The following is a 144,179-nucleotide window of genomic DNA, read 5'->3' as shown; positions in this document are numbered from 1 at the left end:
CCTGTAAAAAATTAAGCAAATTCGAGAGCAATAGAACCCACCAAAAGAGAGAGCAAAACAAATTTTCAGCCTGAGACAATCTAAATGGCTGATAGAAAAGGTCTGGGAGAGGAGCACAGTTCATCACGGGCCACACAGGCAAAGACAGAGTCAGAGAAAACCCAGAACAGGCCTCAAGGGACTAAAACATGGGAAGTAGTGGCAGTTTCCAGACTCCTCAACCCACAAATGCCAAAAACAACTTAGAGAGTTAATGGAAAAGGTTTATTAGACCTGCATGAGGGAGAAGCACAATCCAGCCCTGGCCCTAGCATAGCCCCGAGGCAGCAGCACAATGGTTGCTTCCAGAGCTCTCAGCCCACACATGGTAAGGGGATTGAGTAGCTGATAAGAGGAGTACTATAAGGATCTCTTTGCTGCCTCTGAGGCAGGATTCTCTTGCTTTGCCCATGCTTGGATCTGACTGAAGTCCTGGGTGGTGGCCCTGGGTCAAGGAGGAGCGTTAGTGTGGTGGAGCTTGTGGTGGTAGAAAGTGAATCCTCCTCATAGCTCCATGTCAGAAAAGAGTGCTTGTAGTCACTCATAGACCAGAGCACAGCCCAGGAAGGGAGCAAACACCTCTCCTTTGATCATATCACTTTGAAGAACCAAAAATTTATACATCCGTAGAAGTATCTCTGAAAACAGTGGTACAAATACCTGAAGCTTGGGACAGTACACCTTCACACTGGAAGGAGAGCCCTATCTTAACAAAGAGTGAAGAAGTCAAGTAATTGTCTGGGAATATGAGAAAACAGAGTCAAAAAAAATCAGACTATAGAATCTTACTTTGGTAATAAAGAAGATCAAAACATACAACCAGAAGACAACAAAGTCAAAGCTCCTACATCCAAAGTCTCCAAGAAAATTATGACTCAGGCCATAAAAGAGCTCAAAAAGGATCTTGAAAATCAAGTATGGGAAATAGGGGAAACATTGGGAAGAGAAACAAGAGTGATTCAAGACAATCATGAAAAATGAGTTAACAGCTTGCTAAAGGAGACCCCCCCAAAAAATGAAGAAAATAATGCCTTAAAAAATAAACTCACCCAAATGGCAAAAGAGGTCCAAAAAGCCAATGAGGAGAAGAATGCCTTAAAAAGCAGAGTTGGCCAAATGGAAGAGGAGGTCCAAAAGGTCACTGAAGAAAATAATTCCTTAAAAATTAGAACGGAGTTAGTGGAAGCTAATAAATCCATAAGAAATCAAGAAATTATAAAACAGAACCAAAATAATGAAAACATAGAAAACAATGTGAAATATTTCATTGTTTTTTTTTCCAGAATGAGAATACTTTCTTAATGTACTCAGTGATATCTTTATCTTTTATATCTTTATTCTTGATATACCCTCCCTGAAGGACATGGTTATTTGTAGGTATTGTTTTCATCCAATGGGGCAAGGTAACTTCAAGATTCAAGTTCAAACCTTCATTCTCCATACTTCCTTGACATTTTTACACTTATTGAATTCAAATGGGATGTTGATACCATTGGAGAAAATTTTCACATGATGAGTGAATTGTATAATTTGGCTTCTTGATGGACTTAGAAAATTTAATTCCATGTATGTAATTGTTGTGGTTAATTAGGTATTTAGTTTAAGTCCTTTAATTTGGAGGGTGTACATATTTCTAGGAGGCATCACAAAGGTTTAAACTGTCCTCTTAAAAACACCACATTTATATGAATTATTCTTGACATTATTGTGTGGCAATATTTTAAATAAAGAAGTTTTCTGTGTGATCTTTGAATATTCCAGGGTTCTTAACTATGTTTGGGATTGTTTAAATGCTTGTGGTATATAAATAAGCCACAAATGTGGAACTGAGTCAAAGTCTTTGCATTAATCAACAGACAGTATACATATTATGGAACTTTGGGAAAGCTTGTTGAATAAATATCAAATCAATAATAAGTTTTTCTTTACAATCCTGAAACTTTTTGGCATACACTTTTGGCTTCTCAGTCAATGAAATATTGTTTTCCTTTAAATGCTTATAAATTTTCTTTTTATAAAAGCTGTGAATTCTTTATTTGAAATACATAAGCATGTAATTATATGCTATTTGGAAGAGTTACTGATGTTCTCATTCTTTCGTAATAGCTATGTAATGTCTTCTATTAAGAAAGATGAGATCAGGTTTACATCTGAGATGAAGCTGGGAAAATGTCTTGCTTGTAATCCTTGCACTACCATGCAAGCCTTTGACAAAATAATTATGAATCTTATCCAGCCAGGCTACAATCCATTTGTGTAAAGAGGCTACACTTTTAGCCACCTTCCTTTGTTGCAATTGTTCTTTTATCTTTCATTGCATTAATAACGCACAAACTTTCTGCCTTTCATTTGATGTAACTCAAATTTTGTTTTGTTACACTTCTTGCAGACTTATAGATAATTTTCTGGATTTTTGTAAAGCCTACAAAGTTACCATATCCTAATGACTCCATTTCCATAAGCTTTAAAGTCTGGGGACATGAAAAAGCATCACTCTGCATCACTCTGGCTTGCATTTCCCATTTTTTAAAAAATTTATGTGTGTGTGTGTGTGTGTGTGTGTGTAATACAGTGATGAGTAGGAAAATGATCTCTGCATTTAGGTTACCACTTATTAGAAGAGAGGAAGCACAAATGGCAATTCACTAAAGTACAATGATATGTATGGTAGGTGGTATTAGAAAGGTACGAATAAAATGGCATGGGAGGTCATAGGAAGGAGAAATCACTTTTGATTTGGAGTATTGCTGAGGATGGATGATAGAACTTTTATTTAGGCCAAATCTTGAATAATGGTAGGAATTCAGCAACTAATGTCTTTGTAACAGAATAGTGAAAGATAGGTGAAGGCCAGGTTGTGGAAAGGGATCTTTTATTTTTTTTTTATCTTTGTGATGGAATCCTAATAAAACTGCCCCTAATGTCTGGGAGCCTGTGATTTGGTTAAAGCCAGATTGTTTGGTTCAATAAGGACGTGCCTACTGTTCAGTGGGGCCCATAAGGAAGTTAGAATATTGGGGCTTTATTAGGATTCCATCACAAAAGAAAAAAAATAGATCCTTTTCCAGAAGGATCTTATCATATTGATAATTGTTGATTTTATTATCAAATTGATTGAACTGAATTGTGGTAGGTTACATTTGCAGTATGAGCAAAAAGAAAGATTTCAAAGGTAGCTAAGGCTTTGAACTTTGTTTACTTGGAGAAAGCTGGTTTGTTTTGGACTCATTGAATTCAAGATGCCAGTAGGCTGCTGAGATAGACCTGATCAAGAAGCAATCAGAAGTTTAAGATAAGTGTTTTTGATCAGGTCTGAAGATCAGAGTCATTCACATAGAGGTTATAGTTGAAGTTTTTATGAGTAATAATGAAATGCCTATTTAGAAAAGAAGAGAGTGAAAGTCAGAACCTTAAGAAGTATCTTATATTTTGGGAACCAATAGAATAAGGGGCAGCTAAGTGGTGCTGTGGATAGCGTGCCAGGCCTAGAGTCAGGAAGAACTGAGTTCAAACCCAACTTCAGACACTTACTAGCTGTGCGACCCTGGACAATTCACTTAACACTTTTTTGCCTCAGTTTCCTCATATGTAAAAGAAATTGGAGAAAGAAATGGCAAAACACTCCATTATCTACACCAAGAAACCCCCAAACAGGGCTGTGAAGAGAAGAACATCACTGAAAAATAACTAAACAGAACAAGGAGTCAGAGAAGAAAAGATTAGAGGGGAAAATAAAGATGGTGCAGTGTCATTGAAGGTAAGAAAATAATAACAGCTAGCTAGAATTTATATATCAGTTTACACTTTGCAAAACACTTTACATTTTATCCTCACCTGGGTGGTAAATGCTATTATTATCTCCATTTTACAGAAAAGGAAATTGAATATGAGAGAGGTTAAGTGACTTGCGAAAGGTCACACAGATAATAAGTATATGAGTCAGGATTTGGGATCATTTAACCCACATAATCCTTTAATCCCTATTTTACAGATGAGGAAACTGAGGCAGAAAGAGATTAAGTAATTTGTCTATGGTCACAAAGCTAGTGAGTATATAAATTTAGATTTTAATTTGGGTCTTTCCCTTTCCAGATCCAGTTCCACCTAGGTGCCTCGAAAAGAAAGGCTTTTTCAAGAAGGATAATCAGTAGTGTCAATGCCATATAATAATAATATTTTTTTAAAAAATGAGCATTTTGTTTTCTTGCCCTCGTATTGTAGGCTGGGCTCTAAAGCCAGCACCCTCAAAATCATGTTAGTATGAAATAGGGCACTCCCAAATCACTGAATATTTAAAAAGGAGGAGGTCTACTTTACCCAAACATAGCAAGAATATTTAACAGAGATTTCAATTAGCTATTCTGGAGGGAACCCCCTACCGCGTCCCTGCCCATCATCCCACCTCATCTCCATCTTGAAATGAGACTGGTCAATCAGTCATCAGAATATAGCAACTTGAGTGCTCTCAGTTACCCACCGAAGTCTGAGAGACACTAGCTACATGGATCTGGGACCTTTGAAACCTACAGATCAGAAAGTTGCTTTAGGGAAGCTGGCATCAATCAGGTTGCATGAGGGGGATGAAGTTGCTTAAGGGTCAGGGAAACCATATCAGGAAATTACTGGTCCTTTCACACAATGAAAGGACTTAAATCATCTGGATCAATGCACATCTACGAAGGTAAAGTTGAATGCTCCCAATTTATTCCTAAACAATGTTTGCTAACTAATATATAATCCCTCTGAATACACTTTACATCAACAGCCAGCTAGGTTTATGGAGCTTATCGAAATGAACAGGAATGAAGGCTTTTTTCACCACCTTAAGTTTAAATACCCTTTTCAAGAGTAATGTGTTGAGTTTCTTCATGTTCTGAAGTAGATTATTATTATTTTAAATAGAGAGAAATAAAACAAAACTTGGCAAAAGTGACAGTTGTTAAAAATGGAAAATAAAACCAAAGGGGGGAAAACATAAACTTGATCTTTCAGTCAAATGCTCTATTACTCTGACAAAGGTGTCGGGGTGAAAACTTAGAAATTTCAGATGCATTAAGGAAACAAATGGAAGTGCCAACTTCCTGCATGCACCATTACCTGCTCACCTGGGAAGGACAGTACACACGCTGATCCTAATAACCCTTCTTTGTCTTGTAAGGTATACTGCAAAGGTCCAAGTGTGTTGATGTCTATGCTGTAACTGTTTAGTAAAAGCAGTGTTTCCCTCCTTCCACCTGCTATACTGACAATTACACTGTAACAGAATAAAGCAACAGAAAAAAAAATCACTGACATTGGAAAGCTTAACAGATGTTTCAGGGTACAGAGAGAAACATTACTGTCAGGGAATTCAGAAATGAAGTGTAGCACCAGTATATAATTTTGCTCATTGAATTTTTTTTTCTCACCTTGATCTGTTTTGAGTAATTAAAGGAGAAACACGGAATATTGCATCAGTATGGAGAAATATTCCTAACAGAAACATTTTGTTGATCTCTTCCAAACACTGTTGGACTGCCAGTAATCTCGATCATACCTCAGCACTGCAAATTACTTGGAATCCTTTGAAATATCCAGAAGAGATCCACCTGGCTTACTATAACTTAATGAGCATCATAAAAATACCTTTAAGGCCCTTTGGGCAGGACCTACTGATGTTCAGGAAGGCTAATGTTGGGTTCTTATTCAGGGCAGTGAAAACCCTAGTAAAGAAGTGTGGCAATAACCAACAAGTTGTTGACCTCAGAATCTTTAGAAGACTTGTTTGGTGACATCCTACTTTCTATCACTGTTAATAGACTCTCCCACTATCCCCAGTGGTGAGAAAGCTAGATTGTAGTTTCACAGGGTTAAAGGGTAACTGAGCAGATGTCAGATAGGCTGAAATGCCCATGACAACAAACTTAGGTACCAGAAAGTCTCCATCTTGGGGGAAAAAAAAACAAAGCAAAACAAAAATCAAAACTAAACAAACAAACAAACAAAATTTGGATTTTACACTTCAGTCAGCAATGATGTTGTGAAAAAAAAGAGGTGTATGTTCTGTGTTGTTGGAATGCTTTTAGTTTTGCCTCAATAAGATTTGCCTGGAAAGCATAAGGCTCAATATAAAAACATTTACATACATTTAATGAATATTTATTGCTAGCAGTAAGGAAAATGCCAGACACAGTTGAGGCCTTTAGCATGCCCTAATTATGCCACTAAAATACTTAACTAGGTGAAGCACTAAACTAGTTCTGAAAACCAGTCTCAAAGACACTAAAGATTGAGTGCAGAGGATGTGGAGGCCAGGAAGTTTCCAAAGTGATAAGATAGAATTTATCTTGGAAAGAGAAAGGGAGTGGTATCATGCATTTCTTAGCAACAGGATATTTTGAGAATTGGATTATGAAATCAAAGACTAGAACACTTGCAATAGTGTGAGAGAAAATGGAGGCCTCTGGGGATCCTTAGCAACATTGTTAAGAGAGGGAACTGCTCTTCCTGAAATCGACCATTATATAAAGGCTTCATAAATGTGTGGTTTATGTAGTTAAAACCTAGATGCTTTTGGTGGCCCTTCAACTTGAACACAGGCTGACATTTCCATTAATAAATTTCATGAAACATAGTCTAATTTATTTAAGGTTTTAAAGTTTATATATCTCATTTGATCCTCACAAAATTCTATTATTATCCCCATTTTACAAATGAGGTACCAATACATATTCTTTTCAGATAGAAAATTCTGTGGTTTTATGATTCTTTGGCACTGACAACACATTATTTACATAACAAGTATTTAAATGTGGAAATAAAGGTGCTAATCTGTTGCATTTAATATATAACTTCTTTGATGATTAGTGTCTAAATCTGAGTCTTTGGAAGACAATGAAAGGCAAGAAGGACTTTTGGGGAACAGCATTTATGTATCTTGAGAATTTTTTTTTCCATTTATAACCTGCAATTTCATCCCAACTTCATATTGGGCTAAGTGCCATATACACTTAATTTGGGAGAGAGTGAAGGGGTCTGGAGATGTGATTTTATCAGTGACAGGGGTAGGAAATCTGTGACTTTGAGGCCATATGTGGCCTTCTGGGTCCTCAAGTGCCGTCCTTTGACTGAATCCAAACTTCACTGAACAAATCCCTTTGGTAAAAGCATTTGTTCTGTAAAAGTTGGACTCAGTTGTAAGGCCACACCCAGAGACCTCAAAGGCTCCATGTGGCCTTGAGGTCAGGAGTCCCTCCACCCCCCCCAAAGGAATCCTCAGTGAGTTAACAAATTAGTAATTTACCTTAAAGACCCAGTGTAAGTTATTGTCTGTCTTAGAGATTCACTTGGGACTCTGAGAAATTAAATGATTTGCCTCAATCACACAATAGTAATGTGTCAGAAGTAGGGTTAGCACCCAAGTCTTTCTAATGTAGTATCTGGGCTTTTCTTCACTATGGCCCATTTCTTTTCATACTACTTAAGTAAATAGAGCGCATATTCCCCAGGTCCTATGGCAGGCACATTTGGGCTCAGCTAATTAACTAGCACTTATTTGCAATTTATACTATAGTTACTTTGTGTATATTCTGGCCATTTTTTATGTTTATCTTGGCTCCCAGATAAATGATAAACTTTTCTGAACATAAAGATCCTGTTTTTGATATCCTGTATACCTCCTATATTACAGCCTAACAACTTTGAACATGGGACAAGTACAGCAAACTTCAATATTGGTTTTTAGGCAGCAGTGACAAAGGCTCTAGTACACTGAGAATTTGCTTTTTTTCCTAGATGGCCTCTTATGGGGTATAGTTTGATGGGAGAACAGTTTGGGTTTTATCTACTGTTAACTTTCTACTCAAACTAACTGTGCTTGCTAAGTAGGCATTAGTAAAGTTAACTAGGTGTTAGGCCAGCTGTGTCTCTGCCATTGAAGAAATGCGCATGATCAGAACCCTTTAAATCCAGGAGTCCAAAAGAACATTCGTCTACCAATAATACTTAGTGTAGTATAGAAGCTAGAGATTTTGTAGTAAATACTCGCTTTTTTGTTTGTTTCTGGAGTGAGAATAGCAGCAATTTCCCTTAAATGGTCTTTGCAAATAGCTGATTATTATCCCCAAAGCAAAACAAACCTGCTATAATAAATTGAACATAATTTTAGTTAGATATTTTCCTTAGACATGTTCCATTCAAATTTGGTTCTACTTTCTATTAAATTCTAGGAGAAATAAGCTACATTTTATCATGTCACAAAAATTCTGGCTCTTACCACCATTTCCATAAAAAGTCAATTTGATATAAATATCACCATATGATAAATTGGCAAAAACTCCAAGAAAAATGGGTTTAGGGAAAAAAGAGAACTTAAACTGAGGAGCTAGGTGGCACAATGGATAGAACACTGGGCCTAGAGTCCGGAAGACTTATCTTCCTGAGTTCAAATCTGACCTCAGACACTTATTAGTTCTGTGACCCTGGGCAAGTCATTTAACCCTGTTTGCCTCAGTCTCATCATCTATGAAATGATCTGGAGAAGGAAATGGCAAACCACTCCAGTACCCTTGTTAATAAAATGCTAAATGGTATCATATACAATCAGGCATGACAAATGAATGAACCACAACAAAGAAATTAATACTCTTCTGTTAAATATGTTTGTCTTTCATGGATCTTTCAATATATACAGTTCCTCTTCAAAGAGGCATTATATACATACATACATACATACATACATATATATATATATATATATACACACACACACACAAACACACACATATGTATGTATATATACTTACATACGTATGTATGTGTATATATGTGTACATATACACACACATACGTGTGTATATATATATATATATATATATATATATATATATATATATACACAAATATCTTTTCTTTTATAAAATTAAAAAAAACTTCATACCATTGATACTTTAGATTATGTTTGGACACAGTACCCAATATTCACCCAATATTGACCCAACTTTGATCTTCTACCACAAATATTTTTCTGAAATTTAGCATTATGGACCAGTAGACTGAATTAAAATTCATCATGCAATCAATGTGTTTTAAATAATTCATACATAATCTACAAGATCAATCAATTAAAAATATCGATTTAACACCCATGATAATGTCAAACATTGTGCTATGTTAGGATAGGAACACAAAAATAAAATAGTCTTTGTCCTCAAAAAGCTGGAGAAATAAAGGTAAAGAAAAAACTTGTTTTTTCGCGATTAAATGATCGTTTGGAACCCATTTTGAGATATGTTGTATTTTCTTACTTATAGGATCAGAATCAAAAAGTGTGGCCCTGTTGGGGGAGTAGGGAGCTTTACGGGATTACAATTTTGTGATTTACTAATAACAGAATTAACCTCTAGGAATGCTCCATAGTGGAAGTATTGGTTTTGTACCAGTGAAAACATATCTTATAGTTAGTCAGTCCCCTTTCACACATGGGATGGGGGACAAATTGAATCTTCACAAAAACTTTTTTTTTTTTGTGAAATACTGACTGAGGATCATTTAATCATGTGCTTCTTAGGGCTTAAGTTGGTGCCACAAATTAGGTCTCAAATTCTGTTCCTGGGTCTTAAAACTGATTCATTCTTTGGCCTGGGGCTTCTGCATGTGGGAATTACTCATCTCTGAAAGTTGGTAGGACACCTGCCTACCGAAGCTCTCAGGGGCATTATGAGGCTTAATGAATGTTAATGAAGTAGCAGAACTTGGATGCAAGGTGCCTAATAGTCATCAACTATTATTAATATCAACACATTGCCATATACCCAGTGGGTGCTCCACAAATGTTAATTGATTAAGGGACTATAACCCTACTTGTAATTATTTTTATACTGGAAGCATATTATAATTATAAATTACTTTGGATTTGTTTTTTTTTCCCTAATTAAATTGAGCCTATATAAAGATCTAAAAGTTTTAAGACATTGGAAATAAAATAATTAAATACTGAAGAAAAAAATATATCCTAACACAATTGATTGTAAAAAAAGGAAATATTATAATAAAATTATGAAATAGTAAGGTACATTTTCATTAACTTTGAAAATAGGTATTTGTATAGCTCCTTTTTAAATAGGAAAAAATGTATGGTATAAATGAATCAATCATGGCTTTAATTAGCAAATTACATAGCTGTAATGAAAAATGATGCTATTGTTTATGAAATTGGTATTTTAAGACAAATATGTAAGTGAAATAAAATCAGGTAAGCAATTGGTTTTTCTTCACGAGGCAATTAATTAGATTTTGTCATCTTATTTTAATACTTCAAGGATCTGTCACCTCCTTGGTGTGAGTACTTTCATTTACTTCATAGAGCTTAGCAGGATCTGTTAGGAGTTATGCTTTCCTGGACTACCATTTGATAACTCAGTGTCACTTCCAAATCATTATGACAATAAATCTTCAGTAAAGTATCATCATCATCATCATCATCATCATCATCATCATCATTATCATTATCACTTTGGACTCCTTAAGTGCCAACTTAAAATTCCATCTTCTACAGAAAGTTTTTCCCAACCCTTAAATCTAGTGCTTTCTTTCTTGTAATTATTTTCTATTTACCCAGAATATATCTTCTTCTGGACATATTTGTTTGCTTTTTTCTCCCGCATTAAATTTTGAGTTTCTTGAGAGCAAGTACCTTCTTTTTGCCTCTTTTTGTATCTGATAGCATCTGGCACATAGGAGTGCTTAATAAAAGGTTATCAACTGACTAGTAACTCTCTTAAAATACATAAATGTAAAATAGTGATAGAAATGCAATCATAGTGTTGGTTCCTGACAACAATTTTATCTGGATTAGTTCCTGTGGGTTTTAATTCATTTTAATGGTAGCATGCTATGAAATAAAAAATAAAAATAAAAAACAAAACACTGACCTTGGAGTCAGTGGATGTGTGTTCAAATCATGTATCTCACACATTAACTGTGTGACTTTAGACAAGTTAATTACCTTAGTCCTCATTTTCTTCATCAATAAAATTAGGAGTTTGGTTAGCCTCTGAGGTAACAACTAGGTTTAGATCTATAATCTGTATGATCTGGAACCTCTTTGATATTTTATTTCAATGATCAACTTACTGCATTCAATGAGAGTCAATTTAGCCTCATATTACCAAAGTTACAGGAGAAAACAAAAGAAAATCACTCTTAAGAAAATGATTCCTAAATTATCCTCAACTATGTAGTGAGAGGTAAGACATGAGTAGTTGATAAACATAAAAATATTTGCTATTAAAACCATACTGTCTAATTATATAGATTTTTCCTTTAGTAATGTGAAAGAAATATATTCTTTTTGTTGCTGATGTTTCTCCTTTTCACAAAACATTAATAACAAAAAACTTTGCAAAAGTTACATAGTAAGTTTTAGGGAATCTAACTATTGGCCCAAAACTTCATTCAAAGGACCAGGCTGTCATTACTACCCCAAGTTCCCATTCCCAATAATCAGGAAATAAAATGTTAGGAAAAACTCATTCTTTTAGGTGAAATCACTTTTTCAGACTGTGAAATGACTAATTATTATAAGTGTATGAACACTTTTGCTGAAATAACATAGAATGTGGCTTGAAAGATTTAATTTAGCTGTATTTGAGTTAAAAAGACATTTTCTACTTAACAAAATTTCTTTGTTTTCTTCTTTCTATCTCCCCAAACTACACCATATACAAATGAGCAATGAAAAAACATGTAGGAATTATCTTCCTCTCATGCCCTAGATTAAGGCATTGCAGGAGAATAGAGAATATGAGAATAAGTTAGAAACTTTGGGTGGCATATTAGTCCAACGAAGTCTTTAAATGCATCACTGGGGAATGGAAAATTGGAATTTATCCTTTGACACCTATGCTTTTGGGGCAGTGCGCCACTTTCTCCTAAAAACAAAACAAAGCAAGAGGACAAAAAGAAATATACAAAAAAATCCTGATTCTAATACACCTGTAGTCTATCTCAGTCTTAAAACAAAGTAGGTTGAAGGAAATTCCTTTAGTCCTTTTGTGATTTTTTTTGCCTCCAATTTTTATATTGATGTTCATTTAAATTTTATTTTATCTGTATGATGCATGTTTTATTTGTCTCTCCAATTTTTATTATATCTTGATGACTTCAAAAAACTCACTCATCTCTCTCTTTCAGCTCTTTCATATACAGTCTGAACTTTAACAAAAGATCTTATTCATTCCAATCTGGGTTTTTATAATGGTCTCCTAGTTAGCCATGCCTCCACTCCATTTTGTCTTAACAACAATTGTCAGAATAATCTTTCTCAAGAATAGTTATTGTCTCCATTGTTGTGTTGCTGTGGAAAAAGGACCCGTCAATGTTTAGTCAGTTGGGGAGACACCCTGGAATTTTGTCATTATTTTAATTTATGATTTGAGAGATTTAATGATTTTGTTCTTCTGTCATTAAAGCAAGTTCCCTCTAAAAGTCTTTATTAAGTAGAATATTTAGAGTATCAAGAAAGTTTGAGGGTCAATGATCTTGATTATTAGCTGCATTAACTACCAGTTTTGTGTCTTGGGGATTCAGGGATTTCTTAATTTATGTTGGTCTCATTGTTTCAGGGGGAAAAAAACGTTTCTCTGTTCCTTCTTTATGAGTTTGCCTTGTAATAGAGCTAAGACAGAGGGAAAATATTGGTCTCATGTTTATGAGAAGGAAATGCCTATCCACTTAATTATGTTTATTCATTCATCCATCCATTCATTTATCTATTTATTTGTTTATTTATTAATTTATTATTGACATCTAGATGAAAAAATAGTGTCACTAATTTTGAGAGTAGTTCAGAGTTTCCTTTCTCTTTGTCTCCAAAGAAGCAAAATCTGTCATTAAATACATAATCTTTTTCTGTTTAATAACACTTTGCAATTATATGTTTCGTCCATTTAAATTCTTTAATATCTAACATCTTTATTTATTATTTCTTCCCAAGTTCACCCATCTTGTTGAGAAAAAAAAGTGTTTTATCTTACATTAAACATAATTTATTCCTACTTCTGTAAGTTTTACTCTGTCAGCTGTAGGAACTTAATAGCAGGTTCACCTAAATGTGTTTGTAGTTCATATTTATACTGTATGTATCTTGAATGTACGTGGCTGTTTGCATGTTGTCTCTTTAATTAGAATATGACCTCCTCAAGCACATGGTCTATTTTGCCATTCTTTGTATTCCTAGAGCTTCACACAGGGCCTAGCATATAGTAAGCACTTAATTAATGCTTGTTGACTAACTATGTATTCATATTGTTTGCTTTACCTTGACTGCATTTCCCTCCTTTCTTTAATCCATATGTATCATTTCTTACTGAACAGCTTAAAATTTACTTACTCTTACTTATATAGAGCTAGAAAGTACAACATCTTAAATATAACCAATACAAAATCCTCTCCCTTCTCAATTTTTTCCTGTTCTATACTCATTTGGCATTCAAGGCATCCTCCTCAGATTCCTCATTATGGTGTGGAGGTAACCCTGGGTTCCTGAAGGCTATGCTAGTAGAATGCAAATTCAAACAAGGATTACCACCCTGGGAAAGCTCTCAATATTATCCTGGAAATAAATTGTCCACTTTCTTAGGAGCAGCTACATGTGGACAGGATCATCAAAAGTTTGGCCATTTGACAATAAAGTCTTTGGTCATAGCAACCCATGAAATGAGGTAAATTGCAAAAGGACTCTCATTTGTTTTTTTTTTTTTTTGGCCCACTCCTACTTTTTCAGTGAAGATGTTAGATTGTAATGGTTCAGTCCTTTTAGTCATGCCTAACTCTTTGTGACCCTATTTAGAGTTTCTTTGGCAAATATACTGGAGTGGTTTGCCATTTCCTTTTCCAGGTCATTTTACAGATGAGGAAACTGAAGGAAACAATTACATGACTTGCCCAGGATCACATAGCTAATAAATTCAAATTCAGGAAGATGATTCTACCGATTCCAGGCCCCACATTCTATCCACTGTGCTACCTAGCTACCTTTAAATGTGGTATAGTGTCAATAAAAAGGGCAAAAGTTGCTAGGAATCATAGTGTTTTGAATATTTAAAAACATAAAATTAGTTATTGGTACTTTAAATGTCAGGTATGTGTCATGTCCAACGAGTGGACATGCAATGGAATGAACTGAATTTTATCAATCTTGATGATGTCATCATGGTCATTATTCATCATCAAAAAGGACCAAAAATGAGATCACTATGTTGGGGTCAGTTTACACTGTGTCTGACTGTGGACCAATATAAACTTGGAAGGCTCTATCACAGATTGGACACAAATATTCCAAATGAATATTTGGACTAAAGATGTCCCTAAATTACCCATATTTGCTTTGAGCTACTGCAATTCTGCTTTGCTCATACAACACAGTTCCTTCTTTGATGCAGGCATGCCATGGTAGGTGGTCCTGTGTCAGTGCCTCCCATGTCTCACAATCAATTCCAAAATTTTTTAACAGAGACTTTGGGAGTATCCTTACATTGCTTCTTCTGACCTCTATGTGAGCACTAGCTTTGTGTGAGTTCTTCGTAAGATAATCTTTTAGGAAAACTTTGGTGTTCAAGCAGTGTGGCCAGCCCATCAGAATTGTGCTCTCTTCAATAGAGTTTGAATGCTTGGCAGTTCAAATTGAGAAAGGATCTCAGTGTCTGGCACTTTATCTTGGCAGATGATCTTTAGAATCTTTCCAAGACAATTCAAATGGAATTGATTCAATTCAAGATACTGGTAGAAAGTCCAAGTTTCACAGGCATACAACAATGAGGTCAGCACAATGACTTTGTAGACCTTCAGCAACCTAATACCTCTTCTCTCCATGTTTTCCTTCAAACACTAGGCTAGCTCTAGCAATGTATGCTTCAACTTCATTGTCTATGTGTACATCCCTGAAAAGTTTACTGCCAAAGTAAGCAAACTAATCCACAGTATTCAAATCTTCTCACTTAGTGTAACCATGGTTCCACAGATACATAGTATGATGCTGGCTGATAAAGAACATGCATTTTCTTGGTGTAAATTGCAGACCAAAATTAATACAAACAGCAGAAAATCAAACCATACTTTGTTGCATCTCAGCCTTAGAGGTTGCATTGAGTGCACAATCATCTGTGAACAAAAAATCAGGCACCAACACTCCCTTCATTTTAGTCTTGGCTTGTAGTCTTTTCAAGTTAAATAATTTACTCTCAGTGTAGGAGCTGTCACGGATGCTTTTTTTGTCCTTGTTGAAAGTATCTGATGATACTGTTGAAAACATCATTCTAAAAAGTATGAGAACAAGCTTCACTCCATTGGAGAATGGGAAAGCATGAGAGCATTGTCCATGATCCAGAGCCCACATCATCATGGAACTGGCAAGTAATACTGATGAACTTCTCTCAGCAATCAAATTTTGCCATAATTTTCCACAAGCCCTCACTACTGAGAGTATCAAAGGTCTTGGTCAGATCAACAAATGTTGTATATAGTTCTGCTCTTGGCATCTCTGTTCTGCTGCTGTTCTGCTCCTGGCATTTCTCCTGGAGTTGCTGGGTAGCAAACAACATTATCAACTGTTCTTTGTCCCTTCCTGAAGTCATATTGGCTCACAGGTATATAACTATCTTCCAAGTGAAGGATTAGCCTTCTCTGGAAAGAATCTTGCTGGCAATGACTAAGAGTCAGACTCCACTATGATTGTCACAGGACAACCTATTTCATTTTGCTATATAGATATGGACAATGGAGGCATCCTTAGACTCCTGGGGGTTAACCTCCTCTTGCCATATAACTTTGAGTGGTTTTTCATTTCTTTCTCCAGCTCATTTTACAGATGAGGAAACTGAGGTACACAGTTAAATTACTTTCCAAAGGTCACATGGCTAGTATGTGTCTGAGGCCAGATTTGAACTCAGAAGGAGCAGTCTTCCTGACTCTAGACTCATCACCCATCACACCATTACTACATTGTCTAGAAGCCCCTCAAAGGCAATATGGTGTCATTTATTTAAAAATTATTGTTGTCAACAAATTTGCATGTGGATGAATGAAAGAATATTTAATAGAGATGTTTCACTAGTATAAATAGGTTGCCATAAGGAAGAGACTAAAAAAACCTACATGTCACCTTAACAGATAGGTTTTTGATTCCCTTGCCATGTGGAGAGATAAAGTGGCCAAGGATGAAACTGACTTGAAATAACATATTAATTTTTGTAAAATCTTAATTAGAGTCATGGAATTAAACAGATTAGCACTGGAGGATAAAATTAGTTTAAGGAAAAATTGTTGAGAGACAACAAAGCAAAGTAAATTAAGAATAAAGCTAGAAGAACCAGAAAAAGAAGAAAGACACTACATGAAAAGTTTTATGATAAACATTCTACCAACAAGGAGAGTGGAAGCCACCAGACTTGGACTCTAGATTAAAAGTTTTAGTTGTGCTTATAAAAGAAATAGAGGGGCAGCTAGGTGCCACAATGGTTAGAGCACCGGCCCTGGAGTCAGGAGGACCTGAATTCAAATCTAGTCTCAGACCAGACACTTGACACTCACTAGCTGTGCGACTCTGCGAAAGTTACTTAAACGCAATTACCTTGCCCCCCTCCAAAAAAAAAAAGATATCAAAATAAAATAGATGGAAATGGCTCTAAAGATCAATTGTATTGCATTATGTATTTTTTAAAATGGTCTGTGATTGAGATACATATACATATAATTTATACATTTTACATATAATTGTAAATTTTACACATTGTATTTTACATAGTGTATATATTTACAGTTATAATATTTACATATTGTATTTTACATATTGTATATATTTACATATAATTGTAAAACCATTGAGAAATCAACTATCAAGGTATCTGAAGCAGGGAAAGGTACCAAAGTTCAGTAAAAACCAAAAAACCAAAAAACCAAAAAATATTGATCTTATTAACCAAAAAGGAGTTGGAGAGAGAATCAATGACTATCATTCTACTGTCCAGCTATATATATTTTTATGAGAATAATGTACAGATATATTGAGGGCATAGCTGATATGCATATTAGAAAGCAACAAATAGATTTTCACAAAACATATTAAACTGAATATTTCATCTTTACCATTGAACACTAACTGAAACATGTAAAGAGTGCATGATATTGTGCTTATTTAGATATTAATAAAAATTGATAAAATACAGCAAAATATTGCCTCATGGCCTCTATTTAAAAAAAATAGTTCCATGCATATATTAAACTTATATAAGATTCCTTGAAAGATATAATGTTAAGGAGAAAGCTTGTTCAACAGTCCTTTGAATAGTAATCTCTGGCAAGGCATAAAAGAAGGAAACCTGTTCAGGAAAAGTAACCATCAGTGACACCAAGGAGATCCTGTGGAGTCCAAGGAGGATTTACTAGAGACGATGATTTTCTCAAGATGCTGCTGTTTTTCCTATGGTGTTAAATCTCCAAAATGCTATAGATAAACCTTTATGTGATCCATAATGAAAAGGAAAAGACTAAAGAAATATGAAATGGCTATTTTACAGATGATATACATTCAAGTGGACAACCTTTGAAATTTCTATGTGTGTTGTGTGTATGTGTGTTGATCCTAGACAGGAAAAATGAAAAAAGTGAGTTGTGTCCACAATTGAACTGGACAAAGGCAGTGGACTATATTTCTTTTAGGAGACTGCATAGTTCTCTTAATGATCTCAAGTTTCCCCAAAAGGCCATCTTAACATCAATATCCTTTTGTTACATGGCTGCAAAAACAAGGACATTCTAGTTCCCAAAGAAATGAAAATGAATTTCACTCAGAAAATAATAAAAAAGCATATACAGGGAATGAATTGACTGTAATGGATGACAGTGAATTATAAAGCAGAATTAGAATGAATTATGTCATCAAAAATACATGATCAAAAAAGGAGATGAGCTGGACAACTGGTAAGAATGAGTGATAATCAATGGCAAGTCTATGTGTTTTATTGTCACTATTGAAATGCCAAGAAAAACAGAAGTTGTTGATCGTGTTGTTTCAGATAGGTTTCAGTTAAATCAGTGGAGGGAGTTAGCCACAATGATGCACTCACAGATCCTTTTGGATATTTGAATGTATTTAATTCACATTCATAATATAAGTAGAATGTAAGTTCATTGAGGTTAGAGAGTGTACGTGCCTTTACCTTTCCAGCACTGTGCCTTACAGATGTTTTGTTCTAGAACTCGTGATTTGACCTAGGTGACATATCCCTAATGAGGAAATTCTCTCTGTCAATGAACAAGTTGTCTTGCACATACTAGGTGCTTAATAAACATAAGTTGAACTGCATTTTACAGACAAGGAACATGAATCCTAGTTTAGTATAACTTCCCAACGTCACGTCACATAGGTAATAAACAGAGTGGAAATTTGAATCTAGGCTTTCTGACTCCAGATCCAGTATTCTTTCCATTATACTGTAGCTTCTTCTCTTGTTTTTCTTAATTAATCTCACTGCACTCTGTTCACTCTTATTCTACCCAGCACTTACTGTAAATTAATTTGTCCATGTGTGATCTATATATTTTGTCATTTTTTGCTTATTGACATACAATTGTATAATTGCTCTTAGAATATGTAATGAGTATTTGCTAATTCATTCATTGATCAATTAATTTATTCATTCATTTATACATATTTAAAAATGTGTTAAGTATCCACTATGCAAAAGACACTATTCTAGGGATTTGGTTTGATGCTTCTTAGCAAACCTTGCCTACTTCCTGCATCAATGATAAGTTTCCAGGTGCTTCTTGTTAAGTACTCTCATCTTGTTAATCCAGGTGTTAGTAGTGCCATTATTTGTGCACATGTGTTCTTTGGAAAAATAATGTACATGTGCACTGCATAGTATATACTGTGTATTTATATGCATATATGTTTCTGTGTGTATATATATATATATATATGCATATACATGTATATATGTGTGTATATATATTGTATATATTCTTAATATTTTTCTAAAACTCAGATTTTTCCCTGACAAACCATTTCCTTAAAATAATAAATGTTTTTCATTTAAATTACACTTTCATTAAACACTCAAGTGATTAGATGAGAGATAGTTGCACTGCACTGGATGGAGTAGGCCCTATACTGAGCTTTCATCAAAATGATCATTCCTGCCCAACCCTATGGGAAACACTGTGTCCCCATCAATAAGGGGAAAAAAAGACAGTTCTATTTTTTACTTTATTCTATAACAGATGTAAGGAAATCCTCTCAGTATCTTTAATGGATAAAATACGGCCTCTCATGGCTCCTAAGTATTTCTTATTCCAGGTCTCAAGATAACATTACCTCCATGCTAATGTCTCCTGGTGCTCTTGTAAGGCACAAAGCTGCTATGACCCAAGTGATAGAAAAATGCGATAGGTCTGTCCTATTTTATTCCTAATATCTCCCTTGCCTTTTTTCTGTCCCTACTTTTGAGGATGTAAAAAGAGCCTGAGCTTCACCCAAGTCAATCTGCAACTTTCTAGGGCACAAAATTCTTAGAAAATAGCACAAAAATAAATAATGCAAATATTGATATTTTGAAACCATGGAAAATAGGGGGTTAGGTTCCCCAAACCACCAAATGATGCAATCTTTTGTTAGAGATTGCAAAAAAATACATTTTTCTGCATATGATTCATTATAATGAAACATTAATCCTGATAATATGCACTTTCCCTAATGCAGTAATCATAAAATAACCCATAAAATGCAGTATACAAAATAAAATTGGTAACATGCAAAACATTTTTCTCACTAGTAATTCCCTTGAATTCTCTGACTTTTTCTGCTAATATATTAATTACAAATATTTCATACAATATTTAGTTTTCATATGGGACTTTTCATTGTGCCATAAATACTATAAAGCAAATTAATTCTTCAAACTAAAACATTTTTTAACCTGAATCTTACCTTCCATGTGTCAAATGGCAGTGTTGGAGCTTTGTACTGTATATTGTACTGTTGTGAATCTATACCTTGGCAATCCTCTGAAAACCAAAGGAGAGGTTGCTGGGAATTTAGTCACTATTGTCAGAAGATGCCTGACAAGGTCTCAACATCACCTCTGACATTCTAAATTTCACACTGGTAAATGGCCTTGAAGATCTTGAAGGACACACCAGCTTGAAATTATCCATCAATGATGTCTGCTTCCTGTGCTGTTTTAGATCCTTAAGGATTTCAGATTTTGGGAGCATAGCAGAGGCAAGTTGACGTTTAACTTCAAAGCTGGCATTGATGATGAGATCAGCAGCCATGATGTCTCTAACCAGGTGGTCAATTAGGCTGACAACAGCTGTAAACATTCTGACACAAATGTATCTAACACCTTTATTTTCTAGCTAAGCAGTATCACTCACTTTGTATGCTTGGACTTAGAGCCCAAAGGACTTTTATTATGCTTTGAGGGTTAAAGACAAACAATGAAAATATTTAACAAATGCACAGGGAGCTTTTTACTCTACAACAATAGGGTGAACAAGACCAGTGAAATGGCTAGTAGGAAATCAGCTGCTCTTGCGGACAGCTTCTCATTTTTTCCTCTGCTGGCATAGCCACAAATACATAAAAGTAAAAATTAAGTTACTAATAAAATAACACAAATACTTGAAGTCATAAAAAATAAAAGCATGAGAATTGAGGATAAAGTATATATCAATACTGAAGGCTAAGAACCCTTCCAACATATTTGGGTCTACTTAGGAATACTCTCTTGTACATCTGTCACCAATTACCTGTTCTCAATTAAGCCCATTTTTAGATGTATGATCTTGCCACCTGAACCCCAGCGTTGAATGTGTTCCCTCCCCAACTTGTCTCCTTACTTCAAGTTGGGATGAATTTCTTGCATTCTGGGGACTAACTTCTGCCTGTTTATATCACTATAATGTGTATATGTTCGGTTTGCCTACTTGCTGTGTTGCATAACAATAAAGTTGCCAACAGAAGCTTCACTGAGTACTGATTTTCTAGAAATTCTAAAGCCAAGGTATTTCCTTTAATCTAACCTTGGGACTACCTATTATTTTGTCTAAGCAATTACTTGACAACAGTATTTTGTCTTTATAATAGTTACAACAGAAAATAATTTCACAAACTTAAGAGATTATTAATCCCAATAAAATGAGACTTTTATGAGCCATCCAAAGCCAAAATATACAATATTTTCAGGTACAAATGCTTGCTTCAATGTGTTTCCACAAGATAAGTCTACTAACCATCCTTGATCAGATATGAAGAACAAGTATATGCAATTTCTCCATGGAAGCATGTTCTTTATAAGTCATATTAAGAAATTTCTAGCTCTTGATAATTCCCCTGTAGATTGTTTAAGTGGTTAATTAGTATTTATTTACAATTTTCTATTTCATTTATATGGAATGTATTTTAAATGGGGAAACAAATGTAATATGTATGTGTTTGTGTGTATGTGTATTCATTAATTTAGAAACTTTATTTTCTGGAGTGTAGGAATTTAAGGATTTTGCATGGATTTAGAGTACTCAGTTTTAAAATAATTTCTAAGTATGTACATTTCAGGAGGAAATTTTTGTGATAAAGTAGATTTGTTTCGTTCATGTTATCATTAGTAAGAAGACTGATGGTTTCTTCTTTTAGCTCAAAAACCCTCCAAAGTACTTGGGCATGTGATAGTATGATTTGTGATAATATTAAAATTCCATGCTTTCTCCTCATATCATTAACATAATTTTTCAAAGAGCTTTCCTATCAGTGGTTTATTTTAAATAAAATTGATTACTCCTGTACAACTTGAAAAACTGCCTGTAATTCCTCATTCATATTTCAATGTACAAGTGCCTTTGAAGTAGGCAATGTGACCAAATTACATGAAGGGCCACATTTTTGACCAATATATACAGATCTGAATTTAATCCTGACATACATCAAGTTCTGTTGATCAGTTCAAATTCCAACCCAATTCTCCCACATCATACCAGTATTATTAACAAACACAAGAGATTCAAATTTCTGTTCAATGATATTGCCATTGACTAGTTTGGAAAATAACAAAACTTTCCTAAATTCAATTTTAGCAACATTTTTGCATACACATAATTAAATGTTCATTTAAAGTTACATCTTTTTATTCATCTATTTGCAATTTAAAATACTTTTCAATTATTTGATCACAAAGGTCTTCAAGCAAGACGTATGGACAATTCTACTTCTGACTTTATCATCTGTATGTAAAACAATTCAAAGCTGTTTTTCATATGATTCCAAACATCAAACATCATTTCAAATAGTTTCTCCTTATCAAATGAGGAATTTAATGATAATCCATTCTGATAACAGCCTTAAAATGAGGCAACAGTCCAGTCTTTTTTTGTTTTTGTTTATTGAAAAGATCTTGTTTCTCCATGAACATTATCTTACCTGACATGATATTCTGCATATACACTTTAATATGTTGCTTCAATTTATTAGGTTCCATTTCATCTATAGCAAAACATTTGTACAAAAAAAAATAGTGATCTTTCCTCTCTTCAATATTAGTACTCCCTCCCCCCCTTTTTTTTGACTGCTAATGACAAATATAGTGAATTGTGCTTTCTGCATTTGGACTTCTTATTGTTTCTGTATTTATAATACTGAAACTGTCTCAATTTTCTTTGAACTAGTTTCACCTATATGGATTTTTTGTTGAAGCCAGTTGTGCATTTGTCCAACACAAGGTGATGTTATTTCAGTTAAATAAAAATATAGCCAATACAGACGTAAGACAATTAAATTATGATTTAACTGTTGAAAATTTCAAACTACCATCTGTGACCATTTTCAAATTCGTTCAGTTTTTAAAAACTAAAATGTAGGGGGAAGATTGTGGGGGAAAGGTTTAGTAAAATTTAACATAGTAACAATCTCTTAAAGAACATATAAACAATCTACTGTTTAAAATTTTTTATATGTTAATTCATAGCTACCAGTCATTTCCCATTGTCCTTAGCTCTCCTCAACCATTGTATTATCATTTTTAATCTCAGCCTTGTTCCAGATCCAATTTCATGGATATGAAATTAACTGACAAAAGTTGCACTTTGAAGCATTCTAGAATTTGCTTCCCTAGTGTTCTTCTTCTTCTGTTTCTCTTCAACTTGGCAATTTTGAATGACTTCATTTTCATCTCACTGTCTTAGACTTAGCCAACATGTTACTTCAAAAACAAGACAATTTCAGAAAAGGAAGTAGATATATCATATACTGTCTGTCCATCATCATATGCTAGCCTCTTTTTTCACTTTTGTACTTTGCAAGCACTGCTAATGATGTTATTGCTTGTCATAACCTCCAAAATGTATTTCTGACTCTGAACTTTGCTTCTGTGACTTAGTTACCTTTTTTACCATGAAACATTTTTTCAGTCCCTGGAGACTTGGAAGGTCACTCTGTATTGCCTCATTGTTGTGGTTTTTTGTTGTTTTGTTTTGTTTGTTTTTATTTTTGTTTTTTCCCCTGGGGCCTCCATTTTGTGAACAGACCCAGACCAGCCATCTCCATTTTCCTCTGGCTCTGCTTTTGACTGTACTTGAACCCTTTCATGCTTGAGGGTAACTTCTCTCTTCAACCCCTGTACGTTCCAGTTCTATTTTGTGTTTTTTCTCTCCTCGTTAGAATAAAAGCTCTTTGAGGACAAAAGCTATCTTTAAAGCTCTTTGCTTGTATGTGTGTCTCCTAAAGTCTTAGCATAGTTCCTGGTACCTATTAAATATTTCATAAATACTTATTGCTATGTAGAGAAGTTTTGGACACAGGGAAGCTGGAGTGAGTCAATTTTACTAGTTATTTCCATTTTGATAAGTGACTTGCATGGGAGAAAGAATTGAAATCAACGACCTTATCATAACTGGAAGATTATCTGTAGATTTTAATTAGCTACACTATCCCTTACCCTATACTGCCCATGATAATTGAGGGTTCTTTGCATTTTATCCCAGAATTTAATTCTACTTATCAAGCATCAAGCATTTATGAAACACTTACTATTTTTCAGGCACTAAACCAGGAGCTGGGAAGATAAAGAGAAAAATTAAAATAATTGTTTCCCTTTATCTTTGGCAAAAGATAGGAATGCTATGATTTTGTTCCATAGATCCTTAAGTGTGTGTGTGTGTGTATGTGTGTGAGTGTGTGATCAAACCCTTCTTGGAATAATGTTTTCATAAGCATAAAAATACATAGAATTAAAAGAGAAAGTAATTATATTTAAATCTAGTTCATCAACATATTTAAAAAAAGACATTCATGACACCAAGATTAAGAACCCCTGCTTTAATAGCTTAATAAGGAAAAAATATAAAAGAAATGAACAAAAAACATCAAAACTGAGATTTGATATGGCAGATTTAATTCTCAAACTTTTTTTTTCCAATTGACTTATAGGCCCCTGAATTTTTAATGGAAACACTAACAGGCCCTCAACCATATTGGTGTGAATAGTGTCACTATAATACCTAATGACAGCTTCTCACAGTGTGAACATATGGTTAATGTTGTGTTTGGATGAGAAAATGCAGAAAGCATTCTGTTGTGGTCCACTGCATTTGTCTGAGTAAACACTACAGCATTTCAATGTCAGCCTGTGGTAAGGAATCACGATTTATTCATAGTCAATAGTAAAAGGCATTGCAATAAAATCTTAACTATGGTTACTTAACTACTCCCCTAAGAAGAACCATATCAAGATTTTCTTACTAGTGAAAAATGAAAAACATAGCATTCAGAACAAATAACAATATAAAACAATGGGTGAGAAAAATTTAGCCATATTTTATTTTTGTGTTTTAAATGTAACATTGAATGGTACAATTTTCAACAACCAAATGGATGGCTTTAAAATGCAGATTTTTGCCATTTATGTCATCATGTTTTACTAAGCCTGAGAAATCTATAAGAGACAGCCTGAAAAAAAGAAAAGATTTAATGAGAAATCTTTCATTAAAATGAAAGTGGAAAGTGTTGTAAACATGATGATTCTCTAAATGTTTTTTAGGAAAATTGAAAAAATGTAAATTAAGGAAAGTTAAGCCTTTATTCTTTATGTCATCCTTGACTAGGTTTTGTTACTGTATACCTTCAAATTAGTTTCACATTTGCTATGAGCTACTGTTAGCTCATGGTTTTTGAAGACATTTCACTTATGAGTCTCTAATATACGTATTTACAAATGTATATATCATTATCATCAATAGTGGCAATACATTTCTAGCTGGGTAGTCTTGGGGAATTCCCTTAACCTCTATGAAAATCAGGTAATTATATTAAAATTTAGAAGTGCCATGATTTATTTGGTGGAAGGAATTTTTTACACTAAGGAGAAGACATATATATGTCAGTATAAAAAGAATGCACGTAAATTGTTTTTTAAAAAGCAGGAAATATGCTTATATAAAATACGTAGAGTACACATAATGTCGATAGCTGTAGATGTATACACATATGTACATGTTATACACATACATGCATATGCACTTACATATAGATATATTTCATAAGACTGCCTACATATGTACTTGTGTTTGTGGGTGTGCAAACTTATCTGTGTGTGTAGGGCTGACTGTATGACATATACTACATTAGGTACTGGGAATATAAAGAAAGGAAAATAAAACAGTCTCTGGGACTTCCAGGAGCCAAAATGGAGGAGTCAGCAATAAATTGCTGTTGCTCTCCCATATTCACCTAGGAACAACCGTAAGATAATGTCCCAGAACAAATCCTGCAACACCAGAGCCAGTGGAAACAAAGGGTGGAGCAGTCTTTTAGACCAGGAAACTTGGAGGTTTGGCAAGAAAGGTCATTCTTACTTGAGTAAAAAGGGAGCACATTCCAGGAAAGGAAGTATCCCAGCAAGCCAGCAAAAAGCCCTACCTCACCCATTAAAATAAACCAATACATGGCTTGATGTATAATGTGCTGAAACTCTTCATGTAGATGAAACAAAAACTGTTGATGACTGCATGCAACAATTTAAAGCACAGAAAATGAAAGAGAAGCTAAAACTAAAGGAACAGGAAGAAGCATGGGTTAAAATAGAAAATCTAGCCAAGTCCAAACCCCAGGTACTGAAAAAAAGAGTCACATGAAAACATGGTGGAGTTTTTTTGTGTGTGAATATCAGCATAAGATCAGGTATTTGATATCATCTTAGAGATGGGAAAAGAAACCAGTTCCTTTAATAATGTATATGCACTATCTGCAATAAAAAATACTTTTAAACTTTGTAAAACAAACAAACAAAAAACAAAAAAGTCCTACCTCAGCAAACCAGCAGGAGATTTTGAGACCCAGGGTGGTGGATCAAGCAAATGCCAACACCAGGACCTCCCACAAGCCTTAACATAGCCAAGGGCCCGTGACTCCAGCTCAGAGAACCATCACATGTTTCAGTGCAGTCATGGGCAAGCAGGCGTCCTACAGCAGCCAGACCTCCATGTGCTTCAGCGCAGCCAGGGCAGTTAAACATCTTCTGCTGCCAGACCTCCATGTGATTTAGTGCAGTCCAGGGCAAACAGCCATTCACTAAGGACCAGACCTCCAGAAATTTCAGTGTAGCCCTGGGAAACAAAGAAAAACCACACCTAACATCAGCATATTCCAGACACCACCACTATAACCCCAGCTCAGCACCGGGTAAGCTGTCAGACCCCTACAACCTCCAGTTGCCAGCACCTTAGGCCCCAAAGCACAAAAGCAGTGACCAGGCTCCTGGTCCCCAGCACAATAAGCTAGGGATGATGCCTCCTGTGCTCCAGCTAGAGAGCTCAACTTCAAAAGCAATCAAGATGAGCAAAAAGCAAAAACAAACATTGACCATAGAGAGTTACCATAGCAACAGGGAAATTGAAACACAAACTCAGAAAAGGATAACATTGTCACGTGTAAAACCTCAAAGTGGAGTATAAATTGGTCTCAATCCCAAAAAGCCTTCTTAGAAGAGAACTGGAAGTATTTTAAAAGTCAAATAAGAGAGGTAGAAGAAAAAAAGGAGAAAAGGAATGAGAGGTATGCAGGAGAGAGTGAATAGCTTGGAAAAAGAAGGACAAAACTTGATGAAAAAAAGCAATTCCTTAAAAAATATGATTGGCCACATTGAAAAAAAAAATCCATTGAAGAAAACAACTCCTTAAAAAGTAGAATTAGCCAAATGGAAAAGGGGGTGCAAAAATTCACTGAAGGGAAGAACTCCTTAAAAAGTAGAATTGGCCAAAAGGAAAAAAGAGGTACAAAAGCTAACTGAAGAAAATAATTCTTTAAAAATTAGACTTGGGCATGTGGAAGCTAATGACTCCATGGAACATCAAGAATCAGTCAAACAAAATCAAAAGAAGAAAAAAAAAGAATAAAATGTGAAATACCTCAGTGGAAAAAAGAATGGACCTGGAAAATAGATCCAGGAGAGATAATTTAAGAATTATTGAACCACCTGAAGGGCATGATCAAAAAAAGAGCCTGGTCAGCATTTTTCATGAAATTATCAACAAAACCTGCTCTGATATCCTACAACTAGATTGTAAAATAGTCATTGGAAGAATCCACAGATCACCTCCTAAAAGAGATCCCAAAATAAAAACTGCAATAAATATTGTAGCTAAATTCCAGAATCATCAGGTCAAGGAGAAAATACTGCAAGCAGCCAGAAACAAACAGTTTAAATATCATGGAACTACAGTCAGGATTATCCTGGGCTTTGAGGCTTCTACATTAAAGAATCAGAAAGGACTGGTGGAGCCAAGATGGTGGAGTAAAAGCAGTCACTTGCCTGAGCTCTTCCCCAAATCGATCCAAATACCAGTAAAAAATGGCTCTAAATAAATTCTAAAACAGCAAAACCTACAAAAAGACAGAGTGACACAAATTTCTAGCCCAAGACAACCTGGATGGTTGAAAGGAAAGGTATACCATGCTGGGCTGGGAGAGGAACACAGTTTGGTATCGGTGCACAGGCCTCAGGGAACCTGGAGAAGACCTCAGAGGACTGAGATGTGGGCAGCTGTGGTGGTTTCCAGACTTTTCAACCCATGAACATCAAAGACAACTTAGAAGTAGGGCAATCGAGGTTGGGTGACTTGTCCAGGGTCACACAGTTAGTGGGTGTCAAGTGTCTGAGGCCTGATTTGAATTCTGGGCCTCCTGACTTCAAGGCCAGATTTGTATTCACTGTACCACCTAGCTGCCCCCACAATGGTTTTTCAAGAAAGTAAACTCAGAAAATGAGGTGGCTACTAAGGTTGGTTTTCAGATTTCTAAAGAAATCAATTTCAAACGTGATTCCAGAGTATAATAAACTGATTGCTGACAGGAAGTGTAATATGTCCCATTAACTAAATGTAAACAGTAAGAAAACTTGAAAAATGTATTAAAATTTGTACCACTTAGCAAAGTAATTTTTTAACATTAATGTTATTTCATGATAAATAAAAATCTTAAGTACATAAAAAAAAGAATCAGAGGGCTTGGGATACGATGTTCTTCAAGGCAAAAGAGCTTGGATTACAACCGAATGAACTACTCATGAAAATTGAACATAATCTTTCTGGGAAAAAGACGGATATTCAATGAACTAGAGGACTTTCAATCATTCCTGATTGCAAAAACAAAAACAAAAACAAAAAACAAAAAGAAGAGCTGAATAGAAAATTCTGTCTTCAAATACAAAACCCAAGAGAAGCATAAACAGATGAACAGGAAAGAAAAGAAAAACATGTTGTTCAATAAGGTTAAATTATTTACATCCCTATCTGGGAAGATGATAGTTGTAACTCTTGAGAACAGTATCTTTATTATGGCATTTAAAAAGGAAATACGTAGAGAGTCTGGTTATAAGTTAACTTGGATGTGATGATAAAATAATTAATTAAGGGGTGAAAAAAAGATTATGCTAGGAGAAGAGGAAAGAGAGAGGCAGAATAGAGTAAATTATATCACATGAATCACTGCGAATACCTATTAAAATAAAGGGAAAGAAGGGGGGAGCATTGTTTGAGCCTTACTGTCATTGGATTTGCTTTAAAGAGGGAATAATATTCACATTCAGTTGGTTATAAAGAACTATCTTACTCTATAGGGAAGTAGGAGGAGAAGGAGGAAAAAAAAAGAAAGGTGATGATAGAAGGTAGGGTAGATTGAGGGAGGTGGTCATTAGAAGGAAAACACTGGTGAGGAATGAAAGGGTGAAAGGCAAGACAAAAGTATAAACGGTGGGGGAATTAAGATAGAGAGAAAGACAAAGTTAAAAATCATAATTGTGAATGTGAGTGGGATAAACTCTCCCATAAAATGGAAGCTGATGGCAGAGTGAAATAAAAAAACATAACCTACAATATGTTGTTTAAAGAAACACATTTGAAACAGAGAGATACACACAGAATGAAGGTAAAAGTCTGGAGCAGAATATATTATGCTTCAGATGAAGTAAAAAAAAAAAGCAGTGAGGCAGCTTGGTGGTGCAATGGATAGAGCACAGACCCTGGAGTCAAGAGGACCTGAGTTCAAATCCAGCCTCAAACACTTAACACTTACTAGCTGAGTGACCCTGGAAATGTCACTTAACCCCATTCCCTACCTCCTCCTCTCCAAAAAAAAAAAAAAAGCAGAGATAGCGGTCCTGATCTTAGACAAAGCAAAAGCAGAAATAGATCCAATTAAAAGAGATAAGGAAGGAAACTACATCCTGCTAAAAAAAATACCATACACAATGAAGTAATATCATTACTAAACATATATGCACCAAGTGGTATAGCATCTAAAATCTTGAAGGAGAAGTAAAGGAGGTATAGGAAGAAATAGATAGCAAAGCGATACTAGTGGGGGACCTCAACCTCCCCCTCTCAGAACTAGATAAATCTAACCACAAAATAAACAAGAAAGAAGTTAAGGAGGTGAATAGAATTATAGAAAACTTAGATATGGTAGACCTCTGAAGAAAACTGAATTTGGATAGAAAGGAATATACCTTTTCTGTTAGTGTTACATGACACATTCCCAAAAATTAACCACGTACTTCAGCATAAAAACCTCATATTTCAATACAGAAAGGCAGAAATAATAAATGCATTCTTTTTCAGAACATGATGCAATAAAAATTGCATGTAATAAAGGGACATGGACAAATAGATTAAAAAATAATCGGAAACTAAATAATATAATCCTAAAGAATGAGTGGGTCAAAGAAAAAAATCATAGAAATAATCAATAACTTGATAAAAGGTAAAGACAATAATGAGACAACATACAAAAATTTATGGAATGCAGTCAAAGCAATTATTAGGGGAAATTGTATATCTGTAAATGGTTACACAAATAAAATAGAGAAAGAGGGGATCAATGAATTGGGCATGTAACTAAAAAAGTTAGGAAAAAAACAAATTAAAATCCCTCAATTAAATACCAAATTAGAAATTCTGAAAATCAAAGGAGAGATGAATAAAATTGAAATTAATAAAGCTATTGAAATAACAAATAAATTCAGAGCTGGTTTCATGAAAAAAACCTAATAAAATACATAAAACTTTGGTTAATTTGATTTAAAAAAAAGAAAGAAAACCAAATCACCAGTATCAAAAGTGAAAAGAATAAATTCGCCATCAATGAAGAGGAAAATAAAACAATAATTAGGAGCTATTTTGCTTAAATAGGCTAATAAATCTGACAATCTAAGTGAAGTGGATGGATATTCACAAAAATACAAATTGTCCATATTAAAAGAAGAAATAGAATACTTAACTAACTCTATTTCAGAAAAAGAAAGTGAACAAACCACCAATGAACTCCATAAGAAGACATCTCCAGGGCCAGATGGATTTACAAATGATTTCTACCAAATATTTAAAGAACAATTAATTCCAGTACTGTATAAACTATTTGAGGAAGTAGGTCAACAAGGAGTCCTACCAGATTCTTTTAAAGATAGAAATATGGTGCTGATACCTAAACCACAAAGATACAAAACAAAGAAATTGTAAACCAATTTCTGTAATGAATTTTGATGCAAAAAGTTTTAAATAAAATATTAGCAAAGAAATTACAGCACCTTATCATAAGGATAATACACTATAACCAGGTGGGAATTATACCAGGAATGCAGGGCTGGTTCAATATTAGGAAAACTATCAGCATAATTGACCATCTTAATAAAAATTAACAGAAATAATATGATTATCTCAATAAATGCAGAAAAAGATTTTGACAAAATAGAGCGCCCATTTGTATTAAAAATAAAAAAAACAACTCGAGAGCATAGGAATCAATGGAGTTTTCCTTAACATGGTAAGTAGCATCTATTTAAAATCATCAGCAAGCATTTTGTGTAATGGGGATAAGCTAGAAGCATTCCCAACAAGATCAGGGTTGAAATAAAGACGTCCATAATAACCACTATTACTCAGTATTGTACTAGAAGTGTTAGCTTTATCCATAAGAGGGAGAAAAAAAAAGAAATTGAAGGAATTGGAATAGGCAATGAAGAAACAAAGCTAGCATTCTTTGGAGATGGTATGATGGTAAACTTAGAGAATCCTAGAAAATCAACTAAAAAACTACTGGAAATAATTAACAACTGTAGCAGAGTTGCAGGATACAAAATAAACTTTCATGAATCATCAACACTTCTGTATATTACTAACAAAACCCAGCAGCAAGAGATAGAAAGAGAAATTCCATTTAAAATAACTGTAGACAATATAAAATATTTGGGAGTCTACTTTCCAAGACAAACTCAGGAAGTATATGAACACAATTTACAAAAGACTTTTTCACACAAATAAACTCAGAACTAAATAACTGGAAAAAAATACAAGTTATTCATGGGTAGGCCGAGATAATATAATAAAAATGGCACTTCTAACTAAATTAATTTACTTATTCAGTGCCATACCAATCACAGTACTAAAAAATTATGAGCTAAAACAAGAACAACAACAACAACAACAACAACAAAATTGATCTGGAAGAACAAAAGTTCCAGAATATCAAAGGAATTACTGGAAAGAAATGCAAGGCAAAGTGGCCTAGCTCTTACAGATCTAAAACTGTATCATAAAGCAGCAATAATCAAAACTATCTGGTACTGGCTAAGAAATAGAGTGGTGGATCAGTGTAATAGATTACCTACACAAGACATAGTAGTCAATGACTATAGTAATCTACTGTTTGATAAACCCAAAGATTTCAGCTTCTTGGATAAGAACTCCCTATTTGACAAAAACTGTTTCAAAAACTGGAAAATATTATGGAAGAAAGCAAGCCTAGATGAACATCTTACTCTGTATACCAAAATAATGTTAAAATGGGAACATTTTTTAGACATGAAGGGTAATACTACAAGCAAATTAGGAAAGCAAGGAATATCAGACAGAACTATGAAGAAGGGAAGAATTTATTATCAAACAAGAGATTTAAAAAAACTTTTTGAAATGTAAAATGGATAATTTTGATAACATTAAATTAAAAAGAAAAGTTTTTGTACAAACAGACAACGCAACTAAGATTAGAAGGAAAGTAAGAAGCTGGGGGGAAAAATTATGACCAGTATCTCCAATAAAAGGTCTCATTTCTAAAATATAAAGAGAACTGAGGCAAATTTATAAGAATACAAATCATTCCCAATGGTCAAAGGATATGAGGTCGGTTTTCAGATGAAGAAATTAAAGCTATCTCTAGTCATATGAAAAAATGCCCTAAATCACTATTGATCAGAGAAATGCAAATTAAAACAACTCTGAGGTACCACCTCACACTTGTCATATTGGCTAATATGACAATAGAGAAAAATGGTAAGTATTGGAGAATTTCTGGGAAAATTAAAACACTAAGGCATTGTTGGTGGAGTTGTGAACTGAGCCAACCATTCTGGAGAGTAATTTGCAAGTATACCAAAAGGCATAGGCTATAACACTGTGCATATCCTTTGACTCAGCAATACCATTTCTAGAGCTGTATCCCAAAGAGATCATAAAAATGGGAAAAGGACCCACATGTACCAAAATATTTGTACCAGCTCTTTTTATGTTGCAAAGAATTGGAATTGAGGGGATGCCAATCAATTGGGGAATGGCTGAGCAAGTTGTGGTATATGAATATAATGGAATACTATTGTGCTATAAGAAATTATGAGCAAACATATTTCAGAAAAATCTGGAAAGATATACATGAACTGATGTTGAGTAAAGTAAGCAGAACCAGGAGAAAATTGTACACACTAATAGCAACATTGTGTGATGACCAACTTTGATAGACTTAGTTCTTTTTAGCAATTTAATGATAGAAGACAATTCTAAGGGAATCATGATGGAAAATGCTGTCCACATCCAGTGAAGTAACTATGGATTCTGAATGCTGATTGAAGCATATTATTTTCTTTTTTTCCCCTTTCTTATGGTTTTTCCCTTTTGTTCTGATTCTTCTTTCATAACATGACTAATCTGGAAATATGTTTAATATGATTGTACACATATATCCTATCACATTGCATGGTATCTTGGGGAGGGAGGAGATGAGGGAAGGGAAAAATTCAGAACTCAAAATCTTGCAAAAATATCTTTGCATTTAATTGGAAAAAATAGAATACTAATAAGTAAAAAAGAAATCCTTGCTTTCAGGGAGTTAGCTACATAATGGCAGGTGACAATGTGCCAATGCCTATGGACAAACAAGGTATAATGCACACAGTAATATATGTGATACATATAAATATATGTGTGTATGTGTATATGTGTATATGTGTGTAGATAATTAAATGGGAGATAAGCTGTATATAATATCAGAGGAAAGAAACTATATTCCAATAATTTATCACAGCTGTTGGGACATTTGAGGCCCCTAATAAATACATTTTGATCAGACATTAATAATTTGCTAAATTGTAGGGGAACCCATAAGTATTTTATAACAATAAATATATACCATATATTCACATATGTGTGTGTGTGTGTGTGTGCATGTGCATGCATGTGTGTGCACACGTGTGGCCAAGTTTACCTTGGCCAACCTTAACAAGAGTTCAGTAAAGCTACATACTGGAATAAATATATTTTGGTATATAGGTAATCTCTTTATTCTCTTCATATAATATGTCTTGGTCTTTTAAAGAAAAATATTCCTCAAGGATGAAGCATTTGTTGAAGATTATACATCTGCAATTTCTTAAATTGATGATTCAATATTTTATTTTCTAAAGTTTTCAGTAGTCATTACATTATTGAGGATTCTGCCTCTTCTATTTATATTAAGGGCTTAGCTCTGTGAATAACATTAGATCTGTACACCTATATAGAATCATGGAAAGTTGAGCTCTTGGTTACATCTCATAGTATATAGTCCCAAAATATAAAGTTTTCTTATATTTATGCACATATCCAATCAGGTGTATTCTTGAGAACACCCCTGAAATGCACCCAGTGTTCTTTGTTCAGTAGTAACCAGGTAGCTACATTATGGACAATTTCTTGACAGAAGAATGAGGTGGAAGGAGAAAAAGATGAGAGAGAGAGAGAGAAGAGAGAGAGAGAGAGAGAGAGAGAGAGAGAGAGAGAGAGAGAGAGAGAGAGAGAGAGAGAGATGCTAGAAAATTCAAGTGTTCATTTCAAACGAAGGACCACCACTCCACCCCCAATGCCTCTTCTTGAAATTAGCTCCACAGGGGCTCTGAGCCAAGAATGTGATTGAGATTCAAAATCCATTTATACAAATGTCAGGAAGTCACTGTTTCTCCTATTGACTTACTCTCTTATCTCTGTATGACCTAAACCATTTGCAATATGGTAGTATTCAGGATGTCCCCTATGATTAATAACATCAATCATCAATGTGCTCTTTTGCATGAAGTGGTAATTTTGGAATAAAGGAAGCAATAACTATAAATATTTTAAAATGTGATATAAAAACAAAGCCCTGATATTATCTTAGTACTTTACAGGAACAGATTTGGGAGTTTGTAAGCCTCATCCTTCCTTGGACACTGATGGACCAAAATCCATGAGAAAAGAACAATTATGCTTAATTGAATATATATGTGTACACACACATACATATGTATGTAATATGTATATAGTATACATATTCAAATATATATTATTGTTCTTTTCTCATGGATACATGCATGTATATAAGTATATTTATATATACATGTGTATATATTTATGAATACATTTTGATCATGAAGACTTTTTAATTAACATTAAATATTTATCATGATATAGTCATGAATAATGATGCTTAGAAAAGTGTTGAATTTTTATTATGGTGAAATAGTTGGAAAAAAAATCGGGTAAAACAGATATTTCAGACTCATACTAGGTGCCATGCACTGTGCTAAGCAGAATTAGTTTCACTGTGTCCCTGGCTTTTAATCTCTACCCATAATTGAATTTGGTTTAAAATGCTGATTGGAGGGTACTTTTCAGGCTGTTTGCCCTCATATGTTGTGCAAAACTAGCCCCAGGTGAGTAAAATGCTAGTTCCATTTCCAGAGAAAACAAATAAGTGGGAAAATTCCTGTCCTATACATAGCTGCTGACAGACTTCTTTTCTGTTTTACAATGTGTACAAATGTTACTCTATGGATTTTCCAGTGAGGCACTTTTAAAATCAAAAGCCTAAAGCAAGTAGGATGCAAATAATGGTTGCCTCTGTCTCCAACTTCCAACCCAGCAGGTAGTTTATTCATTTCCCACTTAAAGTCATGCCTCATGGCTTTTGCAGGTGCCACCTTTCCAGCTGTGTTTGTAGGTATGAAAATGTAGGCAGATAGAAGAGATCCTAGGTCAAAATCTAAAGCAGCTGACCATTTATAAGCATTATGAACATGGAGCTCTAATATGATTTAGCAATAGTTTGTATTAGTTCACTGAGCAAAGCCCAGATGAGCTAGGCTTAACCAGTAAGATTTCCACATCATGAAAAAACTACAGTCATATTAGAGACTAAAGGATTAATTCTACTCACAGAAAAAGCAACAACCATTTGAATAGTACATGATAATAGAATTTCCTCTACTATATTAGGAACAGATTATAATTCAATTACAAAAACATTGATTATATGCCTATTGTGTGCAGAGCACCTTGCTAGCCTCCAGAAGACACACAATATTTAGATAATACATAGGTAAGTGCTTTCTCAGCACAAAATATGTGTCAGAAGGTGGAACTATAACCACAGGCAAGCATAAGACATAGTATTACAGCATGGAACCTCAGAGAGGCACAAACCCAGGTGCTGTGATTTGTTTGCATACCTGTAAACTGATTTTTACAAGGTGGTTGGGAAACAAGAAGGTGAGCGTGCTTGCCAAATGAAATCCTCTATTTGTACAAAAATGTGATAGTTTTGGCTTCGTTGATGTCAGGTGTATGTGTGTGTGTGTGTGTGTGTGTGTGTGTGTTTTCAAGTGAAAAAGAATGCCATGTTATGGCTCTTTCTACTTATTCACATAAGTGCAGAGAAGTTGTTATGATTTGGAAATAGGAATGAGTTGTCCAAGCTTCAGAGAAAGGAATGATAGAAAGAATTTCTGCCAGTCCTCATGATGTTGAATGCTAATGACCTTCTCTTTCCCACTGTGTTCATTTGATAAGGAAGTGTCTAGACTGTATGGTGTGAGAGAAATTAGTTGACTTTTTCTCTTTGAAGAAATATAGTGATTTTCTATCAGTACAAGAAAAAAAAGTATTTAGAACATTAACTTTTTTTTTCTACAAATACAATTGTGCTTTTTTGTTTGTTTCCTGAGTGGTAGTGGTGAATTCATAGGATGTAGTCAGTCAGTTAACATTTATTAAGCACCTACTATATGCCAACAATGTGCTAAGTGCCAAACTTTGTGTAGGATAGAAGGCTTCATATCATGTCACAGGCACTAATTAACTATGCCAATATACATAATGTCTTAGAGCCTCAGCTTCCCATTCAGCAAAATAAGGTTAAGTGACCTGTACATTGTCACACAGTGAAACAGTATCTAAGACAATTCTTGAACTTAATTCTTCCTGCATCACATCGTTTATACATAATTACATATGACATAAAAATAATGACACAAATGATACCTAGGTAAACATGAAATTATTCCTTTATGTATTGTTTAAACACGTGAATGTATGTTATCATCTGTATCCATATATCTTTCTCTGTCTATCCACATATAATCTATCTGTCCATCTGTCCATCCATCCATATATGCCTTGGGAAAATTATATTAAAAAATAACTAATACAATTTGCAATGAAATAAATTTAATTTTATATGTACTGAAAGTCAAGTAGTTCAGATTTAGCTTATATACTAGCCAAAATTTAGTAGATCTGACCCTAGGCTCAAATAACTGTTTTGGAATTTTAAGCACTAAATGAATTTTTATTTTTAAAGCCAAGCAACATGCCTAATACAGTTGTCTCCACTGTATCTAAATATGAGCCAGGGTCTTATTCCTGTAAGGAAGAATTTTTGTGCAGGAAACACTCCGCGGCCTTAAGTCACATAAGTGTTGCTTAGCCCTGCTCCTTGGAAGAAAGAATATTGTTCTAAAAACCTTGGGATACTTTGTCAATGGAAACCCTAAGTCATAAAAAAGAATACAATCAATTATGTTCAAGTTTTTAGCCTCCTGGTTGCCAGGGGAACCTCTGAATCAAAACCAAGCCTACTTTACTTTAGGACATATGGATTGAGCCATGAATGCTGATAGGACAGAATATCTCTACCACTTTATTGTATTAGTAGTGGAGTGGACTTACTTAGTTTTAAAGATTTTTTTTTACTTCATTAATTTTGTCCTTAGGTGTATAAAACATTAAATGTTGATTGCACCTTTGTTTTTAAGCATTCTGTCCTGGACTATTATGATAAGGCCTGCCAACCAAATATTTGAAGCAGTTATTCATTTAATAAATACTGTCAGAAAGATAACACTAGTTGTATATATAAAAGTAAAGCTATTAAGATAATTAGTTAATTCAGCATTTCAGATTAATCTCAGTTTTTAAAAAATGGCTAGCTTTTGAAACATTACTATGTACTACATTATTAAATGAGCCCTCAAATCTTCACTTTGTCTACAGAGGCATCATGAAAGACTTTGCCAAATATTTTGATAAAATCTAGTTTTTCTATATTTGGAGCATTCACTTAGAACAGCAGATATGGAAAAAAAGAAAATGAGGTTAATTGGACATGTCTTATTCTTAACGATATAACCATAAAGACCTCTATGAATCTAGATGATGATGATGATGATGATGATGATGATGATGATGATGATGATATGATTATCTTAAAGTTTTCTAGTAAGTTGCAATGCTTCCTGGGAGAAGAAGAATATCAAGCTATTTGCAGATTCAATTATATAGTAGATTTGCTACTGGACATGATGTCTCCTACTTTTGTGGGTTTGTAGATAATTCAATAATTCTTAGAATTCATATCTATTGTACATGTCTGTATCTTTACCTTTCTGAATCCTTTGCTTCCTTTAAGGCTTATGAGAAATTCCATTTTCTCTATGAAGCTGTCTTTCATTCTTCTACTTATAAGCTTTCTTAACTGCAGAATGGTTTTATTACAACATTTAAAAGAAAAGCAAATTTTGAGAGAAATCTTCAGAAGCTCTTTCTCAAGTCTACTATGTATACAAAAATACACATTATACTCAAGTTAAAATTCAGAATAATTCTGTCAATTTCCCCCCAAGAAAATTCACATTCCCTTTGCCCTGATCATTCTCTACTTATCCCTATGAATAACATGACCTTCTCTCCCCAAGTTTTGAATGTAAATCAAGGGCAAGGCCTATGTCATTTAATATAATGCCTTACACACAGTAGGAGCTTAATAAATGACTGTTTATTTGAATTGAATTAACTAGCTAGTAGTCTACCAGGATCCTGAGAATATAGGAAACAGGGTGATTAAGATTTAATTAGGTGGGATAGGCAAATGGACCATAGCTAATATAATCAGGAAAAGTCCAGATGATGGGATAATGCTTGAGAGAACATATCTCTTGGAAAACAAAGGACAGCAGGGTGATAAGTGACAGCAAAAGGGAAACACAAGAGCAGCAAAAATAATAAATACTAATAGTAATGATTCATAACCTTGCTTAAGGTTAGGCCTCAGCTATCTTATTCTCACAGGAATAGACATTCCAAACTTCCTACTAATAACACTATTCTTTGTTTAAAAAAAAACAACCTTTCTTTGAGACATAATGAGGATATAATACTGGGAAAATGTTAACAGTGAATTAAACTTTTATGTTAATAGCAGCAAGAAACATCAGCACTTTTGGATGTGATCCATTCATCACCTAAAAGGAAAATTCCTACTGAAGAAATTGTTCGTTTCAATGGTGTGGAAAAAAATGATATTGGACTATAGTAGTCACAGGAAACTTGCATCACTATGTATGTGGACCCTTATTAAGGTTAGCTAGGAGATTTAAGAAAGAATCAATAGTGTAATGCAGTCTAAATTTAGTAAGTGAATCAATTAAAAGCTTAATAGATAATGATTTTGCTGGTAGTTATTCATTATCTTGTGGCTTTATAAGTTGTTTTTGAAATAATGTAGCCATCATTTCATTAAGGGGAACAAATTTTGCATTATTTATACATAGTTTACTTACATGAGTTAAGAAATTGGAATGCTTAACATAATGGTGCTTCAAAAAATTTCAGGAGGCCGAAGAACTATACATATAGACTCAGGATATCTCCATATACTCCTTGGAGCAGTTATAGAAGCCACAAAAGAAAAAAATGCTGACTTTATTTTTCCTGTCTTAACAGATAGTATAGTTTTCAAATTAACTACTTCAACCCACATAAATCATTGACATTTCCATATATGTTAATAAGGAGATAGAAAGAGAAATTCCATTTAAAGTTACTGTAAACATTATAAAATATTTGGGAGTCTACTCGCCAAAACAAACTCAAGAACTGTATGAACACAATTACAAAACACTTTTTGCGCAAATAAAGTCAAATCTAAATAATTAGAAAAATATCAGTTGTTCATGGGTAGTCCAAGATAATGTAACAAAAATGACAATTCTACCTAAATTAATTTGCTTATTCAGTGTTATGCCAATTAAACTACCAAAAATTATTCTGTAGAACTAGAAAAAATAATAAAATTCTTCTTAAAGAACAAAAGGTCCAGAATATCAAAGGAGCTAATGAAAAGAAATGCAAGGGCAGGTGGCCTAGCTATACCAGATCTTAAATTGTATTATGAAGCAGCAATCCTCCAAACTCCTTGGTACTGGCTAAGAAACAGAGTGGTAGATCAGTGGAAGAGGTTAGCTATGCAAGACACAACAGTCAGTGACTATAGTAATCTACTGTTTGATAAATTCAAGGACTCTGGCTTCTGGGATAAGAACTCACTATTTCACAAAACAAACAAACAAACAAAAAAAAAAACCTGTTGGGAAAACTGGAAAAGAGAATGGCAGAAACTAGGCATAGAAAAACATCTTATGCCCTATACCAACATAAAGTCAAAATGGATACATGATTTAGATATAAAGAATAATGGTATAAACAAACTAGTAGAGCAAGGAATAGTTTACCTATTAGATCTATGGAAAAGGAAGAATTTATAGCCAAACAAGAGATGGTGAATATTATGAAATGCAAAATGGATGACTTTGATTACATTAAATTGAAAAGTTTTTGCACAAACAAAGCCAATGCATGCAAGATTAGAAGAGAAACAGAAAGCTGGGAAACTATTTTTATAGCCAGTGTCTCTGATAAAGGCCTCATTTCTAAAATATATAGAGAGAATTAAGTTGAATTTATAAGAATACAAGGCATACCCCAATTGATAAATGGTCAGTGGATATGAATAGGCAGTTTTCAGAGGAAGAAATTAAAGCTATCTCTAGTCACATAAAAAATGTTTTAAATCATTGTTGATTAGAGAAATGCAAATCAAAATGGCTCTAAGATACCATGTCACACCTATCAGAGTGGCTAACATGACAAAAGAGGAAAATGATAAATGTTGCAGAAGATGCAGGAAAATTGGAACACTAATGCATTGTTGGTGGAGTTGTGAACTGATCCAACCATTCTGGTGAGCAATTTGGAACTAAGCCCAAAGGGTACAAAGCAGTGTATACCCTTTGACCTCAGCAATACCACTTCCATGTCTGTATCCCAAAAAGATCATAAAAATGGGAAAAGGACCCACATGCATAAAAATATTTATAGCAGCTCTTTTTGTGGTGGCAAAGAATTGAAATTTGAGGGGATGTTCGTCAATTGGGGAATGACTGAGCAAGTTGTAATATATGAATGTAATGGAATACTATTGTGTTATGAGAAATGATGAGCAGGCAGACTTCAGAAAAACCTGGAAAGACTTATATGAAGTGATGCTGAGTGAAATGAGTAGAACCAGGAGAATATTGTATACAGTAACACCCAAATTGTGCCAACACTGACATTGATAGACTTAGGTCTTCACAGTAGTACAGTGATTTAAGACAACCTCAAAAGACTCACAATGGAAAATACTATCCACATCCAGACAAAGAATTATTGAGTCTGAATGCAGATGGAAGCATACTATTTGCTTTCCTTTTCTTTCATTGTTTTGCTTTATTTCTTCTTTCTCGTGCTTCCTCACATTAGTTCTAATTCTTCTATACAGCGTGACTAATGTGAAAATATGCTTAATATGAATGTATAAGTAGAGCCTATATCAGATTTTATGCTGTCTTGGGGTGGGGAGAGGAGAGGGAAGGGGAGAAAATTTAAAATTCAAAATCTTATGGCAGCAAATGTTGAAAACTAAAAATAAATAAATATTTTAAAAAAGAGCCAGAAGAGAAAAGGGAAAAAAATAAATTAATTGCTTTAGAAATCTTAGATAAAGGATTATATTTACAGTTTTTCAAGGAAAATATTGACTAAACCAGGATGAAACTTTTATAAGATAAAACTCATATTTGCCAGGGAGTAATCATCCTTTTTTTAGGAAGACTCATACACATAAGTAGTCAAGTTGACAAGTATTTATTTAATGTCTCCTTTTTACTAGGCACTCTGCTAGGCACCAGAGACATAGATTTTAAAAATGAAACTCTTCTTGCTCTGAAGTACATTATTTATATTCCATCAGAATAGGCAATGTGTACATATAGGAGCGTATGCAGAATAAATTTTTTGAAGGATGCCAAGTATTTTATCTCCAAATTCCCCTCTAGCTCTAAATCTTATGATTCTCTCTAAGACTTCATTTCATCATCTGAAAAACTGGAATGAAAGCATTTGGTCTACTTACCTTATAGATTTGAGAGGCAGCATGACATAGTAACTGCAATACTGGACCTGTACTCAAGGAGACCTTGGTTCAAATCCTGCCTTAGATACCAAATAGCTATGTGACCTTGGACAACGCCTTAAACTCTGAGTTAAATCTGAGTTAAATCTGTAAAATTAATGAGTTGGAGTTAACAACTTCTAAGGACTCTTTCAGTTCTAAATATGACCATATGATATCTAAGAAAACATTTGGTTAACCAGAAAGAACAATGAGATTTGTTGTTGTCATCCTCAATTAGATATCCAATGTTCTCACATTTTCATCACCATTTTTTTTCTATGAAAAACCTACTCTCATGAAAACATCTGCTAAATCTGTCCATCCTAAAGTGAAAATGACTGATATTACATGAAGGGTTGTGCATTGTAGTGGGATTCAAAATTTTGTTGAGGACAAAGATTTAAGTTTAGGAAAGTAATTAATCTTTATTTGTAGAATTATAGATCAATTAGGGAATTATTTTTGATCAGGAGCAGCCTGTAATATGCTAGAGTAACCTGGTGGCATGTACACTCACACGCACAGATGAAGTAAGTAGTAAAAATGGAATTTCTATTTTAGAAGTGAGAAATGGAGGCTTAGTGAGGTTAAGAGACTTACACAATAAGAAGTCACAAGTTCTTGTATGGCACAGTTAGTACTTGAACCTAGATCCCCTGATTTCTATTCTAACTTACTGCCTATTATACTATACTGCCTCTTGGCTACTGGCAATTATAAAATTGAGCTAAAATTGATTTTATGCTAATGGACAAATTTATTACAGCTAATAAGTTAAAAACAGATTTTGTTATTGAGTCAAGCAAGGACAAAAATTATGGGTGAACAATTGAGACAGCATGACAGTAGGTGAATAAATATGTGCAGGTAAAAAGTTAACAAGAGATCAAAGTGACTGAAAAAAAACAACAAAAATGGTTAACTCAATGCTTCTAGGTGCTAGAATCGATGAAGGAGATGCCATTGAGGTCAGATGGAGTCAGGCATCTCCAATGACACAAAGCCAGAAGTTAACATGCTAGATGGCAAAAATCAGATTCCTGAAGATCTGAACAGAAAGAAAGATTGAAAAAAAAACTAAGATAAAATTTAATGGGAGAAGTGATTTTCCTATTATGTAAATGTAAAAACTGGTACTAGGCTTAGGAACATTAATTGAATTAATATAAAATCAGTCATGTCTGCAAAACAATTTACAATGGGACAAGCATCTCAGAACTTCAGAGGACTACAGGCTCAATGGAATTCCACAGTGTCAAATGGCAACCAGAAAGTGAATACAATCTTAGGGTTCAAAAATAGAAATGTAGGAGTCAGAATGAAGGAGTTGGTAGTTATGCTGTATTTTAGCTTGTCAGACCACATCTCGGGAGACTTTGTTGAGTTCTTAGTGCCACAACGTAGCAAGGGCACAAAACGAAACAAAACAAAACAAAAAAACAACTAAGGTATATTTAGAGCAGGGAAATTAGGAGCATGAAAAACAGGGTATGTTTTTTCCAACAAGTATCTCTTTTCATGCATTTTTATTCTTGTCCATGTCCCTGGATTCTTGTCCTCTTCCTGCAACATAATATGGTCCATTGTCACCAATCTTAAAAACACCTTCCCTTGAAGCATCTAGAACACCCATCTCTTTGCTCTCCTCAACAACTAAATATCATTTAGAATGTTACACAACGTACTTTTCACTTCCTTCCACATTTCAGGATTTAGTATTCAACATCTTGGCCCTCAGAAATCATTTACCTCTGAGTTATCAGACAGGAGCTAGCTGGTTTTCAGTCATTTTTTCCTTGAAGCCACAAAAAAAAAAAAAACTGAACTCTTGGCCTACTTCCCTCATTTTCCTCCTCTCTTTTTGTGAATAAGCTGACTCATCATCTGCTACTTTTTGTCTGTTTGGGAGATTATGGAGAGGGTGTTTTAGTTCCCAAACCTAGAATCACATGCCTAAACAGTATAAACATTTGCAGCTTCTTTTCAATGGGGAGCTATCAGGAAGTAAGGTGTACTGGCAAGATATCTGTAGCAGGAAAAGATCTCAATATGGGCACCAGACACAAATATTTGGGTCAGATTTTGCATCCTTTAAGGAAGTAGTAAAGGCTGGTGGAGTAGAGATGCTGAGTGAGTCTATTAAAGATCAGCATTATTTGGTGTTGATAAAGATTTTATCTTGTTGAGGTCTCTTTTTTTGTCTTATAAATTCAGCTGTAAATACACAAAAATATATATAAGTGTATATTATGGCCAAATTCCAGAGCTCCAAAGTCAAGAAGAAAATATTGCAAGAAGCAAACAATGAGAAAGATATAGGTACCATGTAGTCACAATCAAGATCACACAAGATTTATCAGCTCTAACCACAAAGAAGCACAGAGTTTGTTCTTGCAAGCAAAGGAGCTTGAATTACAAACAAGAATAATCTACTCAGAAAAACTGAGTAGAATCCTTCTGGGGAAAAACTGGAAATTTAATGAAATAAAGGACTTTTCAAGCATTCCTCATGAAAATATCAAAATCTAATAGAAAAAATGACATAGAAAACTCAGACTCAAGAAAAGTATGAGGAGGTAAACATGAAAGAGAAACTGTAAGAGGTTTAATAAAGTTAAACAGTTTACACTTATGAATGGGAAGATGATACATGTAACTCCTAAAACTTGATAATTATTATGGCAGTTAGAAGGAATCTACATAGACAGAAAACAGAGTGTGAATCAATAATGTTGGGATGATATAAAAGGAGTAAAAAAGAGTAAGGCGTTGGGGTAAGAGAGGAGGGAGAGGAGGAATAGGAAAACGATCTCACATAGATGAGGTGCATAAATAAGAGTTTTTTGCAAATGGAGGGAGATAGTAAACAATTCTTGAACCTCACTCTCATTGGAACTGGTTCAAAAAGGGAAACAATTGGGCAGAGTATAAACATTTATCTTACAGGGAGATAGGAGGGGAAATGGATTAAGAGAAGGTACAAGTGATAAAAGTCAGGGTGGATTGCAGGAGGTAGTGGTCAGAAGCAGTATAGACTTTTGAGGAGTGACAGGGTAAAAATGAGAGAAAAGGCTAAACAACCAAATAAAAGAATAGGATGGAAAGATTAGGAATAAGAATAGGCAATGAGAAAATAAAACTCACTTTTTACAGATGACATGATGGTATACTTAGAGAATCCTAGGGAATCAGCTAAAGAACCAGTTGAAACAACAACTTTGGCAAAGTTGTAGGATATAAAATAAATATGCGTAAATCATCACCATTAGCGTATGTTAACAACAAAGTCCATCAGGAAAATGTAGAAATAGAAATTCCATTTAAAAAAACTGCAGGGTCCAATTAAAAAAAAAACCTGGAAAGATTTATATGAATTGATTCAAAGTGAAGTATGTAAGGAGAATATTATAAAAGTCATAGCAATATTGTGCAATGATCAACTGTGAATGATTTAGCTATTCTTAGCAACATGACAATTCCAAAGACAGTATGATTGAAAATGTTATCCACCTCCAGAGAAAGAAATGATATAATCTTGAATGCAGATAAAAGTATACTCTGTTTCACTTTGTGTACTTTTTTTTTCCTTTGGGTCTCTGTCCTCTTTCACAACATAGCTAATATGGTAATAGATTTTGTATGATTGAACATGTATAACTTGTAACAAATTGCTTACTATCTCAAGGAGAGGGAGAGTTAAAGGAGGGAGTGAAGAAATCTGGAAGTCATTTGAATGAATGTTAAAAAATGTCTTTACATATATCTGGGGAAAATAAAATATTATTTAAAAAAAGAAAAAAAAAGAATAAATAAAATAACTACTGACAATACAAAATATTTGGGCATCTACCTGTAAATATAATCCAGAAGGCTATATGAACATAACTGCAAAACAGTTTTCACCCAAATACAGATCCAAATGATATAAGAAATATTCATTGCTCATGTGTAGGCTGAGCCAAAAATAAAAGTAATAATTCTGTCTAAATTAATTTCCTTATTCAGTGTTATATCAATCAAACCACCAAAGAAAAATTCCATAGAGCTAGAAAAAATAATGAAATGTATACGGAAGAACAAAAGTTCAAGAATATCAAAGGAATCAATGAAAACCTTTATGCAGGAAGTCAGACTAGCAGTACTAGATTTCAAACTATATTACAAAGTGATTATAATTAAAACAGTGAATTAATTGAGTAGTTTATGTATACAATACACAGTAGTGACTGACCATAGTAGTCTAGTGTTTGATAGACCTAAAGATCCAAGCTTTTGTGATAAGAATCCAGCATTTGATAAAAATTGCTGGGAAACCTGGAAAGCATTTTGGCAGAAATTTAGTATAGGCCAATATCTCTAACTGAATACTAAGATAAGGGATATGATTTACATATGCAGAGTGATATAATAAGCAATTTCAAGGATTATGGGAAATTTTACACATCAGTTTTATGGATAAGGGAAGAATTTATGACCAGACAAGAGACAGAGAGGAACATAGGTAATGAAATAGATACTTTGGATTGCATGAGATTAGAAAGGTTTAGTTTTTTAAAAAAAAGCCGCTAAAATTAGAAGGAAAGTAGAAACTGAGAAAAATTTACAGCAAGTTTTTCTCATGAAGGCCACATTCCTCATATATGTGTGTGTGTATGTATGTGTTGATATATGTAGATATAGATAAATATGGATACATACATGCATACGTATTTATATAAATCAAATTTACAAAAAGGGACATAAACAGATAATTTTAATATGAGGGATTCAGGATATGGATAATAATATAAAACCATCCTCTAAATCAGTATTTATTAAGGACACACAAATTAAAACAACTCTAAGGTAGTAGCTCACACCTATCAGATTGGCCTAACATGATAGAAAAGAAAAATGACAAATGCTGGAGAAGATATGAAGTTATTAGGACCCTAATCCATTTTTGGTGGAGTTGTGAACTGACCCAAACTTTCTGGAGAACAATTTGTAGCTATGTCCAAAGGGCTATAAAACTGTGCATACTCTTTGACACAGGAATTCCACTAAGTGGATGCATATCCTATAGAAATCAAATAAAAGGCCAAAGGACTTATAGGTGTAAAAATATAGCAGCTCTTTTTGTGGTAACAAAGAATTAGTCATAGAGGGAATATTCATCAATTGGGAAGTAGTTGAATATGCTGTAGTATATGATTGTGATGTAATACTATTGTACTATAAGAAATGACAAGTAGGATGCTTTAAGAAAAACCTGGGAAGACTTATGTGAACTGATGTGTACTGTAGTAAACAGAGTCAGGACATTACACCTATGAACAACAATATTGTAACAATGATCAAGTGTGGAAGACTTAGCTACTCTGATGAAGACAATGATCCAAGCCAATTTCAAAGGACTCATGATGAAAACTGCTATCCACCTACAAAGAAAGAGAAGTTTTAACTTTTGAGTGAATATTGAAGTACCATTTTTCGCTTTCTTAATTGTCTTGCTTTTTAGAAAATAAAGCTAATATTGAAATATGTTTTGCATGATTTTAAATATTTTTATGTAGTATTTCTTGCCTTTCCAATGGGTGGGGGAGGGAGTAGAGGAAAGGAAAGAATTCAGGACTCAAAATTTTTTTAAAAAATGAAAAAAAATAATGAATTCATTTGAAAAAAATGATTTTTTTAAAAAGAATGCAAGCTCCTTGAGGACAGGAACTGTCTTACTATTTCTACTTGCATCTTCATAAAATAGTACAGTTTCTAGTATATATGAATCACTTAATAAACACTTTTTCCTTAAAAAAAAAAAGCACCTTGCACCATATCTTCCCCTCCAGCAGGAGTAGCTGTTCCCACTAAAGGATCCCTTTTCTGCTGGCTGGACCAATGTCTCTGTGCTCCACAAAGCAGCACTTCCCTTTCATGTGTTTTACTCTATGTTACTCTATATACCTGAACTGTAAGTTGGGTCAATTTTTCTCCTTTTCCTTCTCCCTCTTCCCCATTGCTTGCAACAAAGATTTGCAATAAAGATCCTCATTGTTTTTCATGTTATTTTCAGCACTTGACCTCATTAAGAGGTTGTTTTGCCTGACATCTCAGACTGGCCCATTAACCTTTCCTTAAACATAAACTGGGTAATCAGACAAGGATTTAACCTATGACAGCTACATGTACACTGGGGGAGTGTGACAGTGTGAACTCAGTTGTAGAAAGCAAGGGTTAATAGGGGAACCTTATGTCCTCTCAGGAGAGACTCCCTTATGCAAGACGACTATCTCAAAGCAAAAGCCTGCTCAATACCACTATGAATGAAATAATAAAAGGCTACTTAAAGCAATAAAGAACAACTTAAATAACTGGAGGGATGTTCATTATTTACAGGTAGACCATGACAATGTAATAAAATTATAATACCACCAAAAATAATTTTATATTAGCATTATACCAATAAAGCTCTCAATGTCGTGCCAGAGAGCTAGACAAAATAATAAGAAAATTCATTTGGAGGAATAAAGTATCTTGATTATCAGGAGGAATTATGAAAAAAAATCAAGAATTAGGCACTTTCTTACCTCAAACTACATTACAAAGCTGCAATTATCAAATACATTTTCTACTGATTGAAACATAGGGAAGTAGAAGAATGGAACAGTAAAAGGAATAATCACAAACAAACACATAAACACTGAGCAATAAACATTAAAACAAATATTACCTAAGGGGAAAAAAATCTACCAATTTAACAAGAACTGCTAGGAAAACTGAAAAATTTCTGGAGGACATTAGATTTAGAACAATATCTTATACCATATTCCATGATAAATTTAAAATTGATATTAAATTCTTAATTGAATTGAATTGAATATTAAAGATGATACCATAAAAAAAAAGCTAGAGAAGAAGCAGATCATACAGTTGACATAGATATAGGAGGGTAGGATGAGGGGTAATTTTTAACCAAAGTATGGAATCAATTACAAAAACCAAAACATAATTTTTGTGTAAAGTTGAAAAGCTTTTGCGTGAATTAAATTTTTACAACTGTTATAGGAAGGAAAGTAGCAATAAGTAAAGAGTTTTTTTTTTATATCAAATATCCCTAATAAAGGGTCTGATACATATATGGAAAGTGTGTGTGTGTGTGTGTGTGTGTGTGTGCGTGTAAAACTGAAAGACATTTTCCAGTGATAAATGGTCAAGGGATATGACCAAGCAGTTCTCAAAGGAATAATTGTAAAGTATTGGCAACCACATGAAAGTATGAAAGTATGTTCTAGATCACTAACAATAACAGAAATGTCAATCAGAAGAGCTTTGAGCTTTCACCATACACCTACCAAATTGGTAAAGGTGACCAAAGATGATAAAAGTCAGTGATAAAGACCTAGAAAGTTAGATATGTTAATGCATTTTTGGTGGAGCTGTGGATTATTACAACCATTCTGCAAAGCAATTTGTGATTATTAAAAGGAAATGCCTAAAATGCCCATCCTTTTGACCCAGAGATTTCCACAGAAACCAGTCATTCTATTTGAACGAAAAAGAAATAAAGGACATAACCCCCTCCGCTTTTCACTTCAGGAGGGCAATGGCACTGAAAAAAAAATGCCCTATATACAATATGTGTGTGTGTGTATGTGTAATTGTAGCAAGAAAATGTAGCTAAGTAAATTATAGTATGCAATATAATAAAACATTATTATTCTATAAGCAATTATGAATATAATGAATGTAGCAAAGCATGTTTATACTTGTGTGAACAATTTATGTTATGCTACAACAAAGTAAATAGAAAAAAAACCCTAGCAATAACAAAATAATAAAACGTGAATGACCATGTGTGACTCCAAGGAAAAGATGCAAGAAGGTCCACTTTTTTTTTGGAAATGGAGAATGAGTATAGAACACTAAATATAACATTAGGCCTGGTGCTTAGGAAGCCCTTAAAATACTTATTGACAGATTAACCTTTGAAATGTGTTGGTTAACTTTGCTCAACTTATTTTTATAATTCTTTTTATACTTTGTTTTTCTTTTTATCACCAGATACACCTCACTAGGAGAGAACGGGGTGGAGAAGAATACATTAGCAATTGTAGATGATGTCAGAAACAAAGAGATATTAAGTTGTTTTCAACCACTACTTCAACTTGCCTCATTATATTGTACTTAAGCTTCCATTATCAATACTTTGTTGAAACTGTAGGCTCAGCAGCCACAAATGACTTTCAGCTTGTCAAATTGTCATATCTAACAGCCAAAATGAACCATGAGGTCTGCTGATCATATACTGCACAATCATTCTTTGGTGCCTTTAGAAATGTCCTTGCAGTTTTCCTCCCTCCTTCTTACATTTGCCCTCCCTCCTTTTCTCTCATTGCCTACCTGAGTTCCTACCCTTTGTTTGAAGAGATACTCACATACCAACTCTGCCAGGAAGCTTTGGGGAAAACTCATAGTGCAGAGGAAAGAGTGTTGGGTTTGGAGTCAGAGCACTAGGGTTCAATTTCTTACTGTCTACTTATACATACATAACACGCACACATACACACACACATCATGTATGTGATACCTCAAAATCATTTAGCCTTTCTAAGCCTCAGTTTCCTTTTCTGTAAAATGAAGGGGTTGAATATGATGATAGCTCCAGTCCCTTTAAGCTCCACGAGATGGAGCTCCATGAGACAGAACTAATAAGCTTTTCCAAAAAAAAAAAAGAATAATAATTTACTTAGTAACTGTATGATATAGTTGTCTTGCAATATTGTCTTTAATTATTTTGTTACTCTTTTTTCCTGCTGCTACATAGTATGTAGTTATAGTTTCCTTTAAAGGAAATATAAAGTTTTATTGAAACATTCTATTTTCCTGCTTCTAGCTGGCATAATTTAGTGATGCTCCTTATATTTGTTTATTTCTACCTGGGCTTCTCTCCTATTTTCTAGATTTCCTTCTCACCCTAGAGATGCTTCCATCCTTAAAAACTTCCCTTTTTATTGGTAAGTCTCTGACTTGGGACAATTTTTTAAAAATTTATTTTTGATTTATGAAATAAGATAAGCATTTCCATAATATAGTACAATAAAAATGATAATTGCACACAAGACTGCAAATCTGCTATGCACAACTTACAATTTCTTTCAAATATAAACAACATTATGTAAATTTCTTTTTTTTCCCTTCCTTCTTCTCTGCCTTAGAGATGGCCACCATTAGATACAAATAGGGGTGTATGTGTGTGTGTGTGTGTATCCATATATCTATATCTATGTATACACATACACACATATACACATATATATGTAAAATTGTTCTATACATACATCTGTTTTTCAGTTCTTTCTCTGGATGCAGATAGTGTCTTTCTTCATATGTCCTTTATACTTATTTTGGGTACTTATAATAGTCAAAAAACCTTAGTTGCTCAAAATCATTCTAAAAACAATATTGCTATTTCTGTATATGAGTCTTCTGGTTCTGCTCATTTTGCTTTCCATTATATTGTGCAAATCTGTCTGTGTTTTTCCACTTTTTAATGCAGTGCCCAAGCCACATTTGTTTAATTCCCAGCTACAATCTTCACTCTGTGAACTTTTTTACCTCCTCTTCCACTGGAATCTTTGTCCTCTTGCCCCCAGTCCCTACCTAGCTACCTCTTAAGTGTTGTCTGCTCCGTTTAGAAAATTCATGCCTTGAAAAGAAGGACTATCTTTTTTTTGGATGGAATTTGTATCCCCAGCATTTATTAAGCACATAACAAGGGCTTAATAAATGCTTTATGTCTCTACTTCACTGTTCCCTGTTGTTCAACTTTAATCCAGCAAATAGTGCTTATTACCCTTTTACCTGTCTCTGCTACTTCTCACAGTTCCTTTCTCTTTCAGTACATACTGTTGATTCCCTGCCTGCCACTCTGCATTGTTTACTGCTCTCAGCAGTTCAGGTCTCCTCCAGAAATTGGTAATTATCTTTTTCAATAGGATATCAAATCACTAACTTGGCTCATATGGAACCAGTCTTGAAGGATGAACAAAAACACACATTATAGTCTTAATCTGTGTTTGCATTATCTTGTTTACTCCTAAACATTACAGTTTTGGAAGAAGATAAGGTAATCTGTTTTGTTTTATATCTTAGTGTGGGTCTCTACTCTAGGCTTATAGTGAATATCTACCACCTGATTGCTTCTTCTTTTCTCTCCATTCCTAATAGCATCTAGATGTTATAGCTCCCTCTTGGACAGAAACTCTTCCTGAGTCAAAGGATTTTGGGAAACATTCTTGTACCTTCACTTATAATTTCATCCTTCTCAATGGAACAGCCAGGCTGAGTTATTCAATCATTTGGTAGATGCTCTGTGAATACTTTCCAAAAGGAAAAATGGAAGGCTAAAGACATTTGCTCCTAGCTTGTATATCTGCAATGAGGAAGAGCTAGATTATGTAGCCCCCACTATACCTCAAAAAAATAAAAACAAAAGTTTATACTTTCAATGAAGTGGACACTTTTTCCATCAATGCTTCATAATTTGCTCTGGACCTCTCAAAACTCATCACCTGGTTCTCAAGTTTCTGTTCATTATCATCTCTGAATTTAGCTAAGTAATGACTATTAGATGATAAAATAGCACGTATGAAGACTGTCCAGTCAGTCCTGTGAGGACTCAAGGTGACATTCACACCAAGATTTAGTATTATGGGTTTCCTTTGACTGGCTGGCTATCCCTATGACTGGCTTTCCCTACTCATCTCCTTTTGACTTCTATGCTTTCCTTCAAATTCAACTAAAAATCTTCTTCTACAAGAAACTTTTCCTAAATTTCCTTAATTCGTGTATTTCCTCCCGCTGTTGATTATTTCCAATTTATCCTGTACAAAGCTTGTGTATACATATAAAGCTTATTTTCATGCTATCTCTCTCATTAGACAATGAGCTCCTTGAGAGGAGGGATCATCTTTTACCTTTATATCTCTATACTGTAGCACAGTGTATGGCACACAGAAGGTACTTCATAAAGGTTTATTGAATGACTGATTAGAATTGCTCAAAAGGCTAACTAGATCCTAACGAAAAGCCCTTTTTGAGAGAAAGACAAAACACACACACCACACACACACACACACACAGAAAGAGAGGGAGAGAGACAGAAAGAGAGAGAGAAGAGAAGAGAAGAGAAGAGAAGAGAAGAGAAGAGAAGAGAGAGAAGAGAAGAGAAGAGAAGAGAAGAGAAGAGAAGAGAAGAGAAGAGAAGAGAAGAGAAGAGAAGAGAAGAGAAGTGTTTCAATATTCTTCATTCTTAAATTCCTTTTGCTCTTGATGGTCAACAACCTTGCTTACTCTTCAATTGATGAAAGGATGGGAATTTCTTTGATGCCTATGGGAAAACAAAAACAAAAAGAAACCCTTGAGTTTAAGCCATTTCTAAAGAAGATAGATTGCAGCAGCTTTGACATGACAAAAGATCTAACAGAACTGCAAAGTAAATTGCAAAACAATTTGCTAAGATTACTAGATTTGAAACTTTATGTATATCCCTATTTTAAGCCAAAACCAAAAATAATATCCTATTTTCCCATTCAGATAGAATGATTGTGATTTCTGTGGTATGACAGGTATATTTAATTGTCTATCTATCATTACTGAAATAAATTATCCAGCAAGAATATGATGGTACTGAAGACAGGAGAACTGTTGACATATTTAATATGAGCTTTATATACAATCATCTGAATCCTCAAAATAGGAACAAATTAGTGACTAATTAGAATTCAGACACTTTCTACTTTTCTTCATGAGCAGTTTCAATCTTTTCCTAAAGTGATATACTGACAGGAATTCAATAAGCTTTGCAATCTTTCATTTTCTTATCTATTCATTTATACCTCCATTCAACAAACACTAATACTGTATAGCAGTGCTATGAAACTCAAACATAAACAAATACCTGCAGATGCATATTGATTTTAAAAATACAAATTAGCATTATCTACATTGCATTGTATCTTCATTTATTTTGTTAAACATTTCCCAATTGCATTTTCATCTGGTTTGGGCAAAACTCAGAGGTTTGAGCCAGATGGTAAATTTGACACCTCTGCTGCAGAATATCTTATCTTTGCCCAGAGCCACTATGAGGAGGTGAGGCAGAAAGAAGTGTTCAAGGCAGATGGGGCAAGCAGGATGAAGGATGTGAGATATGAGATAAAATGCAGGATGTTACCAGCCATAGACTATTCATTGATGACCCCACTGTGGACTTATCTGTGTGTTTTCACAAAGCACCCTATCCCAACTATATCATATTGCACTCCCTTTCCCCATTTCCTGTTCCCCTTGCTTATCTGTATGACAAAGATACCTCCAGACTACCTGATATTCCAGACATTCCAGAGTCCTGTTTGTACCCCCTCCTCCCACTCTCCTGCTCCCCCCTTCCCCACCCTGTGAAACTATATTTCGATCAGATACCTAACTTGGCTAAGTGCTCTGGTGTCCCATAAGGATCAGAGCATACTGAGTGTGTCACCCCAACAAATGCCTTTCTCTTGGAAACATTCAGGACAGACCCTGTGACCTATGTGTCTATTCTTTGACCTCACCTATTCCTCATCATTCTGGTGCATGTCAGCATTTTGAGATGTCCATGAACCCCAACAACTATATTTTGTACAGGGGATAAATATACAGAAATATGCTTAAATAATTGAGAGACAGACAGAGAGAGAGAGTTGAAATACTCCAATTGGTATGGAGGTGTTAGCCTGGGTGGTGACAACAGAAATGGAAAGGAGGTGACAGGTTTCAGAGAAATTGTATAGACAAAATGAATTAAATTAAGTCATTGAATTAAAAAAATCTTCCACATAGATACAAGGATATGAATTGTGTCCTTTATCTGAGATAATTTATGATTTTCACAACATTTTATAATAGGTTGAGTGAGTCAAAGACATTGCATCACTTTACTTTAATAGTTGTTACGAACTTCAAATTACTTTTGAGCTATAGAAAAACCTTAACAGAACCCAGAGACGGTTGTCCATTCAATAGCTTAAAAAGACTTATTCTTGGGGGGTGGAGCCAAGATGGGAGTGAAAACAGTGACTTCCTTGAGCTCTCCCCCAAACCCCTCCAAATACTTATAAAAATGGCTCTAAACAAATTCTGAAGCAGCAGAACCCACAAAAAGACAGAGTGAAACAAATTTCCAGCCCAAGACAACCTGGATGATTGATCAGAAAGGTGTATCGCGCTGGGTTGGGAGCACAATGCAGGGCAGCGTGGGAGCACAGGCTGCAGTAAACCTGGAGCAGGCCTCTGAGGACTGAATTGCCGGCAGCTGTGGAGGTTCCCCAACTCCTCAATCCACTAATGCCAAAGACAACTTAGAAGGTCAGTGGGAAAAGTCTGTTTCTGTGGTGGTCAGAGAGGAAGGCGGGGTTTCAGCTCCATTCCCCAAGATCATGGCCCTGGTGGGGGCGGGGGGGGGGGGGAAGCTGCTTCCCAAGCTTCCGGCCCACAGACTGAGGGGGAATCAAGTGCCTGATCAGAGAGGGACTGCAGGGATTTCTTTGCTAGTGCTGAGGCAGGAATCTCTTGCTTTGCCCATGTGTGGATCTGGGTCACAGTTCTGGGTGGTGGTGCTGGGGTGAGGAGGAGCTCTGGCATGGTGGAGCTTGTAGTGGCTGTGCAGAGAAACCCCTCCTCACAGTTACAGGACAGAAAAGAGTACTTGTGGTCACAGGCCAGGAAAGGAGTAAACACCTTGCCCCTTATCATACCACCTTGGAAGAACTGAAAATTTACAGGTCCCTACAAGTATCTCTGAAAACAGCTACACAAACCCCTGAAGCTTGGGACAGTACACTCTCCACATTGGAAGCAGACTCTTACCTTAACAAAGAGTTTAAAACTAAAGTAATTGGCTGGGATCATGAGCAAGCAGCGCAAAAAGAGTCAGACTATATTATCTTACTTTGGTGAAAAAGAAGATCAAAATATACAACCAGAAGAAGACAACAAAAATCAAAGCTCCTACATCCAAAGCCTCCAAGAAAAATATGAATCAGTCCCAGGCCTTGGAAGAGCTCAAAAGGGATTTTGAGAAGCAAGTAAGGGAAGTAGAGGAAAAACTGGGAAGAGAAATGAGAGTGATGCAAGAAAATCATGAAAAACAAGTCAACAGCTTGCTAAAGGAGACCCAAAAAAATACTGAAGAAAATAACACCTTAAAAAACAGCCTAACCCAAATGGCAAAAGAGGTCCAAAAAGCCAATGAGGAGGAAAATGCCCTAAAAAGAAAAATTGGCCAAATGGAAAAGGAAGTCCAAAAGATTACTGAAGAAAATACTTCCTTAAAAATTAGAATAGAGGAATTGGAAGCTAGTGACTTTCTGAGAAATCAAGACATTGCAAAAAAGTCCAAAAGAATGAAAAATTATAAAACAATATGAAATATCTCATTGGAAAAACAACCGACCTGGAAAACAGATCCAGGCGAGGGAATTTAAAGATTATTGGACTCTCTGAAAGCCATGATCAAAAAAAGAGCCTAGACATCATCTTTCAAGAAATTGTCAAGGAAAACTGCCCTGATATATTAGAACCAGAGGGCATAATAGACATTGAAAGAATCCATAGATCTCCTTCTGAAAGAGATCCCCAAAGGAAAACTCCTAGAAATATTGTAGCCAAATTCCAGATTTCCCAGGTCAAGGAGAAAATATTACAAGCTGCCAGAAGGAAACAGTTCAAGTACTGTGGAAACACAATCAGGATAACACAAGATTTAGTAGCTTTTTACATTAAAGGACCACAGGGCATGGAATATAATATTCCAGAGGACAAAGGAGATAGGATTACAACTAAGAATCACCTGCCCAGCAAAATTGAGTATAATTCTTCAGGGGAAAAAAAAAACAGAAAAGAAAAGTCTTTCACAGTGGAGGGGAAACAGGGGAAGGTGAGAGGGAATGAGGGAATCTTATTTTCATAGGATTTGGCTTAAGGAGGGAATAACATACACATTCAATTGGGTATGGAAATCTCTTACCCTACAGGAAAATAGGGGGAGAAGGGGACAAGAAAGCAGGGGGGTGATAGAGAGGAGGGCAGATTGGGAAAGAGGGTAATCAGAAGCAAATACTTCTGAGGAGGGACAGGGTTAAAAGAAAGAATAGAATAGATGGGAGGGCAGGATAGGATTAAGAGAAATAAAGTTAGTTTTTCACGACATGTCTACCAAGGAAGTGTTTTGCATAACTGCATATGTGCAACCTATATTGAGTTGCTTGCCTTTTCAGTGAGGGTAGGTGGGGAGGGAGGAAGGGAGAAAATTTGAAACTCACAGTTTTAAAAACACGTGTTTTAAAAAAATGTTTTCACATGCAACTGGGCAATAAGAAATACAGGAAATGGGGGTACAGAAGTCTATCCTGCTCTACAGGAAAATGAAAGGGGAAGGGGATAAGAGAAGGGAGGGGGGAGAGATGGAAGAGAAGGCAGACCAGGGGAAGGGGTATTCAGAATGCATGCCATCTTGGGGTGGGAGGAGGGGTGAGAAATTTGGTACTCAAAAACTTGTGGAAGTGAATATTGAAAACTAAAAATAAATAAATTTATATTTAAAAAAAACGACTCACTCTTATATAGCTGCCTTATTACAAAGACTTCAAGGAAACCTTGACATGAATGACATTTCATTGAGATCCAGTATATTACTCTATCAGGTTATATTACAAAGAAAATGAACTGTTCAATGATCAGATATTTTGATTTGACTCTAAATGGGAGTCCAATACATTCTCTACAACACAACAAAGTATTGACAGCCTGGCATCTTTGTTTTCCTGCCAAAATTTGTTTTCTCTATTGAAGTTGCCAACTCAGTTCTTGGAGCAAAGAACTCATCACCTGGGAGAACATAGTATAAATGTTACACAAGAATAATGGAGGACTATTACAAAAAGCCAAATAACATTCTGCATAACACAAAATTTGTGAGTTAATAAGTTCTGAAAATAATCCCCACTATATCCTAAGGAATACCATGAAAAGAAAATTATTAAGGCGAAAAACTGGAGCATCTGTAATGTAGGAATTATCATTGCATACATTGTAAAAGCAGAAAATAAGACAGTGACATATACCAGTATTTTGAAAAAAGATTCCTTCCTCCTCAGTGATACTTCCAGGTCATTACAAGTACCCTTGCATTTTAGCAACTTTATGTAAACTATCCAACTATGGCGCCCATCTTTTTAAATGATTTTCTAGGACAACTTTTTGCTATTATTATCCAACATATGCCCTGTTTGCATCCTGAATGACTTACATTAGCAATAGCAACTCTTCTACGAATTGGACTTTTGTTCCTTTATTTCCTCATCTTCAGTGAACCTCAAATTTCAGTGTAGTTAAGATGAGACATAGGAGACAGAAGATCATTTATTGGGAATAGTTCATAGTCTAGTTTAATTAGAATGTAGAGTGTATAAAAAGTATATATGTCTAAATATGGATTGCAAATGTATTTTATTTATTTATTTTATGCACTTAATAGTATTTTTTCTAATTACACGCAGTGATAGTTTTGAGCACTCATTTTCATAAGATTCAAGTTCCAAATTTTTCTACCTCCATCCTTTCCTTTCCTCCTCCCTAAGACAGCAAGCAATCTGATATAGGTTACACATGTACAATGATGTTAGACTTATTTCCACATTACTCATGTTGTGAAAGAAGAATCAGAACAAAAAGAAAACAAAATGAGGAAAAAAAAAACAAACAAAAACTTAAAATAGTATGCTTCAATCTGCATTTAGCTTCCAAAATTCTTTCTCTGGATGTGAAATAGCATTTTTCATCACTAGTTTTTGGAATTTTCATGAATCATTGTGTTGCTGGGAAGAGTTAAGTCAATCATAGTTGATCATCACATAACGTTGCTGTTAGTGTGTACAGTGTTCTCCTGGTTCTGCTCACTTCATTCAGCATCAGTTTATATAAGTCTTTCCAGGTTTTTCTGAAATCCACTTGTTCATAATTTCTTATAGAACAATATATTCCCCTACATTCATACACACAACTTGTCCAGGCATTTCCCAACTGATGAATATCCCCTCAATTTCTAATTCTTTGCCACCACAGAAAGAGCTGCTACAAATATTTTGGTATATGTGGATCCTTTTCCCATTTTTACAGGCCTAGAAGTGGTATTGCTGGGTCAAAGGGTATACACAGTTTTATAGCCCTTTGGGAATAGTTCCAAATTGCTCTCTAGAATGGTTGGATCAGTTTACAATTTCACCAACAATGCAGTAGTGCTCTAATTATCCCTCATCTCCAACATTTATCATTTTCCTGTTTTGTCATGTTAGCCAATCTGATAGATGTGATGTGGTACCTCAGAGTTGTTTTAATTTGCATTTCTCTCATCAATAGTGATTTAGAGCATTTTTTTTCATATGACTGGAGATAGCTTTAATTTCTTCCTCTGAAAAATACCTATTCATATCCTTCTGAAGCCATATGGCTCTTGCAAAATAGGGTCCTCTTGGCTTTTTCATTTATTTTTCCCATACTATGTGAAAGGAGTGTCAAAGGTGGGAACAAGCCACACGAATCTGAGAGTCAGAATACAGGATGTTGTCAGAATCAGCACAGTGTCATTGCCCCCAGACAACAAGGAATGATCTGTGGGAGTGATCTTTAGGACAACAGATTAATAGAAAAATGTAGCTAGCAGTAATGCCACTTTCAAATACAAACTTGATAAGAATAATGATATTTAGGAACTCAGATATGTTTTGAACTGGCTCTCCAAGAAGCCAATTTAGTGTATGAAAAAGTATCCTTTTGTATTATGGGAAGATGTTCATATGGGGTTTCTTTCCAATAAGGAAAGAGTCTTCTAGATCTCTAACATACAGTCACAGGAGAGATCTCAACTCTTTTTATAAAAGATGAACCCAATCAGATATCTATAAAAGCCCTTAGGAATAGAAATACTTTGTATTAATAGCCTTTATCCTTATATCACTTGTATTTCACATCATATCTTCACTCCACTACTCCAAAATCCTCTGCCAGAGAATCTTCTCTTAGAATAAAGATTTGTTAAAAAGGGAAATTTAAGTAACATATCTAGAAAGTCTCATATTATATGGCATGTTCCACATCCTTGGCTATCCATCTCTGTGCTTTTATGTTTATATTTTGAAGCTAAACTGGATCATTATAATTTTGCAGCATTAATTTTCTCTTATTCTGTTGTTGGTCTTGTTCTTTGCATTTACGTTGTTGTAGTCATTGTGTAAATAATTTTCCTCATTCTGCTTACTTCAGTTTGTATCATTTCATATATCTCTATCTATGCTCTGAATTCCTCATAGTCATCCTTTCTTAAAGCATAATAATGTCCTTAGGCATTTAGATCTTTCTTTCCAATAGTTTTTTTTTTTCTGGCTGCTCCTCTATTCACACATATCAATATATATGTGTGTATGTATGTGTGTGTGTGTATATGTGTGTATATATATATATATATATATATACCTATATGTGTGTGTGTTTATATATGTGTACATATGTATCTATATACACACATACATATATGTTATGCTGAGTTCCTTGACTTTGACTGAGAATATTCCTCCTAACTCCTTTTCACTACTATGACGCCAATTGTGGTCAGTACAGATCATGAGTTGGGTGGAGAAGACTGAAATGAACTAGTGTTCATTGTCCTACTTCCCTTCCCCCCATCCCTGTATTCCTGGCAACAACAGAATCATTGTTTTCCCCATACTAATGAAAATGAAAAAAAAGTTGATTTCTTATTTAGCTATTTCAGTGGCAAGAGATGTATTAAAGAAAGCTTTGGATGGGTACTTAGGGTAGATATGATGAGGATAACAGTAAATTGTACAGAACTACTCATATTTTTGGGACAAATCATATTTTGAGATGGAAACAGCTAGCTCACATCCAAAAATATGTCCTTGCTATTTTAAAAAATGATCTTATTAACTTCAGCTCTTTATTTAGGGGTACCTTAGTTTATTATTTTTATAACCATTTTATATTAAATATAAGAGACAGGATAACATTTTTTGAAGAGGTTGCTAAGCTGTATCCATCAGACATAAAATGAATGAGGCACAGGGATGTCAGACCAGCAGATATTAAGTCTAGGAAGCCAGAGCACAATGGGACAGCCACCAGGGCCATAGAGCCCTTTTACCTTGGAACTATGTCTGATGATTATTTCATTAAAAATATTAACAAACAATATCAATGAGAAGTGTTTTCTGAAAAAATCATGAGGATGAGAGGAAAGAGGCTTGTCTTTATATTAAGAACTACATGCCTGAGCAAAGGGGAACTCAGACTAGGTATACAATGCAAACCCATTGCCTATACAGACCTCTTAAAGTTACTGGATCTATCTAGATTTGCCATAGGTCACTTTTAGTGATAAATTACTAGGTCAAAGTTGCATTGAACACTTTGTGACCTCAAAAGTTCGTGTTGGAAGGATTAATGGAGTTTCCTTATGAATACTTTTTCTTGGAACTCTCGAAACTTGGAACTTATAAAAAGCTAATGTTCTAGTGAAGATGTTTGCAAAACACTATGTCCCTTTGACATGAGAGAAAATGGAGAAGTAGAAAGTAGCAGAGAGAGATGGTACAGTTTTAAAACATTAAAAGTTGTAAGCATCTCATCTATAATCCTGTTTGATCCCTTCTTTTTTATAAATGTGAAAAGTAAGGCCAATAGTTTTCCCAAGCTCATACAGCTGTTAAGTTAGCATTTGAACTTGAGTCTATTCTGACTCCAAACCCAATGTTCTTTCCACTAAATTATCATGGAGTGAGGTTGCAAAGAGAATGAATATAGAAAAACCAAAAGTAAGCAAAATGAGCAGAAAGATGGGAAAGAGCACTTAGTGCTCTTCTAATTATGATTAGAGGGAAGATTGAAGAGGAAGAATATAATTTAAGTCAATTTTAGATAACATACAGTTGTTGTGAATTATTTCCAAGGATTGCAAAATTTTGACGATCAATTGATTGAGGAAGATTCAGTCTTACTGAGAAAAACAGAACTTTTCTGAGAAATGTAATTTGAAAATCTTAGAATTAAAGGGGGAGAGATGGATAAGAAAAGTTTAACCATTTTTATTCCATTCCAATTTAACCTGATTTTCAGAGTTTGATCATAGGTCTTCAGAGCTGGACAGTATTTGTCATTAAATGTAACTACATCATGGTACAAATGATACATCGTTACATGGTACATCAGGGTCAGAAAATTTAAATGACTTGACCAAATTTACACAGTGTGTGTGAATGTGTATGTATGTATGTATGTGCCTCTATAAAGGGAAAGATTCATGGGAGGAATGCTCTTGGAATTTGTTTGGATATTAAGTGGTCTATCTGGGGCAGCTAGTGGATAGAGTGCTGGGTGTGGAGTTAGGAAGACTCATCTTCCTGAGTTCAAATCTGCCTTCAGACACTTATTATCTGTGTGACCTTGGATAAGTCATTTGACCCTGTTTGCCTCAGTCTCCTCAACTGTAAAATAAGATGGAGATGAAAATGGCAAACCAGTATAGTATCTCTGCCAATAAAACCCCAAATGGAATCATGAAGGGTTGGACATGATTGAAAACTGACTGAATAATAAGTATTCATTCTACTTCTGTGATTTAAATGTATTTAAATCACAAGTAACAACATGGTATAGTGGAAAGAGAGATGGCCATAAAGTCAAGAAACCCTGACATATTCTGGGCATTTAACTGTATATGAATTATTTAAAATCTCAGTACTGTAGACAAAAATATGAGACTGAAGTTGCAGAGAAAATGTATCCATTTGCATTAGTTCAGAGAGTTTCCTCATTGCAAATTCCCTATGTCAATAAGATAAGAGACCTTGCCCCGAGAAAGAATAAATTAATGTGTTCATGATTATAGTGCTTTTGAAACAAATACGTTAAAATATTTTTGTGTGATTTAGTCAAAAAGAACATGATTTCATGTTAGATTTTTACTATCATTTTGAAATGAAAGCAGATATCAATTTTTGTTTTATTTTTTTTTAGCCAAATGTCTTTCTTTTCAGAGTGACCAACATTTTACATTCATTTTATGGTTATATAGTAGGATATTGAAGACTTGTAATTTCATTAGTGTGATGATTATCTTAGGGTAGAAATTCCCTCATGTTATGCAAATATGCAGCTCAGTCCTGAGTAGTCTCTTGAAACACTGAATGGTTAAGTGACTTGCCAGTGTCATACCGCCAGTGTATGTCAGAAATCAGACTTAAAATCAAGTCTTTCAAGGAAGTCTGTCAACCATGCCAGGGTGCCTCTCTTTCCAAGTAATATCTCTAAATTTATTAATCATTCATTCATTCATTCATTCAATATCAGTCCTTTTTCTCCCACTTTGACACCATTACATAAAATTTGCTTCTGCTTCTGCTATCAGTCCTCAAGAGTTATACTGAAGATTTCACAAAAATCACAAAGTTAATTTTTTTTTCAAAATTATTATTTTTTTTTTCATTTTTCTCTTTCTTTGAGTTTCCAAACATAAAATCTGGCTTGAGAAAGAATTCTCCTTCATCACTTTGGTTTACCACTGTTATATGCACGCAAATTACTTGTTGAAAACATCCATTATTTTGTTTCTTTAATTTGTGAGATGAAATTAAATCTTCAGCTTTATTGGTTGCATATATCATATAATGATAGGAAGGGAGTGACCTCCAAATGTCACATTTAGCCGTTCCATGGCCTTGAGATAATACTGCTTTTATGAATTGCCATAACACTGGAAACTAATTTTGATGTTTCTAAAAACTTAATGAAATATGGCAAGCTTTCTTTTCAATCATTTTTTCCAGAATTTGTCACAAAGAACTATGGGTACACTTAGAAAGTCCAGTATTTATGTTTTTCTAGTATTTCATTTCTAGTTTATTTGATTAATAAATATTTCTGAAATTGAATTAAATACTGAGATAGAGTATTATAGCTTATGTTTTAATCATACCAGTGCTATGGAATACCTGTTTTTAACCAAGATAATCAGTTTCTCTGAGTTCATTTTCTTTCCTTATAAAATTGTAAAAAAAAAAAGGAAAAAGAAAAAAGCAAACAAACCCAGACATGAACAAAATGAAGCAAAACATTATAGAGATATAGATACTATAAACATTCAACAAATATTTATTACTTGATGAATAAAAATAAGTATAATACTTACTATTTAAATAATTTACACCTGAATTTTCATTTTATATTTTTTAACATACAACAATAATTAGAAATTTTTTGGATTTGGGCAAGGACCATAGAAATTTATCAGTAACAGTTATGAAGCAACCCTGGGGAAAATAGTAGACTACAGATACTCCAGAAGCCCACATGAGGATGATATTGGGTAGGACACTTTGAATACATACCAACCCAGGAAAGGGAAAGGCAGGGAAAGAGCTCATACACCAGCTATTAGATTGCTATTTTAATTAAGTATTCTATCTAATTTGCTACTAAACTCCATTGTTTCTATATTGATGAAGAACTGAAAATAAAGTCAATGATCTCTAAATTTTGTGCCCTGGCAAAGACCTAATCAGCTTACCCTAGATGTGAATATGATTCAGAGGCTTATCAATTTGAATTTGAGAGATTTCTTTAGAAGTTATGATAGGTCTCTGTTTTTTATAAATCTTGCTGTTGTAAGAAAACAGAAAGTATAATATATGAGTATATTACTCTACTTCCTTTCCAAAAAAAAAAGAAAACCAAAAGCATTGATTTCTGTCACCACATACATCATGTTATTAACATCTTATTTAATCATGTGCATGACTTTAAAAACTCAGTTTTTGTCCTGACCTAGTCATTTTATTGTGATGGTATTATTTCCTTTTAAATAGCACATTATTTCCAAATAATTTCCCATTGAATAAGTAAAAAAAAGTAAGTATCTACTATGTGCCAAGCACTATATTGAGTGCAGTGGACACAAAAAAGAGGCAAAAGACAGTCCCTGCCCTCAAAAAGCTTACATCTATTGGAGGAAACAAACAAACAATAAAGTTATACACAGGAAAATATGAAATAATTAATAGAACGAAATCCCTAGAATTAAGAAAGGAAGAGAAGGACAGAGCCAAGTTAAAGAGTAAAGGTAGGGACTCACTTGAGCTCTCTCAAATTCTCCTTCAAAAAAGTTTAAAATAACACCTAAAAACAAATTCTGGAGTGCTAGAACCAACAAAAGGACAGGATAAAACAATTTTCCAGCCTAAGACATATTTAGAATGGTGGCAGAAAAAGTCTCACTGTGGTGAAAGTATAGCGCAGTCTGGCATGGACCCAACTCCAGAAAGCCATCAGCAGGTCCTAGGGAAGTATGTATCAGTGGCTGCAGCCGTCTGGAGTTCTCAGCCTACATACTATAAGGGGGGTGGTTAACATATTCCAAGGAAATTACAGGGATCCTTTGCTGGCATTGAAAGCAGGATTCTGTTGCATTGCCTATGTATGCAGTTCTAGTTCACAGTCCCAATGCAAGCATAAGCTCTTGAAGGAGTGGGGACTTCTGTCACAGGTCCAGGATGGAAAAGAGTGCTTGTGATCCACTCACAGACCAGAGCACAGTACAGGAGAGCAGTGACCACAGCTCTCCTTAGATAATACCACATTAGAGGAAATGAAAACTTATAGAACTCCAGAACTAGCTCTGAAAACAGCAGCACAAAATACTTGAAGCTTGAACAATGCCCCCTCAACCACAGGAACACAGTCTAACTTTAGCATAAAGTTAAAAGTCTAGAAATAGACTGGGAAAATGAGCAAATAACAACAACAAGAAAATTATCTGAACATGAAAAGGTGACAGAGAAGATCAAAACACAAATACAGAAGAAGATGATGAAATCAAAGCAGCTACTTTCAAAGACTAAAAGGAAAATATGAATTAGTCTTGGACTATGGTGGAGCTCAGAAAAGATTTTAAAAGTGAAATAAGAGAGTTAGGAGAAAAATAGAAAAGTGAGAATGATGCAAAAAGTCACAAAAAAGTCAAAAGCTTGGTAAAACAGGCCAAAAAAAAGTACCAAAGAAAATAACAGTTTCAAAAACAGATTAAGGAAAGATAATTTAGGAATTATTAGGGAAACATTGTGTAATGACTGACTTTCATAGACTTGGCTCTTCTCAGCAAAGCAGGGATCTAAGACAACTCCAAAAGACTCATGATGGAAAATGCTGTCCCCATCTAGAGAAGGAATTTTGGACTCTGAATGCAGATTGAAGCATACTATTTGCTCTGTTTTTGTTTGTTTTGTTTTGTTTCTTCTTTCTCGAGGTTCCTTCCATTGGCTCTAATTCTTCTTTACAACACAACTAATGTAAAAATATTATTAATATGAATGTATACCTAGAGCCTATATCAGATTGCATGCTACCTTGGGGAAGGGGAAGGGGATGGAGGGAGGGAGAGAAAATTAAAAACTCAAAAATATTATATAAGTAAATGTTAAATGCTAAAAACAAAAAAAATTTTAAAAAAATGGGCTACCTGAAAACCATGATCAAGAAAAGAGCCTAGGCTTCTTATTTCATGAAATTATCAAGTAAAACTACGTTGATATCCTAGAACCAGAAGGTAAAATAGAAATTGGAAGAATACACAGATCACTTCCTGATAGAAAACCCCAAATGAAAACTCGTAGGAATATTATAGTCATATTCCACAACTCTCAGTTTAAAGAGAAAATATTATAAGCAATTAGAAATAAAGAATTCAAATATGGAGCCCTAGTCAGGACAGTATAACATTTAGCAGCTTCTATGTCAATGTATCAGAGGGATTGGGACATGATGTTCTGAAAGGGAAAAGAGGTTAGATTACAACCAATAATAATCTAACCAGGAAAACTGAATACAATCCTTGAGGGGGAAATTGATATTCAATGAAATATAGGACTTTCAAGCATTCCTGATGAAAAGACCACAGCTAAAGAGAAAATTTGACTTTCAAGTACGAGACGCAACAGTAGCATAACAAAGTAAGCGTGAAAAGAAATCACAAGAAATTCAGTAAGGATAAACTGTTTACCTTCCAACATTGGAATACAGTTCTTTTAACTACTAAGAACTTTATGATTATTAGAGCAGTTAAAAGTATACTAGAGGGCATGGTGTGAGTTAATCATGATGGGATGGTATTAAAAAATAAAATTAAGGAATGAGAAAGAGGGATGCATTGGCGGAAGAAGAAAGTGAAAGATAGAATGGTTTAAATTATTTCACATACAAGAGGTAGGAAAGTGCTGTTACAATGGAGGAGAAAATGGGTGGTGTGGGCAACACTTGTTGAACCTTACTCTAATCAGAATTGGCTTACAGAAGGGACAGATTAGGAGAAGTGATGGTGAGAAGAAAAACAATTTTGAGGAGGCACAGGATGAAAGGAGACACACCCAGACACCCGTAGAGAGAGAGAGAGACAGAGACAGAGACAGAGACAGACAGAGAGAGACAGAAAGAGACAGAGAGACAGAGAGGGATAAACACAAATAAGGGAAAAAAGCAAGATAGGGCACAGTTAGCAATCATAACTGTGAATATTAATGCAATGAAATCATCCATAAAATGGAAGCAGATAGTAGAGTGGATTAAAAACAAGAATTTTACAATGTGTTATTTGCGAGAAACATACTTGAATCAGAGAGAGATACAAAGATGTAAGGGGCTGATTGAGAGTCCATTATGTTTCAGTTGACGTTAAAAAAAAAGCAAGGGGTAGCAATCATGATCTCAGACAAGACAAAGACAACAATACATCTAATTAAAAGAGATAATTAGGGAAACTACATTTTGCTAAAAAGTACCATAGAAAATGAATATCAATACTAAATAGATATACACTAAATGGTATAGCATCCCAAATCTTTTTTTTAAGTTCATAACTTTTTATTTGGTACATAAAAAATAACATGTAAAGATGTGTTGTTGTTGTTGTTGTTGTTGTTTTTAACAACATCAATGTTATTCACCTAGAAAGCACTTAAAGATTTTGGGTTTATTGTTATTGGATAAAATCTATTTAAAATTAATCATGTCTAATAAATATAATTTTAAATTTATTTACCATATACTATGTGAATGATGTGATTCCCAAACATTTTGCACATTTCCAATGATAAAGGGATGTGTAACTTCTACCACATAATTGAAATTGTGTTGATAATTTTTAATTTAATTTAATTTAATTTAATTTAATTTAATTTTTTAATTTTTAACATATGTTTTTAAAACTTTGGGTTACAAATTTTCTCCCTTCCTCCCTCACCACCCATCCTCATTGAAAAGGCAAGCATCTTGATAGAGGTTATAGAAGCTTAGTCATGGAAAACACTTCCATAGTAGTCCTGTTGTGAAAAGCTAAGAATGTTTCCCTTCATCCTATCCTACCCCCCATTTATTCTGTTCTCTCTTTTGATCTTGTCCCTCCTCAGAAGTGTTTGCTTTTGATTATTTCAACCCCCAATCTGCCCTCCCCTCTACCAACCCCCTTCTCTCTTGTTCCCTTCCCCCCTTATTTTCCTATAGGGTAAGATAGATTTCCATACCCCATTGTCTATGTTATTCCCTCCTTAAGCCAAATCCTATCAGAATAAGATTCACTCATTCCCTCTCACTTTCCCCCATTGCCCCTTCACTGTAAAAGTCTTTTCTTTCCTCTTTAATGTGAGATTATTTATCCCATTCTACTTATCTGTTTCTCCTTCTCCAGGATAATCCTCTCACCCCTGAATTTTATTTTCCAGGTATCACCCCTTTATCTTTAAGTCACCCTGTGCCCTCTATCTATATACATGCTTATAATTTTCCCTCCCACTACCCTAATACTGACAAAGAACTCATGAGGTACAACTATCCTTTTCCCTGCAGGAATGTAAACAGTTCAACCTTAATAAGTCTCTTACGATTTCTCTTTCCTGTTTACCTCGTCCATGTTTCACTTGAATCTTTTATTTGAAAGTCAAATTTTATACTCAGCTCTGGTCTTTTCCTCAGGAATGCTTGAAAGTCCTCTATTTCACTGAATGACCATTTTTTACCCTGAGGGATTTTACTCAGTTTTGCTGGGTAGTTGATTCTTGGTTGTAGTCCTGTCTCCTTTGCCTTCTGGATTATCATACTCCATGCCCTATGGACCCTTAATGTAGAAGTGCTAAATCTTGTGTTATCCTGCTTGTGTTTCCGCAATACTTGAATTGTTCCTTTCTAGCTATTTGCAGTATTTTCTCCTTGACCTGGGAACTCTGGAATTTGGCTACAATATTCCTAGGAGTTTTCCTTTGGGAATCTCTTTCAGGAGGTGATTGTTGGATTCTTTCAATTTATATTTTGCCCTGTGGTTCTAAAATATCAGGGCAATTTTCTTTGATAACTTCTTGAAAGATGATGTCTAGGCTCTTTTTTTTGATCATGGCTTTCAGATAGTCCAGCAATTTTGAAGTTCTCTCTCCTGGATCTATTTTCAAGCTCAGTTGTTTTTCCGATGAGATATTTCACATTCTCTTCTATTTTTTTTTTCATTCTTTTGGATTAGTGTTACAGTGCCTTTATTTCTCAAACTGTCACTATCTTCCAATTTCTCCATTCTAATTTTTAAGGAAGTATTTTCTTCAGTAAGCTTTTGGACTTCCTTATCCATTTGGCCAATCTTGCTTTTTAGGCATTCTTCTCCTCATTGACTTTTTGGATATCTTTTGCCATTTGGGTTAGATAATTTTTTTTTAAATTTCTAGTTTTTTAAAAAAAAATTTTAGGCAATTGGGGTTGAGTGACTTGCCCAGGGTCACACAGCTAGCAAATGTCAAGTATTTGTTCTAAGGCTGGATTTGAACTCAGGTCCTCCTGACTTCAGGGCTGGTGCTGTATCTACTGTGCCACCTAGCTGCCTCCTAGATTATTTTTTTTAAACATCTTCTTGTTTTACTTATTTAAAATATAAATTTATTTATTTTTAGTTTTCAACATTCACTTCCACAAGATTTTGAGTTACAAATTTTCACCCCATCTCACACCTCCCCTTACCCCAAGATGGCATGCATTCTGAATATCCCTTCCCCTAGTCTGTCCTCTTTTCTATCTCTCCCCCCTTCTCTTATCCTCTTCCCCTTCTATTTCCTGTATGGTAGAATGGACTTCTATATCCTATTTCCTGTATTTCTTATTTCCCAGGAGCATGTGAAAACATTTTTTTAAACATGTTTTTAAAAGTTGAGGTTTCAAATTTTCTCTCTTCCTCCGTCACCACCCACCCTCATTGAAAAGGCAAAACAACTCAATGTAGGTTATACATGTGCAGTTATGCAAACACTTCCATAATAGACATGTTGTTAAACACTGACTGCATTTCCCTTAATCCAATCCTTCCCTCACATTTATTCTATTCTTTCTTTTGACCCTGTCTGTCCTCAGAAGTAGTTACTTCTCATTACATCCTTTCCCAATCTGCCCTCCTCTCTATCATCCCCCTGCTCTCTTGTCCCCTTCTCCCCCCTATTTTCCTGTAGAGTAAGAGATTTCCATACCCAATTGAATGTGTATGGTATTCCCTCCTTAAGCCAAATCCTATGAGAATAGGATTCACTCATTCCCTCTCACCTTCCTCTGTTTCCCCTCCACTGTAAGCAACTTTTGTGTTTTTTTTGTGAAATAATTTACCCCATTCAACCTTTCCCTTTCTTCTCCTCTGAATATAATCCTCCCTCATCCCTTAATTTTATTCTCCAGATATGACCCCTTAATCCTCAACTCACCCTGTGCTTTCTATCTATCTATACATACATACATACATACGTGTAATTTTTTTCCTCCAACTACCCTACTACTGAAAAAAGGCTCATGAGTTATAAATATCATCTTTCCATGCAGGAATGTAAACAGTTCAATCTTAATAACTCTCTTATGATTTCTCTTTCCTGTTTACCTCTTCATGTTCCACTGGAGTCCTGTATTTGAAAGACAAATTTTCTATTCAGCTCTGGTCTTTTCATCAGGAATTCTTGAAAGTCCTCTATTTCACTGAATGACCATTTTTTCCCCTGAAGGATTATACTCAGTTTTGCTGGGTAGGTGATTCTTGGTTGTAATCCTATCTCCTTTGCCCTCCGGAATGTTATATTCCATGCCCTGCAGTCCTTTACTATAGAAACTGCTAAATCTTGTGTTGTCCTGGTTGTGTTTCCACAGTACTTGAATTGTTTCCTTCTGGCAGCTTGTAATATTTTCTTCTTGACCTGGGAACTCTGGAACTTGGCTATAATATTCCTAGGAGTTTTCCTTTGGGGATCTCTTTCAGGAAGAGATCTATGGATTCTTTCAATTTCTATTTTGCCCTCTGGCTCTAATATATCAGGGCAGTTTTCCTTGATAATTTCTTGAAAGATGATGTCTAGGCTCTTTTTTTGATCATGGCTTTCAGGTAGTCCAATAATTTTTAAATTCCCTCTCCTGGATCTATTTTCCAGGTTAGTTGGTTTTCCAATGAGATATTTCACATTGGTTTCTAATTTTTCTCCAATTCCTCCAATCTAATTTTTAAGGAAGTATTTTCTTCAGTAGTCTTTTGGACTTCCTTTTCCATTTGACCAGTTTTTCCTCGTAGGGCATTTTTCTCCTCATTGTCTTTTTGGACCTCTTTTTCCATTTAGGTTAGGCTGTTTTTTCAGGTGTTATTTTCTTCAGTATTTTTTTGGGTCTCCTTTAGCAAGTTGTTGACTTGTTTTTCATGATTTTCTTGCATCACTCTCATTTCTCTTCCCAGTTTTTCCTCTACTGCCCTTACTTGCTTCTCAAAATCCCTTTTGAGCTCTTCCAAGGCCTGGGACTGATTCATATTTTTCTTGGAGAGTTCGGATGTAGGAGCTTTGACTTTGTTGTCTTCTTCTCATTATATATTTTGATCTTCTTTTTCACCAAAATACGATAATATAATCTGACTCTTTTTGCACTGCTTGCTCATGATTCTGGCCAATTACTTGAGTTTTAAAGTCTTTGTTAAGGTAAGAGTATGCTTCCAATGTGGAGAATGTAGTGTCCCCTGCTTCAGAGGTTTGTACAGCTGTTTTCAGAGGTACTTGTAGGGACCTGTAAGTTTTCAGTTCTTCCAAGGTGATATGATAAGGGTCAAGGTGTTTACTCCTTTCCTGACCTGTGACCCACAAGTACTCTTTTCTATCCTGTAACTCTGAGGAGGGGTTCCTCTCCACAGCCACTACAAGCTCCACCATGCCAGTGCTCCTCCTCACCCCAGTACCACCACCCAGAACTGTGACCCAGATGCAAGTATGGGCAAAGCAAGAGATTCCTGCCTCAGCACCAGCATAGAGATCTCCCTCTGATCAGCCACTCGATACCTCCTCACTCTGTGGGCCAGAAGCTCGGGAAGCAGCTGTCCCACCCAGGGCCACACTCTTGGGGAATGAAGCTGAGACCCCACCTTCCTCTCTCAGCACTGCAGAAACAGACTTTTCCCACTGACTTTCTAAGTTGTCTTTGGCATTAGTGGATTGAGGAGTCTGGAGACTTCTACAGGTGCCCGTGATTCAGTCCTCTGAGGCCTGCTCCAGGTTTGCTGCAGCCTGCGCGCCCACACTTTGCTGGACTCTGCTCCCAGCCCTGCGGGATCCACCTTTCTGATCAATCATCCAGGTTGTCTTGGGCTGGAAATTTGTTTCACTCTGTCTTTTTGTGGATTCTGCTGCTTCAGAATTTGTTTAGAGCCATTTCTTATGAGTATTTGGAAGGGTTTGGGGGAAAGCTCAAGCAAGTCACTGCTTTCACTCTGCCATCTTGGCTCTGCCTCCCCCTAGATTATTTTTAAGGTGTTATTTTCTTCAGTATTTTTTTTTGGGTCTCCTTTAGCATCACTCTCAGTTTTTCCTCTACTTCTATTATTTGCTTCTCAAAATACTTTTTGAGCTCTTCCATAGCCTGGGACCAATTCATATTTTTCTTGGAGGTTTTGAATGTAGGAACGTTAACTTTGTAGTCTTCTTCTGGTTGTAAGTTCTGATCTTCTTTGTCACCAAAGTAGGATAATATAGTCTGACCCTTTTTGCACTGCTTGCTCATGATCTTGGCTAATTACTTGAGTTATAAACTCTTTGTTAAGATAGGGGTGTGTTTCCAGTGTGGAGAATGTACTGTCCCAAGCTTCAAGGATTTTGTGCAGCTGTTTTCAGAGGTACTTCTAGGGAGCTGTAAATTTTCAGTTCTTCCAAGGAGCTAGGATCAAGGGTGAGGTGTTTACTCCTCTCCTGGCCTGTGCTCTGGTCTATGAGTGGCTGACCGCAAGCACTCTTTTCTGTCTTGGAGTTGTGAGGACTTTATCTCCATCTCCACTGCAAATGCTCCTCCTCACCCTGCGATCGACACCCAGAACTGTGACCCAGATCCAAGCATAGGCAAAACAAGAGAATCCTGCCCCATCAGAGAGATCCCTGCAATCCTCCTTTGATCAGCCAGTGGATTTCCCCTCAGTCTGTGGGCTGGAAGATCAGGAGGCAGCCTCCACCCTGGGCATCAAGCTCTGGTGCTAGAGCTGAGACCACCTCGCTTCTCTCTTACACTGCAGTCACAGACTTTTCCCACCGACCTTCTAAGTTGTCTTTGGCATTCATGAGTTGAGAAGCCTGGAAACTGCCACAGCTGCCCAGGATTCAGTCCTCTGAGGCCTGCTCTAGGTTTGCTGTGGCCTGCATGCCCATGCCAAACTGCACTCCTCCTCCTGCCTGGTGTGATATACCTTTCTCATCAACCATCCAGGCTGTCTTTGGCTGGAAATTTGTTTCACTCTGACTTTTTGTGAGTTCTGCTGCTTTAGAATTTATTTAGAGCCATTTTTATAGGTATTTGGAGGAGTTTGGGGTGAGCTTAAGGAAATCACTGCTTTTACTCCACCATCTTGGCTCCACCCCCTCCCCCAATCTTTTTTTTTTAAATTTTAATTAATTTTTAGTTTTCAATATTGACTTCCATAAGCTTTTGAGTTTTAAATTTTCTCCCCTTCCCTCCCCACCTTCCTTCTCAAGGTGGTGTGCAAATTGATATACACTCAACATATACACTCCTATTAAACATATTTTCACATTAGTCATGTTGTAAAGAAGAATTAGAACCAATAGGAGGAACCACAAGAAAGGAGAAACAAAACAAAATAGAAGAAAAAAAAAGAGCAAGTAGTTTGTTTAGATCTGAATTCCAACTACATAATTCTTTCTATGGGTGTGTATAGTATTTTCCATCATGTGACTTTTGGAGATATCTTAGATCTTTGCATTGCTGAGAAGAGCTAAGTCTATCAAAGTTAGCATCTCAAATCTTAAAGGAAAAGGAAAGTGAGTTACAAGAGGAAACAGACACTTAGACTACATAGGTTAAGTGACCTCATATTTCCAATCACAGAACTAGATCAATCTAACAATAACAACAACAAATAAACAAAAAAGAAGCTTTAAGGAGAGGAATAGAATTTTAGTAAATTTAGATATAATAGACATCTGGAAAAAAAACTGGGAATAGAAAAGAATATACATTTTATTTAGCAGTATGTATCATCCACAAAAAAAATTGATCTTGCTTTAGGGTATAAAAACCACACAATTAAATGAAGAAAAGCAGAAATATTAAATATATTCTTTTCAGATCATAATGAAATAAAAATTACATTCAATAAAAGGCCATGGAAAGAGATTAAAATTAGTTGGAAAATAAATAATCTAATCCTAAGGAATGAATGGGTTAAAAAACAATCAATAACTTCATTAATGAGAATGACAAGAATGAGACAACATACGGAGATTTATGGAATGCAGTCAAAGCTCTACTTAGGGGGAAATGTACATCTTTAATCATTTTCATCAACAATATAGAGAAAGAGCATATCAGTGAATTGGATGTGTAATTTAAAAAAAAACACTAGAAAAAAGAATAAATTAGATACGCAATTAAACACCAAATTTAAAATCCTGAAAAAATCAAAGGAGAGATTAATATAATTGTGAAATGTGTGAATTCACCACACATAAAACTATTAGTCAGAACTATTTTGTTCAATTATATGCCAAAGAAATCTAGCAATCTAAATGAAATGGATGCACATTCAAACATAATTTGCCCAGATTAACAGAAGAGGAAATAAAATACTTAAATAATTCTACCTTAGATAAACAAATTGAACAAGCAATCAATGTACTCCCTTAGGAAAAAAAAATCACCATGACCAGATAGAATCACAAGGGAACTCTACCAAACATTTAAAGAACGATTAATTCCAATACTAAATAAACTTTTTGGGAAAATAGGCAAAGAAGTCTACCAAATTCCTTTTATGACACAAATGTGATGCTGATATTTAAACTATGAAGAGCAGAACAGAGAAAGAAAACTATAGAAAAATTTCCCTCATGAATATTGGTACAAAAATTTTAAATAAAATTTGAGAAAGAAGCTTAGAGCAGTATATCACAAAGATCATACACTAAAATGAAGCAGTATTTATAACAAGAATATAGGGCATATTTATAACAAGAATATAACAAGAACATTAAGAAAACTTTTGACATAAATGACCATATGAATAACAAAAACAACAACCAAAAACTGATCATCTCAATATATGCCAAAAACAAGTTTTTGACAAAATATAGTACTCCTTCCTATAGCATAGGAATAAATGGAGCTTTGCTTAAAATTATAAACACTATCTATCCAAAGCTATCAGCACATGTTATCTATAATGGGAATAAGCTAGAAGCCTTCCTAATATAACCAGGGGTGAAGCAAAGATGCCTATTATCACCACCATTATTCAATGTTGTACCAGAAATGCAAGCTATACCAATAAGAGAAGAAAAGGAAATTTAAGGAATTCAAATAGGGAGTCAGGAAACAAAACTATCACTCTGATGGTATATTTGCAAAATCCTAAAGAATCAACTAAAAAAAAACTAGTTGAACTAATTAACAACTGTAGCAAATTTGCAGGATATAAACAAACTCACATAAATCATAAGGATTTCTATATATTACTAACAAAATCCAGTAACAAGAGATAGAAATAGAAATTACATTTAAAATAAATGTAAACAATGTGAAATATTTGGGAGTCTACCTGTCCAGACAAGACCAGGAACAAAATTACACAACATTTTTCACACAAATAAAGTCAGATCTAAGCAACTGGAAAAACATTAATTGCTTACTCATACACTGAAACAATATAGTAAAAAAGATAATTCTGCTTAATTTCATTACTTGGCAGTCAAATGGAAGATAGATTAGAGTGAGCAGAGAAATGATTTAGGCAGATGCCTGATCAGACTATTGCAATAATCTTGACATGGGGCAATTAGATTTCAACAGAGGATGGCAGCATCAGAGGAGACAAGGGGTCATTGTCAAGAAATGTTTCAAAAGTAAAATTGAGGGAGGCTAGGTGGCACAGTGAATAAAGCTCTGGCCTTGGAGTCAGGAGGAATTGGATTCAAATCCAGCCTCAGATACTTATTAGCTATGTGACCCTGGGCAAGTCACTTAACGTCAATTGCCTCCCCAAAAAGCAAAAATAAATAAATGAATAAAGTAAAATGGATAGGCATTGGCAAGTTGGCAACGGATTGGGCATGGAGAGTGAAGGTGGGGAGATAGAGAGGAGTGAAGGATGGCAATAATAATTTGAGAATGAGGGACTGGTTGGGACAATGATATTTCCCTTCATAGTAAGAGGGAAGTTAAGAGCATGGAAGGGTTTAGGGGGAGGGATAAATAGTTCAGTTTTGGATTTACGAAACTAGGAGGTCAGTGAAAAGGTTAAGGCAGGATAGGTAGATTTGAGAATCATTAGCATAATTGTCCTAATTAAATTCATGAGAATAATATAAGGAGGAGGAAGACAGGGTCCAGGACAGAACCTTTAGAGGTCATGACTTGCATAAGAATCTAGCAAAAGAGACTGAGAAGGGATCTGATAGGCAAGAGAGACTAGCTTTCTGAAAACCTATAGAGAAGAGAGTATCGATCAATCAGTCAATAAAGATTAAGCAAGCACTATATGTCAGACACTATGCTCAGAGTTGGAGTTGCAAAAGTGGCAAAAGACAGTCTTAGCCCTTAAGGAGCTTACAATCTAATGGGGTAGGTAACATGTAAGCAAATCTAAACAAGGCAGGCTATATCGAGGACAAATAGGAAATAATTAACATGGGAAGGGACTAGAATTAAGAAGGGTTAGGAAAGCCTTCCCATAAAAGATGAGACTTTAATTGGCACTTAAAGGAAGCCACAGAATTCAGTAGACCAAGTTGAAGAGTGAGAGCTTTCTAAGCATGGGGGAAAATGTCCAGAGTCAAGGGATGCGATGTCTTCTTCTTGCAACAGCTAAGAGCCCAGCGTCACTGGATTGAAAGAGTACCTGGAAGGGAATGAAGTAGGGTATGAAGGGGTTTGAATGCAAAACAAAATTTTTACATTTGATCCTAGAGGTCCATATTATGTACAAGACCTTGTGCTAGACAAAGTGATGCAAAGAAATTTATGTATATGATGCAATTCCTGCCCTTGAGAACCTTACATTCTGTTGATGGTTGCTGTATGTCCACAGGTAAATAAATACAATGTGTTTCAAGTGATTTTTGGAAACATTTTTATAGTTCATATTTATGTGCCCATAGCTAGAGGGCTCAATGATAGAGTAGTGGGCCTGTAGTCAGTAATACTTGAGTTCAAATCCCACCTCAGACATTCACTACCTGAGTGATCCTGTTTGCTTCAGTTTCCTCATCTGTGAAGTGAGCTGGAGAAGGAAATGGTAAATGACTCCAGTGTCATGCGCTTTTAAAGAATCTTTGAATTTCTTACCTTTTACTTTTTTTCAACTTCTCAGCATGACTATAAACTATGTGAAAGTTAACACTTCTTTCTGTCAGATCTTGTCACTTAGTGAAAATTCCTCTCTCCTCCTTCACAAATGGAAGTCTCTCCAGCTATTAGTCTAAAATTTAAACACCGTGCACTATATGAAGTATAACCAATGCTCCCAGTCTTAATCTATTATTGCCCTGGTTAAGGTGACATCTCTGTCTTTTTTAAATAAAAAGTAGTGGTCCAGACATTTCAGGCAGCCCAGGGATGCCAAAAACATTTCTAAGTAATTGCACATGTGGTAAGGCTTAGAGAATCTTAAATGTTTTATGGAAGATTGTTTTGCAGTTCTTAAAAAAATATCTTTGGAGGTACAGTCTATAATTCTTAAATAGCATGGAATCACTTTCTCTAAACATTGAGTATAAGCATAGAAATGATTTTATAAATCCACAACCTTTTGTGATTTATTAACCTGTTTTGATTATTTTTTTTCTGAATTACAAAAATGACCATTAGGAAGGTGAAAGTGCTTTCTGCAAAAATTATTTTATTTTTACTTTATGGAATTAAACATTTCTGTAACATAGTAGAATTAAAAAAATGATAATTGCATACAAAACTGCAAATCTACTATGTGCTACTTGCAACAAAGTTATCATGTAGATTTCTTTTTTTCTTTTTTTTTCTCCCCTCCTGATTATAAACCCACAGAAATAAAGGTTTAATAAGGCCAGAGCAAAGAGCTTTTTCATGGATACAATAATTTAGAAACAGAAAGCCATGTGGAAAAGACAAAAACTAAAACTAAAAAGAAAACCAATATTGAAAAAGTTAGCTACTTGTTATCTAATGTTATCTAATTATTAAGATAAAAGTTTCACCTTAGTTTTTGGTGAACTATTCTACAGTGAATTTATTATTTTACTTAATTTTAATGTACTATAAACTTTCATTCTATTTTATTTTATTTTTTTTAATTGTTTTAAGCAATTGGGGTTAAGTGATTTGCCCAGGGTCACACAGCTAGTAAGTATCAATGTTTGGTCTGAGGCCAGATTTGAACTCAGGTCCTCCTGACTTCAGGGCTGGTGCTCTAACTTTCATTCTAATTTTTCATGGCTAGTATAGTTTGATCTCCCACAATTTGTATGTCTGACATGCTATTTGAGCTATATGTACTCTATTTTATTGATTATGCATCATGATTCCACTTACTATAATTCACATGTTTTTTTGCAAAGTGAGTCTTCATGTAGTGGCATTTTCTGGTACTAAGTATAGAGGCCAATTAGGGTGCTGATTGTACATGTTTAATCCAATGAATTAAAGACTCTAAAATCACTTGAAATATCATAATAGACACAATCAAATAGCTAACTTTATTCAGTGACCTTATGAGTATCAGCATCATGCAAGGTGTGAAACCTGCCTATACGTTCTCCAAAGATTTTTTAACTTTGTCCTGAAAGATGCAGTGTCATGAACAGAGCTCAGAAAGAAGAGTTATTCTACATTGGTGATAATATCTTATAATTACCTATTTCTTTGGATGATATTATAACAATTGCATCAAGTCCCAGAATACTGTAAGACCCATTCCCTGAATTCCAACTATATTCAAAAGAAATTGGCCTATCAATTCATGCAGTGACAAACAAACAAACAAACTTCAACAGCAACAAATAGATGGACAAAGATTTCCTGTTGCACAGACTGTTACTTGGAAATCAATGAATAGTCCATTGAATTCATCTATTATTACATGTATTTTGGACAAGCATTGTAGATAGATGATTCATTGGATTTAGAATTGAATAAGAGGTAGAAAGAGGGCTCTATTTGGGGGGCACCATTGAATAGCATTTTCAATAAACTTAAACTTATTTCTTGGCACAGATACACATCTTTCTACCACCAACTTTTTTTTTTTGGTGTTGCTATATCGTTGTGAATCTTGAAAGATCAGAAACACTGAAGATTCAAAAGTATAGGTGACTGAAAAGGCAACAGAAAGATATATAACAGCCAGCAGGATTCGATATATTACCAATATCTTGTGTTAAGAAAAATGCTATCAGAAACACTATACTCTAATCTGGCAGTACCCTACCTTTCAGTTTTCTTGGAATTTTACTCTTTGTTCAAGGCCCAGTTCAAATGCTATCTTTGTCATAAAGCTGTCTTGTTGTCCACAACAGAAACTGATTAATTTTTCTTCCTTTTTCATGCATGCATTCAGTTTTATGTTTTGCTATAGTTATTTGTATGTGTTCTTTTTTAATTAATAGATTATAAGTCTATAAGACAGGTAATGCATTTCTGTATATCTCCTCAGTACCAAGCACAGTACTTTACAAGTACTATGTAATTTACAAATACTATGTATACAATACTTAATAAGCATTTAGTGAATGAATTAATAGAAGAGTGTAGAAAGAATAGTATTCATCTATGGAAGAAGATGGTTAATTAGAAGTCTTTGATAGAAAGGAAGTAACTTTATTATCCCAAATATTTCCTTTTTATCATCACAACATATTCATCTTCCCATAGTTTCTCCTCACTGAGCTTAGTAATCAACTAATCAATAGTACTTTCTTTTATAATGAGCAAAGTAGTTGCCATTTATACTCCTATCCATTTATTACTTCTTCCATTTTTATGCAAATCAAATATGTTATTTTTTCAGATTTATTATATGAAAACAAAATGATATTGATACCTGTTTAATAAGAAAAAATAAAAAATGCTCCTAAATCAATAAATCCACATGAAAATTACCTGTCGGGGGGGCGGGAAACATTTTGATTCCCATGGTCTACATATTAGACTCAGGTTAAGGTCCAGTTAGTGGAGAGTGGAATTCTGCTTTCCCTACTTTAAAACATCTCAAAATTTCTGCAAATGAGTACTTTCTTCTGCTTAAATAAGAACCTTTTGAGTGTCTGCCATTAATCTAAGCAAATTGATGTCATTTTGAGTAGCGCAATGAGAATTCAGGATAAAGTGTTAGACAACTCAATTCATTATTTTCCCCCCAAAGGCCACCAAGTATTGTAAGTCTAAGTAAGTAAGCTACTCCAGTATTTTTGTGAAGAAAACCTCAAATGGGGTCATGAAGAGTTGGATATAACTGAAATGACAGAACAACAAGAAGAAAGTTTAATAAAAGTCATCAGAAATAGTAAAGTAAAATACTATTAAGGCCCATTGAGTGAAGCAGAATTAATAATGAAAACTGATAGTGTACATTCTTCAAACCTGTTTATGGGAATATTGTAGGACTACTCTTAAAAGCTGCTAGTTCAAGGAATTAATTCAATTTAACATTGATAAAATAATATGGTTTTATTACATTTCTCTAGTGTAGCCAACATAATTATAAACCTATTTTGTTCAATAACCTACATTTCTGAGGAAATATTCATATATAAGACCAAACTATTGTACTATTTATATCACAAATTATTATTTGTGCATGTTATTTTTACATATCCCTTTAAGCCACCAAACTCATAACTAACTCTGAAGAAGTAAACTGCTTTTTAATTCACCCATTGCCTTGCCAATAACCTTCTCATAATATTTTTCTCTCAACCAGGAGCTTAACACATGTATACAATCTGTGAATCACTTATCTATCTCTGAGATGTGTCTGGGGAAGTATCTGGGACATGAAATGACATTTTTTTTCTTAAAGAAAATATGGGAAGTCACAGAACATGCCTAGAGGGGATTGACAGGGAACAGCAAAGTGGCATAGTATGCTAGATTTCTGTGACTAATTTCAGTTCATGTGGATTTGGTAAGATGAAAATAAGTTCAGTTCTCAAACTTGTAAAAGGGTATATTGCCTTTGGCCAGATATCTGAGCTTGAGAGAGATTTCCTTGAAACTTTTCATCCTGAAGGAATACTTTTCTTTTCCCTTGATAATAATGAAGAGGTTCTGCTACGTTGGAAAGGCTTCAAATTTGGGTCCCTGTGATGAACTCTTTCTCAGCTTTTTGAGGACCAGCCTAGCTCAGATTGAAGAAGCATATCAACAGGTTGTTCATGGGCTGATTCACCCCTATTCCCAGCACTAATTCTCAAGAAAGCATTTATAAAGTTGTAGAGAATTTGCAATCTCTGTTAGGGAAGGGAATGCCTACAATTAAAAGAAAGAAAACAAAATAAACCTTACAGTTGCTGAGTGAAGTAATAGGTTAGACTACACTGGGACAAATTAGAAGTATCTAATATTTGTGTGTGTGTGTGTGTGTGTGCATGTGTTTTTCCATTAGATCATAACATCCTTGATGTCATAGAAATATATTATTCTCCTTTCTCTCTTAATTTTCCCAACCACCCTTAGGGAAGCCCCATGCCTTACACATTTTAGGAACTCAATAAGTAAAAGAAAATGTATCAAAGGATACACCCCTCACACACAAACACATATATGTTCCTACTTCAGTCTAGTACTGAAATACTTAACCTGTTTTATGCTAATGGACACCTTTGGCAATCTGGTTAAGTCTATGGACTTCTTTTCAGGATAGTTTTTTTTTTAGTAATTGAAGGAAATATTACATTGCAGTTAGAGGTTACTGAAATAAGGATCTATCTATCTATCTATCTATCTATCTATATTTATTTATTTATTTCTCATAATTTCACAGATCCTTTAAAATCTGTCCATTGACCCCAAGTTAAGAGGGAAAAAGAAGGGAAGAGAGAATCGCTGGTATTTCATCTAGAAAGTTGTAATTTTATCCTGGGCCATTCCTAGTTTTTGTTTCTGACCCAATCATATAATATCATCAGAAAAGAACAAAATATTTCATGTAAGCCATGACCCAAGGCTCAAAACTTAAGCTTTATATAGACTGGCTCTAATCTTGGGTATACAGTTTTTGGCTCCTAATGCCATTCTTTTTTATTCATGTTGTTCACACCTAGTTCCAATCATAGATCTAGAGATGGAAGGGACTTTAAAGGTCATCTAGTCTGAGCCTACAGGAAACTTAAGATCAGAGAAGTTAAGTGACTTGCCCAAGTTCACACAGTAGATCCTTATCTAAACTTAGGTCTCATAATTCCAGGTTCAGTGTTACCCCCCCCATACAATGCTGCTTCTTGAATATTTCTCAGTTAAATCACATTGGCCCTCCTTCATTCCTCTCCCAGCTTGGCTTCTGTCCTTCAGCTGCCAGCTGGCCCTGGCAAATCCCTCAGTGCCTATGATCTTCTAAACTTCAAATATCCTTCCACCTTTGTGACCCTCTGCTACCACTGGTGAGTTCCTTCTAGGGCCTATGTTTGGAGGAAGGAATCAGGGTAGGCATTTTTCTTTCTTCTCCTAGCTGCTCAGCTTCTAACTCTCCACATTATATCTCCAGCTGCCTTCTCATCCTGGAATTCCTTTCAGTTACTTTGGCCTTCTTTCCTTGAAATATCCTTCTGCCCCTACAGTTCTTTTCCTTTGATATCCTTGTGTACATGGCTGTATCTTCCCCTTTTCCTTGCTTTTCAGCACCTTTTTATGTATTGTTTTCCTTAATTAGAATGTAACTTCACTGAAGGCAAAGACTGTCTCCTCTCCTCTCCTCTCCTCTCCTCTCCTCTCCTCTCCTCTCCTCTCCTCTCCTCTCCTCTCCTCTCCTCTCCTCTCCTCTCCTCTCCTCTCCTCTCCTCTCCTCTCCTCTCCTCTCCTCTCCTCTCCTCTCCTCTCCTCTCCTCTCCTCAATAATGTGTATTAGGAACAGAAAAGGCGTTTGCCTACCACTCCCCCAACACATAGAAAAAGTCAAACACAAAGGACTTATATAAACTAATAAACCATTCATATTATTTCCATTTCTTCTCCAAGGAGTTCTACCCTTCCTCAGGGTCTTTCTGTCTTCCCAAAACATAGCACCACCCTGTATATTGGACTTATCACTCAATCAATATTTGTTAAGATCTTACTATATGCCAGGCACTGTGCTAAGTTCTTGGGGTTACAAGTACTAAGAACAACCAGTCCCTGTTCACAAGGGGCTTATATTCTAATGGAGGAAATAAGTACATATATGCATAGGTATAAGATGCTTTTTAACCATGTAGATTGTGTCTAGGTCCACATGGGTTTGTCTAAATGTAATTAATAGGAAGGTATGTATTTTATGTACCAGATCTTCAAGATTCCAGTTCTCTGTTACCTTGCCAACTCATCTCGAAAGGAGACTTTTATTTCTGTTTACAGGGAAGTGAGAAATTAGGGTCTAGAAGTTAGATGCTCTGCTCCCCTCAGAATGGGTACTGAATTAGAAGTTTTTCTCTCTACCTTGCTAAATATTGCTAACCCAGGTGGAATCATTTAATTTTTGAATTTAGGCTGCTTTTCTATTCACTATCCCTTAAAAGGGAAGTAATGTCCAAGCTTATACCAAAAGCTTCTTTACTACCACATGTTAGTTTTACAAAAGACCATCACAAAAAGTGAACAGATTCCAAACTCATTTATCCAGGCAGATGATAAAGAGAAATCATAGAAGTTATATAGATTAGCATATGCTAGACAACATATAGATCAATCAATCAGCATTCACTAAGTACCAGTTACATTCCAGGAACTATGCTAATCTCTGGGGATTCAAAAAGAGACAAAAGGCCGTCCCTACCCTCAATGTGCTTACAATCTAGACAACATGCAAACAAATACATAAAAAACAAGCTCCACAAAATATAAATGGATAGTAAATAATAAATTGAAAGTATTAGAAATAAGTTGATTTGGAAAAAGACTTCCTGTAAAAGATGGGATTTTAGTTGGAACTTAAAAGAAGTAAATGAAGTGAACAGAGAGAGTTGAAGAGGTAGAGCATTCTAGCCATGGGGTACAGCCAGAGAAAATGCCCAGAGTGAAAAATGGAAAGTCCTGCTCATGGAACAGCCAGGAAGATAGTGTAACTGGATTAAAGAGTATGTGGCAGAGAGTAAGGTATAAGAAGACTGAAAATGTAGGAGGTGGGGTAAGTTATAAAAGGCTTTGAGTGCCAAATAGAATATTTTGCTTTTGATCTTCTTCTTTTTTTTTTTTTTTACTTTTTAGGCTTTCGGGATTAAGTGACTTGCCCAGGGTCATACAGCTAGTAAGTGTCAAGTGTTTGGTCTGAGGCCAGATTTGAACTCAGGTCCTCCTGACTTCAGGGCTGGTGCTCTATGTACTGCCTCACCTAGCTGCCCCAAACTTAATAATCCTGCCCCCAGAGACACTCTTTAGTTTTTTTTTTTTTTAATTTAGGCAATTGGAGTTAAGTTACTTGCCCAGGGTCACACAGCTAGTACGTATCACGTGTCTGAGGTCAAATTTGAACTCTGGTCCTACTGACTCCAAGGCTGGTGCTTTGTATACTGTGCCACCTAGCTGCCCCTGCTTTTGATCTTCTAGGCAATAGGAGGCCACTTGAGTTTAAAGGAGATAACAATTGCAAAGTACTTAGTATAATATCTGGCACAAAGTACTATATAAATGTTAATTACTGTTACTGTTGTTATAGCTGTTGTTGCTTTTGAGTAGAGGAATGACATGATTGGACCTGAAATTTAGGAAAATCACTTTAGTGGCTTAATGGAGAATGGATTTGAGTGGGGAGAGACTGGAAGCAGGTATAACCACCAGCTAGTTATTGCAATAATCCAGCCATGAGGTGGTAAGTGCCTGTGCTAGAGTGGTGGCAGTGTTGGAGGAGAAGGGGGTATATAATAAAGAAATGTTACAAAGGTAAAATAGATATGCCTTGGTGAGGGAGGGGGGTTATGACAGATAGTATGGGTTTGAGAATAACTTTTAGATTGTGAACCTGATGGACTGGCAGGATAAGATTGCCCTCTACAGTAATGGGGAAGATTGAAATAGTGGAGGAGGGGAAAGGATTTATGGGGAAAGATAATCATTCTGTTTTGGATATGTTTAGTTCAAGACGTCTACTAGAAATCCAGTTAGATATGCTCTATATACTGTACCACCATGCTACCCCCATGATGTGTACACAGTAGTTGAAAATGTGTTGACTTTGGAATACAAGGACCTGTGTTTAAATCTTGTTTCTTATGCTTACTACCTGTGTGACCTTTGGTAATCCATTTAATCTCTCTAGGCCTCAATTTCCTCTTCAATATAAAGGGAATGAAATAGTTGTCCTCTAAATTCCCTTTCAGCTCTAAATCTATGATCTTCTGATTGTCCCCCACCTCACTTCACTTTGGTGGAATGCAAACACGGTAGCACATATGTAAATAAATTATTGAGAGAAGATGGATCAGGTTTTTGGAATCATATTAATGAATCAGTAACTAAAATCTGCAGCTACAATGGTACAAAACCAATTTTTTGAGATTAAAAAGTGAATCAAAGCTTACTGGGAATAAAGAAAGGCTTTATTATCAATGCTGTTTGATACGTATTTCAAAGAAAATTAGAGGTAAGTGTAAAAGCATGAGAAATAGAAGCCATCACTGTTACAAAAGGCCAGATAATTTCTAATAGGCTAAAGAAAAAGGTTGGAATCAAGTCTCCTCTGCTTGATTTTTTTTTTACATTCCAAAAAAGGTCTAATGAGTTGAACAAAACACAAATAGTAACAACCATTTCTTTCTAAGAAAGTTTCTTAGCTCATGAAAATGAGTTCCCTTGAAAGAGTTAATGCATAAAAATCCATCTCTGCTCTGTGCTAGTAGTACAGAAATGAGTTATTTTTAAAACATTATTAGGCTGTAAAATATATGCTCGCTCCATTGTTCTTTCTAACTCAAAGAACCCAGCTAATCACTACCTAGATTAATTTACACAGTGAGCCTTCAAATTGGGGTTATTATCTCATTCTTCAAATTTGTTTAAGGGCAAAACTGAAGTCTCAAAAGGTCACAAAGAACCAGTGATATAGGTGTCTTTGGGATTTTTTTTTCAGGGATATTTACAATATTACATAGTAATTTTCAATTTGGGGATGCCCTGTATTTAATTATGTAATGGAGTATTGGATCAGAACACTTTCCATGAAGCTAATCCTGTGCTTTTTGGTTCAATAAGAAGGGATTCACATGTTCTGACTTCTTGATGGAGGGTATACCTATGTGACCAGGGGATCCTGATTGGGCCCTGGGTCATCAATGAGCTTTCGCAGCTGAGCCAAGAAGTGCCACCCACTCTCTTCCCAACAAGGAGCAAAGAGAGACTGTTCTTGGGCTATTTTGAAGAACATTTTTTTAATGGGGAACAGTTAGCATCAGCTCTCCCTTAGACTTCTAGTGTAGGGAAAGCGGATTTTTCAAACCCTCCACTCCCTAAGCAGAAGTTAAAGCAGCTACAAACACATGGCAGTGAGAACATTTGCTTGCCTAGTTGAACCTGATATGATATTTTGTCTTCCTACCTGATTCTTCTGCTTTATATTTCTTTCTCTGAGCACAAATGATTGAACAGAGATCCTAGCAGGAGAATATTTCCATCCCTTATATGTACCATGTAAGTTAGAAAGGCCAAAAGTTTGTTAGTGCTTACTGTATAAAGGTGTTATTTTCTGCAACTGTGGCATTATGAGTGGATGACCAGGTCATCGAGGTACTTGAAAGACCTGTCCATAAGACTTGAATTTTGAGGGTAGAGCCAAGATGGAGGAGTAAAAGCAGTGACTTACTTGAGCTCTCCCCCAAACCCCTCCAAATACCTGTAAAAAATGGCACTAAACAAATTCTAAAGCAGCAGAATCCACAAAAGAGATGGAAGGAAACAAATTGATAGCCCAAGACAGCCTGGATGGTTGATCAGAAAGGTATATCACTGCAGGCTGGGAAAGGAGCATAGATCAGCATGGGTGCAAAACAAGCCTCAGAGAACCTGGAGCAGGCCTCACAAAATTGAATCACAGGCAGCTGTGGTGGTTTCCAGACTTCTCAACCCATGAATGCCAAAGACAACTCAGAGGTCAGTGGGAAAAGTCTGTGGCTGCAGTGAAAGAGAAGCTTGGTCCCAGTCCTAGTTCCTAAATTAGGCCCTGGGGTGGCTGCTGCTTCCAGAGCTTCTGGACCACAGATTGAGAGGGAATTGAGTGGCTGATCAGAAGGGGATTGCAGGGATCTCTCTGCTAGTGCAGGATTATCTTGCTGGGTCACAGTTCTGGGTGGCAATCCTGGGGTGAGGAGGAGTGCTGGCATGATGGAGCTTTTAGTGGTGGTAGAGAAGAAATCCTCCTTATGGTTCCAAGGCAGAAAAGACTGCTTGTGATCACTCATAGACAAGAGCACAGTCCAGGAAAGGAGTAAACACCTTGCCCCTTATTATACTACCTTAGAAGAACTGAAAATTTTCAGATCCCTACAAGTATCTCTGAAAACAGCTGTACAAAATCCGTGAAGCTTGGGACAGTACATTCTTCACACTGGAAGCAGACCCTTACCTTAACAAAGAGTTTATAAGTCAAGTAATTGGCTGGGATCATGACCAAACTGCGCAACAAAAATCAGACCATAGAATCTTTCTTTGGTGACAAAGAAGATCAAAACATACAACCAGAAGAAGACAATTTTTTTTTGCATTTTAAGGTATATTTGAATATTTTAGTCTATATTTCATATCAGAGATGAATTAGACTTTAGGAAGAGGGACTATATTTGGACTAAAGCCAATTAATTAACAAGCATTAATTAAGCTTTTACTACATGGCAGGTACAATGCTAAGCACTGTGGATAGATCAGGGCATATTCATCTCACGTATTTTGGTTTCAAGTTTGTTTCTATTGATTGCATTATCCATCTGACTACCTCTCAAAGAAGGATGCCTTTAGTCTTTTTGTTACTTCTTTGTTGATCAGTGCATCACGGAAAATCAACTTGGTTAAAAGTAGAAAATATTGATTTTTTGAAATAGATATTAAATGTTTTATCTTCTGTAACAGTATGATTATGTTCATTAAGACTTGCTTTTAGAAAACCATAGTATGGTAATAAATTAAAACATGAGAAATGTAGTTTAGAGCATTTGGAAGGCTAGCAATGAAAGAATAAAGAGAAGTTGAAAAAAATGACCTAAGGCCAAAAATTTCAAATCTGCTTTAAAAGTCAAAAAGACATGAATGAAAGGATAGAAATATCAGATAATGTGCTGTCAAAAATCTCTCCTAGAGCTTGCTTCATTTAATTCTTTTATAACCTCCTGACAAGAATGATGTATCACTTAGTGCTTTAAAAGATTCCTCAATAAACCAGAAAAGTGATGAACAGTTCTTTTGACCTGTATGCCCAGAAATAATTATGATTATCTGCACTATTTAGCCTGCAAAGAATCAGACACTGTTCATGGTCTATTACTTCAGCTATGATGTTTGATAATCTATACATTGAAGGTCACTCAACCTTAGAATACTTCAAATGAACTTAGTTAGCCTTAACAGAATAGTCAAGAGAATGCGCTACTTTTCTATTAGCATCTGTCTAAAGGCTACGTAAGCATGAATTGCTGAAAGATGGAAACATCAGTTTTTATCTTGCATGGCTAAAGACTTGAAGAAACATAGTTATTTGCATGGTAAATATATAGTTCACTTGAGATTGCCATTTGGGAGATTTATAGGGTGCAAGATAATGGTAGATGATTATGATATTTTGTATATCAATTTAAACAAATAGGGTCTATTTTATAAAAATATCCATACTTATAATTATTATCTTATTATTTCTGTTTTCTAGGACCAAATACTGTGAAGTTCATATTTACAATCATAAGGTAAATAAATGTATGCCATTTACATATTATATATTATATATAAATATATAATGCATTTATGCATATATATGTAAATCATAAATGAGAAGAGGTTGAAACAGGTTTTATACTCAGAACTGAATACAGTACTCCAGATGTGGCCTGACTAAGAGAGCTTAGCATGGAGAGATTGTCACCTCCCTAGTCCTTGGTGTTGTTTCTATTATTACAGTATAGTATTGTCTTAGCTCTTTTCAATTCAATCCAGCAAATGTTAAGTATTTATTCTGTTCAAGGAAGTGTGCTGGCTAAAAAAAAAAAAAAAAAAAAAAAGAAAAAAGAAAAAAGAAAGGAAGAAAGAAAGAAGAAAGCCAGAAAGGATAGAATAAATGAAGGAAGGAGAGAAAGAGAGAGAAAGGAAGAAACAAAGAAGCAAAAGAAATAAAAAGAAAAGAAACTAAGAAATGAAGAAATAAAGAAAGGAGAGGGGCAACTAGGTGGTATAGTGGGTAGAGTACTAGCCCAGAAGTAATGGGGACCTGAGTTCAAATCTGGTCTCAGACACTTGACACTTACTAGCTGTTTTCTTCTGGGTAAGTCACTAAACTCTGATTCCCTCACCAAAGGAGGAGTGGTAGGATGACAGAGAGAGGGAGAGAGAGACAGAGAGAGACAGAGAGACATAGACAGAGAGAAAAGGAAAGGAAGAAAGAATATCCCTGAACAAAAGTATAAATTCCTTGAATGACAGGAGGATATTCTTATGGAGGTGGGGGGAGGTACACGCACTTAGATAAGTAAACTCAAGTAATTTGGGGAGAGAAAGAATGTTTAGAAGTGGAGGAAGTCTGGAGGGGATTAAGAATATGAGATAATACTTGCCTTGGAGGAAGCTAGTGATTCTAAGAGGCAGAGGTGAGAAGGGAGTGTTACTTAGCCAGGGGCAGGTGGTGGGGAAGGTGGAGTGGAGAAGACAGGATACAACTTTTTTCTTTTCTTTTCTTTTCTTTTTTTTTAACCAAGAAAGAAGCTGTATTGCCACATTTTGAGGAGCCAGTCTGTGGAATATACATAGACTGTATAAAGGGGAGTGATATGAAATATACCTGGAATTGACCAATTGGATTTTATTTTGAAGGCAATGAATAGTGAATAAAAACTTTTGAGCAGAGATCAGGATGGTTAGATATGTTTTAGGAACATGAGTTTGACAGCCATGTAAAAGATTGATTAGAGAGGGGAGGTATAAGGATCCCAATCAAGAGGGTGTTATAATAATCTATGTGAGAAATAATAAGTATAGTGTATGTATGTGAAAAAAAAATTGTGATAAATGGGGGAGATATTGTGGAGGTAGAATCACGGTATTATATAGTTGATCCATATTAAATCTTATATTAAACCACTTAAAAATGGGAATCAACCTTCTGTTACTTAGTTTGTTCCATCTTTCTCCCTGTAAAGATCATTCTCCTTGGCAGAGAAATCAGAAGCAAAATCAGAATAGGAAAGCTTCTAGTTCTCTCCATCATTTTTTAGAATCATCTTACCCATGCTAGAAAGTGGTCTTAACCTTTCTTTAATACGTATCCCTTAATATGTCTAAAATATTCTCTTTATTATCCTTAGCTTTCCTTACCAGTCTCAGTTAACTCTAGGCTTTGACATTCCTGAAACCATAAAATGTTTTTTTTTTTATCATTTCCTGCCATTGCTTCCATATTCTGTATGTCACTAAAATATCTAGATTGGTAGATGCAATCCCTGTGTATCTACATAAGGTTCTTTAGAGTAGCCAAAATATTGACGGAGATTGGAGGGTGGGGGGAGAGGATAAATCTGACAATTCTGACCTATTGAGTGTTTTTTTAACATAGGAATACAAGTAGAATACTATAAATTATAACAATTTGTTCAAGTTCTCTATAAGTATTAATCTTCAATTTAAGTATTTTACAAAGTATGAAAAAAATTTTGAATACATGTATATATATGTATGTGTGTGTGTGTGTGTGTGTGTGTATATACACACACACACACACACACACACACACACACACATACATGTTTTCTTCTTTTGAGATGGAATCAGGAAAGATATTACAATTTCATTATCCTTCATATTAGATGTGAGACCTAGACTTCCACCGAATTAGCTTGGTCGTCCAGTAGATAAAGTCCCGGCCTTGGAGTGAGGAAAATCTGTGTTCAAATCCAGCCTCAGACACTTAATAGCCCTGAGACATTGGAGAGGTCACTTAATTTTTATTTGCTACAGTCTCCTCACTGTCAAATAGTTATAATAGTAGCATCAACCTTCCAGAATGGTTGTGGATATTCCTTCCTTCCTTCCTTCCTGAGTCTTCCTGAATCTATGTCAAAGTCACTGGGGAAGTTAATCCACTCATTTTAAAACTCCTAACCTAGGACCCTACCCAGCTGTGTAATGACTAAGGTTGTCCAAACTAGCTCACTTAGCTAATATCTATTGATTTCACCTATACACTAGACCATGTTTAAGCTTTATGTCACATCCAGCTATTCAATTAGACCATCATCTGTCACCTACTCCTCTCCAATTTTCTCCTGGCCCAGACCAAATTTCCCTTTTCTAGTGACCTCTCCTTTATATATGTTATTTTCAATATCAGAATGTTTTCTGAGATTAAGAAATGTCTGTCTGTCTGTCTCTCTCTATATACATACACAGAGACTCACACATACATACATGCATATATAGATATATAGATATACATTTATCTATCTATATATATATATGCAAACATGTATATGTGCACATATGCATGTGTACAAGTATACACATATACTGATATTCTCATATGTGTATCTATGTAGGCATATATGGATGTATGTGTATATTCACACACACATATATACATGTACATCTGTATATGTGCATGTATATATGCATATATTTATATACATACATATATGCATGTATGTATGCATGCATGTATGCATATCCCCAGCACATAGCAGAGTACATGGTGGGTAGTAAGTGTCTAATAAATGATTCTTTATTCATTCAATAGGGCCCTTTTGTGACACGATGAACTGGAAGCAAAGTGAATGTCCATCAGTTATGGAATGGCAAAAACCATATGGCATATTAAAATGATGAAATATTTCTGTGCTGCAAGAAATGTTAATATGAAGAATTTAGAGAGGCATAGGAAGATTTTTGCATAAACTGATCTAGAGTAAAGTAAGCAGAGCTAGAAGAACCATGTATGCAATAACTACAATGGAAATGGAAAGAACAACAAAATTTAAACCCAAACACAGCCCTAGAAAAGAGATGAGAAAGTGTACCTCCTTCCCTTTTGTGCAGATGTGAAGGAGTATGGATGCAGAACATTCCTCAGCAGAGAAATCAGAAGCTCTGTATTTTCAGATTCTGTTCATGTGTAATTGTTTTTCTTCCTTTTTATTATTGTTTGTTTTAATGGATAACTTGACAGATAGGAGAAGAGGTGATTAAATGAAAGTGATATAAAAATAAAAATCCATTAAAAAATTTAAAACGTTTTCAAAGACCACAGGGGTGATACACGCCCTTACTCCTTGATCTTCTTACTAGTGTATCACAGAAAGAGTTGAGCTAAGTTAAAATCGGTAGAAACAAGGATATAATAAACATCTTACAGGGAAAAAGAACACACACACACACACACACACACACACACACACTGAAAACTGGGGTAGGGAAGTACTATAGGGTACCTAGATGATGAGAGTGGAGCTGTAACCAAACATGGCAAATGAAGAAAAATCTAAGATAGCATCACAGCCCCCAGCTTAATTTATTTTGGCAAACAAATCAACAAGAATGGAAGGTAAAAAGAAGTAAAAACCTTGATGACAAGGATTGGTTTTCATTTGTCTTTGCATCTGAAGCACTTAGAATAATTACTTATATATAATGGGCACTTCATACATATTTGCTAGTATTGCATCACTTATCTATCTATAGCTTTGATTTCTCAAAAAGAAAGTTAAGTCTCTGTTAATTGAGGGGAGAAAGGCACATTAAAATAAATACAAAGGAGACTATGCAAATACTTTAAGTTATATGTGAATAAATTGTCAGAAGGAAGACCTATACATTATAGTCATTAGGTGGATCTGGATATGCATATTATCTGGTTCACATCAATTACTCGGGACTACCATATGACCCTGACAATGTTTCTATTTAGAAAGTTTGGAATCTTCTTATGAGTATTAGTCTTACAGCTAACAAGTAAGGCTAAGATTTGGTAATTATATGTTGCCCTTCTCCCACTCATGATCCCATATTTAGACATTTCATACACTGTATGTCACCATAGATGGTAGGGCATAAATTTTTGCTACAACATTTGTTATTTGACTTATCATTCAATGATAAGGTATTCAGTAAATATCTTCTATGTGCTAGATACTGCACGGTACTGGGGACTACAAAGACAAAAACAGAATGATCCTTATCCAGGCACATATTTCATGGAGAAAGGAATTTTGGGGCATCAAAATCTATGCATTAAAAAATTCATATGAAATAATGTCCCTTATTGAGTTCCTGGAATGTTGTCCCCTACAAAGCTGCCTAACTTTCCTTCCTTGAATTCCAGCTCTTACTAGTACCAAATACTGCTTACTGTTAAATGTGCCAACATGAGTTATTAGTGAGTTTATTATTTTCAGCAGAAACTCATTAAAATGACATTTACAGTAGTTATAAGGTGTTCAAAATGATAAAAGGTTATTAAAGTTGCTTTAGAAGTTAAAACTTCTAAAATTATTATTTTCTTAATTGGGGTCAATGTCCCTTGTAAACCATTAGGTCAGCACAAAGACTCATAGATCTGGGAGGAAGTTTCTACATGTATTCTCAGTCAACAGCTGTAGGCTAAGATTTTACTAGATAAATATGCCCTTTTACTAGCTAGTGTTTTGCTGACTCCAAAACAATTTGCATTTACATAGTAAATGAGACGAGAGTTTCCTGGTATGTGACTCTCATTAATTATTGTCCTAGTCATTTGGGAGGTTTGACACTTTGGGTTTCGATAAGCAAGGCTCAGATTTGATGTAGAACGTCATGCAAAGAAATTAATTCTTAATTTAGATAATTAAAATAAATTGACATGAAATCTAACTGTTGGATTGAAAGATCAGATGGCCTGCTGTGGACAGTGCTTTCAATTTAGAAGTGATTTGAGAAAGATTTGAAAATGTTCTTGATTGAGCCTAGAAGGTAGAGTTAAATGGGATGTTGAAAAGAAATCTAAGCTTTGAAAGCTTTTATTAAAAGCACCAATCAACTCTATAAAAATACTGGTTTTTTTTAATGCCAAATGAGTTTAATGGTTCCTCTTCCATAGACTCAAATATTATTAAGAAACACCACACACCCTGGAAAAAGAAAAATCTAAAGCATCCATTTGAACTAATGATTTAAGATAGCTATAGTATGTAGTTAAATCAAAAACAATCGATAAACAATTATTTTTTTATACAGCTCTGTTCTCCTTTGAATATAACTATTAATCTTGGATTAATTTTCTCATACAATTGTTATAACAAGTAACAACATTATTGGTTTTTATATCCCTAATCCTATTTTTTAAAATATAAAGGGCACAAGAAATATATTCTCTACAAATCAATATTAAGGGAAAAGATTAAAGCCATATTTCATTTATACAACCAAATAATAAGATTGACTATTCCTTGCTAGAGTCCAAACAAATCTTCCATAAAGAGTAGCATAAAAATTATAAATTTTGCTTCTTTGTATATTCCCTGCCATAACTTCCTGTTTTCTATATTTTGTCATCAACATTAATTTTTTGTTACGTGCATATAAACATATATGTACACACATGTGCACCATGAAATGTATTAAAATTTAAAGCACTTTTTTTAAACTGTGGAATAATTATTGGATTTTCCCAGTATATGTTTTTTTTCTTTTCACTTCCTAAATATGGGCACACCTAAGTCCTAGTCCCTGACTCTATTCTTCTGTCTCTACATATATTTTTTCCTTTGGAAATTGATCCTATTTCTTACCTTCAACTGCTATCCCTGTGCAGTTAATTCAATAATTTTTGTTGATAGCAACTTTTTACCTGAGTTTCAGGCCTATGCCTCAAAACTTACTATAGGGAATTTTCTCTCGAATGTTTATTACCTCAAATATCTCCTCTTCCCAAATTCCCTTTCTCTAGCAATGAAAATTGTCTTAGTGTCAAGATCTGATTTTATCTCTGACCAACCGATGCCCTACTTCCAACTCCATCTATTTGAACATGACTCATTTACCCAATATGGTTCAAATAGTGGTCCTGGATTGGGATTGGCAGGAAGTTCTCTTTCTATCTTCTAAAATATTGCAACACTTTGTATCTCTCCTTCTTATGTAGTTATTAGTATAAAACTTAGCTCCCCTAGTACATTGCTAATTCTTGGAGGGCAATGATTTTTTTTTTTTTATCTTATGTTGAGGTCCTAGCACAATATCTTGCACATAGCAGGAATTTTTTTCTGTTTGTTAAATTAAATGAGTTAACTAGTTTATGCCCTGGATATTCACATGACTTTATCAGGAAGGTAGAAGAGGTTACCTTTAAAAAGTAAGACTTGCTTCAGTTTCATGACCTCCTTATTGGTGGTGTTAAGTGCCTGTTTTTTGACCATTTTGAGAACAAAGACTCAAAGTGCTGTAGGATGTGACAGGACTAAGCAGAGTCAAAAAGTCAAGTAAAAGTTGATGGTATAAAACTAAGGAGAAAGATGATTGTTGTTACTGTTGCTATTTTTCCCCACCCCCTTTTGGGACAGGCCTATGGCTATGTGAAACCAGAAGTAGATCAGGAGTTCCCTCCAATGAAATGAAGAACAGGTTATTATAGAATACTGTTAGCATAAGTTCCAAACTAATTCATTCAGTATCTATTAAAAAAGACAAGAGGTTATTGTTATCATTAGCCAATATTTATTTCAATATTACTATATGTAGGATATTGTGGTAGTTATTGATCTGAAAACAAACAAACAAACAAACCTCATATAAATTCTTTTCTCCATTTTACAGATGAAGACATTGACATTCATGGAGGGTATCTTGTCCACAGTAAAACAACTAGATTTTGTTGAAGAAAATGATTTGAAACCATGTTTTCTGACCTTGAGTTTAGTGTTCTTTCCACAATATTATTCCTCATATTAGATGTCATCTTCATTTTGAGGGCCAATGTGAGAGGAGGGATAATAACACTACTGTTCTTTTCGTTTTTGGGGAAGTTAATTATTTTTCCTCCATCACCATTTGCCTCTATCATCTGAAAGAGTTTCACATATTTTGATAGTACTCTTTCAATGGTTTTCACATGCCTTCATGAAAACCTAATTCCTTCAGTCAAGTATTTTTTAAGGTCCCACTCTATGCCTGACAAATGATAAAGTTTCTGCCTTCAAGAAACTTAGATTCTAATAAGGAAGACATTATATATCTATATATCTGTACCTATATCTATATTTATATGTGTGTATATATATATATATTATATATATATATATATATATATATATATATATATAGAGAGAGAGAGAGAGAGAGAGAGAGAGAGAGAGAGAGAGAGATGTTTTGCTACAAAGAAAACAGAATGATGGACTACAGGGGCCCAGAAATAAGTAGTAAGCTTGTTTTATATCCCTCCTGTCTGTAAAATGACCGTGAGAGTCATCTCTTCTGCCTTGTATAAATTCTCACACAACCTTCATGCCTTCATTTCTCTTCTAATCAGACTCTTGTTATCCATGAGCTATCCAAAATATCCTTTGCAACCCTGCATCTTTCATCAAACCCAAATGAACCATTTTGTCCCCAGTGAAGATTATGAATTTCAACATCTTTGATTCCTGTCTCTGATTCTTAGGAAACTCCTTTTAACACTTCCATTCCTTCTTTGAAGTTACAGGCTGTGCTTAATTTACCTTCCTAGAAGGAGGCTTCACAAATGAGAAATAAGATGAGATGGTAATTAAGACACAGAGTTTCAGTTTACTGTCATCATCAACTGAATGTGGCAGTTACAGCATATACCTCATAGCAAATGCTCCCAAGACAGGCTCGACTGACATTTGTAAATAGCTTGAAGATGCTAAGCAGAGATTTCATGATCTGATGGCTGATAAAATAGCACTAAAGTTTATCTTAACGATACCCACGTGCCTTTAGTTGTCTCCTCTACAATATGTATCATGATCCTGACCAAAACAAAAGAGGGCAAAGAGTTCACATAATACTTAAGTGTATTCATAATAAATAACATAGTGTGCAAAACCTATTAGCATTTGCTATTATGGTAGCCTCAGAAGTATTTCACCATGTGAGCAGTCACAGGCCTTTAAGAAGGCAGTGCAGACAGTAACTTGCTTGATATGCTACAAAGAAAGGTTCCTGGAAACAAAGCCATAACTAGATGTAGGTGGTTTGCTTCAGGGTTCCAACCTCTGGGGACATAGTTTTCTTCTCAATGACATGCCTGAGATAATCAACTCCAAGTCCTATGATTTGTGGTCCTATGCTAACCTGTCCATATTGCAACAATGCTTTCTAGTGTATATCAGGCCACCTCCCCTCAGGTTCTGTGGCTATAGTACTATTCTTTGGTGGCCAGCCTCTCTTCAGACCCTTGTGGGAATCTGTGCCAGACACTTAGGTGTATGCCACTGCAACACATGTGCACAAACACACACACACACGCATATACACACAAGCACACGTATACTTGCTTACTGATGTTTGAAATTATTTTAATAGGGTATACACACACACACACACACATACACACATACACACACACACACAAACACACACACACATATATATATATATATATATATATATATATATATATATATGTAAGCATTATATGTAGAGCTTCAAGTACAAATAGCTTTGCCAGAGACAATGAACATACATTCCCGTTACTGTATAAATTGTGATGGTACTTTCAAGAGTGCAGATTTGACAGAGGAAGAAGATTCCATAAAAGATGAAAGGGGCACAAAAAGACTTTTTATCATGTAAGTTTGTTGAAGGGCAACACTAGTTATAGGCTTTTCCTCTTGTCCAATCAAATTCACTCTAGATGAAGCCTAAACCTCTTGTGGCGATTTCTGTTATATTTTGATCACAAGATCATATATTTAGAGACAGAGGAGATCTTAAAGGTCATTGAATCAAACCCCCTTATTTTGGAGATGAAGAAATTGAAACACAGGGACAGTAATTCTAATGCAGGCTCAACTACATGCTACTTGTGTGACTGAGTAACTTATTTAAATTCCTTGGAACTCAGTCTCCTCATCAATTAACAGGAAAAAAAAATGGTTAAAAAGTGTGTGTGTGTGGGGGGGGGGTTGAACTAATGATGGCCAAGGTCTCTTGCTAACTTAAGTCTATGAATGTCTTGTTTCTGGTACAGAACAAGCTATTAAATGATAGCAGCAAAGCTTCTATCACCCTGAAGAAGATTTGAAAAATGCCAGGTTTTGAAGGCAAAGCTTTTCATGTCTTTTATGGGTGTAGAAGGAAAATTATCCGTAAAGAAAAGCACGATATAATTTATTTAGGATTAGGAAAGATGAAGAGGACTGTAATATTTGCAAGAGTAGTAGAGAGTTTAGAGGCTTGAGATTTCGCTTCACTCTTGTATTTTTCCATCTTTTTCATTCCCGTGCTATTCACTTTTTTGTGCTGTGCTTGCAAATCTATGAAAGTCACTGTGGCCTAGTGGATAAAACCTTGGACTTTGGAATCAGGAATTCTTGAGTTTGAATCTTGTCTCAGCTGTGTGAGGCTGGGGAAGTGATTTGTATGATTATAGATCTCTAGAGCTGAAAGGAACCTCAGAGCTCAATTCCCTCATTTCATAAGTGAAAAAATTGAGGGATTAAGGTACATGCCTAATGTCACACAGGTGACAGACAGCACTAGGATTTGAACTTACGTTGTTCAATCTTTCAATTGTGTCTGACTCTTCGTGGCCCTGTTAACCCTAGCGTGCCAGTACTATCCAAAGCATTTTCTTGGCAAAGATTCTGGAGTGGTTTGTCATTTCTTTCTACAGTGGATTAAGGCAAACAGAGGCTAAATGACTCATCTGGGGTCACTCACCTAGTAAATGTCTGAGGCTGGATTTAAATTCAGGGCATCCTGATTTTGGGCTCAGTGCTTTATTCATTGGGTCACCTAGCTGCCTCCTGTTATTCTAAGTTCAGTGTTTTCTCATCTGTTAAATAAGGATGATAATTTGTACATTCCTCACAGAGTTTTTGTGAGGATCACATATGTAATAGCTGTGCCATGGAAGACACACAGGAGATGTCCCAATTTCACCCCAAGTGAGGTTAGTCAAGGGGAGTTTGGACTAAGATTCCCTGCCCATGAGGCTTAACCTTGTCAGTCTCTCATTAGGGAAATACAAATTATGATAGAATTTTCTACACTGTCTTGTTTCTGAGAAAATTTTATTTGCTCAGGGGATGTGATTATAATACATATCTCTTACTTGTGGAAATTCCAATGGGATGTGTATCCCTTCCTGTCTTTTGCCTCCAATTTTTGCTGAAGGAGAGATATTGTCTTTTGTCTTACAAAAGGGGCCAAAACCTCTCCCCAAACTCTTTACTAAACTTTCATTAATTACACAAACAAGGACCTAAATGTTGCCTCATTTTTTTTGTCATAGCCATGGAGATATCTATATCTATATCTATATCTATATCTATATCTATATCTATATCTATATCTATATCTATATCTATATCTATATCTATATCTGTATCTGTATCTGTATCTGTATCTGTATCTGTATCTATATCTATATCTATATCTATATCTATATCTATATCTATATCTATATCTATATCTATATCTATATCTATATCTATATCTATATGATTATTTGAGAAGGAACCTGGTAAATAATCACTAACAGCCAAAAGAATCTCCTTTCATTTTTTCCTTCCCTAATGACTAAAGAGCAAGGAGAAACAAGGTGGGGATGTATTAAGTTCCTAACAGTTCTGATTAATACAGTTCTGCAACAACAGCCCCCCCTGAATTCTGGGAAAAGGGGGTAGGAGGTCGATATGCATACAATCCACTCTGCCTCCCACATAAGGCACAAAATGAAAGATCTTTTCTGTCTTCTCTTTTCTCACAAGTCTCCAAAACAAGTTGAAAACACAGCACCAAACTGTCAAATTCTGGGACAGAATTTATTCTCCAGCTGATGTAATCTGATGTTTCTGTGGGAGTATTCTCCAAGTAGCAGCCTGAGAATCAAGAGGTTACCTATGACTAGCACTTTATGAATTTTAAACTGTTCTATAGATGTCATTTGCTATTATCACCATAGGATAAGCAGGAGAGATCTGATAATGGCAGTACTCTCTAGACCACCATTCCTGCTTTTAGCCCAGCCTTCACAGTCATCACTGGGAAACAGTTCATGTGGAGAAGGGGCCAGCCATTACTACCACATCCCAACCAACTACTATATACAGGTGTGGTAGAAAGAACAAAGCAGAGAGATGGGCATGGGGAAGAAGGTGCCAGGCAAGTCAAGTCAAGCCACTACTACCAATTTGACCATCATCTCCCCTCAGATCCTGATTTAGGCACCCCAAGAATCTATGCCTAAGATTCTTGGGAATAACAATGCTTACAGTCCAGTGCCAGGGGCCACATCCATCATTCTGGAAAGCAACACCTGTGGAGATGAGGGCTGGCAAATGTCCCTGAAGAAGTTACAGTCACAGCTACTGAAGATCCAGAAAAGTTCTTACTGCCAAAGTCCTTGGTTCAACATGAGGAACTGATATGATCCATTCAGTGGAAGTAATATTAAAGAAGAAACATTCTTATCTATTTTGCCATAATACCTTTTTATCTTATTTGCAGCCAAAACCTTCCATATGTATTGTCTCACGTATTGAAATGTGAGGATCTTGTGAGCTCTCTCTTAATTTTCTATTTGTATCCCCAATGCTTAGCACAGTGTATGCATTTTTCATTCATCATGATCATCATGAATTATTATTTCTCCTATACCTGTCCTAAGTTTATAGTTTATAGCATGAAAAAGGCCTAGGCCAAACATGAGAAATATCCCTTCCCTTTTTGATTTTACAAGGAGATTATAACAAATGAAACATAATTTTATCTAATTTTAAGGCAGAAATTCTTTCTTTCTTTTTTTGTGAGGCAATGGGATTAAGTGACTTGCCCAGGGTCACACAACTAGTAAGTGTCCAATGTCTGAGGCAGAATTTGAACTCAGGTCCTCCTATTTTCAGGGAAGTGCTTTATCCACTGTGCTACCTAGCTGCCCCCTAAGGCAGGAATTCTTAATGATTATTTTTTAAATGCCATGTACCCCTCTGGCAGTTTTATGAAGACTATTAATCTTTTCTCAGAAAAATATTTTACATGTATAATATGAAATACATAAAATTACAAAGTAAATAATTTTATTGAAATAGAATCACAAAAAATGAGGGAAAAAAGTTTATGGACCTCAAGTTAAGAACCTCTCCTCTAAAGAAACAAACTCTCCAAATATGCAAATTTCCGTAACATTCTTCAGTGTGTAAAGTGGTACTTTTAATAAAAAAAAAACCTTAACATGCTTTATATATGGCTTGATTTTATATATGCATACATATATGGGCATATGTGTACTATTAAATTTTAGATGCAGCTTTTCAGGGCCCGTTGTATTATAGAATGGTGGTAAACCTGCAACATTGCTAAGACACTTTGATCTCTTTGAAGGATCCTGCATCCCAGTGGTATACAATAAATCCACAGCATCATTATTAGTAAAAAGAAATGTCTGAGAAAAATACTAAAACTAAATCAAGGGGATAATAGGCATTAGAGCTGAAAGGAGCCCAAGAGGGCAGCTAGTCCAACTCTCTCACTTTTGTGGGTGTAAGTGACTAGTCCCAGGTCAAGCAGACAATAAGAGGTCCAGATTTCTAAACACCGTTTTTCACCTGACACTCAGAACCCTACCACACATAAGCAATATTATGCTATAAAGTATTTAAATGTTTCACGTGAATAATATGTGAATAACCAGGGAATTCGGAGAAAGTTGTTTAGATGCAATTAGGTGTTGTAGTAGCTGGAGCATTGGGACTGGGGTTAGGAAGACCTGAGTTTGAATCTTGCCTCAGACATTTATCAGCTATGTGACCCTGGGTAAGTCATTTAACCTCTCTGCCTCAGTTACCTCAGCTATAAAACGGAGATAACAAAAAATGAATAAATGGAGATTATAAATATTACACTTAAAGAGTTGCTATGAGGATAAAACGTGATTTTAGATGTGTGTGTGTGTGTGTGTGTGTGTGTGCGCTTTGTAAATCTTAAAGGACTATGCAAATGTTGGGTATCATTATCATCATTATCATTGCCAATTCTTTTACTGTGCTTTTTAAAAGAAGCTCTCTATTTATAATATAATTCCCATTTTAGGAATTTGGGGTATTGTTGGAAGAGTGGGGAAAAGTGTACTTTGTCTCTACGCAGCGTTGTTTTTTCTAAATTGTAACATGCTTATTTATGAGAAGAAGCTACATTAAATTTCCATGAAACTTTGAGATTATATGTGTATGTAGTGAGGACAGGACTGAGCAGGAATTGTGCTTTGACTTTCTTTATATCCCCAGCACTTTATAAATAGCCTGCCATATAGTCGGTACTTAAATGTCTATTAACAATTGTTGATTGGCTGCCGACAGTGAAGTCTATAAATGGCACATGAAAGCTGTCATTGGTGGTTGTGGCGTGTGTGTATGTATGTGCGTGTGTGTATGAGTGGGGAATTGAAAAGTGGAGCTGTCTTTACCCACTGAGAATTCTCTAGAATTATAGCATGTGATCCATGTTAAAAAGGACAGGATGATGTAACAGTGACAACTAATGTGAATTTTTAGGATCTGTGAATATATCTAAATCTATAGAGTGGAATATCTGCTTTAGAGATTGTGTCCTTTGTGGAAAAAATAGAATAGGTTAGAATTGTATGAAATCAAATAATACAAGTAGCTTGCTTTTCCGATGTCTTCTCAAATTGATCATCATACTATGAGTACTCCAAGAATGGATGGATTTATTCAATTTAATTCATACAAATCTAATTCAATTACATTCAACAAACATTTACTAGGTGGCTATTATGTACAAGCCGCTGAATTAGATACTGAAGTTAAAAGGCAAAAAAGAAAAAAAGTCCCAGTATAAGACCCTGGACAAATGACCATTCAGTCTTTTCTTGAAAGCTTCTAATGAGGGTCCCCAAGTCAGCCCATTCCATTTGGGCAGCTGTAATTGTTAGGAAGTATTTCTTGACATCAAACCTCCATTTGTCTTTTCACACTTTTCACCCACTGCTTCTGATTCTGCCTTCTGCAGCCAAAGAGAACAAGTTTAATCCCTTTTGCACATGACAGAGCTATCGTGTTTCCCCTAGAGCCTTCTCTTCTTGAGCCTATACAGCCCTCTTAATTTTCAGTCTCAGAGTATGAAACAAGGAACACAGAAGAATGTTCAGAAGACAAAGTAAAAGTGACTTTTTCTTGGTTGGTTGGGTTACTTGATGGGCAAACTGGTGCTGTTAAGGAAAGGTTTCTGGGTTTTGAATTACGTAACTTGGATCAAAGAAAACTGTGACTTGGCATAAAAGAAGTATTCATGTTATTGCATGGAAATGCAGTCCTTTCCCTCCTCTTCCTGAAGTGCTTTTAGAGTGTATCCTTCTGGCATAGGAGAGCAACAGAGAAAGATAGTCAACAAGAGGGTTGAGGAGCTGAAGATTGGAGGGAGGGAAGAGAGAAAAAAGAGGCAAAAGGGACAGTTAAGGCAATAGAATTACTTTTTTAAGATTCTTAGCACCTCGACTTGCATAGGAGAAATGGCAGATCAGGCAACAACAAGAGCCCTGCGCGTTTTTTCTTCACTTTGCTTATGGCATCCCCAGTTTGTAGATACCATGGAAGCTCCTCTATTAGATTGAAGGCTCCTTGAGGACAGAAACTATCCCTTGCCTATTTTGAATTCGTAGGACTTAGCATAGTGCCTAGAATATAGTAAGCACTTAATAAATGCTTATGGATTGTTTGGTGAAGACTTGGATTCCACAAGATCTGAATTTTGTTCTTGGCTCAGGTATTTACTAACTTGGTGGTTTAGTTTTTTCCTCCTCCACAAAATGGGGATAATATTAATACCTTACTTAACAGGCTGTTGTAAGAATCAAATGAGGTAACATCTGTAATGTGCTTTGCAAACCATAAAGTACTATATATATGGTATTATTGTTCTTGTTCTTGTCTGTGTAGCTTTATGGAAGGGACAAGTAAGCTCTAGAGTTGAGGACAATACTACTTAGGAAGATGATAGAGTCCCTCCCCTCTCCTGAGTCATAACAAACACTCATATTTGGATTGCAAATGATTTCAGGAATTCATATAGATCTTCAATATTGTTGGTCATTCCTTTGAAAGTTTGATTTTCCTCCTTTCGATAAAACATTTTTCTTTGATAAGATGAAATTCACACTTAAAAGTTGCAAGTTGTCTCTGGAATATTGGATAGTAGATACCGTGTAATAATTTTCTCTGGTTTCCTGGATGGATGCAAACCAGCCAAGACAATGTTTTTAAAAATCCCCTAAAATGCATCCAGGCCTATTGTGTCATGAGATAGTTGGACAACAGGCTTCCACTTGGAAAGTAGTTTGGTTTCTTTGTCTAGCAAGAGTAAAGGCTAAGCTACACCCCTCAAAAGCATTAGCACAACTTCACAGCTAAGGGACATTCTCTCAGGATTTATGCATCTGAGCACAAGATATAGAAATAGCTTTGCAACTTTTTGAGGACTGGTACATTAGAATGAATTCAGGCCTGCACAAATACCTTTGGTTTTACTAACTGGGTGACCTCAAGCAACTCACTTAATCCCAATTGCCTCAAGAAAAGAGAAAAAAAATAGGGGCAGCTAGGTGGTGCAGTGGATAGAGCACTGGCTATGGAGCCAGGAGACTTGAGATCAAATCCAGTTCTGGGGTACATTCAACATTGATGAGGGTGTTATTTTAAAGATCCTGCAATTTGCTTTGGGGTTTTCTAGGTGGATATAGAATAATAAGGAAGATGTAAAGGAGAAAGAATAATGCAAATAGTACCTTGGGTGGGCTTTCTTAAACTAGAGAGCCTTCCTAGTTTACTAGAAAAGTAACTCAGGTGTGGGTACATAGGAGTACATGAGAAGCGATCATAAAACCCTCATGTTAGAGACATATTGGGTTCTTAAAGTCATTGGACTCTTTTTGTAGGGAAAGAAGGGAGAGCTATGACAACTATGCCAAAAAATTACAAGTCTAGCCCTAGACATGGCCCTGTCAGCAAAAAATGGACTTGGTAGGCCTTTGGGTAGGCTCTGAGGCAGACATTTCAACTTCATCCACAGTGTGGATATGTTTCCCTTGGAGAATTTGTCAGGAGACATTGATGCCCTGACAGAAAAAGAGAAATTTGAGCACTAGCTGGAATATACTACAAAATGATATAGAAGTGGCAGGTGTCAGACACAGAAACCCAAAGCTGACTTCGAGAAAGCCTGGGGACCTACATTTAGTATATTTCTTAGGTTGAAAGTATGTAGCCATTCTGCTGTGGCAGAAGATTGTGAAAGAGCACTGGATCATTCTTTGCAGGACTTAAAAAGAGGTGAGAGAGTCTTGTCATCTCCCACTAAAATGTAAGCAGAGGTGATCTGCTACTGTGGCAACTTTGACACTGAAAAAAAGGACTAGCCTCCCAGTTACTCATTGTCCAGGGAAGAGAAAGTAAAGACAAGAATTCCAAGACAGTTCTTAGAAGAAATCAAAGTTAGTTAAAAAGTTAGTTTGCAAGTAGTCCAAGCGTTAGACTGATTGTAAAGGAGCACCTGACAAAGCCATCTTAGGTCTGGAGGCATATTGCTCAATTTCCCAGTTCTGCAGTAATTATGGTCCCTTGAGTTTGTGGCTTAAAGAGATCAGCCAACAGATTTTTATCTAGGAATCCAATGGGGAGGAGCCAGCTTTTTTTTTTCCCTTCATAGCTTTGTCAACAGGTGAGAAAACACAGATGCGCCTTGGCATACCAGAAGCTGTAGTCTAATGAACAGCTTTCAGGGATTACTGAAGGGTGAAAGCTCTGAAGAAAGGAAGTGTCTTGCCCTATATTTCTCTTTGCCCCCAGTTCCTCTAGGACGTACAGGTCATGGTTAATTATAATTATAAAGAATGAGGGGCTATAGTGGTCAGTTGATTTTGACAATGTCTCAGGAGACCTTTACATTTGTGGAGCAAGAGTGCTTTATATCAGACACAGTCCTGAACCTAAAATCATGGGATTTAGTTGGAAATCTGAGTCTGCCACCTGTGTGACCTTCATCAACTCCTTTCCCCTCTCTAGCCTTCATTTCCCCCATTTGTTTAAAAAAACAGTCAGTATTATATTTATGATGTTTAAGGTCCCTACAACCCTAGGTATCAGTCAGTCAGTTAATCTGGTTCTATCAGCACTGGGGAGTGTTGGGAGCCCCATGCAGACAATAAGCCATGTGTTCAACATCTCAGGCTAGTTTCTATTTCCTTGTCCCATACTGAAGGTATTAGCAACATTGGAGGTTGTTTGTCTAAAGCTGAGAATTGACAAATGTCAGTTTTGCTGAACATATGTTCAATCTTGGGCCACATAGTTCAGCAGTGAGCATTGACACTGAGAAATTAGAAGCATCAGTACCTAGTCACACCTAAATAACTGGACACATATGTGGGTTTTGATGATGACAATACTGCTCCAATGGAAAACTATGTCCTCACTGCAAGCCTTCTCCCCCCCATCCCCCACCCAGTTATCTCAGCACAAATATAATGGTGGAAAGGAAGTTAAGAAACAGTGTTTATTACGGATGGAGCTGGAGAGGAAACAGGATAAACCTTACCTGCTTCAGCTGATTGTATATATATATATATATATATATATATCAATCAGATAAATTAGTTACCAAATCAGTTGATTACCAAATCAATTTGTAATGCCCCTCCACCACCCCCTTTCAACATCTTAATATGTTCGCTTTTTTCATTTAAATACTAATTTGTTTTCTTGCCTTTACTGTGAACTGTGGAATGACTGGACAGTTTCAGGTAGGTATTATCCAATAAGGCTTTATCTTCTGTTAGAAAGAAAAAAAGGAAGGAAGGAAGGAAGAGTTATGCGGGAAAGAATAGCACTCTCTGTGAGCCCAGATTGAAGATGTAGCTTTATATTATATCTAGGGCAAGATTCCCTAGATGCAAAACTGTGGTCCCCAGTGAGTCACGAGCACTGAATAGAGGAGATGCTTTTTTTATTTATTAATGGGCTAGGTCCCCCATCTCTTTTCTTAGAAAAGAGGAAACTGTCTCAATTTACTTTCAAAGGCTTGCAGAGGTTGGAATGTAGAAAACATATTTCTTCTCCCTCAGGTGAGGAGCTGAGGAGTAAGGCCTGTACTCTAACATGATCTGACTTGAACACAATAAGTAGGCACAAGTTCAGGATATCACTTTCTTGACCTTCTCTCTATTGGCCTTTTTTGCTTCCCTCTCATTTAACCAGAAAACTTTTGCTCTGCTCTGTTCTGACCCTTTTCTCTTCTGGAAAATGGATCAGCATGGTTCTTGAACTTTTCTGTGAACTAAGATCGGTAGCTGGCCTCTTTTTGGATGAATAGAAGAGCAAACTTTATTTTTACTTTTATATTCTGTCTTTCTCCCTCCCCCCATTTCTGCTAGGAATTGAGAAGTCTGCATGATTTTAGGTCAAGGTCACCTGGTGCAGGAGAGGTGATTCATTTTCACCCTCCTTTCAGTAATAATACTATGTCATTTTTAAAGGTAATTGCTAAGAATTCTATTTTTGAGGGGCAGCTAGCTGGCACAGAGAATAGAGTTCTGGCCTTGAAGTCAGGAGGACCTGAGTTTAAATCCAGCCTCAGACACTTAAAACTTACTAGCTGTGTGACCCTGGGCATGTCACTTAACCCTGGTCGCCTCTCCAAAAAACAAAGAATTCTGTTATTTATATGGGAAACATTTGTTATATATTTGTGTGTTTGTACTGAACTAGGAATTCTTATTGACAGTCCATGTGCTTAATAGGTCTAAATTGAGAATTAGTTTATATATTTGTAACTAAGCTAAGACTTTTCTCTCATAATCTAAGTCCTTGATTTTCTTTGTCTATGATTTCTTTGTATAGGGACCTCCAGGTAAGAAAAGCTCCTCTACAAATGCAGACCAGCAATTATGCTCTGTAACTTCCATTAAATGCTTCTCATGTGAGCAAAACTATGACTTTATTTTTAGGGGTTCTGCTCTTCAGGCATTCTATTAGTCAAATCCCAGAAGATCCTGAATGCTGGTCCTCAACAGATTTGGGGTCCTTGAACGAGAAATAGTATAAAATGCGGGCTTAGAGATTATTAAAGATATACCATTTTTCAAATTTGATAATAAAATTAAAAAAACAAACAAACCTATCCATCGTAGAGCTGTTGCTTGTCCTCACCTTTGTACGATCAGGGATAGAAATGAATTTTGTGACAAAATCTCTAGCATGGAGGAATTTACAATCTGGTAGATATTATTTTTGTATGTTCTTTGCATTGGAGGTTGTTTCATCTGCCTTATTGAATGATACCTAACTTAAACAGACCAGCAATTTCATGTCTCACAGTAAAGACAGGGTAACAGGTTAGTATTTGAATGACAAAGGCAGACAATATATTTAGATGGCAAAAAAGAGATGTTTACAAAGCTCAATTGACCATGACATTTTCCTTAGAAGGTTGCAAGTGGTTTGAAAAAGTTGCTTTTAAGTATTTCAATAATATTCTCCTGTTAAAGTCACCTTATTCTTTGTTTTCAATGTCTCATTGATTCTGATGTTGAGTTTCCAATGATGCCAGACTAATATAATAGACTTAGGGCCTAGGGACTCATAAACAAATATGTAATTTTAAAAAAATGCTAATGGAGTATACATCACCAAGTCCTGTACATTGCAATCACACATTACTAATTGTTTTTGAAATTTCAATTAAAGCAGTTTATCATATTAAATTAGAAACATGAACAACATATAGCTAGAAATGTGACCTAGTTATCCCTTCACCGAAATTCATCAAAAAGGAAATAATGAAGACCAATAACAACATAGAATGTTGAAAAATATAGAATATTTTCCAATTAAAATAAATTGATCATTGGCAATAAATGAAACTCTCCACCAAATATACCTGAATTGTGTCCTTGAGAATCATTTCAATAGCTTAAAGCTGAGGGGAAGAAAAGTTGCATCAGGAAAAATATTATAACATGATTTGACTGAATACTGACTTGCCTGTCCAATTGGAAAACAATATAATTTGGTGTCAAGAATTGAATGGATATGTCCAATGTCACCTTTAGTATTATGTGAATAAATATCTTATGTCATATCTGGAACTCATTATCTATACTTGTTTTCCACATTTGCTCCTTATTAGCTCTCCATCAACCTCACAAAATGTAACAGAGGAGCTAGGAAGGAACATTGAGAAATTCATATTAAATTTCTCAAAAGAGATTGAATTGGTCCCTTACTTAATTCAAAACAGTGAAATATGAGGTGAATTCACGGAAGCTGTTGTGAACCCAATGCAAAAGAAATATGAAGAGGAATCAAAATCCTGACTTTGAAATGCTCAGGTAATGAAGAATGCAGAATGATTCATAAATAGCACTCAGCTGTATTGTACCACACACCATGGAGTGCAGTTTAGGGTACAAGCCATTTATCAAAACATGCTGTTGGTTCTAAACATAGACATTGAACTGAATTTTAATGTTTTTCTTAAAATATATGAGCATATTTGTTTTTATGTGTATATATTTATGTATGGCTATATCTGTATAGATAGATGTAGACATAGGTAATTTAGCATTGAATTAATAAAACATTTCCTATTTTCAGAAAAAAATGTTGCACATTAAAAATGAACATTTTGGTACGGGTAAAACTGGCAAAGTCAAAAATCTATGGAACTTCAGCCATAGTAAACAATGTTGAGTTATAATATAGGCAGGTAGAGGATGGTTAATGAAAGGAAGCTAAAAAAAGTCATACTTAGAGACAATAAGAAATTATTTTAACAGAAAGAAAGAGAGAAAAAAAGGAAGAAAGGCAGGAAGGAAGGAAGGAAGGAAGGAAGGAAGGAAGGAAGGAAGGAAGGAAGGAAGGTACAATGATGAAGGAGATGCTAACTTCTCATCGCTTCTCAGAAAAGTCTCCTTGTCCTTGCTGACAAGTTTGTTGTAGCCTGTCTTCGGATCTGTAGATCATTGGATGTATTGCTGCACAAAACACCATGTTCAACTAGTTTTAAGACAGATGTTTTTGTGAAGAACTTATTTTCATTTGCTGTATTATTTCCTGACCAGAAAGTATTTCTTACTTGAGTAATTATAATACATGTGTTCTATAAACAATGTACAAGATTTATGAATGTTGGGATACAGTTGGCCAGTATAGATGCATTCTTAAATATATGAGATGTTTAGGGCATTTTGATGAAAGGAAGAAATAAGGTGAATTTTCTTTTGTCATAGGTATTATTCAGCAATAAGGATATTCTTTTCAAGATACTCTTCATGTATGAGTGTGAAATACTTATAATTTTTGCATATGCTAATCATATTTTTCTTCATGTTGCTGAATGTCGGAGGACCAGGGTTCAAATTCTTGTATTGGTATGACCTGTGTAACCTTGGACAAGTTAGTGTACCTTTCTAGACTTCAGTTCCTCATCTGCAAAATAAGGGGGCTGAACTAGAAGGCCTTTAAGGTCCTTTTCTTTTTTTTTTTTGGCTAGGGAATGGGGTTAAGTGACTTGTCCAGAGTCACACAGCTATAAAGTCCCTTTCAGCTTTAAATATGTGACTCTACTATCTTCAAGTTGTGTGTATATTTATTTTTCTTTTAGACACCAACTATGAATGTCATAATAAAAATCCAGTTCAAAATTATCATAATTTGCTAGAGTAGAAAAAAATACTTTAGAGACTATCTATATTCCATTTTACAGATGAGGAAAACTTAGCTTCTGATTACTTAGGTGAGTTACCTCTGAGGTTCCACAATTAGCTAGTTCCAGTCAGGACTCAAATTCAAGTCTCTTAGCCTTGTCTCAGTGCTCTTTCCACTATACTATGCTGTCTCTGAGTTTAATCTGCCATTGTATGTGGGACAAAGTACTTCATGAAATTTACCTTAAATGACTCGTTGTGTCATGGAAGTATCCCTGGATTCTTGATTTTACATCACCATACAGAAATCTCTGGCTGGTTCTACCATCCTAAAATGGCTTTCTATGTGATCCGTACGTCAAGTTATGTTTGTTTCCTGAGGACCAGCCTATATAAGAATAGAGAAACTCATCATATCTAGATTGTCCACTTGTTGACATTGTTTGACCTTGGCAAACTTTGAAATTACAAACAGAATGGCACTTGATTATTTCTGCTTCTGTAGTTGCAGGCATATAAAGGGAGACAGAGGATGTGGATAATCATATATTGTGGGGCATTCATTAATTATTGGCTCTAACCATGAAGTCCTTGTGTAGCGAGCAGTGAATGACATTATAATGTGGCAATTGAATATCTATGTTGAGATTCTCACTAAAAATTTAAAAAAGAGGCAAAATAAAGTTACAGTGATGTTTAAGGATGATTAGTAGGTTATTTTTTATTTTTTCTTAGTGAGGCAATTGGCTTAAGTGACTCGCCCCGAGTCACATAGCTAGTATTAGATATCTGAGGTTGGATTTGAACTCAGGTTCTCCTGACTCTAGGGTCAGTGCTCTATCCACTGTACCACCTACCTGCCCCTAGTAGGTAATTCTTGAGGAGACAAATAAATAAGCCAGTTCTATCAAGCATCTCAAAGAAACCAACATCATTTCATGGTATATTTAACCATCTCATATCCCAGAACTTAAGATAAGTATCTGCAAAAAGACCAAAGTGAAGATTTGTGGCTTATGTACTAATATCCTTTGTAGCACATGAGGAGATATAGAATTTCTATCAAGAATTCTGTAAGAGTCTTGAATTAAATCAACATCTACTCTACTACTTGGCTCTAACCTGTAAGTGGGCATGGGGAGAGTGGCAAAAAATGAAACATGGTCAAAGAGCAAGGAATTAGGGAAGCTAATAAATTATCTAGCAGCTCCCATAGGCTTCCCAGAGGGAAAGGAGTGAATTGGAGATGGAAAAATTATTCATTGTAAAATTATTTCCTCTTCTCCTATCTTCATTGTTAAAGAATAAAATGGCCATTTTATTCCAAATTTTATTGTGCTGGCACGTTTTGTTATTGTTGTTGTCGTTGTTGTTGTGTCTTTCCCCTCCTACTCCCCTCCCCGGCTTATATGCAAAGTATAGGTCTTCTAAACCTGTATGACAGACCCCTTGACCCCACTATAGTTCTGAAGTTTTAGCCAATATACTAACCTCTTGTTTCAAGTTACTAACAAATGACTTAATGGGATTAGAATGTTTGATGTTTTTTTAAAGTTATCATTTAGGTCTACATAAAATTGTTCAACCTATACATTTCTATCCTGGTTACTGAAAGGATAGATTGATAATCATCCATCCCTTCCCTTTATGTAGATGTGGCTGAACAACTTAATATACTTAGCCATTATGTAGATGAAATAAAATATAATAAAATTTTATTTTTTAACTTAAAAAAAATTTCCCCTTGACGAATGTAACAACTACTCAGTACTAATTTCTACTTTGCTCTTTATATTCATGATCTTCCTGGAGCCTTTACTAAGCTAATTTCTACCTCTATGAATTCTATATGTCAGTTTGGCTGGTCTGCTGTTATCACTTCCCAGCAGTCCACAGCTCTGTCACCAGCAAGTTACATTTCAGAGAGTCATTAATGCACTTCTTTTTTTTCATTTTCTCATCCATGGTTTGGATGAGATAAGCATTGTTGAAGATATCTTGACTGGCCCCTTTACCTTGTAAGAGTTGATGGAGAGCCATAAAATTTAAGTGGCATAATTGTCTATTAAATGAAAAAAAAAATGATTGCTTTTTTTTTTTGTCAGTGATTAAAGCTTACATCTGTAGTTTGAGAGGATAGGATAATGGTAAGTTACTTAAAGAAGGAAATCTGCTTTCCTGGATTACTCTGGTTGAAATAATATGATCTTTAAGAATTGGCAATAGCTTGGAAGAAAAAAATGGTCTACATATTTCTGGTTAAGTTAATCAATATTTAATCATTTAGAAGCTCTAAATGGCTATCTCTGGCTAACATTCTCACAAAATGTGTTATCTTCTGTCAATAAAGGCCAGCAAATCAGATGCTATGCATAGAGAAAGGTATTGTAGTACATAAAATGATTTATACTCTCTTTTTCACCTTGCTATTTCATCTACTTAAGCTGTATTTATGCCAATTTAATGAGAAAAGGAACAACTTGGAGCTCAACAGTATAGTCATATTATGGTAACTAACTGAAAATAAATGAAGTTTAATAGAAACTGTTGTCAATAAAATATGTTTAAAACTCTTTTAGCATTGTGAGAAATTAACTAATTATACTGTGATCATTTTGCTACAAGAGAAAAAACCCACATAATCCCTTGTTCATTGTATGAAATTATTTAAAATTCATTACGATTCAGTTATATTAATTTGGCCACTTATTCATTGTAGTGTTTTAGACAAATTGCATCATTTACCTTCAAAAATAATATGCTAAAGTTTTTAAAATATTCAAATAATTATAAGTGACACTTCTATGGAAAACAAGTTCATGTCTTTGTATTCTATTTTTAAATCCAATAAGTTTTCCACAGTTCTAAAACTGGACTTTTTCAAACCAATAAAGAACAACATTTTCAAAGAGATGGGCCCTCCATAAGAATTTGGATGACTACTAAGAGTATTAGGACTAGGAAACAGGCAACCAACAAATCTAGCTTCATTATTACTGCTACTATCACTACAAAAGGGAATATTAGGTCACAAGCTCATATATAGAGAGATGTAAAGGATGCTGTTCTTGTTGCTCAGTTGTTTCGTTCATATCCCACTCTTCATGACCCCATTTGATGTTTTTTTAGGCAAGTCTCTTAACCTCTCTCTTCCTCTGTTTCCTTAACTGTAAAATACAGATAACAGCACCTACCTTTCAGGAATATTGAGAGGATACAGTGCCTGGCATATAGAAGACACAATAAATTCAAAGATTTACATTTAAATTTAAAGTGGTCATTGATGGCATAAGCAAATGTTAGCTAGAGGAGAGCATTCTACATATGTATATATACTGTTGTCTACAATGCAACGATTGAAAAAATTCGATCTGCCCGTGACTTTTTATTACGCTTTCAAAAGTGTCTATGCCTTTCATGAGTTCAATTTGCCAAATAAGCCACATATAGTGCTAAAACATGACCCATGTAGTGGAGTTGAGTGTTGAACATGCTGGATTTTAAATCAGAAGATCTGGTTCTATAATTTGGACTGTGTTATCTTGAGTTAGGCCTTTCATCTCTCTGATCTTGAGTTTTCTCCTCCATAAAATCAGGGGTTCAGACTAAATGATCTTTAAGGTTCCTCCTATTTCTAAATTTTATACTTTATGTCCCAGCCATTCTGGCCTTTTTTCCTTTCTCTCCCTATGTCACAGGACTAACCAGCTGCAAATATAGGTCTGTCCCAATTATCATTTAAGTTATCCCACAAATTCCAAATGAAGATGGGCTATAAACAGGGAGATTATATTAGGTTTTTTTTTATTGAATCTTACATGATTTTTATTAGTCTCTGGGATAGGTAGCAAGTACTAATTTTCCACATATAGCAGACCAAGGTGGCTTTGGGTTTTTCTCTCAACTTAAAGAAGTTCTTATGACCTCTGACAAAGTAACAGGGAACGAACAAGTTGTCCCTCACATCTTTTTAACGCGAAATGTAAACACAATCCTAAAGCATACTGGTATGGGACCCTATCCTTTTTGGTGGAGATGAATGCCCTGGCCTGTGTGACAGAAGGGTGGGCTTGGTCAGAGCAAGAAGGCTTCAGATTTGTATTTTTTTTTTCAAGTCTTAATGGAAACTTCATGTCTTCTTCAAATTCTCCAAATTCCATTTCTTGTTGCTAAAGGAAAAAGACCTTGGGAAGACCAGAAAGGAACTGGCAGTCTCTGTCATTTCCTTAACCCCAGTTTGCTACTCTAGAGACATTAGAGAATTTCCTTTTGGGTGAGGTTTAGGACTTTCCCTCTGTCTGTCTCTTTGTTGAGCTGAATTACCTTGTTCTCAATGGCAAGCTTCTGCATGCTGCATTGTAGAACATATTCTCCTAAACATACTTTTCCTGAATTCTATTTTACTACAATTTGGATAAACAGATTTTCTTTGCTAATTGCTATGTGTGTTGGAGGTGTGGGTGTGTGTGGGGTTGTATGAGGTATTCAGGAGGACTGGTACCTCTGGTGGGGGGCTTTGCTGAGCCCTTTTCAGGATTGTTTATCTACCTTTGGTGTAAACCTTTTATCCAACTCTCACTTGTGACTCCAAGAAGTTATAGCATGTCCAGCAGCCACACCCTAGTAAAACTACCTAAGCAGATGAGTTAAATCAGGTTTGAGGCTAACTGACATGCCTCAAACCCATTAGTGAGTTAGGAATATGTCTACCTCAAGCATTCCAGTGGAATGGGTAGATGAGAACAATTTGTTCCAATATCCATAGCACATGCCATGGAGCATTTAGAGCTTGGTCAGACATTGAAGATAATAAGTCATCCACTGCATCATGGGACATAGCCAGTCTTCTTGACTTTTGTTTTGCCTCTAGACTTTGATGACTGGAAGAGAGAGTAAGGCTGAAAGAAGGAAGGACTTTGTGTCACTCTGTCTCACTTAAATGCAATTCACGTGTGAGTCAAGACATAACCTCATGTCATCATTGGTCAGCTTTGCAAACAAAAAATGAATACCATGTTTATTCATTTTGGAACTGGCATTTGGGAAGAAAGTCAAACCCATGGATATAAATCTTACTTTCTCCCAATAATGAAATAGTAAGCAGAAGTTAGTATGAATCCGAACAACCAGGGAACAGTAGATATATTTCTAGCCTAGTACCCCCTCTCTCTGAGGAGAGCAGAGTGACATCTGGCCCCATCTTCCTGCTTCACCTCCTGACAGGAATTAAAGTCTTGCTTGGAGAAGGGGTGAGGTGAAGAGGTGGCTATTCTGTCTGCCTTCAAGCCACTACATGACTACATGTGAGGGACAACCCTTGCTCTATGTGGGCCCTTGCCAAGTTGGGGAGGGTTCATTACACCTAGAATGCACTCCCTCCATACCTCCCCCTCTTAGAATTCCTAAGTTCATTCAGGGCTCAGCTCATCTGCCACTTTCTAAGGAGAAGCCCTAGGTTATTCCTATACCTTCCTCCCCAATTATTAAGTCAATGTTCTTTCCATCCTCATAGTATCGTAGATCTCATCCACCATCAGACAGATGAGAAAACTGAGACAGAGAGAGGTTAAGTTCCTTTCCAAGAGTTATATAGCTAGTAATTATCTGTGGTCTAATTTGAATGCAGGTCTTCCTGACTCCAGGCCCAGCACTCTATTTACTGTAGCATCTAGCTGCCTGTGGAGACCAGGAAGAAGGGAGGGAGAGAGGAAAGGAGGGAGGGAAGGAGGGAGAAAAGAAAAGAGGAAGGAAAGGAGGAAGGAAGGAAAGACGGAAGGAAGGAAGGGAAGGAAGGAAGGAAGGAAGGAAGGAAGGAAGGACAGATAGGAGGGAGGGAGAAACAGGGGGAGAGTGGAAGGACAGGAAAGAGGTGAACAAAGAAGGGAGAAAGGAAGGATAGATGGAAGGAAGGGAGTAAGGGAGAGAGAGGGATGGAATAGAGTGAAGGACAAAAAGAGGGAGGAGGGGATAAGATAATAATCAGCATGTTTTCTTCATAGACTTGTTGAGTGAAGCTTTCCCTTGATATATTATTTTTAATGGAGTGTATACCACACACACACACACACACACACACACACAAATACACACACATGAACCAAAGTGAATTAGTTCTAGCAAACTGAATAATGTTTTGCTCTGTTTTGGTATAATTTATCTGACAAAACACTCCTAAATTTTTATTTTACCTTAAAAACCTTCAAGTTCCGGTATAGTTGCTTAACATTTCTTTTCCATGATCTTACGCCTTTTATTCAGTTTTCATATGTGGCCCAATTTTGTCCATGTTTTTAACTTTGTTTGACTAATTTGTCAATAAGCATAAACCCTGAACAGCCTCACTATCTGTCCATGAGTTTCTTTTCCCTCACAAAACAGTAGGACATTTTAAGTCAGTATTTGTAAGTGTATTTTGTTGTTGTTCTTAATGCTGTCTGTGACACTGTAAGCTACATTGGCAGGAAGAGTTCCTTTTTATTATCCTTTTAGATGTGCCCAGAGTCTGCAAAGCAGTGGTTGACATATGTGTTTGTGTGTGTGTGTGTGTGTGTATAACTATAGCTGACATTGACATTTGTAGAATCTGAGAAAGCAAAATAACTTTCTATTTGTTCTTTGTATATTCTTTCTTCCTGATTTTCTCAAATATGTCTTGAAAATAAACTAATGAGAATGGATATTTTGCAGGAAAATGCTATCTTTCTTCTTTTAATTCTACACTTTTGCTCTTATGTTGTGAATAAATGAAGAGCTATTGCTTTTTCATACACATAAGAAATTGAGGAGTATTTCTCTTTCTTTCTGTCCTTTCTTTTTGTTCGTTCCTTCCTTCCTTCCTTCCTTTTCTTTCTTTCTTTCTTTCTTTCTTTCTTTCTTTCTTTCTTTCTTTCTTTCTTTCTTCCTTCCTTTCTCTTTCTTCCTTCTTTTCTTTTTCTTTCTTTCTTTCTTTCTTTCTTTCTTTCTTTCTTTCTTTCTTTCTTTCTTTCTTTCTTTCTCTCTTCTCTCTTTCTTTCTTTCTCTCTCTCTCTTTCTTTCTCTCTTTCTCTTCTTTCTTTTCTTTCTCTCTCTTTCTTTCTTTCTTTCTTTCTTTCTTTCTTTCTTTCTTTCTTTCTTTCTTTCTTTCTTTCTTTCTTTCTTTCCTCCCTCTGTTTCTCCCTTCCTCCCTCTGTCTTTCCCTTCCTTCCTCACTCACATCTCCCCCCCTTCCCTTTTATACAGAGATACGTGCTGTTTATTCCTGGAGATTTTTGCAAACTGAAGGGAACTTTTTTTTTATTATTATTATGATTCAAAGACTGTACTCAATGTTGCTATTTTACCTTTAAGTTTCATTTCATTAGATTTGATTATTGAAAGATACCACTTTGTCATGAAAATTATGACCACAATATGCTGTTCTTCAGTTTGCTTTTTACTAAGCTAGTGAAATTAGTAACTAATAAAGATCTTTTAGGCGGGAGAAAGCATCAAAAACTATGTATTTGGCATTCTCTTTCCTTTGTTCCAAGAGGTTGTTTCAATCTTTGGTGGTGTTAGATGTGAGATTCTAGTTATTTTTCATGCCTGGCACTTGGAAAATCACATATGCAGTAGTATAGTGGGATTTCATTCAAAGTCAAAGATAGACATACATTTAATAATTCATTTCAAGTCTTAAAATAAGGCAATATAGTGTTGTATATTTTTCTTCATATTTCTTGATTTTTTTGCATTCACTCATTCAATGTTTAATAAATGCAATAAAGGAGGCTGATACAAACAGTAAATTATACCAAATATGACACAGATATGATACAGTCCTTTGACCTAAAGGTATATACAATCTAGTAGGAGAAGATAAAGTATAGACACAAAGAAACATCAGAAAGACAGTATAGAACAATGTCATGCTAGAAGCTAAGATACAATATAAGCTCTTTGAGGGTAGAAACTGATATATTTCTGTATTTCTAATACATAGCACTGTTCCTGACACATAGTAAGTACTTCATAAGTGTCCATTGACTGGCTTACTATTGTAAAATGCATTAGATTTGGCATCTGAAAAAATAGCTTTGTTATGATAGGAAAAGAACTAGTACTCAGAATGTTAAACATATATAAAATGGGAAAATAATAATGTATTCATATTATCTACTCACAAGATTGAAAAGAAAGTTCTAAATAAATATTAACTTTTATAGCAAAATTAGAAAGTAATAACTTCATAGGAGGAGTTGATAATGTTTTTAGATAAAAGACTGTAATATGTAAATAGTTGCTCAAGAATATACCAGTGAATAAAAATTATAGGTAAAAATCTATTGTTATTGGAACAAATTCTACATTTTGTTTTTGTCCCTTTGTTTCTATGTGCAATTCAGGCACTTTAGTGGGTGTTTTATGGCCACATGGATAGAGTTCTAGACCTACTGTATATATTCTGTCTTAATCATCCAACAGATCTGGTATTACACTGACTTCTGGATGGAACATTTTCAAAAGCATATTGACAAGAAGTAAAGCATCAAGAAAAGGGTAACCAAGATACTGAAAAGCCTGGAGACCTTGTCCAACAAGATTTATTTTGAATTTGAGAGCCAAGCCACAAGCCATGTATTTAAATGGCATGCTTTCAGGTACTGCTACTTAGAGAAAGGAATTAAATTTGTTTTGTTCTTGGTAGAAATTATGGAGAGATAGATATAGCCTGAATATAAAGAATAATTAGATATTTTTCAAAAGCAGAATCAATATCCAACAAGGTAGTAGTGAGCTGACACAGTCAACTGTGATTGACCTAGAATCAAGAAGACCTGAATTCCAATCCAACGTCACACAACAGCTAGTTTTGAGATCCTGGGCAAGTCAATTAACTTCTTTCTGCCTTAGTTCTTTTCAACTGTTAAATGGCATTATTAAGAGCATGTACCTTCTAGGATCTTTGTGAGGATAAACTAAAACAAATATTTGTAAAGTGCTCTGTAAACATTAAAGTGTGATACAAATGCCACCTAGTCAGTAATGTCTAACTCTTCATAACCCACGGACCATACTGTCCATGGTGTTTTCTTAAAAGATACTGAAGTACTTTGCCATTTCCTTCTCCCCTTAAGTAAGGCAAACAGAAGTTAACTGACACATCCAGGGTCACACAGCAGGTAAGTGCCTGAGGCTAGATTTGAACTCAGGTCTTCCTAACTCCAGGCCTAGAACTCTATCTGCTGAGCCCCTTAGCTGTCTCCTGCCGCCAATTATTACTACTACTGCTATTATTATTATTCACTTTAGCAGTAGCTTACACATCAGTGGAAGTAGGTTGAATGACCAATATAAAAATAACCAGGATGAGGATGGAAATATTCCAATGACAAGTAAGCTATCATATAGGAAGTTCTAGATATTTATAACACCAAACATGAGGATATGAATTTGTCTCTTAAGAAGTGGTTGACTGAAATTTGGGAAAATTGATTCTTATTGAAGGAGCTATCCTTATGTTTTACAAAAATGAGTTGTGAAATGACTTCTTCCTGCCACATTTCCTTTTTCTTCCCCTTCTCTCTTGCTTTCTCTTCCTTGGGCTTTGAGAATAGAAGGCAGTAAAGGAAGTGATGGAAGGGATTATTTCTTTATCATCCACCAAAAGCAGAAAATGGCAACTTTTCTGAAGTACATGGCAAGTATGCCTTACTATGGTAAGGCATATGATCCTGAGAAGACAATTTCAGAACCTCAAATTAGTTCTTTGTTGCTTTCTTCTGCCTTTCTGTTTCCTTGTCTGAGCACAAGTCAGAGACTCCTGATCTTGGAAATGGTTGTATGCAGCCTCTGGACCTACCTTTAGGAGTAATCTTGATTTCAAGAGTCTTCAAAAGGTCAAATTCCTGAATTTGAAAATTAAGCATCAGCCTTGCAGAGTTAAAAGACTGCCTTAATTACAGAAGGAAAAGAGAGTTGTCCACAGAGGATCATTCCTCAGTTGAAGGACTTCAGCTACACCACAAAGGGCCAGAGAATCTGGATTTTGTCAACCCTCTGTGATACAGCTATGATTTGCTTAGACAATATATTAGGGGTCTTTAACTTTCAGGATCAGTCTACTAGGCAATTTGAGTCTTCAATTTTTTCTACTTGTTCACAGAGTCTTATCATCATAGTATGATAGTTTTAGAGCTGAGGGATCTTAGAGAACACAAAGTTAAACCCTCTTCCCTCTATTTTGCAGGGAAGAAAATTGAGGCAAGAGAAGCTAAGTGGCTTCTCTACTGTTACATAACTACAAAAATTTAATAGTAAGGCAACATTTGAACCCAGGATCTCCTGACAAGATGTCCAGCACTCAATCAACTATGTCATATGTCTTCTCATTTGTATTCTATGCCTTTTTTATGGTGAAACATTTCTTTCATTCTGCTGTGCTGTTTTCCCAGAAGTTTTTATCAAATAGTGAGTGTTTTTCTTCTCTTTTTTTTAGTTCTATAAATGATACTTAGGTAGTTTGGTATGGTATCGAGCATATTACTTTGGGTAGTATTATCATCCCTAATACTGGCGAGGGTAGCACCAGACTCCCAGTACTTCACTGTCTCTCAACACTGTAGCCAACCTGTTGCCAAGGCCTATTGATTTCACCTTTATAACGTCTCTTGATATGTTCCCTCCTCTCCTCTGATACTTCCTCCTCTCTGTTACAGGCCCTTATCACCTCATGACTAGACAATTGCAATAGTCTGCTTGTGGGTCTGCCAGCTTCAAGTCTCTCCCCTTTCCAATCCAAAGTGAATTTCTTAAAGCACATGCTCAAGCATGTCAACTCCAGCTTCTTACCCCACACTCAATAAATTCCAGTGACTCCTTATCACTTCCAGGATTAAATACAAAATTAGGTGTTTGGTTTTCAGAGCCCTTCATAATCTAGGCCTCCCCTACCTTTTTAGGTTCCTTACACCTTGCTCCCCAAAAAGCATTCTTTGCTCCCACTTGGAATATCCTCCTTACTATTCCATGAACAAGATACTCCACCTTAGCTCTAGTCAGTTTCTCTAACTGTCATGCATGGAATGTTCTCTCTCCTCAGTTCCCTACTGTGGCTTTTTTTAAATCTCAAATAAAATCTTATTTTTTACAGGTAGCCTTTCCCAATGCTTTTTAATTCTAGTATTTTACCACTGTTAATTATTTCCTATATTATGTTCCTATTATGTTCCTATATAGTATCATATATATTTTCTTATGTATACTGCATATATAACATATATAATGTATATACATATATATACATATATATATATGCTTTATAATATATTGTGTGTATATATATACATATATATATATATAATACATGTGTATACACACACACACACACACACACACACACACACACACATATATATATATTAACGTTTTCTCCTCCATTAGATTGTGAACTCTTTGAGGGCGGGAACTGCCTCTTTTTGCTCTACCTAAAGATGGAATCAGTGGTGGAATTTGAAGATTCAGATTCGCCAGAATTTGAAAACATATTTGTATTCATGGACTTTCAGGGTGATATCTTCAATGATCTATATAAGGCCTCTTATAGAATTCTTGGACCCTCAGTTGTGCTTAATTGTGCAAAAAAGGGGAGCTTTGCTGTATTCCTGCTGCTGTCTGTACTGTGCAAGCATGTTGAATCTGGTGCTGTGCTTTATAGGATTTAGGAAGAAAGAAGAACTTGTCAAATGATGACTTTGGCCCATTACATGGGTGGAACTATTCAAAAGTACTTTAATTCTAAAGTTATACATCTGGGGGCAAATTGTACATAAGGAGAAAAATTCAGAGCTGCTGTAAGTCTAGGCATTCCTATTATGAAGCCATAATGGATTGTTAAGGCCTGGGAAAAGAGAAATGAAAAAGATTTCCATGCTGCAGCTGAGGAATTTTGAAATGAATTTAAAGTCCCTCCATTTCATGCATGTTAGGTTTTCTGGGATTCTCAAATGAGGAGAAGGTCAATATGGAAGAAATGACTGAAATGCAAGCTGGAGGTCACCATTTGCCAATTGGAGATGAATGGTGAACTCATCTCATAGTTTAAGAAAATGGAATAAAAGACCTTCCATTTGAACCTTCAAAGAAACGTTATGTTGTAAAATAAGAGTGGTTCCAGAGCAGTATTCAGTATATGAAAAGGTTAATACTCCTGATCTCAAGAAATCAGTGTCCTTTCTTTGAGTATGCCAAATAGCAATCGTAAGAGATGCTTTTCAAAAGAGACACTTCCTCAGCTGGCAAGAGAAATTGACACACCACCATTTCCCCCTCTTAAATGCCAATCAGCTGAACATTCCCTTTTTATAGGCACACTGTTGGATATCTCCAACACACTGGAGTCCAGTAAAAGCTATGGAGAAATGCCCAATTCTTGTGCTAAGCTTTCCAAAAACTCCACTCCTGTTCCTCCAGAACAGTCAGCAAGGTGGCAGGTAGCAAAAGAACTTTATCAGATTAAAAGTAATTATGTAAATATACTGGCAACAATTATTCAGTTATTTCAGGTTCCTTTGGAAGAGGAAGGGCAGTGTGGACCACCCATCCTTGCACCGGAAGAGATTAAGGCCATCTTTGGCAGTATTCCTGATATATTTGATGTACCCGCTAAAATAAAAGAGGATCTTGAAGACCTCATTATCAATTGGGATGAAAGCAAAAGTATTGGTGACATCTTCCTGAAATATTCAAAGATTTGGTAAAAATTTACCCTCCTTTTGTAAACTTCTTTGGAATGAGTCAAGAAACAATTGTTAAGTGTGAAAAACAGAAGCCGAGATTTCATGCTTTCCTAACGGTAAACCAAGCTAAACCAGAATATAATGTCAAAGCTTTGCTGAACTTCTAATTTGACCTGTACAGTGGTTACCTAGTGTTGCATTGCTTCTAAATGATCTTAAGAAACATACTGCAGATGATAACCCTGACAAGAATACACTAGAGAGAGCTGTTGGATCCTTAAACCACTGAAATTTTTTAGATGAATTTGTTGCTCAACTATAAATATATACTTCAGTTGAAGAATTTGCTGTCAGTTTAGATGTAATTTATTTGTTTAAACTCCTTTTTCCATGTCAATATTTTAAGTTATCTCTAATATCAGTAATTTTGATCGTTGATGCAATAAATGATTTTATTGTTGGAAAAAAATTACAAATAATTCATATGGATTTATTTCATATTATGAATGTTTGACAAGCTGTTAATTATTTCAATTAATTTTATTGACTCTTTCTTGTTCTTTAATTATGGAATTTTATCAATTGCAAGAAAATATGTATTTTTTACCTATACATATCCTTCAGTTTCTTTCACGTGTCTTACTGTTATAGCTAGCATTTTTCATTTCTATATAAAATACAAGTAGTAACAATAGGCACTCTTTTTTTCTTCCTAATTTTCTTGGAAAAGTTTTAGTTTATTTCTATTATGTACAATAATTTATTGGAGATTCATTCTAGAGATTAACAATTTAATGACCTCTATATTTATAATAATAATAGCTGTTGGTTTTGGATTAGTAATATTTATCTTTTAAAAATGGATTAATTTATTCCTATGTTTTCAGAACAAAAATATATTTTATCAAAAACTTTTTCTCCATCTATTGATATAATCATTAATTAAGTTTGAAGTTATCATAATATTTAACTGAATCAGAATACCCCATGTCAAACCAATCTGTTTATAGGGGATTATACTTCTAAGATTTTTTATCCTTTTTACAACTACTTTATTAAATAATTCACATCACTATTCATCATGATATTGGTTTCGAGTTCTGTCTTTGTTTTTCTTTTTTTGATGCTCCCTGGTTTGTGTATTAAGACTTTATCTTTACCACAGCAACAATTTGGTAGAACTCTTCTTTTGCAATTAGTGAAAACTGTTTGTTTAATATTACATTCATTGCTCTTTGAAAGATAGATAGAATTCATTTGTGAATCCACCTGGTCCTGGAGCTTTTTTCTTTGGAATTTCATTTATGGCTTGTCCAAAATCTTTCTCTAAATTTTGATTATTTCAATTTTCTAATTATTTTGCTGTTAATTTAAGTATTTTTTGGTAAATATTTATTTTTTTGTGATAAGTTTTGTTGGCATGTATATTTGTGGGCAAAATATTTTCTAGTAAGATCTATATTTCTTCATTTGTTGTGAATTTACATTTGTTTAATGCTGGAAGTTTGGTTTTATTTGTTTTTATTCAAATTAGTTAATGGTTAGCTAATTGTTAACCCCCAAAATATTATTCAGAACTAGGAAAGTAACTTTAAAAAGCTGTATTACAGAAAAAAAAAACTCAATGTATACATCTGATAAAGGTTCATTAAACATATGACTGGCCAAAAGACTCAATGCTGATAGCACAATATTTCAATGACTATTTCTTTAACAGGGAAAGGTACTTTTTCCACTAAGTCTAGATTTTACTTAGTGGATAATTTCATGAACTGCTCAAAACCAGTTATCACCTAGCATCTAATCGTGTCTTCAGACAACAACCATACTTGAATCCTTTCCAACTTGATAAGAGGTTCTGAATGCTAAACTTGCATGTAAAATATATAGTAAATAAATAAACAGTAGTCCTTTAAAACCTCAAAGTCACATTTACAGCAATGTGACATGTCACAGTAGGATTTAATAGAGGGATACCTTTCTACAACCTTGAGATCTAACTTTCAACACCATTTTACAATGGCTTTCACAATAATTGATTGTCTACAACAAACCTAATGATCCATCAAATAGTGGATGGCTGTGCAAATTACTTAAGATCAGAGTGTAAGGAGAAAAACTATCATGTCTATTGATGAAAAATGTGGTGGGTAAAAGAATGAAGCCTCTTCCATAATGGCTAAAAGGAGATATTTCCGGGAACCAGACCATGGCATGGGACATCTGGGACTGAAATAGTGTTAATTAAACAGACATTGGGAGTGTGTTACTAGGATACAAGATGATTTGATGTTAGTTAATATTAATGCTCTTTATTTCATTGCTTTGGCCTTTTGTTTCATGGTGGCTAATCTTTAACTTTTCTTGGTTACCTTTATGACATGCAAATTTCCCTTCACAAAATTAGTCCATTGTGAGCACTCTACACAGTTTTGGATCTGTAGCCAGACTTATGTAATTCTGATTATGTATATATGAAAAACTCACAAATTTGCCTTATGGACAAGTGTTCCATAGCAGGAAGGGGCTTACACTCTCCCAAGAACCAAAAGGGGGAATTGAAGGTGTTGAGGGGGATTATAACAGCAATTGGTAGTGAGAATTGGATAAACGACAGTCACTCCATTTTGTGATTCAATTCTGGAGCTGGCACAGTTCCTTTTCTATTCAATTATGGATCTAGGAGAACCTAGTAGACAGAGAGAAGATGGGAAAGAGAATCCAGGAAATTACCTGACCTCTCCCCAGTGTTCCTTGGAAACAACATTAAATCAACCTCTAAATGGATTCTGGAGCAACAGAACCCTCAAAAAGAAAGAGTGAAACAGTTTTCTAGCTTAAGATAACTTAGAGGGACTTCAAGAAAGGTCTGTTTCACTTGAATAAAAGGGGAGTGCAGATCAACATAGATAATGTCTAGGCAAGGCAACTGAAGGCTTTTATCCACAGCACAGATCAGTAACTGAAGGCCCTCTGTTCTTCAGCAGAATAGTGGCTCATCAGGCCAACTGTAAAGTCTCTAGTTCTAGTACAGAAGACAAATTGCCAGCCACAAAACCCTGCCAAATAGGCATGACAGGGCAGGAAACCCCAGTGCAGTGGGGAAGCCACCAGCATCTGAAGCCCTGGGGAGGAAAGCCAGTGACCAGGCCCTTGGGCTCTAGCACAAGAAGCTTAGGACAGTTCCTGCCATGCCCCAGGAGGAGAGCTCAACTTTTAAAAATGAGCAAAAAAGCAAAAAGAGCTCTGACCATAGAAAGCTAATATAGTAACAGGGAAGATCGAAACATAAACTCAGAAGAGAACAACAATGTCAAAATGCCTACATGTAAGGCCTCAAAGGGAAATATTAATGCTCTCAAGACCAAAAAGTACTCTTTGAAAAGCTCAAAAAGGATTTTAAAAACAAGTAAGAGAGATGGAAGAAAAAATAGGAAAAGAAATGAGAATTATGCAGGAGAATTATGAAAAAAAAGAGTCAACAACTTGGAAAAGCAAGCACAAAAAATGACTGAAGAAAACAATTCCTTATAAAATATAATTGGTGAAATGAGAAAAAAATCCACTGAAGAAAACAACTCCTTTAAAAGTAGAACAAACCAAATGGAAAAAGGAAGAACAAAAACTAACTAAAGAAAATAATTCCTTAAACACTAGAACTGGGGACAGAGCCAAGATAGCAGAGTAAAAGCAGTGACTTGCTTGAGCTCTCCCCCAAATCCCTCCAAATACGTATTAAAAAAATGGCTCTAAACAAATTCTAAAGCAGCTGAATTCAAAAAAAGACAGAGTGAAACAAATTTCCAGCCCAAGACAAGCTGGATGGTTGATCAGAAAGGTCTATTGTGCCATGCTGGAAGAGGAGCACAGTTTGGCTTGCACAGGCATCAGCGAACCTGGAGCAGGACTCAGAGGACTGAATTGTAGGCAGCTGTGGCAGTTTCCAGAATTCTCAAGACAGGAATGACAAAGAAAACTTAGAAGGTCAGTGGGAAAAGTCTGTGTCTGCTGTGAGAGAGAGAAGCACGGTGGTCACAGCTCCAGTCCTCAAGCCTGGCCCTGGGATAGTGGAGGCTTCCTGAGCTTCTGGCCCACAGACTGAGGGAGAATTGAGTGGCTGATCAGAGGGTAATTGCAGAGATCTCTTTGCTGGTGCAGGATTCTCTTAATTTGCCCATGGTTGGACCTGGTCACAGTTCTTTGTGGTGGTCCAGGGGTGAGGAAGAGTGCTGGCATGGTGGAGCTTGCAGTGGCAGTTAGAAGAAATCCTTCTCACAGTTCCAAGACAGAAAAGAGTGCTTGCGGTCACTCATAGATCAGAGAACAGGCTAGGAAAGGAGTAAACACCTCACCCTTGCTCATAGCACCATGGAACAACTGAAAATTTACAGGTCCCTGGAAGTATCTCTGAAAACAGCTGCAAAAACCCCCCAAAGCTTGGAACAGTACATTTTCCACACTGAAAAGAGATCCCTACCTTAACAGAGTTTATCACTCAAGTAATTGGCTGGAATCATGAGCAAACAACACAAAAACAGTCAGACTAGAAACTTACTTGGGTGACAAAGAATATCAAAACATGCAACCAGAAGAAGACAATAAGATCAAAGCTCCTACATCCAAAGCCTCCAAGAAAAATATGAATTGGTTTCAGGCCATGAAGAGCTCATAAAGGATTTTGAGAAGAAAGTAAGAGAAGTAGAGGAAAATCTGAGAGTGATGCAAAAAAATCATGAAAAAACAAGTCAACAGCTTGCTAAAGGAGTCCCCCTAAAATACTGAAGAAACACCTTTAAAAATAGTGTAACCCAAATGGCAAAAGAGGTCTATAAAGCCAATGAGGAGAAGAATGCCCTAAAAAGCAACATTGGCCAGTTGGAAAAGGAAGTCCAAAAGCTTACTGAAGAAAATACTTCCTTAAAAATTAGAATGGAGAAATTGGAAGCTTATGACTTTATGAGAAATCAAGACACTGTAAAACAAATCCAAAAGAATGGAAAAATAGAAGGCAATGTGAAATACATCCTTGGAAAAACAACTGATGTGGAAAATAGATCCAGGAGAGAGAAGTTAAAAATTATTGCACTATCTGAAAGCCATGATGAAAAAATGAGCCTAGACATCATCTTTCAAGAAATTATCAAGGAAAACTGCCCTGATATTTTAGAACCAGAGGGTAAAATAGAAATTGAAAGAATCCACTGATCACTTCCTGAAAGAGATCCCCAAAGAAAAACTCCTAGAAATATTGTAGCCAAATTCCAGACTTCCCAGGTCAGGGAGAAAATATTGCAAACAGCCAGAAAGAAGCCATTCAAGTACTGTGGACACACAATCAGGATAACACAAGATTTAGCAGCTTCTACAGTAAGGGATGAGAGAGCATGGAATACAATATTCCAGAGGTCAAAAGAGATAGGATAACAGCCAAGAGTCACCTACACAGCTAAACTGAGTATAATCCTTCAGGGAAAAAATTGTAATTCAGTGAAATAGGGGACTTTGAAGCATTCTTGATGGAAAGACCAGAGCTGAATAGAAAATTTGACTTTGAAATACAAGACGCAATTGAAACATGAAGAGGTAAACAGGAAAGAGAAATCATAAGAGACTTATTAAGGTTGAACTGTTTATATTCCTGCATGGAAAGATTATATTCACAACTCATGAATCCTTTGTCAGTATTAGGGTAGTGTGAGTGGAAAAAATTACATATATATATATATATATATATATATATATATATATATAGATAGATAGATAGATAGGTAGATAGATAGACAGATAGATAGATAGATGGCACAGGGTGAGTTGAAGATGAAGGGGTAATATCTGGAAAATAAAATTAAGGGGTGAGAGAGGATTATACTGGGAGAAGGAGAAAGGGAGAGGTAGAATGGGGTAAATTATCTCACATGAAACAGACAAGAAAAGGCTTTTACAGTAAAGAGGAAATGGGGGAAGGTTTGAGGGAATGAGTGAATCTTATTCTCATAGGCTTTGGCTTCAGGAGGGAATAACATACACAATTGGGTATGGAAATCTATTTTACCCCACAGGGAAATAAGGGGAGGAAGGAGATAAGAGAGCAGGGAGATGATAGAAGGGGGGTAGATTGAGGGAGGAAACAATCAGAAGCAAACATTTCTGAGGAGGGACAGGGTCAAAAGAGAGAATATAATGAATGGAGAGTGGAACAGGATGAAGGGAAATATACTTAGATTTTCACAACATGACTTTTATGGAAATCTTTTGCATGACTCCACATGTATGACCTGTATCCAGTTGCATGCCTTTTCAGTGAGGGTGGGTGGGGAAGGAGGAAGGGAGAAAATTTGGAGCCCAAAGTTTTAAAAACACATATTAAAAAAATAAAATTGAATATTTCTTTAAAAAAAGAAAAAAAATTAAAAAAAATTAGAATTGGGCATATGGAAGTTAATGACTCCATGGGACATGAAGAATCAATCAAAGAAAATCAAAAGAATGAAAAAAAACACGAAGAAAATATGAAAAAAATACTTCATTGTAAAAATATCTGACCTAGAAAACAGATGTAGGAGAGGTAATATTAGAATTATTGGACTCTCTGAAAGCCATGATCAATAAAAGTGCCTAGACAATTTCTTTCAATAAATTATTATGGAAAACTGCCCTGATATCCTAGAACCAAAAGGTAAATAGTCATTGAAAGAATACAGAAATCACCTGAAAGAGATCCCAAAATGAAAACTCCAATGAATATTATATCCAAATTCTAGAATTAACAGGTCTAAAGGGAAATATTGTAAGCAGCCAGAAACAAACAATTCAAATATCAAGGAGCCACAGTCAGGATTACACAAAACTTAGCAGCTTTTAAAATATAGGAATATGATATTCCAGAAGGCGATGGAGATTAAATTACAACCAAGAATCTAGCAACTATCTAGCAAAACTGAACATAATCCTTTCGAGGAAATGATGGATATTCAACAAAATAGGGGACTTTCAAACTTTTCTGATGAAAAGACCAGAGCTGAAGAGAAAATCTGATCTTTTAATGCAAGACTCAAGAGAAGCATAAAAAAGGCAAAGAGGAAAGAAAAAAAAATGTTGTTCAATACAATTAAACTGTTTACATCTCTACATGGTAACTAATACTTGCAATTTTTTTTTTGCAAGGCATTTGGGGGTAAGTGACTTGCCCAGGTCACACAACTAGTAAGTTTCAAGTGTCTGTTCTGAGACTGGATTTGAACTCAGGTCCTCCTGACTCCAAGGCTGGTGCTCTATCCACTGCACCACCTAGCTCCCCTTACTTTTAATTCTTAAGAACTGAATCTTTATTAGGCCAGTTAGAGGGAGTATACATAGACACAGGGTGTGGGTATAACTTGACTTTGATGTGATGACATTAAAAATGTAAATAAGTGGTAAAAAAAATGATTTCCCTGGGAAGAGAGGAAAGGAGGAGAAAGAAAAGGGTAAATTACATAACATGAAGAAACACAAAAGACTTGTTATAATAGAAGGGAAAGGAGGGAGTGGAAGACAATTGTTTGAATCTTATTCTCATTAGATTTGGATCAAAGAAGGAATTAATTAGTTATAGAAATTTATCTTACCCTATAAGTAATTAGTGTGGGAAACAGAAAAATGAAAGAGAAGGGGGTGCTGAAAGAAAGTGGAGGTAGAAAGGAGGACAGATGTAGAAGTGGAAAGGGGAAAGAAAAAAGGGAGCATGGGCAAACTGAGGAGGTAGTGGTCAGAAGCAAAACATTCGTGAGGAGGGACAGGGTGAAAGGAGAGAGAAAAAGTATAAATGGTGGGGGAATATAATGGGGGAGATACACATCTGGTAATGATAACTGTGAATGTGAAGAGGCTGTCAGAGTGAATTAAAAACCAGAATCCTACAATATGTTGTTTACAAGAAACAAAATTGAAGCAGAGAGATACACACAGAGTGAAGGTAAAAGGCTGGAGAAAAATATATTATGCTTCAGCTGATGTAAAACAGACAAACAAACAAACCAAACATGGTTAGCAATTCTGATCTCATACAAACAAAAGCAAATATAGATCTAATTAAAAGAGATAAGGAAGGATAATACAAGGAAGGTATCAGAGCCAATGAAGTAATCCAATTCTAAATATATTTGCACCAAGTAGTATAGCATCCAAATTCTTAGAGGAGAAGTTAACTGAGTTACAGGAAGAAGTAGATAGCAAAACGAAATCAGTGGTAAACCTCAACCTCCTTCCCTAAGAACTAGATAAATCTAGCAACAAAATAAACAAGAAAAAAAAAAGTTAAGGAGGTGATTATAATTTTAGAAAGGTTAGATATGATAGACCCCTGTGGAAAATTGAATAGGGATAGAAAGGAAAATGCCTTTTTCTCAGTAGAACATGGCATCTAACTAAAAAATAACTATTTATTAGGGTATAAAAACCTCACAAGCAAATGCAGAATGGCAGAAGTATTAAATGAATCCTTTTCAGATCATGATGCAATGAAAAATTATGGGTAATAAAGGTCATGGAAAAATAGATTGAACATTAATTGGAAACTAAATAATAATCCTAAAGGATGAGTGGTTCAAACAACAAATCATAGAAACAATCATCAACTTCATAAAACAGAATGACAATAATGAGACAACATACCAAAATTTATGGGATATGGTCAAAGCAGTTCTTAGGGGAAATTTTGTATCTCTAAATGTTTACATGAATAAAACAGAGAAAGAGGAGATCAATTAATTGGACATGCAAGTAAAAAAGCTAGAAAAAGAACAAGTTACAATTACCCCATTAAATACCCAATTAGAAATTCTGAAAATCAATGGAGAGATTAATATAATTGAAAATAAGAAAACTCTTGAACTAATAAATAAAGTTAAGAGCTGCTTTTAGGAAAAAAAATAAATCTCTGGTTAATTAGGTTTAAAAAAAAAGAAAGAATAAAACCAAATTACCAATATCAAAAATGAAAAGGGTAAATCTACCACCAATGAAGAGAAAATTAAACAATAATTAGGAGCTATTTTGCCAAATTGTATGCCAATAAATCTTACAGTTTACGTGAAATAGATGAATATTTGTAAAGACACAAATTGCCCAGATTGACAGAAGAATTAAAATACATAAATGAGCCCATTTTAGAAAAAATAAATTGAACAAACCATCCATGTAACCCCTAAGAAAAAATCTCCAGGGCCAGATGAATTTAGAAGTGAATTCTACCAAAAAGTTAAAGAAAAATTAATTCTAATACTATCTAAAGTATTTGGAAAAATAAATTGAGTCTACCAAATTCCTTTTGTGATATAATCATGGTGGTGATACCAAAACCAGGAAGATCCAAAACAAAGAAAGAGCATGATACACCTATTTCCCTAATGGATATTGATGCAAAAACTTTAAATAAAATGCTACAAAGAAATTACAGCAATTTACCATGAGGATAATACACTATGACAGGTGAGATTTGTATCAGGAATACAGGGCTGGTTCAATATTAAGAAAACTATTGACATAGCTGACCATATAAAAAACAAAATTAGCAGAAATCATATGATTATCTTAATAGATGCAGAAAAAGATTTTGACAAAATATGGCACCCATTCCTATTAAAAATATGAAAGCATAGAAATAAATGGAGCTTTCCTTAAAATGATAAGTAACATCTATCTAAAACCATCAGCAAGTTTTCTATGTAATGGGGATAAGCTAGAAGCATTTCCAGTAAGATCAGGGTTGAAAAAGAAGCCCTTTATCACCACTATTATCCAATATTATATTAGAAATGTTAGCTTTACCAAAAAGAGAAGAAAAAATGGAGAAATTAGACTATGCAGTAAGGAAACAAAACTATTACTCTTTGAAGATGATATGATGGTATATTTAGAGAATGCTAGAGAATCAACTAAAAATTAGTTGAAATAATTAAGAACTTTAGCAAAGTGGTTAAAAAGTTTTACCAATAAAGCCGAGCATTAAGAGATAGAAAAGAGAAATTTCATTTGAAATAACTGTAGACAATTTAAAATATTTGGGAGTCAACTTGCCAAGACAAATCCAGGAACTATATGAATATAATTACAAATTAGTTTTCACACAAATAAAGTCAGATCTAAACAATTGGAAAAATATCAATAGCAGCTAGGCCAAGCTAATATAATAAAAATGACAATTCTACCTTAATTAATTTACTTATTCAGTGCTATACCAATCAAACTAGAAAAAAAATTTACAAAGCTAGAAAAAATAATAACAAAATCAATCTGGAAGTATTTCCAGAATATCAAAGGCATTAACGAAAAAAAAATGCAAAAGAAGGTGGTCTAATTGTACCAGATATAAAACTATATTATAAAGTGGCAATCATCATAAATATTTCGTACCGGTTAAGAAATAGACTGATAGATCAGTAGAACAGGTTAGGAAAGCAAGACATAGTAATCAATAACTATAATAATCTACTGTTTGATAAATCCATAGACTAAAGCTTCTTGTATAAGAACTCATTATTTGACAAAAACTGCAAGGAAAATTGGAAAGCAGCATCGCAGAAAGTAGGCATAGACCAACATCTCATATCCTATGCCAGGCCTGCACAACATATGGCCCACAGTCTGCCAAAGAATTTTGGGTGGCCCATGAAAAATGTAGAGTTACTATTGTACACTCTCTCCTGTTTGTCATGTGACCCATGGTAACAAACCATCAACAGTCTGTCTCTAGTCTAACCTGTCTGCAGCCTAAAGAAGTTTACAAGTTGTGCAGGTCTGCCCTATACCAAGATAAGGACAAAATGGGTACACAATTTAGAAATAAAGGGTAAAACCATAAACAAATTAGGAGAGCAGTGAATAGTGTGCTTGTCAAATCTATGGACAAGGGAAGAAATTGTGACCTAATAGGAAATATAGGACACTATGAGATGCACAATGGATAATTTTGATTACCTTAACTTAAATAAGTTTTGCACAAACAAAACCAATACATCTAAGATCAGAAGGAAAGCAGAAAACTGGAAACCAGTTTTGTCAGCCAGTGTGTTTTACAAGGGCCGTATTTCTCAAATACAGAGACAACTGAGTCAAATTAATAAGAATACCAGTCATTCCCCAATTGTATGTGTTCAAAGGATATGACCAGGCAGTTTTCAGTGACAAAATTGAAGCTATTTATAGTCATATGAAAAAAATGCTCTAAATTATTATTGATTAGATAAATGCAAATTAAAACAACTCTTAGATATCACATCACACCTATGAGATTGGCTAATGTGACAAAAAATGAAAATGATAAATGCTGGAGAAGATGTGGGAAAATTGGAACACTAATTGTTGGTGGAGTTGAGAGCTCATCTAACCATTCTGGAGAGCAATTTGGAACTATGCCCAAAGGACACTCAAACTATTCATATTCTTTGATCCAGCAACACCACTACTAGGTCTGTACCCCAAAAAGATCATTAAAAAAGCAGAAAGCATACACATGTACAAAAAAAATATTTATAGCAGGTCTTTTTTTGTAGTGGCAAATAATTGGAAATTGAGGCGATTCTCATCAACTGTGGTATATGAGTGCAATGGAATACTATTGTGCTGTAAAAAATGATGAGCAGCAGACTTCAGAAAAAACTGGAAAGACTTACATGAACTAACGCTGAGTGAAGTGGGCAGAACCAAGAGAACATTGTACACAGTAAGAGCAATATTATGGAATGAACAAATATGATAGAATTATCTCTACTCTGAAATAAAATTATCCAAAACACTTCCAAAATACTAATGATGGAAAATGCTATCCACATCCAGAGAAAGAACTATGGTGATTGAATGCAGATTGAAACAGACTATTTTTACTTTTTTTGTTTTTTTTGCTTTTTCTTACTTTTAATTTTCCACTTTGGTTCTGATTCTTCTTTCACAACATGACTAATGTGAAAATATGTTTAACATGATTGTGCATGTATAATTTATATCAGATTGCTTGCCTTCTTGGGGAGGTAGGAGGAAAAGGAGGGAGAAATTCAAAATCTTACAGAAATAAATATTGGAAATTATCTTTATATGTAAATGGAAAAAAAAAATGAATACTATTAAGTGCTAACAAGCACAAACAAAAAATTATGGGTCTAATCTAATTTCTATCTTGTGAGAAAGCTTTATTCAATTGTGTTTTGAGAGGATTTTGTTGCATTGTTTGAATTTCAGCCTGCATGGCCAACAAGCTGAACCACCTCTACCTGCTGCTTAGAGACCCTTAATTAAGGATCTAGATTATGCTGACCAGAAAACTAGTCAGATCCAAAGACTGATGCAAGGAATGTTCTCACAATCATACATCTCAAGAAAACCATATGCCTTACCCAAAACCTGACCCTGTACTGGTCAAATAGTTATTGTTTCTATGTTCCCTTGATTGAATACAGCAACCACTTCAGAGCAGTGTGACCCTTTTTTATGATTTCAGCTAATTACGCGTGTTTATTCTCCCCCTTCCAACTTGGAAAGTCCATAATATTTCCTCCACTTAGAAATCAGATTACCTTATTTTGTATCCTGATTGTTTTCTTTTATTAATTGGTCTTATTTGATTGTTTTTTAATGCATAAAATTCCATCTCCTCCTGTATTCCGAGTCCAGCTCTAAGCTGAAGGGGTCTGGTCCTGATTTGTTATGCAATTAGCATGCACTGTTTAATAAATCAATATGTTCAAAAGCTTGAAGCTTTTTTTCCCCCTCAGTCATTTCATCTTTCACCCATTACGAAAAGGAGGTCATTGAAGTGTCAGAAACAAATGAGAAGTCTGAAAAAAGTTCATATTTGGTAGTAAATTGACAGTGTCTATAATCGGAATTAGTAGTTTTTGAATATGGTCTATAAAGTGAACATAATGATCTTTTAATCCTTAGATGAACTCAATGTAGGCACTCAGTTTAGTGATGCAGATCCTCATCCATCCATACCTACCTATCACACGTGAGTCCTGTGCATGGCTTCCGTAAATCCCTGGGAGGGTCTGCTGAATGTGCTGGGAGTCTTATTCTAGATCACTTGACATTGTGTGGGTATTTACCATCCATTAGTAATCCCTCACTCTCTACATATAACTGCTCTATTTTCTTTTCAGTCATGCATTACCCTGATGAAATCCTTAATGCTGCTTCTCCTATATAATTTTCACTTGAAAATAATCTTTTTTAATTTTGGTAAAATGTATAACTTTTTTTCTTTTTTTAGAAGCTTATTGGCCTTTTCAATGTTCAGTCTTTTTTTTTTCCTTTTTAGGCAATTTGGGTTAGGTGACTTGCCCAGGGTCACACAGCTAGTAAGTGTCAAGTGTTTGGTCTGAGGCCAGATTTGAACTCAGGTACTCCTGACTTCAGGGCTGGTGCTCTATCCACTGTGCCACCTAGCTGCCCCACTTTTTTCTATTTAAACAAAATATATATGCAGTTCAATTTTACTATTTTTTTGGAATTTAATTTAGTTGGTGATAGACCTATATTGTGTTATGATTATTCATTCAGTAGCATTTTCTGTGAATGTTGCTTATCAACATAAAATATAATTTTTAAATTGAAGTAACAACTTTTGCTCATGATCTATGATATCATATAAGTTAATTTGATTTCTGTGCTTATGGAAAGGTAGCTCGGACTACCTGTGGAACAGGACTGCTATTTAGTGCTTAGCCTTATTTGGTGATGAGGAAAACAGAATATTCTGAGGTAATCACCATGCTCACTTTGCCAGGCAAAAAAACAGCATCCTTTTTTTTTTCCTCATCCCATCATTTTGATGCGTGGCTTTACTAATTTCCTTAATCTAGGAGTATAATGTACTATATGAATTTATCACATGAGACTTTTATCTGGTTCGTGGAATGCCACCCACTTGGCAAAGAATAGGTGTCATCTCTACCCAGTGGACAGACCTTCACAGGACATGTGTCTAGGTTACTATTTCCAGTATTCCTCAGGTTGTTCAATGGATCACTCAGAGCCCAAAAGTGCAAAGCAAACAGTACATTTAATTTTTTAAAAATCGATTAACCATGGTAAAAACAGTTTCCAAGGTATCCAGAAAATATTTAGGAAGACAGCAGCAGACAAAAGCTGACAGCAGAAAGGTCAAAGAATTTGTCAAGGAGGGTCCCTTAGGTCTCAGGCGCTCTTTTTTTAGAATTTTGTCATAAACAAACAAACCATCCTTCAACAGTTTCAATGTTTTGTTTCTCAAAGTGCTCACAACTGGGTATCAGATTGATCCTCCTGGGAGCAAGAGTCATCCAAACTTCCTCAGGGCTGTACCATATCATACTTGTTCACAATAGTTCAGGCTAATGTGGATGTGTGAGAATTTAACTCCTGGTGTCCCAGATCCACCTGTATCCTGGCCAACAAGAGGAGAAACAGAGTCTTATGTTTGTACATTGTCCAGAAGGTAAAACCTATGGGAATCTCACCCTGTCATCCTATCTATACTTAATACTTGTCAAATTTGAATAGTCAGTGCTTCCTAGATCTCTTTCATCACAGATAACAATATTCTATATCTTTTTTTTTCACACTAAGAATCTAGTCTCCTTTGTTCCCTACCTTTAGCACCATCCTCTTGCATGCTTAGTCATGCACTTACTTTCAGTTATGCCTTGCTAACCTAGAGCTTCGGGGCAAGGGAAGGTTATATCCATTTGTTGTGCCTGTTCAAGATAAATATACTTGTGAGTTGTCTGTACAATTGCATATTCACATCTAGACAACAGATATTCTCCTACTGACTTTTTTTCTGTCTAAATAATTGAGACAAGATCTTTTTAGTGGACAAACTTAACTATTCCTATGTGAATAATTAGGATAAACTTTGTATAAAATGATATTTCATAGTATTTCATATTACACGATACACATGTAGATTATTTTCATATTTTTTGGTCGGTGAGGGAAACTAGGGATATTAGTCAATGGTAATCAAACTTTCTTGACTGGTCTTTTTGGCAATAATAAAGCCCAGGATTTTTCAAGGGATTTGATATCTTTCTCTCTTTCAGATCCCTTGAGCAACCATACCTAAATCTATCTCTGTCTCTGTCTCTGTCTCTGTCTCTCTCTCTCTCTCTCTCTCTCTCTCTCTCTCTCTCTCACACACACACACACACACAAACATACACACACACACACATCCATAGATCTCTTCTGAGTACATTTGTTTCAATCTTGGTTTTCTTCAGTACTATTTCTTCTTTATGTAGCAAATTGTGGAATATAGTGGCCCCATTATTCTTGATGACTGAAAGCTTGTTTATTAAGATATTTACAGCTCTTCCATTTTTAATCTTTTTTGTTATTTTCCTTAAAATTTCATCCTTAGATGTTCTGACTATAAATTTGCTTAGTTGATCTCTCACCAAACTTTCTCATTTTCTCCTTTTCTACTCCTTATTGCTTTATGAGGAATTTAATTTCCTTCTTCCTCCTCTCTAATAACTTAAAAGTGATTTTGTTCTATAAAACGATGCCACTATTAGCTGCTATATCTCTTTGCTCAGTAAGAAGCTCAGATATATGCTGACTAAGTCAATTGCTAGTCTTTTTTGGCAATTGCTTTGCATCAGAAAAAAACACAACTAAAATTCAAATTTTCAAAATATAACTCATCATCTTTTCCCCCTAAATCCACTCCTCCTCTTGACTTTTTTAAAAATTTCTGTGGCCGGTATCATTCCTCTAGTCACCCAGGGTTGTGATTTAGGAGTCATTCTCAATTTTTGACTCTCATTAACCCTTTATTTGCAATCAGTTGGCAAGTTGTGTCAATTCTACATGACCAACATCTCATTCCTACATCGTCTTCCCTTCATTCACTCCACAACTCCCCTAAAGGAGGCCCTTTGCACTTCTTGCCCAGATTATTTCAACAGCTGTTGAAATATTGTCCCACATTTAGTCTTGCCCTTTCTAATTCTGCCTCCACACAGTTGCCAAATTGATATTACAAATGGTTATAACTTCTTTGCCCAAAAAATTTCAGTGATTCTCTTTTGCCTCTAAAATAAAATACAAAATGGCACCTTTTCTTTGGCACTGAAAGCTCCTCATAATCTCTCTGCAGCCAGCCTTGCCAGGCTGATCATGATCAGTTACTCTAGTAGTCAAAATCACCTGGGATATTTTCCTTAGACTCAATATTCCATCTCTTGTCAACATGCCTTTGTGAAGACTATTTCCTATGCCCAGAATGTTCTGTCCTGTATCTATGCCTCCATCTTGTTGGACCCCCGGTACCATTCAAGAATCAGGACAAGTACCACATCCTACAAAAGGCATTTCCTAAAACCTCCAGATATTAGTGAACATTTCCAAGTTTATCATGTATTTTACACACACACACACATGCATATACAGAGATTATATATGAATATATAATATAGTATTTGTGATATATATATATATATATTATACATACGAATCATAATATATAATATAATACATATATGCATATAATCTCTGTATATGTTGTTTTAAAGGACATGGAATCTTTCTAAAAGGAGATTTGGTTTTGTCTTTGTAATCTTTGAATCTAGAACATTAGGAATAGCTTAATGCTTTTTTTATTCAAACTGAATTAAAATCAAAACATTTCTTAATTAAAAAGGTCTTTGTCAATATTAATTTCTATCCTTTTATCCATTTCCTGTTCTGCTTGCACAGTTTCCTGGTGAAGGTGTTTCAAATGTATACCAAATTATTTGCATTTTTACTGTCTCCTTCCTATTTAATTATTGATTTTCATCTTTGCTCTGACAAGTTGGTGGACTGACTACAAGCAGCTGTAACCAGTCACTTACTGGCTATTACTAAATGAACAATTACATTTCTATTTGTGATGTTATTTGTCTTTTGCTATTTCCATTGGTCCCTGACTCATTCTTATAAGAACATATTCATGATATTTAAGTGTGAAGCTTCTGTATAGTTTATAAAACTTTCACACAAGGATAGTAACAAATGAAAAAAAAAGGTGATCACAAAAGGACCAAATTAATGCAAAAATAGGGATTAAAATTTCTATTGAAATAATTACAACTTCATAGTGAAGTAAGTTGATGAGCATGTTACATTTACTATTTGGAAGCTGTAGTTTTGAAAATCGGAGACCATATCTTGGCTCTATTCCTTTAACTACTTACAGAATTTTTGGGAAGTTATGCAACCTCTATGACTTTTATTATCTTCATCTGTAAAATGATATAATACTACTTTCATTGTCCACCTAGCACGCTGTGAAAAAAAAACCACTTTGAAAACGTTAAAAAAAAAGTAGTGTTGTGATGTGAACTCTTGATTTCATAGGCAACTCAATTTACTTCCAGACTCTTAACATGTGATTTTTTATTTTGCATAGAAAAAATAAAAGGCACTAACAACTATGCCATTTTAATTAATTTAAGAATTAAAATTAAGTAATTAAGATGATTGATAGATAACATTAATAGGGCTTAAAACCGGTCAGCTCTTGATAAAAAAAAATGGAAAATTAAATTGAATAAAAACACTACATGGGGGAAGTTATCCATAAGAAGACTAAAGGGGGGGTTGCAAAGCCAGGCAATTTATTTTTTCCTCATAATAAAAATATTAAAAAATAATAGTCAAAAATAGAGGAAACAAAACAATCAATATTTGCCATTATTTGCTTTTAAAAGAGCATCCATGCATGTAGTATAATCAACAAGTATTCAATTTGTTAAATTAAGAATACCATTAACAACAAAAGTTGAAAAATTACACACTCAAATGGTGCAAATATATTAACGATCTTTTCCTGAAGGAAACTACTGCCCAAAGTAAAAATGCTATGTAGTCATCCTTATGTCTTTGTTTAGATTTATAAAACTTCTTTTTTAAAGTACTTAAAACATCTTTGATCTCTTGTGTGCGCCAGCCTTCTGCTACTAAGGAAACAAAACAGTTTGGAGGAAATGATGGAGTTGAACATAATTTCTTGTTGTTAGTGCTGGGCCTCTTCAAACTGGTCCTCAGATGACAGTATGTATGTGTATGTATATGCATATGTATGTATGTGTGCATATATATATGTATATATGAATATATATGTGTGCACATACACGTATGTGTGTGTACATACAGACATAATATTCCTCCCTGTTCTAGCGAATTCAGAGTTTTTTCTGATATTTTTATTCATTGCTAATACCCATTAATGATGACCAGTTGTTCTACCAGTGTTGATTACAGTGTGCAAATGATCTTTTCTCACTTATTATTCTTGATTCCTCTGAAGTCTTTAACATTATTGGCCATCTCCTCAAGACTTTTAATGCCTATGATACTAACTATCCTGGATCTCCTAGCTAAAAATTATTATTACTGGTGCTGGAAAACCAGCAAGCCAAATCTACTGGTAAGTAGATTATTTTTCCCCAAGGTTTTAGAAGGTCATAGGAGTTTAAACTGGGAGGGAATTAATGGATCATTTAGTCAAACTACCTCATTTTAGAGGTGAGAAAGGGAAAACCCAGAAGGGGGAAATTATTTTTCCAAGATTAAAATCAAGTATTAAAGTGGAGATTTGTTACTAGGCAGCATGTGAAGTGGTTCTTAAGTTCCATATTGTCCAGACTAATCAGTTTAAAACAATTAAAAATTTAATTATAATTACCACTATTCAAACACCTTAAGATTGTAATTTAAAACATGATTATTTTAAATGATAATTATAACCCCAAATCTACTTAAACAGTGAACAACCTACACACGGTGGCCTATCAGCCTAATATAATGTAAGCTCTTTAAGAGGAGGGATTATATTGTTTTTAGTTATGTATCCCCATTTACTGGCACAGTGCAAAGAACCTAGCAGATACAAAATAAAATGCTTTCAGGGTAAAGTGGGAAAACAACAACAACAACAACAAAATTGGCTTTGGAGTCAGGTGACCTTGGTGCATATTTTGGCTTTGCTACTTATGCAATGGCTGGCTTTGGTTAATTCACTTAACCTTTTTATGTTTCAGGTTCCTCATTTGCTGCCTGAATGGCATGAAATACAGAATCTCTGGGGTCCCTTCCTGCTCTCAAACCAAGAATGACATCAGTACCTATGTTTCAATAAATCCTA

The 144,179-nt window shown here is 35.2% G+C and overlaps 1 pseudogene; it reads left to right on the top strand.

Annotated features, from left to right (window-relative positions):
* Nucleotides 1–24,858: 24,858 nt before the first annotated feature.
* LOC110213291 (protein ECT2-like) lies at nt 24,859–125,321 on the top strand (annotated as a pseudogene).
* Nucleotides 125,322–144,179: the final 18,858 nt, after the last annotated feature.

Source organism: Phascolarctos cinereus, unplaced genomic scaffold, assembly GCF_003287225.1.
Source record: "Phascolarctos cinereus isolate Bilbo 61053 unplaced genomic scaffold, phaCin_HiC Scaffold_726;HRSCAF=1367, whole genome shotgun sequence".
NCBI classification, from domain to species: domain Eukaryota; kingdom Metazoa; phylum Chordata; class Mammalia; order Diprotodontia; family Phascolarctidae; genus Phascolarctos; species Phascolarctos cinereus.
Note: the sequence above shows the minus strand (reverse complement) of the source record. Positions and strands in the feature narration are given on the sequence as shown.